Consider the following 114,409-nt stretch of genomic DNA (forward strand, 5'->3'; position numbering starts at 1 on the left):
GTACTGTGAACAAAGCGCGTATCACATGCTGGCAGCTTTCCTGCTGACTGCTTCCAAGTGGTACTTGAGGTCGATTCAGTGCGGCCGCACATATATAAGTGCGCTTTTCGGACACTTTGGAACAGCGGAATCGACCATTTGCGTCGGCTCAATTTCTTCTTTGGTCGGTTTAAGACGCGGGAAATTAGATGCGTACTCTGCTTCCAACCACTTGGTATACGCTCTCCGCATAGCTATAGCGCTTTTGCTAAAATGGACACCGTGGGCGGTGACTTGCGGAGGCCGATATCTGTAGCTCGATTAAGATGATGATGATGATGATCGAACTTTATTGAGAGCAGACGAGTGTTTGGTCGCCTTCCGTGCGCCATACTCGCTGGCCTTTCATCAATGCTGCAAAGTCGCATAGGCCTATACGCTGGAGAGGGCCCGGGAATCGTATACTGCTACTTCGAGCTCAGGAATCTCGGAGCCTATAGCTGGACGATGAGAGCGATGTACAGAGATACCAAGGCGCGTGCGGCAAAAGCAAATATCACTTCACCTCATTTGCAGTCAAGGACAGGGTCATTCATCCCGTCCGCACATCTCCACGGCGTGCGGCGACTTTTATCTCAATAATTGATTTCGCTCCCTTCCGACTATTCGCTCGTGCAAGGAGTTGAAAATCTTATTTCGTCTTTCTTTCTTTCTCTTCTTTCTTTCTTTCTTTCTTCTTTCTTTTTTTCTTCTTTCTTCTTTCTTTCTAGTGTAAGAAGAGGTGTAAGAGAGGTCTTCTTTCTTCTTTATTGCGTCCAACCGCCACTTGACATGAGAAACCACGCGATGTTTGGTTTCACATTGGCACGACGCTGCTTTTATATATCTTATATTTATCTGGCGCTGTTTGTCACAGTCGCGTGGGCGAGACATCACTCGATGTCAACACGTCTCAACATTCTAGGCGATTCCGTTGACAACCAAGCTATGATGCGTGACTGAACCACCTGGAATAAAAAGCAACCGTACAAGGTTATTGGGAGGCCAACATGGGATCACTCGAGATGCCGGCTTCGCCCAAAAGGTCGATTGCATCGGTCATATCGCACTTTCTAAGAATTTATTTAATGCCTAAGCCCTGGGCCACGCGTACATTTATTTTCCCATTGTTTATTTTTTTTAAATTTTTTTAGTTAGTTTTTATTAAAGACGTTTTATCACTCACTCTGTCGTCGTTTACTGCGAAAACAATTCTTGGCAGGGCTTCTCGTCATATCCCGAAGCTAAACAGCTCGGGGAATAGAGACCAAACTAAAGGCGCCGAATGCACTTGACTCTTCTTTTGCCGAAGTGTATAATCTCTCCGACAGTCTATAGACAACTGTGATGTCCGTGCCCTCCCCCTGGCAAGGCATCCCTACCAAAACACCTCGACGCCCTCTCTTCCTCCTCCACACACCATTTTGTCAAAACAAAGTGGCCTGTAGCTCTAGAGTGCCATACGAGTGCCTATAAAGAATAGAGTGCCATACAGACGATCGATTGTTGTTGTTGTGTTCTATCAAGCATGTGGCTCCTACCCACTACGGGAGATTAGCCAAGAAATTGGCGGATTATTCCAATTTATAATGAATAAAAATTCAGAATTTCTACGAACCGTCAATCAGTATTGTTGTTCGCGGTCGTCTTCGTTGTGTTGTTAACTCTGCACAAGTGGCGCACACCCGACGTGGGGATCGGCTAAGAATTGCGCGCAAAATTCATCGAAGAAGTTTAAAAATTAAGAACTGACTGGGGCAGAGAGGTGTTGCTGCAGCGGTGAGGCTATTTTCTGAGATAACATAGTGTCACTATGTAACAATCGACAAATACGAGAAATTAAAATAATAAATAAGTTTTGGTTGTTTGGCTTTTCTAAGCGTCGCTCATACCCACTGCGAGAGATAGGGCAAAAATGGACGTTATTAGAAAGATAGTTAGTGATCACGCGGAGAAAGAAAGAAGAAAGAAAAACTAGTAAGATATTTCCAAGAACAAGAAAAAGTAAAACAACGTGACCTATGAACATATCAAGGAAATTGTTTTGGATTAAATAGAAATTCCTGAACCTCTGGGCAGACATCCTATTATAATGTCCAACGGAGGGGCTCCCAGAGACAGAATATTAGAATGAAAAGGTTCAATCTGACACGACGAAACGGTGTTTCTAAAAGAACTTTCCGTGGCGCCGTGAAACGGGGATAATAGGAAGCAGTGGTCCGCCGTGTTTCATCGTCATCGAGTTGTGGGCGCAGGGAAGAGGGCGCCAGACAGCTCCTTGAAGATAACAGTAACTCGACAAGGCAACTTCGTGAAAATAACTTCAATTATCGGAGTAACAGCAGAATTGCTGCACCAAGGGATCAGGAGGTTTTGGTGCTCAGATAAAGTTATTAAGGACGGCTTCAAAGAGCGTAGCATAGCAGCATGCGGCCTGATCCTTTGGAGCGTTATGCAAGCTTACGCATGAAATCTTGATAAAACAGGACCACAAAATATCACTCTCACCAGGCTATCGGCTATTTCATTCATAGCTAATCACCTATGACCTGGCAACCGGATCAATGAATAATTTAAGCTTAAGTTAGAGGGTGCTAGAGAACTAAATGTACTGGAAGGTGAGAACCACTATTTGCAGTGATAGATGAAGAGCACGATTAAAAAAATTGTTACTATAACAACTGTCGAGATTATGAATTCACTTTTTGTGTTCACTTTCGATTGATGAATTCACTTTCGTAACGACAACCACCGAAATTCACCCATTAATACATAGATATGAGCCTTAGTAAAACTACGAGTCAAGAGCAGGAGACAAAATGCCCATTCCAGACTTTTTTTTCGCATCTTGGAGACATCTGTCGCAATGGCAGCGTTTATCTTTTCTATCTTTAAGTGATCTTGCGATAGACCATTGAATATACTGTAAGAGAGGTGTTTGCTTTGTGGGGAAGGGTATCATGAGAGGTGATCAGGAGGTACTCTCGCTCACTGCATGTAGGCTTTGTCTCACAGATTCGTGCATCCAAGGGACCAACAAGAGCCTGTACGAAGACCACCTGCCGCGCATGAAACCGAGCCCAGAAAACCCAATATCTGACACTGCTGAGAAATAAAAATGGTTCGTGACCTTACCGGGAATTCATATAATGTTTAGACAGTTCTCCCTACGTTCAGTTCTTCCATTTGCTTGTTATTGTTTATTATTATTTTTAATGACGCTGTTTCCGCTTTGAGATGTCAGTGACGCGAGTGTTTCAAGGGCGTCGTATCGGTGGATCGAATTCACGGGACCATGCTGAAAATCGATGGTGCCAAAGAGCAGACTGTCTCAGTGATAAGTTGCGAAGAATATATCGGCTCGCTTGCATGAGCCTCTTCATGTCCTTCGAGAGCCAACGTAATCTCACATTAAATAAAAAAAAGAGAAAAGAAGAAAAAGTGAGATACTTATGTCTGCGGGTGTTAAAGTGACGCACATCCGCCGGGCGCCGCGAGTGAATTTGAGATCTATGTTGTGCCACCGCCAAAAAACGTGCACACAATACCGAATGGTGGCGGGGCATGGGAAAGGGTAGGAAGGGGAGGGGGCGAGGGAGCCTCCCTCGAAGCGACGACAAGAGATAGGCGCTCGTAAATCCGCCCTCTCTGTGACCTTCGCCACTCGCCGGCGAAGCTTCTCCTAGAGCGCCTGCTGCTGGCACATGCGCAGTTGGGATCAATGCGAGCCACGACTGTTGCAAAGCGCTGCCAGTTGAGTCATAAGAAAAAGAAGCAGTGTGACAACGGGGAGGAGAGGGAAGGGTGGGGGGGGGGGGGGGAGGTGAGGAGGGAGCGCTAAGTCCAAAGTTCCAAGCTGTGAGGAATAACACAGACTTCAAGGTTACAGTTTACAGCAACTATTCGCCTCTCTCCTCTCTCGTCTTTCTCTTCGTTCCTGCTTTTACAGGGTAGCCAACCGAATGCTTTTCTGGCAACATCCCTACCTTCCTTTCTTCCTATTCTCTCTCGTACCCGCCGGGGTGGCTCAGTCAGCTAAGGCGTTGCGCTGCTGAGCACGAGGTAGTGGTATCGAATCCCGGCCGTGGCGGCCGCATTTCGATGGAGGCGAAATGCAAAGACCCCGTGCTTGCGTTGTAGTGCACGAAACCAGGTGGACAAAATTAATCCCGAGCCCTCCACTACGGCGTGCCTCATAATCAGAACTGGTTTTGGCACGTAAAACCCAGAAAGAAAGATTCTCTCTCGTTCTTTCTCTAGCCCAACTGTCTTAAAACGTTCCTCTACGCTACTCTCCAGCACCTACGCTCCAGAATATAATTCCAAGATACGCCAGCGCAAAGCTCCACTGTACTCAACTGAAGTGGACACTGCTCCAACGACTCTCCTCAGCGATATCAGAGCTCACCCTGGTAACCAGGCACCGTGTAGCCCCTTAGTGTCTATGGTCCAAGGCACTGACGTGGAACCGCGGAGAAGCGTCACTGAGACGTAGTGTCTGCTTTGGTTGAAAGCGGCTCTTGTCCTACTCTCGGTGGAGGCGAGGAAGAGCTTCAAGGCGAAACCTGTTTTGAACATGCAGCATGTTTAACGCTCAGGAAGCAATTCGAAGCCGTACGCTTGTGCAGAAACCGCATTGAACGATTCTGCGAGGCCAGATCACCACAGTACGTTTTCTAAACGGTACCGCATGTCTTGTTTTGAAGTTAATAAAGAACTCGTTCGCCATGAAATGAGTAGTCAAAAGATGAGAATACATTTATTAAAGACTTGCGGCGAAATTTGATGAGGGAATAATGGACGCTAAATACGAACGCATGACTTAGCGCTCGTATATATTCGCGAACCTACGAGTCCGAGCTTGATTTCCTTTTGCCCTTTGTGGACAGATCTAACATACGTAGTGTGGCCATTTCAGTTGGCAGCGCTTCTTGTCCCCTTGTCTAAACTTTCACCAGTTATCTTATTTTTTAAAATTACTCTTTAATGAGAGTATCGATGACAAACGAACAAAATTACGAATGGACACAAGCCACCGCCGTAACAGTTTTGACAGAAACGCGCTTCCGCTACGCCACGTCCGCGAACAGCGATGATGATGTGTGTCAGTATGCGTGCAAGAGTTTGAATAAGGGTTTGGTTCTGGGCCACAATTGCCTGGCTTGCGCATTGCATACTTCGTGTTTGCTCGTTTCCTTCCAGTGGATAGGGTTTTCATTCCGGCGTAGCTTGAAACAGCGTATACATGAACATGTCCATGGTACACCGTTATCGTACAGAAAAAAAAAATAAGAAAGAAGAAAGAAAGAAGAAAGAAAGAAAGAAAGAAAGAAAGAAAGAAAAGAAAGAAGAAGAAGAAAAGAAAGAAAGAAAGAAAGAAAGAAGAAGACGGCCAGAGAGAAAACGAACACCGCGCTTTTCTCCGTGGTTGTCTTCTACACCGTCTCGAGTTACGTGTCTGCACTCGCTTTCAAAATAACATGGCGCGGGCGTGTGGCATGCTTCGTTGTTTGTGCCAGTGCCACATTATATTGACGCGCGGCATAGTACATTAAGCTTTGCCATTGATGTTTATTTTATTACTTATTTTAAGGCTCTGCTGCCATACGCATGCACTGCATATACAATTGCTATTTTGTTTAACCCTTAGAGCGACCTAACAGTTTCGTCCCGGTGTATTGGCACCACCATGATTAGCCACCACTATGGTGCATACGTGCGAGCTAAATCTTATAATCTCGAAAATGCGCTGTGCTTCACGTCGCGAAATGAATGTAGCGACAGCTCACACGTAACGGAACGCCCGCGCGAGAACTTAAGGGAACTGAAGGGCTCAATTTATAGTCACTAAGGAAAGCACAGTGAAAGCTAAGTGCTTTTTTAAATTGAAGTTAACCGTGTTATTAAATGTTATTGAGGAATATGTTTACAATTACTTTCATAATAATAATAAAGAGAAAGGCAAATGAAATGCGAAGAAAAGGCAACCTTGCCGTCGGAATAGGATTCCGCACGATGCGGAATCCTATTCACCGCCGCACGATGCGGCAAGATGCTCTATTGAGTGAGGGTGGAGGCATTGTGTCCCTCTATTCACTTCGGTATTCACGTAGCACTCATAGCATTAGCCCTGGGAGTTTTAGTCAGCGCCACAAGCGGCCACGGCGACGGATGTGTAACACCTATTGAACCGCGAGTATCACGTAGTACGTGAAGTTATGCAAATAGCGTGCTTGCTTTCAGCCATCACGTCACGCAGGAATGCCTAAATCCCATCAAATGCCAAAATCAAAGGAATAATAATAATAATAATAATAATAATAATAATAATAATAATAATAATAATAATAATAATAATAATAATAATAATAATTTAATCAACGAATCATTTATTTATCGAACCCAGGAAGAACCATGAGGTCTAAGTACTGGTGCACGCATACATCAAGAATAAAAAAACAAAAAAAAAAAAAAAACATTGAATAAAAATTACAATCTTGACGAGTGTACATACACCAAGACGCAAAATGAATACAAAAAAAAGGAGAAGGGCCGGTTAACCATATGTGAAACTATGTCACAACAACGCAAAGCTCGGAAAAGAACAATGACAGCGAGTTATGAAAAAAAAAAAAAACAAATGTCGCAGGTTCTAGAGGCGAAGCATCAATTTCGATAGCAAATTAGTAGACAGCTATATGGAGTAGGGATAGTAGCTTTATCGGCTGGATAAACTTGGACACATTCGCTTACTAACTGAATTAACAATCGTGGTGTCAGCGTGCACACGCAAACATGAATAGCCTCCTGAGTTCCAGCTATGGAGATTTGGGACAACAAATACTCCATCACTATGCCGTCCTCAGCGTATTTTTTCCCCGTAAACACCAGTTGTCCAATATTTTGGACACCTACTAGTGCCATCTATGAAGTTTTGTCGAAGTTGCGCCAGCAGATCCGGAAATAAAGGAGGCGACATGGGGGCGTTCAGCGGAGCGGCCTTCTACTGCGGTGTTGTTCAAAGCATTGTTTGACCGTTTTACCGTGTTATTTATGATTAACTGGAAAGGTAAATAATACAGGAAGTATGCTGAATGGAAATTTTTAGTTGCACGTACGCTTGCTTTTCTCTGCTGTCATTTGATATTGCACGTCCAACAAATTGGACACTGGCACTCAAGACCGTCATTGCGAATGTACGGACGTCACGTGCATTGCATTAAACGCGCGTTCATTTCGGTGTCATGCGAAGTTGCTTTGTGCTTGCTTGTCTTTTAAGTGCAAAGCACGCGAGGAGCCCGGGCTGTCTGCGTGGCATGTCGTGGTCACGCGCAAGAACACAGTCAAAAAAAGTGCAGAATTGATCAAAACTGGTTCAAAATAAACTAACATGATTCAGAATAATCAAGCATTAAGCGCAATAATTAGCAAAAAATCGTGAAATTCATTAAAATCATGTAATTTGATCGCATGTCATCATGGCCACGCGTAGCAAAGGCTTTGGCTCCACGTGCGTGGTGGTTGCGCACCAGTTGTGCCTTAGCACAGGTGTCAAAACGAATGATGGATTGCTAAACACAAGATAAACACAGGATAAAACAAGATAAACACAAGGAAAACACAAGGCAAACACCGGCGAATCACTGCTTCGCACTTCCCCAGCTTTCACGTTGAGTAGAACTGAATTACCGCCGAGTTTACCAAGGCCACTGTACCCAAATTTCTTTTTATGGCGTCCAAGGATTAAGTGCCTCTTTTTTTTGTTCAGGGGACAGGCCTCGTGTGTCGGATGACACGACGGAGCAGACACTCCAGGGCAGCTCGTCAGACCTCGACTTATCGGACAGCGACGATGACACTATCGCTGATCCGAGCTCTTCTGCGCCCATTTAGGGCCAGAAATTAGGGCCCACTTTTCTTCATATTCTATTTGATATTTGTAAAATGTTGATTAATAAATGGTTCTTCCAGCATTGGTAACAATTTTCTTCTGCAAAGTAGCTTTGCGTTGCTGCAAGCCCACTACACAATTTACCTGATAAAGTTCCAGTGTCCAATATATTGGACATCATGCCATACTAAAACGATGGACATTACTGAAATAATAAGAGTCAATTTTCATCGTTGTTGTCTACACATCATATCTTAAAAGTTTCAGAAAAATCTGTGAACCTAAATCCAACCCGGAAGTCAGGAGGATAGATCACACTCGATGACCGCAGACAACCTCTGTCAAAGCGCTAGCGCGAAGGAGCGCGGCCACCGCAGCGAGCGAAGGTTCGTGCGGTCTATCGCTTCAACGGAAACAGGGGCGCTATAACGTAAAATTATTCCAAACTGTTTTGATTCCAATTTCTGCGATCAGCCTCCACGATTGGTCAAAACATTTTCGGGCCACTCCCAACTTCGCCTGTCTGTCACGCGACGTCACGCAAACCGCGATAGCTTCCCATCTTATATAATGTGTACGCACTGATTATGCATAATTAAACCACACAAAAGAAAAATAATCATTCCTGATTCGACGCCTTTTCACCTTTAGCCCTCTGCTATTGGTCCAATGTTTTCTGGCTACGCCCACTTCGCCTGTCTGTCACGCGACCTCACAAAACCGCGAAAACTCACCACGTCAAAGTGACGTGTATACGCGAAAAAGAAATGCGTTAATATGCCGAGCAAAACTGAAAATGTTTCTGAATAGCCACGGACTGCCCCGTTCCGAAAGGAATATAAGATGGCTGTCCACCGATCGCTCAGGCCCTCACTACTCGCACCTGCCGGTGAGCATGTATTTATTTGCGCATGATAAACTGTTTTGCGTGGTAGGACAACTTTATCGAGCCTATTCGGCATGCATACGACATCGCTCTGCCAACTCTTCCTTGCTGAGGATCCGTTTTAGCGACAGTCTTATCCTTCCGTTGCACGTCACCGCGATTTTCGACCAGCCACCGCAAGCTAAGTAAGGCGAAGCGGACCAATCGGAGAAGCCGGCACCACCCTTTACGCGGTTATCTATTTTCACTGTGCTGGCTCGGCCCTATCGAAACCCTCTCCACTAGAGCGTGCTCCTCGCCTTTTGTAAGCCAACTAGATAAGAAAAACCACTGAGTTTAGCCAATGTTATTGGTTTTGAAAGCGAACAAAGGTGACCGCCCGATGCTTGCGTCGGTGGTTACGTAAATTTGACGTCAGGAGTTTGAAATCAAAACAGTTTCGAATCATTTTACGTTATAGCGCCCCAGAGCGGCAAAAGCACAGCGCATACAAAGGTCAGAGCCGTCTGGAGATTGCTTTCAAGATACGGTGCGCGCGACAGCCTGCGCCGCGTTGCAGATGGATTTTAAGATAGCTCCGTGAGCAGCAGCCGCGTAAGCACGATTTTGTCGCCGTTGGACTTTATACGGAACATCACGACGGCGACGACGGCAAAAATGCGCTTGGAGTGTCCATATAATTGCTATCGCAATAAAATAACAAGATCATGAAAGTAAGCGTTATAAAGACTGTTCTGTGGACTGTCCCAGTAGGTGAAGACAGGCGGGAACATGGAAAGGTATATGTTCTCTGGTGATCTTGCGTGGAATACGAAATATGATACAACTGAGGAGTTCGGGGCAGGTGAACATACCGCGAAGGTGTTTGAAAAGAAACAGAAGGTATGCGCGATTACGTCGGCACCGAAGTAACGGTAATGACAATAATCCAACAGTGCTAGAGCAAAATTGCCGCTCGACTGGCCGCTCGAGGCACTTGGCGTGTATACGCGGGCTTCTTTCACGCTCGAAAAAAAAAAAAAAAACTTTTATGTAGCACGTATTGAGCATCAGGAAGCTGTATGGAGAGTTTTTCATGGTGCTCTACAGTTTTCTAATTAACGCTTTTCACCTAATTGTAACATTTGGGAAGTTGTTTATTAATTGAGACTAATTATGCACATAGGCAGAATGCAAAAAAATAATCCGAGCATCTCCAACCGACGGCAAACAACATCACCTTGGTTCTTTCCAGCTACGTGGCATTTGCATATCTTTAAAACTTAGCTAAATTTACGTGGGTCGTGTTATATACTATATGAAGGAAGTAGTTCTTGGGATCCGGTGTTAAAATTTGAAAATGTGCTGGCGCACGTAGCAAAGCAAAGACACACATTTAATTTCGACGTTTTGGCCGGGGTAGGTTTTCATCAAGATTATATATATATATATATATATATATATATATATATATATATAGAGAGAGAGAGAGAGAGAGAGAGAGAGTCCCGCAGTGATGTAATGTCGCTCGCCGTCGGCTGTCAGTTGAAGCTCCCCAGTCACTGCCAACCGTTACTACATTCATTATTGTTATTATTGTTGTAATTATTATTATTAATATTATTGTTGTGATGAATGAAATAAAAATAAAAAGGGGTCTTTTTCGCCGTATGCTGGTGACGGTTACTCTTCTTCACTTAGTCGATAAATATGAGCAAAATACTTAGCGAATGATGCAAACACTGACGTTAGTTGACACTTAAATCGAACAGAAGAAAATTTCGCTACGCAAGTACATTCCACACAGACGCCGCGAACGCACTTGCTGTTGTGCAGTCAATATTCATCAGTTATGCCAGCATTTTCAAATGGGCTCGCTGCTGTGCGATGCACCGAACCTTCTAGCAATGCTGCTGCCAACCTCGGCTCTCGAGTGTTGTTTTCAGGCCTGTATTTGACGGATCTGCATTGCAGGGGGCATCGCCGCTGCCTGCCCCTCCGTCATTCGGCTCGATTGCTATACGACGTGAAGAGGAGGTGGAGAAATGTCTCAGACGCAAATAGAGCGCAGCTTCGGAGAAAAAAAAAAAAAAAAAAAAAAAAAAAAAAAACCGTCCCAAGGTCTTCGTATTCTCGCAGAGGTGAACGGAAAGCGGGCACCCATACCGACGCAATACGGTGGCGTGTTGCTATTTGCCGCAACGGTATATACCGTTTCTGTTCTCGCTTCGGGGGATTGTGCTTATAGCAGTGTCCGCATGCAATGTCTCAGGTGGGGTAAATTGATTTCTATGCTATTGCGGCGCGTCTGCTTCAAGCACGTACTCGCTAATGCATGCGCTCAGAATATTTCGAAATATAGCCTCGGAGGGTGAGTGCTCATCAGAAGCAGTAAGCATTTTGACTAAGCTGCGAAACGTGCGAAGGACGCGCCTCCGGTAGCCTTTTTTTCTTATTTAAGTTCAATAATCTATAGGACCGTAAACCTTAGGACAACAACAGTACAACTTAATGTAGCGTTACTAAAAAGAGCTGCTATAATAAGAGGCATAAGCATAGTGAGGCGGGCGGGCGTCCGCCATTTATTTTATTTTATTGCGATAGCAATTATATGGAAATTCGAGGCGCGTTCGTGCTATGCCGTCCCGGTACCGACGGAGGTACAGACGGCAACGACGATACCGGCACCAACGGTACCGATGGAGGATTGGAAGGTCTCCAGAGACGCAAGAGGATCGCAGTGCGTTCTACCGCAAAAAATTGTCGAATTATCTGGAAACTTACAATTTATTGCCACCAGAGCAACATGGTTTTCGTAAGGGCTTTTTCTGCAATAAGGCAGCATGTTCAGACAGTTAACGATGTTTCACAAACAATAAATAGCCGAGGACAATATTGACCTAATTTCTTTAGACTTTGCCAAAGCGTGCCATAAAGTCTCGCATCCTAAACTCTTGCTAAAAATGAATGCAACCTTTAGAAATCCAAATATTACTAAGTGGTTTACATCCTACCTCCACTCTCGTGACCAGTATGTCGAAAGGAATAAAATTAATTCCAGGTTCAAACCAGTTTTGCCTGGAGTACCTCAAGGCAGTATTTTGGGGCCTCTTTTATTTATTTCTTATCTTTATTAATGATTTGCCTTCTGATATAGCCGTCCCACTAACATTGTTTGCAGACAACTATATATATATATATATATATATATATATATATATATATATATATATATATATATATATATATACGTATATATATATATATATATATATATATATATATATATACGTCATCTATAATAGGATCAAATCTTTAAGTGGCCTCAACAAGAATTTACACAAAATTCTACAATTGTACAAATTCTCCTTATTCATTCGTTTTCAAAGTGAAGAATAGTTAAGCAACATGTGAGCACGAAATTTTCTGTTGGACGTGCACTACAAGAAGAAAGTGACTTTTTTTTTTCGGCTACAAGATTTGATTCTTTGTTAAGCTATTTCTTACTTAAAATCATAAGATATATACGTAATCATAAAATATATATTGAAGCGACGTGTAATGCAGCCAAGAATTGTAACGGGGACTGCGGCCAGCCACTCGCAAGTATTTGTACCGAGAACACACGAGGCTGTAAACGTATGTATATATATACAGGGTGTTTCATACTAGCTGCACCAATTTTAAAAAATTGCCTGTGACAGATAGCACAATTAAAATCTTTGATCTAAGCTACTCGGTGAGGCAGCCATTACTTCTACGAGAAATTAAAACACCTAATTGAATAATTACCATGAATACGCTAATTAACTTTTTAATTATTTATTTTACGGCACATCTTTCAATCTACGAATTCGTTCCAAGTGGATACGCCTTGCCAACTCAGCGGCTATAATTCGTAGATTGAAAGATGTGCCGTGAAATAAATAATTAAAAAGCTAATTAGCGTAAATATGTTAATTATTCAATAAGGCGTTTTGATTTCTCGTGGAAGTAATGGCCGCCTCATTGAGTAGTTTACATCAAGGATTAAAATTGTGCTATCTGCCACAGGCAATTAAAAAAATGGTGCAGCTAAAATGAAGCACCCTGAAACACACAGGGTGTTTCATCGAACACTTTCAAAAATTCTTAGAGGTATCCTGTAGCAGATAGCCCAATTCTAGTTTATAAGCTGGTCTACTCGAAGAGGCGGACATTACTTGCACAAGAAATTGAAATGCACAATCGAATAATTAACAAAAATTCGCTAATTATAAGTTTTTAACTAATTACCTGATGACCCACATTGCAATTTACAAATTGTAGCCGTGGAGTTCGCAAGGCGCATCCACTTGGAACAAATTCTCGCGATGACACCAGTTTCGAGATATTAATTCCCGAACTTTGCGGAGAAATGCATTGGCGTTCCAGTTAGTTTCTTAAGAAAACGTCGCTGTGTGCATTCAAGCACAGAATTAACTGGAACGCCAATGCATTTCTCCGCAAAGTTCGGGAATGAATATCTCGGAACTGCTGTCATCCTGAGAAATAATTCCAAGTGGATCCGCCTTGCGAACTCCACGGCTACAATTTGTAAATTGCAATGTGGGCCATCAGGTAATTAGTAAAAAACTTAATTAGTGAATTTCTGTTAATTATTCGATTATGCATTTCAATTTCTTGCGCAAGTAATGTCCGCCTCTTCGAGTAGACCAGCTAATGAACTAGAATTGTGCTATCTGCCACAGGCAACCTTTAACAATTTTTGAAAGTGTTCGCTGAAACACCCTGTATATATACGTATATATACAGCCTTGAGTGAAAGAAATTAACTATTCGGCACACGGCTTTCGAAGCTCGTCTGATAATATTTTCTCCTTTTTTTAATTTTTCTCTGCTTGTTCCAGAGGCCGGGAGCATTGAAGAGGCTGTTCTTAACAGTGCTTTCGCGAAAGCCGGTAACTGACCAGCGATTCTAATAGCTCATCCTTTGCTGCCCTTGAGGTCGGCTGGTTACAGTTAAACAGCCAGTTACGCGATTATTATTCTTGCAGACTTACTTCTTCGTTAGCATTTTTTGCTAACGACGTGATGACATCCGTCGCTTTACACAGCAGAACACTTGACTAGCACTGCGCGCATACTTTTCAAGTAGTATTGATCCTCATGTCCTCCAGAGCCGTTTCTGCATGCGATACACGTGACGAGGCTCCTGCGACTTTTCTGCGTTCCAGCGCGCTCACTAAGAGGCGTGCAAGGACGAGAATTCTCAGCATCCTCAGTAGTATACAGGAGCGCTGAGGCCCCAGCCGATACGCGGCAAAGAAAAACAAGCCCCGATGAAGAAAACCTCACGGCCATTTAAAAATTTGACAAACACTGTAACTATAACACCGAGGATAAAGCGACGACCGCATAGAACGAATTTTTCAGCGTACTTTCAATGTGGTTTCCCCTGTACATTTCCCAACAATCGTGCTGCCATTCCGGATAAAGGAAATATGCGTTCAATGTGGTTACGATACCTCATATAGTAAGCATTTCAGGCCATAATAACTGACGCGTGCGATGCGAAACAGACGTGTAAATGCGGGCGACATGACGCCGAATATGCGCCGAAAGTGCGCGTCATGTGGTTGACGCCCCTGCAGGGAAGAAACAAGTGAGGCAGGCTTCTCCCGACAAAAACCGTCACTGTGGTAAAGCAAGCTTTGACGAACGGTTTTCTTAGCGAACCGTGCATTGCACGCATGCACACACGCACGCAGATAGATGTCTCACCACCCATTACAGCTTTATATATACCCAGTCAAGTCGGTGGGGCTCTTCAAAATAATCTGTTCGACGTCCCAAACCAACTCACGTGCTGGTGGCCGCGTGTGCGACGGATGGCGGCGCGGCGAACGGCGCTCCCGTGACGTCAGCTAGGGGACTCGCCTTTGTCGTCTGCTACACTCCGGCTATGAGTATTCAGTTGCATATTCATTCGTTTGCCCGCGCTCTAACTGCGTGCTCGGGTAGCGCGGTTCTCTCCAATCACTACCTATATTCTTCTTTGAGTGTACATTTTATAAATGTCAGCATTAGGAGGCCAACAAACGTTATATCTTTAATGTTTCTTCCATATAACCAGAGCCGTCACGGTCACGGACACGATCTCGTGATTCAGTCATATCATCACGCCGAGTGAGTAACTGCTAGAGTCTAGATAGCTCTGGAAACGAAGAGCGATCTCGCGACTTATTCGCAAAGAACTTCGCGTCGACTAAGTGGCAGTGAACTTTAACGCAAATTGTACATTTCGCGCTCCTAACTCTAGTCATTTTCTGTTGCATACATAAAGCTTTTGCAGACAAGAAAATCGTCAAGTATGCTTAAAACTTCTTGCAAATAAATCTCATTACCAAAATTGAACACGAAAATTTTATGTTCATCTTGGTTAGCATAATTAGAGTATTTTTGTTCAACGCACTTTTAGACGACCGGACAACATTAAGGAAAGATCACTCAAGCAGTGCATGTAAGAATAAATATATTTTGGTAAAAGAAAAACATAGAACTACCTGTCTTTAGGAGGCAGCCGTGGTGCGTAGGGCATTTTATTGCACCTGTGCTGCGTCCCGTTCTCTGTCCTCGTCTGTTTAGCGCACCATGCTACTTATTTAGTGAAGTGCCAGCAAACCCAAACTCATTAATTTCCTTATCTTAGTTTCAAATGCGCATGACGCACTCAAGTAACAAAATATATTGCGAAGAATTCACGAATGATCGAAGTAGATTTGGCCAAGGCTGTCGCTTGTTTTTGTTACCCGATAGCGCTAATTCGTATCGCTATACGAATCTCCCCGCGAACTGTGGCCGCTGCCTGGCACAATGCGACGAAAGAGTCGGGTTACGGTGAGCAGACTAATGTGCAGGGGCCGAGCTGAGTCATGGTGACCGTGTCATGGTGAAAGTAAACAAGTTTACTTTATTTCGCAGGTCAGCACTGCAGTACCAGATCGTGCATAACTGTCTGCTTTGCCCACTATAGTTTTGTACGCCCTTCTACCAGACGTTCCATGCATTTTATTACTGCCGAAAACCTGTCGATGGGCGGTCAGCGTTCAAATGCAGGAGACAAAGCTTCGATGCGAGTTTGGTCTTTTTTGTGGTATTGAAACCAACTTTGTCTCCTTTTTTTTTTTTTTTTTTTTTTTTTTTACAACTGCCGGAGAACCTTACTATTGTAAGTGAAAGAGGCCTTCGCTGGAGAAGGGAGAAGAGAAAGAAGGGGGTGACAGAGAGAGAGAGAGAGAGAGAGAGAGAGAGGGGTATAGAGATGTGCATGGACAGTATTACAGAGTCAAAGGCGCTCTTCACAATTGTCAGATGTTCTCAGAAAGCACAAAAGTGCCTTCACTGCCTTCTGAGCCGTTGCTCGGTGGGGACGGTGTTCTAGTATTGTCTGTTCACTCAGAGGACGATGAGTGAGTGAGTGAGTGAGTGAGTGAGTGAGTGAGTGAGTGAGTGAGTGAGTGAGTGAGTGAGTGAGTGAGTGAGTGAGTGAGTGAGTGAGTGAGTGAGTGAGTGAGTGAGTGAGTGAGTGAGTGAGTGAGTGAGTGAGTGAGTGAAATAACTTTTTATTAGAGGTCCGGCGAGGACGCGAACTCGTCACGCACCCGGCTAGTCCCACGTCGGGACCGGCAGGTCTAGCCCACCGGCCCGGTCGCGGGCACGCCGGACAGCCAGGATTTGCTTGTCTAGAGCGGGGCTACGCAGAAGCGGGTCCCACTCATCCTTGCTGAACTTGGGGTATCTCGACCCGCACTCCCAGAGCATGTGTGCTAGAGTGGAGGCCTGCCCGCAGGACGGGCAGGCGTCGTCGCTATATACGTCAGGGCAAACTTCGTGCAGAACGGCCAGACACGGATATGTGCCGGTCTGTAAAAGTCTAAGCGAAACAGCTTGCGCCCTATTCAATTTGGGGTGATGGAGTGGAAAGACCCTTCTAGACATGTAGAATTTTGTAACCTCGTTGTGAGTAGCGGGAGCATCCCTGTGGCCGTAGGGGGGAGGGGTGTCAGCTCTCCTTACAGAGGAATCGCGGTCGGTGAGGTCGCGCGCAGCCTCGTGAGCAGACTCATTGAGGTTTGGAGGAGCACCCTCGACCGACCGTATACGTGAGCGGGAAACCAGTGAATCGAATGATGCGTGAGAGCATTCGGATTGGAGACGCTAAGAAGACGAGCAGCTTACTCGGCGATGCGACCCTTCTGAAAAGCCCTAACTGCCGTTTTGGAATCGCTTTAGATCTCAGACCCACGACCGCCTAGCAGGGCGAGGGCGATGGCGGCTTGCTCAGCGACTTCGGCGTCTGAAGTGCGAATTGAAGCGCTATTGGAAAGCTTGCCGCTGGAGTCGACCACGACGACGGCAAAGGTCTTTCCATCGCTTTACTCCGCGGCGTCAACGAAGCGTGCTCTGGTACCTTGTTGCTTGATCTGTTTGAGAATTGCTACTGCTCTCGCCTTGCGTCTGCCCTCGTTGTGGACGGGATGGACGTTTCGAGGCACGGGGGCCACTTCGAACTTGTCTCGAATGCACCTACGGACCGGGGTACTGACCCTCGAAGATACCACAGGAGGGTAACTCAGCTCTTCGAGGATGCGTTTACCTGCCGCTGTGGTGGTCATGCGAGCGAGTTGCGCGCGTTCTTGGGCTTCGGTAATCTCCTCGGCGGTGTTGTGTACCCACAGCTTGAGGAGATCTTCGATATGGGTCCTAATGGGTAGCCCGAGAACCGTTTTGATTACTTTGCGGATGAGAGCATTGATCTTGTCTCGCTCCGCTCTGAGCCAGTTGCGCATAGAAATCGTGTACGTGAAGTGGCATAATACGAAGGCGTTGATCAGGCTGAAGAGACTGGCTTCCTTCATGCCTCTGTGTCTGTTTGCGATTCTGCGAACGAGGCGGAAAGCGTTGTCCGTCTTTGCGATGACCTTGCGGAGAGCCGTTCCGTTCCCGGCGTTGAATTCGACAAACATGCGCCCAGGACACGAATGACGTCGACCCTGGGTATCATCCCTCCGTCACAAGTGTGAAGACTGATACTGCTTTCGGAGACTGGCTTCCAATCTTTGGGTCTTCCTCCCTTCCCTTTTCTGTAAAGCAGAAGCTCCGACTTGGCGGGGGAGCACCGAAGTCCGGTGGGGCGGAGATACTCCTCGATCACGTCGATCGCCTCCTGCATGGCTTCTTCGACTCTGCCCTCGCATCCCCCGGCGCACCAGATGGTAATGTCGTCGGCGTATACGATGGTGTGCTTGGCATCCTCGACGCTTACCATCCTCTCAGAAAGACCAATCATACAGCTGTTAAATAGTGTGGGGGAGATTACGGCGCCCTGAGGATCGAGTGTCCCGTCCTCCGAGGGGCACATCTTCGGAGCGGAAGTCTCCAATGCGAAGCTTGGCCTCCCTGGCCGTTAGAATAGAGCTGACGTAGCTGTGGAATCCTGAACCGACACCTAGGTCCGAAATGGTCTTGACGATAAAGGCGTGGAGCACGTTGTCGAAAGCCTTCTCGAGGTCCAGACCGAGCAGAGCCTTGACGTCTCTGGAACGGCCGTCCAAGATCTGATGCTTGATTAGTTTCATTGCATCGAGCGTCGAGAGTCCGGCGCGGAAGCCGATCATGTTGTACGTGTAAACGTCGTTGTCTTCGAGTTACCCGTTGAGCCTGTTGAGGACGACGCGCTCCACGACCTTGCCGACGCAGGAGGTTAGAGAAATCGGCCTGAGGTTCTCGATGTTCGGAGCCTTGCCGGGCTTGGGAATGAGCACCGTGCAGGCCGACTTCCTTTCTGCAGGAACCACGTCGCTCTTCCAGGACTCGTTGATCTTGTCGGAGGACGATTATCTAGTTTCCTGAATGCGTTGGACATAGACTGTCTTAGTGCTTCAAATTGAGGACAGTGGCACAATAAGTGGTCAATGTTCTTCTCCCATCCGCAGACATCACATGTAGGACTGTCAGCCATTCCAGTTAGTGCCGAATAAGCCTTCGTGAAAGTCGCACGAAATGTCTGGCAAACGTAGGATCAGCTGCTCAGCCACACATTGTCTGTTTTCACAATTTCTCCGTGTTTTCTAAGCAGGTTTGGCTTAGATCCTTCCGGACCATTTATACCTGCTTATCCACCATTTACCTAATGCCACATTGAAGCAAAATACCGCATATTGCTGCAAAGCCACTACAGCACTGCATTCATTAACGCCACCGCAGCGACCACTTAATTTCTATAGGGCGGCATCAAACGTCTTTCGCGATATGCTGAAAGCGATGGACGGAAACAAAATTGAAATGTTTGTGGTCAACAGAGGGTGCAACCTGCCACGCGGAGCGCGCCTGGTTTACAGGCGCGCTCAAAAAACGGTTTACAAGCCGTTATTAGTGCGCCACGACCACTGAACAGTCTAGACATGCTAGCAGACGACATCAGGAGCATTCCACACTAAGCGTGGTTCCGACGGTGACTTCACTGGATTTCGCTGGGAATTGTGTTCTATAATGTTCCATACATACAGCACTACAAATTTGCAGACTCACACTTCAAAAACTCGACTAGAGCAGGTCCAAGGAGGCTCCCCCCCCAAAAAAAAATTTTTTTCGCAAGGAGAGGTTATGTTTTGAAAATGATGCCAGGCCACCGCCATCTTACTCAGGGTACGAAAATACATCATGAAATAGTAGAGAATAGGAAGCGCTTTTTTTATTTACTTCCTTCGTGTTTAAGATAGTTACTTTTGCCGTACACATCGTACTAAATTTCTCTCTTTGTGTCACTGGTTTTAAGAGGAAACCTGAAAGCCATGACACATTTTGAGGGAGATGGCATCAACACTCAACCAAATATAATATTTTAGCTAACAGCGTGCTTTTATTTTCCAATTACTCTACCATTTACACTAGCAAAACAATATCACTCTGAGTTATGAGCGGACTTTAGCTGTCACGACACTCTTTCAGGGGTGAAGTCAGGGCAAGCGGTAGTTTCACCTCTGCTGGTAAGAAGTAGCGGGAGCTGCCACTCCAGAATTTCTTAGAAAACCTAGTTGGGCAGGTGGCAGGTAGTAGACCGAGCGCGTCAATTAAGCAACGTACCTTCCCGTAACGAGCGCGCGCGGTAGCGCGGAGGACCCCAGCTGACGTCACACGCGGGAGGGCGCCATGCAATCTACCCAGGGCTATAGGGGGAGACAACGCCACATAATGGGGGAGGATCTGAACTAACTTTGACCACATTGATTTTTTTTTTTTTCAGCATGCACCCAAAGCACAATACACGATAGCCTTTGCTATCCGTCCTTGTCGGAATGCGACCGCCATGGTCAGTAATCAAACCCGCGCGACCTCGTGTTATGCTCTAACATTTTGTTATTGCGATGGTAATTTTATGGACACTCCAGGCGCATTTCTGCCGTCGCAGTGATGCTGCGTATGAAGTCCACCGGCGATCGTCGCCGCACGCCGGCATATTGGTACGCGTGCCCGCGTATGCGTATAACATCCGCTTGCAAAACAATTAATAGCTACAAAGTTCGGCATTTGGTAAGGCTATAAATGCCTGCACAACGAACGAGGCAAACCATCGTGAAGTAGCGAAGAGATAAGTCGATCGTACGCGACGTGCACGACAGGCGGGTTTTATTAACGACGAATGGCATTCGGATACAAAGCACGTGCGGCACGAAAAGAGAGAGAGAGAGAGAGAAAAAAAAGGAAACATTGGCTTCAGGCTTCGATCTTACTGCATTTGTCGTGCAGCTGGTCCGACGACGACCTCACAAATTGCCTGCGAGCGCGCGCGTGCGCCCGTGTGCATGTGGGTGCGCGTGTGTGTGCGTTCAAAAGACAGATAGCTTTTTTTATTGCGATAGCAATTATATGGACACTTGAACCGGATTTCTGCCGTCGCCGTCGTCGTCGCCGTCGCCGTGAGGTTCCGTATAGATAAAATCTTCGCCGCGCGCCGTATGCCCCAGCGGAAGCGTGCGGGGACGCGCGCTATCACGGAGAGCGAACGCACTCAATCTCCCACGCGCAAGCAAGGAAGCGGAAAGCCAGCGCCGGAGGGAGCAGGGGGGGGGGGGGCACTTCTCTGCCAACAACCGCGCTCGTCGCTCGTCCGAACAGTCTCTTATCTCTCCCACGCGCAAGCAAGGAAGCGGGAAGCCAGCGCCGGAGGAAGCGGGGGGGGGGGCACTTCTACGCTGCCAACAACCGCGCTCGTCGTTCGTTCGACCGCACCGCCTCTTATCTCCACACGGCTCTGACCTTTATGCGCCGCTCAGTTTCCGTTGAAGCGATAGACCGTACGTACCTGCTGCCAGCGTTTTGACAGTCGTTGGCTGCAGTCATTCAGCGTGATCTATTCATGTTTGTTTGTGCGCGCTCACACCACGCTTGTTCATTCAGTTAGTAATAGTCGGGCCACATTTTCCAACGCACGCTACACATGCAATGCTGCCCAGATCGGCAGTGCAGCACTACAGGTGTGTCCCTTCGCACGCGCTGCCCACGGTAAGCGCTTCTCATCAACACCACCGTTTCACACGCGCCTTCTCGTGGTCATCGAGTCTCTCTTCATGTCGGTCTACTTACGCCGCAGCACACCTGCTTACTTAATCAGCTCATGTTTACTACAATTCATATTGCTACCAAGGCCGCTCACCTTACTTCCTATGACATTGCTGTGTTGCTATCGCATTCATTGCTTCACCCTTAGGGCGAAACTGTGACATTTTTTTCTCTCGCGCCCGCTCGATCTCTAAATTTCGGCATTAAATAGTACGCGCCTTTTCTCTTTCTCGTCTCTCCTTCTTCATCAGATGACAGCTACACAATCCGTATAGCGACGTTTTGCGTGCGGCAAAGCGCGCCATCTTATCGATGGCAGAATGGCAATCTCTCCTGTGTACGGAGGTAGCATATTAAAAGATAAGGTACACTGCTGGAAGTTCACATTCGCGCAATGTTGGTTTGAGGCTGGACGATTGAATGTGTGACTGTGAAGACAGGAGTTGTCACTTTTCGGTGTTTTGTATGCTGTGCCCAATGAAAGACAGGTGACGGTGGTGATAAACAACGTTACTAGATTACTAGAACGAACTGGATGCAAATGAAACTGTTCAGAATCTATTTTGCTTCTTGATGCGATATCATTATAATGGGCGAAACTCAGACACTCTGTAAGTATCTGTCTGACGAAAAATCATATTAGGGTCGATCCCGAAGGCCTAACACAGAAGCGTCTCAAAGCGCTATAGCTGTAACAAGGTACGTGATAACAGCGAGAAACTGACACGTGACGCACGCGCTAAATGTTTCAAAGAATGACTTGGTGACGAGAAAATCATACGTGCGCAGTCGTGTCCAAAAATAGCATTAGACTACCGTGCTATATAGCATTGGGCTACCGTGCTGGAAGACGGCGGTTCGATCCGACCATCGATCACACATTTCTTTGTATCATTATAGACAGACTTATCCGCTTTGGAGGTATCTAACAGAAAAATCACACTGTGTTGAGCATGCGTGATCACGTCACAGTGTGCACGAAATCGCAACAAAGAGATACGTGGTACAGAAAGCATATCACTTTGATGAAGGTCACCCGTGATGCACAAACGCGCGCTCAGCTGTAAAAAAATTCTGGGATTTTACGCACCAAAACCACGATATGAGTATGAGGCACGCAGTAGTGGGGGATCTCTGGGTTAATTTCGACCTCCTGGGGTTCCAACGTGCGCCGAATGCGCGGGACACGGGCGTTTTTGCATTTTGCCCTCGTCGAGATGCGGCCGCCGCGGCCTAACAGAAATCGCAATGTAAGTGTGATCGTAGAGCTAGAAGGTTAGCGGTGCTAAGTTCTGGCCTAGATTTTTTTATGCAAGTGCGCATTTGCGTTTCACGATGACGCAACTGCATCCCATTCGTGGGGTACTAATTGAAGTAGCGTTAAATACTCGAGCCACCTATGTGGAAATTGAGCCTTCCACATGCAATCCTATAACGACAAGCTGAAGTATATGTTATGCACCGCTTAAGCACCCGACTTTCGGCATGGGCCTCATAAGGAGAACTGCCAGGAAGCCTTCATTTCCTCTATACTGAGAATAATAAGTGACGTCAAGCAGTGGACGGCCATTGCGAAAGAGTGCGCTGGAATCGAAACCCCCAGCTTCCGGTGTCGTCAGGGCGCTGACGGCATACGGCGTGCAAAGAGCAATCAGCTCACAGAAACTTGGTTCGTTATTCTATGGAAACTCCCCGACTCCCTTGTGCCTATGCTATATTCCTGGTCAAACATATATAGTATACTTACCTACTAATTTTCCGTAGCATATGTAACGGCAAATATTTTGTACGCTATTTTTATCTATGTGCTCATATTACCTTATTCCGCTTTTATTTATATGCGCCTTCTTGGTACAGAAATCTGGGGTCGAATTCACAAAGCTTTTCGTTCGTAGGAGCTCTTCGCTACTGGCTCGTCGCCTTCGTTAATACTATGCCCAGCATCAAGATTAGATGGAATTCGCTCTTATGAGAAATTCTAGCCTACGGGCTTCAAATGTTCTCATACGTGGTCCTCTTACAGTTCTAACATGCCTCTTGAACCTCTTGCATCTGCATATGTTACGTACATTCAGTATTGAATGATTGAAACATTCTAAAGTTTAAACTTATACAGTTTGTGCGATCTAGCATGACGTAGGACGACGCAAATGCATTTCATCTTGTCCACATTTCTGTACGACAGAGTAATCCAACAATTGCGCCAACGAGCTGCGTGTGTACATGCTTGCGTGAGCGCGTGTAGCTAATACAGAATTCTGCAGTATCTATCCTCCGCAATGGAAAGAGAGAGAAAAACCGAGACTGATTTACAAGAGCACATAGAGGTGTTATCCTGAGCTGGCATGCTACTCCAACTCCAGGTCCCAGTGAGTGCTGTTGCTAATTCAGCAACATACGTGGTCCTGTTACAGTCCTGTTACAGTTCAGCGAAAGCGCGCGAGGGACGCGCGCTTTCGCGGAGTGCGAATGCACAGCGGAGAGCAAACACGATGTCTCCGGTCATGCGAAAGGCCGTGCATGGGGTGATGGGAGGGAGGGAGGGGAGGCGACGTTTAGCTGCAGCACTAAATGCGTATCTTGCGACCGGGCGCAAGGGGAACTGGCGACTCAATCTCCCACGCGAAAGGAGGAAAGCGGGAAGGCAGCGCGGAAGGGAAGGTGTGCGGCTTCTACTCTGCGAGGAACTTGTACTTTGCGCGGCTTAGGGCCGCGCGCACCGTATGTTGAAAGCGATCGCCACACCAAGTTGGTTCTATTAACGTTGCTCCAAACGGCTCTGACGGCTTTCTTGGGAGCATCCCCGTTAGATTCTATGGCAGTCGGGCAAGGTAGCATGGCATCGTGAATCGAAGTGCGCTGGCATTGTGCTATCTCGGAGGCACTGGCCTTGCGCGCATTTGGATATTGTCAAGAGGTCATCATGTTACAGTGGCTAGAATAGTTGCCATGTGCCTGCTCTTGGTGAAATTGAGGTCATTGTATTGCAGAAGTTATCGAACTCTTTCAGAGAAAAAACAACCATAGCCTGCCTGTAGGGTCGATCGCCAAAAAATACAATATTCCGCGAGACATCGTTTGGAACGCTACAGCAGATTCCAAGTACTGCAATCAAAGTATGCAAGTATTAGTAATCACTTACCCGCCTACACGTGATTTCAGGAGGCTACCTTCATTTGTTTTGATAGCGGAGCAAAGGGCGAAGATTTCGCTATTAGCACTCCTTACCTCTGTAGTAAGATAATTGCACTTTGTCGAAAGGTGTCACATGTCTTCTCGTAGTACATGTCTTCATGTAGTGCTAATTGAAGGTCTTTACGATTGGTTGAGCTATTTTAGGAAAAGAATTTGCCAATGTGTAGGATTCAAGAATGCCAAGGCATGAAAATAAGCTCGAGACTGTTTGGAACGCCCATGTGCACATGAAGAATATTGAAGGCCACAGACTTGATTACTTGTTTTTCTTGTGCAAGCTTCCAGAAACTATGCTGCAGGCAATTGTTACCAATTTTTTATAAATATATTTTAGTGTTGTTTTATTAAAGCATTCCATGGCATTTTGTGCTTATGCTGGGGTCATATAACCATTCCACATTTGTTATAATTAAGTCCAAATTATGTTATTTACAAATTTGTCACACTTTCACCACTTCTCCAACGCGTTAGATGACGACAAAGTAGGTCGAGCCTATCTAACCGTCTGCACCGGGACTTTCATACAGCATTACTGGCCAATAATATTCGGTTGGACTAGCATTCAAATTTTTCCATACAAGTGTTTTTACATGCAGGTGCCACCGCACAGTATGCTTGGAATAAAATCCTAGTCTGATAGTTTGAAAAAAAAAAAAAAGAAATAAATTAACTCGTGAGAATGTGGATGCTACAACACAAAAGAATGTCATCACTCTAGGCACAGTTCGCAGATGCTACCTAGTGCTGGCAAAGCCACTCTGTGCCCTACTGACTTGCATTTGCTCTCATCTTTTGGATCTCGCAACATGGCCATTCCTCTGCATGCACCTTCAACTTGTCTCCACATAGAGTTTCCGAATACAACACTACTTTTCATTATAAAGGGCACATGCCACCTTCCAACCTCACAACAGCTATGACGCCGTGATGTCAGATTCGCGGTTGTATCTGCAGTTACAACCACTGAAGCAGCGCTCTGAATTTTGGTAACACTTGGCAGAAGATCAATAGCTTTTGAGCTACTCCAGGTGCCGTGCTTCTCCATGTCATACTTATGACAACTTAATTCTCAATGCTGTATAAATAGTTGACTGCTGGTAATGGCTTCCAAAAAATGCTAAACAAACGAACAGCGAAAGAGCAGGTGATGAGGGATTATGCAGAAACTTTCTAAGCAGGCTAATCAAGCAGTGAGGCACACTGCTGACCCCACCACCATCATAATTAAAGATATCATGTTCCACACAAACATAATGCCAACAAATTTTCTTTATTTACAGAGTGATTCAGAAGTCAAAGAGGAAAGAAAGAGAGCAACAATGTATAGAAAAGGTCAATTGTTTCGTGTAAATTTCTACTCTGTAAACCTCTTTGCCAACAGTGAGCCTAAAGTCAGCTTCATTACACTTGTTTGCACACAAGTTAGATAACTGCTCAGCACACCAGTCAATATCTCATCGATCATATTGTCATAAAAAATACGTCACATTTTCTTAATATAAGGCAATGCATTTCCTTCCCCAGTAAATGAAGCAATCAATTCAATATGTAATGTTTACATTTACTTATATTTTAATATTACTATAAATGACACAACGTCGGTGTATAATACATGCATTTGTATATATACAAGAGTGCATAACAACGTATATACATATAAATCTAAACGTGTATTCAAGCTTCACCATAAAAAGGGCAAAAAATGGTCCCCATATGACAAAAGAGCCGCACTTATTAAAGGGACAGCAAAAGGACTTCTAACAATGCTGCTTGTTATATCAGCGTCTGAGAGAAGAGACTGATCACGTTCAACAATTCATGCCTCATTTGATACAACTACAAATCAGCCAAGCTACACAGGACAGCCAATACTGATTCAGAGTCAAGATTAAAGTTACTGACAAAGCATCTCATGTTCCAAGAAATACTTACTCATGTAAAGGGTGCCTGCTAGTCTTGTACAGTTTTATCAATCCAGAAAGAGACATGTGTTAAGGCATAGAGTTAAGCACTTTAACACCAAACTGCAATTACCATCTCTGATCAGGCACTTTCACCACAACTGCTTTGGGAAATTAATTATTTGGACATGACATGAAATGGAAGACCATGATTTAAAGATTCCAGTTGTCGAAGCTGTTGACGGCGACTGTTTCGTCCCAGGAGTGCAGCCATGAATGTAAGGCACGTGGGTTTCAGTTCTCATTAAAAAAAAAAAAAAGTCTACAAATTATCACAGACTCGCACATTCGCACAGTGCGACAATGCACTGATAAAATATATAAAGGTTCGCTCACTGAAGGCACTTGCAGGTTGTGTTGGAGGCAAACCCTTATTTATACATACATGGTAACACACAAAACGTTCATGGAAGCATATTTTTCTAGAAGCAGCTGAAATTACCAGACTAGAACAACGTAAAGGCCCGGAGGAAGCAAGCACTCTCAACATCATATCTCTGAAAAACAGAGTACACCTTAAAGCGGCGGTATGATACCACACAGCAAGTGGCAGCTTGAGCACAAAGACATGAAGCCGTATGAGAAACAGCAAGAAACCAACCAAGAAGGCACACATACGATGTGAAACAATAGGCTGTACAAGACATGAGAAAAATGCTCGCACAATTCGCTATAATGCCATGTTAAAGATGCATGAAAATCTCTTGAATAATCACGAAGCACACGCCAAAATGTCGATATTAAGCACCTCAATAACAGAGGTGCATTGCTCGATGGCCTTAGTGGCGCGGCACATGAAGTGAGTGACCAGTGCACACAATTAAAAACTGTGAGGTGAAATGCATGCATCTATGCAACCTCTATATTGTTTAGAAAGGCCCACATGATGAAATGGTTGCCAAGCAGCCTAGTTATCGCATTGTAAGATTCAATGGAAGTCACAGGTTGCTAGGCTGAGGGACTTGGCTTGAAACGAATCAAACGAAAAGTACGCAGATTAATGGAATGAGACTGGAAGCCCTATACACACATCAAACTCTTCGGCAGAGGACTTTGGTGATGCAGGATGAGAATCTCAGCATGAATGACAACTGTTGCCAAATGGTAAGCTCGGCTCATATCGGCACTGTAAGCAGGAGCATCATTTGGTTACGATAACTGCTTTAGATAGATAACACATGAACAAGTGCGCAATTACTGCTAATTCTCAGCACTTTCTGCAGCCCCTGAAAAGGCAGGCTCATTATTTGATCAGGTAACTGCTTAAGAAATGAGAATGATGAACATGGCCTAAGGTAGCATGAGTTTTAAAAATCGCAAGCACATCGCAAGTAAGCAAGCTCCTCCCAGGGCTCAATAAATACATCCCACTGCCACCTACAGGTAGTCCCCTCTATCCCCATGTCTAGATCAAATGCCAGTCCTTTGTGAGCACACTCAAAAGAGTGTCCTTTCTGCTAGACGTTGCTAGTTCAGAGAGTGGTTATAGTAAGATGTTGCTATCCAGAAACTTCAATTCTAATGCTGGTAAAAACATGCAGAGTTCTGTTGCATTCATTACATGCTTAGCAGAGAAATTCTAGCAGAATGTTTGCACATAACAACGTAAGCACACTAATTTCATTATGCTCTTAATTCAAGCAGTGCCAAGGCTTAACTCAATGTTAATGGCTCTATCAACACAGGATTGAATCACCAGCATTAGTGTTCACTGATTTTGAGCCCCAAATATCGAAGTCAGCCAGACACCACGACACACATGCAACCTTCCCCAGAGAAATGGATTTGACACCTTTCACATGCGTTAACGGTTCTTGTAACTGTTTAGAAGTACATTGTCAACACCAATCCACTTGCATGTCTAAAGTTCAAAAAAGCTTTTCATGACAAACTTGGTTTAGTTGAAGCCTTACCAATATGCTTTCTCCAACTGCTGTATACGTATCTGCATGTCTGGTTGTGCTGAGTCTTCAGACTAGTGCCTATCCCCATAATTTGCACTTGAAAAATGCCTCTGCAGTACAATAAGGCACACTTATATGAGTACATACACAGCTTAGACAGCCAGCCTGAGCTGGAACAGATTTCTGGTTAAGCATGCAAAGCTTTTTTCGAAATTCCATACAGAAAAAGTAACAGCTGCACCCCATTTCAATACTTCTAGTTGAGCACAAACTTCTACCATGGCCAAATAGGATACCACATAACAAATCCTCCTACATCCCCATGCCATGCACGGGAACAAAGCGTATTCACAGCAAGAGCACTATGTAATCACGCTGGGCTGCTGGGTGGACTTGAAAAGGTGTTAATAATTTCTGTGATTGTAACAAATGTCCCAGTCACAAATCCCAGCACTCCGAGTACACAGATGAAGACGTTCTTGACCCATAGCCAGCTCCACATTAGTTTACCCTGGTCACCCTCCCACATTGTGAAGAGCTCGAATAAGGGAGGCAAGATGAGTGCCAGGCTGCTGCTTGCCAACGCTCCAACCAGTGGGATGAAGAGATCTAGCCTGGGCACTGCAACGGCCAGCACGACTGCGCAGGTAAAAAAGGGCAACACTTTCAGGACACTTCAAGGACAGCAAATAGACCGATTTAATAACGAGTTTCACTAAGACAGTGCTACCACAAAGAATGTTGGTAATTAGTAGAGCAACTATAGTCCTTAGCTGACTGAAGGGCAACTAGGATTTGCAGCACATAAGTTTGATGCTACTGTGACCGTAGTTGAGAGCACGAAACTGGCTTTGTCCTGTCCATTCTTTCCATTATGCTGATGAGGACGTTGTGTCGTCAGGCCTCCTCAGGCCACCTGCTGGTGCATTGCTCACACTGAAGACACTCCAACGGCTAGCGTATTGGCTTATGTAGCACGGCATTTTGAACGATGAAGTAGTTCCAGTAAATGAATATCTGTGTCATGTGGTCAAACAATAAACTGCAACATAACTGTACTAGATACTGATATATATATATATACTTACAAGTATCTCTAAGGCACACAGAACTACTAAAAAGTGTACGTGATATTCAATGGTTTCATCATAGAGATGTAACCTCCAAGTTGCTGAACAACATTAGATGTTACATAAAAACATTGTCAACATGTGCCATGATAGCCCAAGGAGTGCCTACATTTTTAAAGTGAAACTGCCCGCCACTACCATCACCCAGATGAAATTTCATTTCTCGTAATGGGCACTCTAGAGCCAAGAGCACTAAACATTGGGCTACGCTGGCAATCTGCACTTGGGAGCCAAGAGCACTATCCACTAGGCTATTGTGCAACATTTGCACTTGGTAAACTGAGCAACGTTTTTTGCAATACGCAAACTCTGAATGAGGGGTGCTGTACTTGTATCTTGGAAGCCAGGACAGGCAATTTAGTGCAGTGGATGAAGCTGACGTATACACTGTAGAGAAACAATTCTTGAGAATGGTGTCCTCCGCTGCGAGAGCCAGCTGTTGTCGCAGCAACATGTAGTTAAATGACACAGGAATTGCTGAAGACTGTCGTTTCTTTTAATGTTTAATTTCATCCTCCCATTTCTCTCTTACCATGACCGACCAGCTTAACCTTTGATATGAAAGACCAGAAAAGTGATAAAAAATATTCTACACTATGTAGCATGGTTCATGAGACGCATTCTCCAAAAAATATGCTGGCAAAATTGTACACAATGCAGCTGGCTTTGGCATTCTGTTCAAAGTTGCCCTGTACCCAAAGTATAGCAGGAATGCAATGAAGACTACGATGGCACCATGTCAGTGGCAGTGCACTTGCACTCTGAATGTAGTGACATTCAGATATCTATTATACCAGGTGTTTCAGCAAACACTTTCAAAAAATTTTAAAGGTTGCCTGTGGCAGATACAAAGTTCCCAACCTCTGAAGCTAATTTTCTCTTAACTCAGATAGAAAAATTCCCTAATTTCCCTATATTTAGGCAAAATGCGGTTATTTAGTATGTTCTCTGTAAGATAAACTGTGTTTGTGCTATGCAAATAACCTGCAGATTTTAGTTTAAAGACTTATGTATTCGTTGGAAAAGATTTATTGAAGTCACTGTGCTTAAGCTGAATGATGTCACATTGCAAGTTGCAATGCTTGCAACAGCAATTATTTGCACACAGCCTTAACAATGTCAAATGTAGGTGCAAAACTTTAGTCAAATGCACATTCATATGAAGGAGATGGCCGCGCTCCTTCATTGAGCAGTTGAAACACATCCATACATAAAGGGGAAAAAATGCAATGAATGTTAAAATTAATAAAGGCCATATTGCTTGACTGGAGGCATGCATACGACGGCTCCCACTCGTGTCACGTAACAGGCTCCAAAAAAAGTATGAGTGGTCGATAGATCGTTCATCCCAAATGGTACGTCTCACGAAGTCACCTAGTGTCTTCGTGAGCAATTTGTACTTTGTAAGACATTTCTTGACTTCGGTTCTGCTCTCATCATACTGTCAGTTCCTTTGGCCAGCTGCAGATAAATATTTCATTAAAGGTATGCAGAAATTGACAGCATAGCTACCGTAAAATTCCGAGCAAGCGCCCCCACCCGTGCAAGAGCTCCCCCCCCCCCTAACTTCACTGCTAATTTCAAGTTTCCGCGCCGTTCCGGGAAAGCGCCCCCACCCCCTCTCGCTCTGCGCTGGTCTGCCACATCCAGTCCACGAAAATAATGGCAAATTCGGCAAATCGCACCGGTGCGCATCGGGGCGCCCCAATGAGCCATTTCATCGAATCATGGTCGTACCCGGGCGCCCCAGTGGGCACACGAGTGCATCGGGGCGAACTGCGGCTAGCGGTCCGTAGTTCATGGACCGCCGGCCGACGGTGAGATCTGCCTGTCGCACGGCACAGAGGAGTTCCCTGCGGCACAGCGACGTGGCCACTCGGTGACAGAGGAGTGCTCGCGGCTACGCTCTGGCATTGCCGGCAGCTTCACCGCTGCTAATCACTTGCCACCGATGTCGTCGCTAGGCCTCTTTCAGTTCACTTCGAATCTGTAGCAGACGGCGCTTCAGCATGAACCGTCGACGCTCCCAAGCAGCAATGTTTTGTTACCGTCGTTGCCGCTTTACCCTCTCCTCGCAATAATTTCACACGATGAAGAAAACATGCTGATATTTACGGCGCCACCAGCTGCGATGCGAGCATGGCCGAGCCGCGGTTCGCTGTTCGCCGTCGGTAGCCATGCACTGCAGCTGAGCTTCACTTGTATGAACTCTCATTAGTGCCAAATTTCACCGTGGACATGGTTTTTAATAAAGTGAACATTACGCGTCACTTTACTCTCGCGGACATAATTTTGCCTGGAATAGAAGCTGCATAACCAATGTTCGCGTCGCCGGCCGCGGTGACGTGCCGGTGTAGCGTCGTTGCGCTCTTTCTGTAGTTCTTTCGGTGGTTTTGAGTAACCACCACTAACAAATATTTGGCTTAATAAAGTTCATGTTCAATAAAATTTTGATGCTATTCTCACCCTGCGGGAAAATTTTGTCGTGGCCATCTTGAATTTTGGTGCCGCTCGGGGATAGTGCCCCCCCCCCTAACTTTGCCGGTAATTTCGACTTGCTCGAGGGGGGGGCGCTTGCTCGGAATTTTACGGTAGGTACGAATGGCGACAGATCAGTAAGTGTGGTCTGTTAACTGCCGCTGGGCATCCACACCTCGTCGTTTACTTGACAATATGCGGTCACTGAGCTGCTGTACAATTATAGTAAAGTTATACTTAGCATGCCAATGCGAAGGTAATTTGCGGGGACTAAAATCAAAACACGCCATCACCTTTGTAGTTCCATCGCGTCAGTGGTTTCTTTCCTCTATGTGTAAGAGGAAAATTTCCCAAAATTTTGACAAATTTCCCCTTTTCCCTAAAGACAACCTAAATTCCCTAGATCTAGGGACATTTTCCTAGGGTTGGCAGCACTAGGCAGATAGCACAATTCTAGTTCATGAGCTGGTCTACTCGAAGAGGCAGACATTACACATAAAGGTGAAATTCATAATTGACTAATTAACAAAAGTTCACTAATTACGTTTTTAACTAAATACCTTATGGCCCATATTGCAATTTACAAATTCTAGCTGTGGAGTTCAGAAGGCGAATCCACTTGGAACAAATTCTCAGGATGACACCAGTTTGGAGATATTAATTCCCGAACTTAGCGGAAGAATGCATTGGCGTTCCAGTTACTTTCTTAACAAAACGTTGCTTATGCATTGAAGGACAAAAGTAACCTCCACCACTTTGCCACGCACCTTCAAAGGGGGCTGACGACGTTTATTGAGAGCAGCTGGGCTCTGGAGAAAACGGCGGTGAGAGCTAACTATCGAGCAGGGCCGTTAGCATGCGCACTTCTTTCTTCTTGCGCCTCTGTGCTTGCCCTGTTCCCACTACTACAGGTGACAGTATGATACATTTTCCGGTCACTTGACCCCATGTGTAAACAAGGAAAGGCACGAGGCACGTGCGACGAGAATGGTAGCTGCCGACTGCAGCAGCATCTCCGCAATACTCGCCTGCCCGTCTCGCCCCAGAACACTAGCACACGCTCGGTTTCTTAATCCAGTACAGTCGACGACCGATTATTCGGACTTCACGGGGAAAGTAAATAAGTTCGAACTATGGAATGTTCGAAAAAATGAATGTGCCCAAAAATGACATTTTTTTTTTTTTTTACGTTTTAATGCCCCTGTGCAACAAAGAAGTGGCCGATTCGTTGCTGCACACACTTCCGCTTACGTGCAACCAACTACGGCTATATTTCTGCTATATTTCTGCCGGTTTTCTGTTGTCGCTGTACGCTGATGCAAGGACTGCAAATGCTCGAGTCAGATCCACACGGCACATCATCCAAGTTAGAGTCGCTGTTTGACGGTGGGAGAACTTGCTTAATTATTTTGTCATTGTTCAGTTCGGCACACAACACCGCGCTGTCGACGTCTGCAAAGTCTTCAAATGTAACGGCGGCAGGAATCGGCACATCGCAGCCTAGGTCATCAATGATGTCCGCATTTGAGCTCATTGTGGTAGGCGGCAGTTCAGGCTCTTCAGTTGCAGAGTCGGAGTCATTTGGACTGCGGCTCAAGGCTCATTCGGAGTCAGACTGCGAGAGGACCATTGGTGCCATTCGACGCGGCCTGTCGATAACTTCACAAGAAAGACTTCTTGGAGCCAGCAGTGTGCTCTCTGGAACGCCAACTAAACAAACAGAATGGCGAGAGCGGGCCATGCGCTGGGATGCCAGAATAGGATGTGATGATCGCGATGTTGATGCGACCTCACAATTCAGGCAAAGCCTCCAAGATCAGCATTTGTAATTTAATCTGAGGAGTAGTGCTGTGACCGAGACAAGGCCTCAGAGATTACTGTTTTCAATGTCATCTCTGAGGCCATACTTGATGTCTTATATCTCTGAGGCCACACTTCATCTCTCATTGAGGTTGCCAGAGGAGATAATGGCGGCAGAATCCGCGTACGCTACAGTCACGGATGGAGTCCGGATAATCGAATGTACCGTAAAATTCCGAGCAAGCGCCCCCACCCGTGCAAGAGCCCCCCCCCTAACTGCATTGCTAATTTCAAGATTTCGCGCCATTCTGGGAAAGCGCCCCCCCCCCCCCTCTCCCCGCTCCGCACCAACACTGGACTGCCACATCCAGTCCATGAAAATAATGGCAAATTCGGCAAATTGCACCGGTGCGCATCTGGGAGCCCCGATGAGCCATTTCATCAAATCATGGTTGCATCGGCGCAAACTGCGGCTGGCGGTCTGTCGTTCACGGACCGCCAGCCGACAGGCGAGATCTGCCTCTCACACGGCACAGAGGATTTCCTTGTGGCACAGCGATGTGACCACTCGGCGACAGAGGAGTGGTCGCGGCTACGCTCTGGCGTCGCTGGCAGCTTCCCTGCTACTAATCATTCACCACCGATATCGTCGCTAGGCCTTTCCCAGTTCACTTCAAATCTGTAGCAGAAGGCGCTTCAGAACAAACCGCCGACGCTCCCAAGCAGCAATGTTTTGTTACCGTCGTTGCCGCTTTACCCTCTCCTCGCAATAATTTCACACAATGAAGAAAACATGCTGATATTTGCGGTGCCACCAGCTGCGATGCGAGCATGGCCGAGCCGCAGTTCGCTGTCCGCCATCGGTAGCCATGCACTGCAGCTGAGCTTGACTTGCATCGGAACTCTCTTTAGTGCTAAACGTTTCACCGTGGACATGGTTTTTAATAAAGTGAACATTACACATCACTTTACTCTAGCAGACATAATTTTACATGGAATAGAAGCTGCATAACCAATGTTCGTTTCGCCAGTCGCGGCGACGCATCGGTGCAGCGTCGATGCGCGCTTTCGGTAGTTCTTTCGGTGGTTTTGAGCGTGATAAATGCCACTAACAAATCTTTGGCTTAATAAAGTTCATGTTCAATAAAATTTTAATGCCATTCCCACTGCGCTTCTTTTTTTTTTTTTGCGAGAAAATTTTGTCGTTGCCATCTTGAATTTTGGTGTCCTCCCTAACTTTGCCGGTAATTTCGACTGGCTTGAGGGGGGGGCGCTTGCTCGGAATTTTACGGTAGAGCTGGCGGCTGTCCGAAATATCGGTCGTCTTTACACATTTAGTTTACAGGGCCATTGGCGGAGCCGCGAAGCTGTCCAAATTACCGAGCATGTCCGGATTATCGGTGTCAGATTTATCAGTCGGCCACTGTACCAAAAAACCTACTCATGGATCGTTGCACACCGTATTCATCGCTAATGCCACCAACTCTATTGCGATAAGCATCTTCACCTATCTATTTCACAGAGTGTGGGGTGTAGCGCCGTTGGAAGTACTGCATGCTTTTAATAGTCAATAGGACAAACGCGTGGTTTTCTGCTGAACTTGGCGAGAAGTGAGCCTCATGTTTCACTCTGGCAGCATTGCAGGCATCATATTCCAGCTTTGCCAACTCAATTTCATTTCGGTTTGCCTTCGCCGCTGTCTTAAAACACTCCGCAATAGGAAAACGACAATGTGTATCTCGGTTCGCTTGGGTCCCATCAGCTTGACACACGTCGACGTCTCGTGCCACGAGAGGGTAAGTCAAAACTTCCTGCTGAAATGTCCTGCTCGAAGAAGCTTTGGCTTAGGCCAAATTCAAGTAACACAAACGCAAGTTTGCCGAAGCCGCAAAAACGACAACACACCTCTCAGGCCACTCGGGTCCCGCCAGCTCGGTGCGCATCAACAACTCATGCTGCAAAGATTCTTACAACGCTTTTGACTATATTAAATTCAATTCGACCTATTACCTACACACTTTTGGCACTAATATGAAAATTGCCTTCGCGCCAACATATGCCAATATTTGTATGCGACAGTTAGAATCAGCATTATGTAGATGTTTACAGTTGAGTCTGTCAAGTTTTTACAGCGAAGCTGTTATGGGCTAGGTTCCACGAGATCGTGTCCGCGTGTAGAAAAGCCACATGACCTAGCGGGACAGGAGAGGAAAAGAAGAGCTCAACCCTGTGAGAATGCTGTGAGAGGGTGCAGATGAAAAGGAGAATGGGGAGAGGGGTTGATGTAAGTCGCACCGTCCTATACTCGCATTGAAGGGGGAGAGCGTGAAGCATGGCAACCAATGGCGGTGTACGAAAAAAGTAGGTCATTGGAGGAGTGGGGTGTGAGAGGAGTTTGCGTTAGCGTTGGTTGTATATACGCAGTTTTGGTCAAGGACTCGCGTCTGGGAACGTCGTAGAAAAGCACGAGGAACGCGCTAGGAACACCGTCGCCCATGGACGTCGAGCCAGTTCTTTCAGAGCCGGGCATTGTATAGCCATCGTCTAAGTGTTAAAAAATACCCCATTGTGCTACTCGGAGTCGGCACCGAAGCCTCTTTCCCCGAGTACATAGCAAAGGGGTCGGTTTACCATTTTGTAGCCAAATTCAACATAGCAAATCCCCAATATAGCTAAACCCCAACATAGCAAATCCCACCAGAGCGCCAGCTTCGCTGGACTTCCCTCTTCACAGGGTGAAAGGGCTCTGAATTTTTAGTGACTTTGGATCGTACATTTTCCCAGTTAGTACATTTTCTCTCATGCTTCTTCTTAAAATGTGAGAATGAGGTCGAACTGCATATCCTGTAAAATGCTGCACCGCCAACGAAAACTGCCATGGGTCCCTGCCCACCGGTAGATTTAGATCCTTGGGATATCATGGTATGTACCCACCCTGAAGGATTGGCCAAGAATCGGGTAGGTCAAAGTAAAGTACAAAATAAGAGGACAACATTTTATAATAAGTAAGTTTGAATTGAAAGATAGTGATTGAAGGGCCGGCATGATTTATGAAAATGAAACATTATACCGTAACCGTAAAAATAAAACTATTCATATTTAATTTGGGTGAAAGGAAAGGAGGCTTAAAATTTTGTATTCAAAGTTAATCTAATTTAACCTAAAAGAAAATCTTGGATGGCAGTGCTAACCTTCCCATTGCTGTGTCCAAGTGTAGAGGCACCCAAAGATTGTACATTTTGAAGACAAACTAATCCAAGAAGGCAGAGTGGTTTTTCAAGGTTAGGTTTCTTAAGGTAATAAATCGTTGACAAAAATTAAAAAAAAATTTTCTCTACACATATGACAAATTGGTGAGGGTGCCAGACCAGTCCTGTGTAAATAAAAATTTAATGTAAGTACGCGACTGCGAAGCCTACTACTATTAGCAATTTTTTCTCGATTGACAAGATTACTTTTCCAGGGGTACAATAAGTGTTTAAAATCCAAGGAATCACTTATAGATGGTACAGAGAATTCTCGCAGCATCATTTGCCTCCGGAATCTTGCAGCTATGATCAAGGCTGATGTAGGGAGAATTTGAATGGCTGGGCCAACCATCGACACCTTCGCCAATGAATCTGCCGTTTCATTTAGAACTAGACCTGTATGCTCAGGTACCCAGACTAAATGGATATTAAGTGTTGAGGTACTAATGAGTTAAACACTCGCAATACCTGAGATTCATTAGGTGCTGTGAGTGAAGTACACAAGGACACAGAATCAGTTACAATAACTACAAAATCTATTGATGGGCTTAATTTACGAAGGGCCAGTACTACCGCTACAAATTCTGCAAGAAAGATTGGTACAAAGTCTGGAAGCCGAAGGGAAAATTACCAATCAAGAATAGGGCTGAATATACCAATACCACATCTTTTTTTCATTCTGCATGGTATCAGCCACTATGACCACATTTGTTTGTGATTTCAATAAATAATCCTGTAAAGTAGCAACATTCAGTAAGACAGGTGCTTTGCCTTACTTGGAAAAATATTGTCAGATTGTATGTTAATAGGATTTTTCCCCTCGCAAGTGGGCTTTACCTCCCTAATTCTAACGTCTGACAGATCGAGAAGAGTTTGTACAAATCAACTTGAGGCGTATGAAATCGAGGCCAATGTACATAGAAAAACATATTAGGCCGAGAAATGAACACTGTTAGGCAATGCCTTATTGGCGATTCGTACGCCCTTAAAAATGTTTGTATGGCAAGTACACGAAACTAAGTAACAAGAGAAGGAATAGTTGCTTCTGGATACAAAGTAGTACTTGCTGCAAATTTAGATAGCCCTAAACACAGTCCTAATACCTGCTTTTCCAGAAGAGCAAGGGGGCGAAGCTTATAGGCAGGCACCCCAGAGTTTAACACACATCCGAATTCCAGGACAGGGTGTACTACATACATACGGTAGATTGATAACAAGGTGACCCTGTGCATCCATGATCGACTGTTGCTCAGTCTACTTAATAATCCCACTGCTCGAACGCCCTTCGCTGCAATACAATCTATGAGCGTATGCCACGAAAGAGAGCTGTCATATATAGCACCAAGATACATAACAGCATCTAATTGTGGAATGATACAGATCTGCTACGACAGACATATATATGTACTGGGTCCTTCAGAGGTACTAGCAATCAGCACTTGTTCACGTAAAGAGCCTGACGAATGGTATTAAGCCAGTCTTCTATCTAGAACAGATAAATATAATTGCAGGTTTTCATAAAGTGTTTGAATGTGTTTGCCGATAAAAAGAATGCTATGTCATCCACGTACACGTAAGTACATACACACGTTGTTCTCTTGGGATGGGATGGAGCTCAGCAAAATATTTAACAATACTGGGGATAGCACTGCCCCCTGTGGAACTCCTTTTGCCTGCTTGTATGTACACCCGTGAGCAAAAGTATACAGACCACAGGGTCGCCGAAAAAACTTAATTTCTTCGTCATTTAGATGCATAAACTGAAATTGACGAGTGGACTGGAAATTTCGCAATGCCAAGTTTGAACTGCAGTCTTTAATTTCATGTTACATTCACAGGCAGAGAAGAAAATCGGCTTTATCATGCAGTACGTATACTTTTGCTCACTGGTGTACGTGATTAAAAGTCGTTCTGAAAGCAACTAAATTCTCTGCCACTTAAAAATTGCTTAAACCATGCTTGTAAATATTTGGGGAAGTTAAGTTTTCGCAGCTGGCTTACCAATATCTTCTGTTCAACGCTACCGTATGCCTTGGTGATATCAAGCGTAACCATTGCCGCATATTGGCCTTGGTGCTGTGCAAGTTGTATACGACGAGAAAAGGGCTGCTCAAACGTTTTCTTCCTTTTGTCTGGTCCTGTTCTGACTTACCCCTGTACAGTATTCTCAAATGGTCCTTGACTTGAAGCTTTTCCTCCACTCCACCCAGGCACGGTTAAGAAATTAACTCACATTCTGGGGTTCTAAGTGCCGAAAGCACAATATGATTACGAGGCACGCCATAGTGGGGGACTACGGATTAATTTTGACCACTCTGGGGTTCTTTAACGTGCACCCAATGAGGAGTACACGGGTGTTTTTCCATTTTGTCTCCATCAAAATGAGGCCACCGCGGCTGAGATTCAATCCCATGGCCCTGGGCTTAGCAGTGCAACGCCAAAGCCACTACACCACCACGGCAAGTTTTCAGAACAGTTGAGCCCCTCAACCGAATATCCTATGCATCTCAAGAAACGCCGAGCAGTGTCAACAAAGTGCAGTGACCCTTTTTGTCGAAGGGTCATGCTACCATCCACCTTCTCTAGTAGAGGTGGAATGTGGAGCAGAGAAACATTCTAGGATACAGGGATTGCAAAAAAATGCGAGTCCAAATCTCTATTGCCAATCTGATTCAGTCATGACTGATTCTTGTGTAGCAGCAAAGCTACCTTAACATCTCTTTGCCGTCTTACCTCCTTCATTTGATTTTTAACTAAAATATAGGAGGCATACTCCTACATCATAAAATGTAAACCTATATTGTGCTTCTGTCAAAATATCACACAGTACAAGCCACCACGCGGAAAATAACAGTGAAACAGCACCACAATATCAGCCTTGAATACGTACAGGTCATGGTAACCAGAGCAGTGCGCAGCAGGAATTCGAAGACCATCACGGCTCGTGGTGAATGCTTTCCTTGGTCAAGGGAAAAGCGCCTCACTATGGAAGGCCAGATGATCTGGACGGGCACGTACAATTGCAGAGCGTATGAGAGAAAGATGGAGACTGCAAATATGAGCCGGATCACTTCGTTCAACCTGAAAGCACCCAAATAAGGAAGGGAGGATATTAGCATCATCTCTTGTGGCCCATCTGCAAACACAAGAACATCACGACACTGTGAGCTCTTTTTTGTAATCTAACTAATTCTAGCAACATTGCAAAGTGCAATAGAAGGTGCTACAAGGGAGCACATATCTGTAGCTTCAAGGAATCAGTGCATAAAAGTGCAGACGATGTCATAGGCAGTTGTGCTCCTTTCTGCCCAAAACTGCCCATAAATTGTCCAATGTGTTCTGCTCATAAGTCTAAAACAAACATTCATCACTTGCTGTGACTATGTCCAGGAAGAAGAACTACATGAGACAAGATTCCAAAAGCTGACCTGCGGGCTTGTGAAACTGAGTTACATATACAAGCTCATGGATGACGAGTTCTAGAAGCCACTGCTATATTTTCTATAAGCGGTCTCATGTACCGCTTGGCAACCTGCTAAAATTATGGGGGGAAAAATGCGGATACTCGAATATCAGCAAATCGTATAGATCAGTGAACAATCGAATAATTCAATTCACAAATCGAATACCTCCAATTCGAATTCTCGAATATTCGTTGAGACACCTGGAGTGGTCAGCACCTTAATGCACGCAGCCTTCCACAGTGTGTGGTCCCTGTCAGTACAAGGTTTGTCGGTCGGCAGGAGCAATCAAAACTATAATGCGACGTGGACAGAGGGAATGGCGACAAATGCAGTGTGTATTTGAGAAGACGCCAAAGCATGTGCGAAGATTGACTGATCAGCCTTTTTCTTCTTCTTTCTGGGGTTTTACGTGCCAAAACCAGTTCTGATTGTTAGGCACGCCATAGTGGAGGGCTCCGGATTTTGACCACCTGGGGTTCTTTAACATGTACTACAACGCAAGCACATGGGCGTTTTTGCATTTTCGCTTCCATCGAAATGCGGCCACCACGGACGGCATTCAATCCCGCGATCTCGTGCTCAGCGGCGCAACACCTTAGCTGACTCAGCCACCACGGCGGGTGGACTGATTAGCCACCAGAAAGTGCACAGATTATATCGGACACACGTTTTCACATACACATATTCACGCAGATCAGAGCTTTCTGTCCATACGCGAGTTTAAGCACACAGACGAACTTACAGTCTTCAGTCCATTAGCATAAACTACCGCGGAAGCCCCCAGTTTCGCACAAGTGCCCAGTACTGTGTTAACATTTCCAAAACTTCAGAATTCTGAAAATTATGTGAAGCTCCGAACCCCTCCAAAGCGCGCACGCAGTCGCTGTTCCCCACACTTCTCGTGTGATCCGCTAGCCGCATGATGCACTCCTACACCGTCGCCAGGAAGATCGAAGTCGTCGAGTGGCACTGTGCGTGAGGAAAGAATCTGAGCGGTACCTCTCGGCATTTCAAGATAGACAGAAAAGGAATCCGCGAGTATGACTCTAAGTATGATGCCCTAAAGCTCCTCAACTACGGCAAGCAGAAGATGAAGCGCAAACTCAAGGATGGCAGGCCCGTCTTCAATGAAGAGTTGGACGACGCCCTCGTTATTACCCTCAAACAGAATGAGATGCTGGTCGTGCCGACTGTAACCGGCTCCTAACAGAGGAAGTGCTGAGAATTGCTGGAAACCTGAACCCTGGCAACTTCGAAGGCCTCAAGCATGTATATCAACCGATGGAAGAGGGGATTCGGAGTGACAATGCGCGTGTCCACCAACGACAGTCAAGAGGCTCCTTCTGACTGCAAGGAAGCTGTTGATGCCATTAACTCAAGAATCGCAACTTTGAGGACACGCTTCGACCACACGGCCTACAACATCTGCAACATGCACCAGACTATGGTTAGAATGGACAGTCCAGCAACTTCTACTAACGACATCACGGGGAAAGCAGCATATGGATCACCAACAGCGGCTGTGCCCGTTGAGGTTTCATGGTGGCCCTAGTGGCCCAAGCATCCAGGGATTAAATTCCGGCGTTTATCGTCCTCAAGGGGCCTACAGGAAGAATTCCGGCTCGGGCATTCATGAACCTTCGAATACCAGGCAAATAACGCCATTTAACACAATCTTTCGTTTTAATATACTGTTGTATCACAGTGACAACACAAAGGAACACTGGTCAAAAGGGTAAATGAAAGTGGTAGGGCTGACTCTATGATGTAACACCCGTGACCTAAGCGCAATAATTGAAGTGTACTTGGCGAAAAGCTCTTATTGGTCGTTTCTCATTCTTGTGCCCTTTGTCTACGTTTCTAGAAAAAATGTTCAATTAACTTTGTCTAAAAATGGCTGTATGACAACTCAAAGATGTCTGGAGTGGGTTAAGCCGCACTTGGGGTCTCAACATGGACAATGTTCGCCGCTTACTCGTCATCGATCAAGCTCTCATCCACAAAACGTATGCTGTTGTCAACGCAGCAGAAGCCGCCAGTACCGACATAGTGTACATTCCAGGAGAGTGTACAGGAATCCTGTAGCCTGTGGACGTCTACTGGAATAAGTCATTCAAGGACGCCCCCCGCATGTCATGGGCTGAGTTCATGGGGAAGTGAGAGAAGACTCCTAAAGAAAATCTCCGGAAGCCTTCGCGCCAAGACGTGCGGAACTTTGTGTCAACGGCTTGGGCTCGGAGGAGTCGTTCGGAAGAGTAGTTCGCTGGGTTCAGTGACGATGAGAAATTTTAATAAAACAACAAAAGAATCTTCAGCATGTGCAACACGCGACTTAGCACCCGACGCAATAGCCTTTAGGAAGCTGCCTTCTGTTCCATTGTGATGGTCCTTAGCGTCTGCTTTTCACTTGGCTCATTGCGGTCGAGCTGCATGTGGCCCACAACACAGTGCTACGCTGTGTCATTGAGGAGGCAAGCAAACTTCGCCACGCCGGCTTGGCCGTGAACTTCACTGCTCCCTCCGAGATTGCACCGATGCCAATGCGACCTCGGAGGCCCTGCCCAGCTGCTAGACCGCGCAGTGCACCGCACGGAGAGGGAGAAGCAAATGCACAGCCTGGGCGTGACCTCCGAGATTGCGCCGGGGAGGTCTCTGAGGATAGGCCCAGATGCGGCTGCTTGCGCGGCGCCCCATAGAGAAAGAAGTTAATGCACTAATCTTTCGTACCGCAATGCGTAGCTGCACAGCATGGGGCGACTCGTGCAGGCTTATGCATGACCCCCCCCCCCCCCCCCCCGAGATTGCGCCGGGGGATCTCAGAGGCCATGCCCAGGTGTGCTTGCCTGCACAGTGCACTGCGCAAGTGAATACACTAATCTTTTGCACCACTGTGCGTGGCGTGGCTCACGCAGCCCGGCACGTGCAGGAAAGAGAGATCAGTGGACAAGTGCGATAGGTGCGCAGCTACGCGTGGCGGTGTGAAAGACCAGTGTTGCTTGACGACGTATTCAACTCGGGAACGCAGGAGTTTTGAGCTGCTGCTGTGAACGAATGCAGAACCCCGTGAATAGCTATTTACTCGGCACGCAACGGTCAGGTATTTTTTGTTTCGGAGATGAATTTAGTTTGTTATATCCATTGGCAGAACAATTTCACTTCGTTAAAGCAAGGTTTTAAATACATGGATCTCTATGAGGATTTCAAGGGGAATTTCATTTACTTTGTTATATCCATTATTTCGTTATATTCCGTTTCGTTATAACGAGGTTCGAGTGCAATAAGTTATTGGATATAATGAAGTAAATCTAAAGTGGTTTCCTCGCCAATAAATCAACACTTAACGAATATTGAATATCGCGAAAGTGTTTTTCGTGTGGGGTGTGACTTTGTTATAACGAAGCTTGATTGTACAAGTTTTGTAAATGTGAACATGCATCAGCCATAATGCTGACGCACCCTTACAGACGCACTTACGGTGTAGGCGGGAAATTGAGGGTGATGCTTCCTGCAACGTGTTCGCCATACTTTAGGTAACCAAAGAAGCCAATAGCTGTGTACAAGCACACCACGATGACCATGCCTGTGTTCAAAACACCAGACACACCTCCGAAGTCCTGAGGGCTTTTCATTTCGTTTTCCAAAGGCAGCACCTGAAATGAAATGCACGGTGTTGATCAAAACGAACTGCGACTGTGATTGAGTGGTTATGTGCGTAATGCTGCTACCTGCAGTGTTACTATTTCAAATCCCACAGAGCATTACTTTCACTTCCGTCTTTTCTTTCTTTTTCTTAATCTGGCTTCACCGTAAAAAGAAAAAAACATTAAACACTCCGAACATAAGGGACAGTTTAGTATGATGCTATGCTACTCACAATGCCTATGCCCTCAAAGGCATAGATGACGGTGCCAAAGTACAGGGGCAGGCGGCTCACGCCCAGGTGCAAGGGCCGCTCGCTGATGCTCGGCATGTCTTGGAACAGATTGTAGAAGATAAGCACCATCCCTGCAATCTGCAGCAGGTTAGCAATTGTGGATGCCACAGACAGCATTCGCAGGCTTCGAATGAAGTTGTAGAGAATCATGACAGGCAGCAGGATGGCCAGGTAGACATACACGCTCAGCTCAATGCCTTGACCATGAAGCACCTGCGTGAAACAGAAATGATAACAGCCAAGGGATTACTCCAAATGCTTTGTGGCAAGCTTGACCTGCTATGTTTGGGTTTTCCAAGGAGCTAACTTATCTAATGCACAGAAGTTACTGTGACACACAAGTCCACAGCGTGCTGAAACGTCTTCCTCACTTGCCAATTATGAACCTAGTTACCTTGTTATTCTATTAAACTATCATATTTGTTCACCAAGTGCTTTTCCGTTCCAACTCCTCTGTGTGCATCACCATGAAATGGTTCTGAAGTTCTAAAGCTCTATCAATCAATGACGAAACAGCTCTCAGGCCGGCTAGCCATGAACCTGCATATGGACATGCTGGAAAGAGGAGTCAATGCAACTAACCCTACTCAACTGCTACCCCCCCCCCCCCCCCCCCCCGTCCTCCCTGGCTTGAATGAGCATGGATCTGATGTCACCGTAACACCACTGCAGTAACGGACAAGTAGAACAGAATTCTGCAACTCAGTATTAAATCTATTATTAAATAGGCTGAGCTTATCATGGGCAGAGCAACGATAAGCCTTATATTCAGCTATATTGACGCAGCACTTGGTAATGTTATAATGCTTTAACTTCGTCTCATGAACAGCTGGCTTGAATTTTAAGTAGCTTGACATTGGGCTAGTTGGTCAAACACCTTGGAAAATTGTTGCACTGCAATGACCTCTACAAAAACTCGCACAGTAGCAAAATGGCACAAACAAATGCAAACTACCAAGTGGAACACTACACACAAAATGTAGAAACATGCAAGAAATATAAACATAAGCAAGAAGAAGAAAAAGAAAAAGACCAAGAGTAAATTAGCTAAATGACGACAGCAGCATTGACAGCACCAATGCGTCAGGCAGTGCCAAGCCCCCAGTAGCACAACTTTTATGGGCCTAATTAGCTTATTTGACATCTCACCGTAACACCATCGCAGAAATGACCTCACCATAACACCACTGCAGAAACAGACAAGTAGAACAGAATTCTGCCACTCAGTATTAAATGAAAGCATTGGTCATTGCCTCCGTTCCTAATACAGTCCCCTATTAACCTTTCGCACTCAAGTAGATAAACACCAGTCCTCGGTTACACCATACAACCAGCTCACTTTTTTTTATTGAGTCTCCAGCAAACAAGCAAGGCATGTCTAAATGAGATAAAAGAGGAGTACACAAAGACCACATGCATCATATCAAAGCTTGGGAACCTTATTCTATCTACATACTTTAGCTAGTCACAATATTTGTGCTTCTAAAAAGGCTTCAGCTTATTCAACAATGGCTTTACTGAATGCACCAATTGCTCGCCCTAGCATCTCATATAAAAACCATGCAGAGATACCTGTCCTCTAAGCATTTCCAGCATAAGCCTTAATCATCAATTCTAATGCCATTATATAGGTAACACTATTAATTGACTGGTACACTATCACTCACCTCTTTTAGACTAGTAGCAACAAAGACAAAGTAGACACAGCAAAATCCAAACTGGGTCAGCAGGAGAAAACAGTTCACAGTTGCTCTGCAATGTAGCATAATGAAAATATTAATACCTCGATGACTAATAGCATCATCATCACTGTCAATGTGTATGTAAGGGAGGTTGAAACACTCCCACAGTTTTCTCCAAGTGTTATCTATCACACCAGCCACATTCATTTCTCATCTCTTAGAATGTGTTCTAGCCTCTTATACCCAGCCAGCTCTCTACACCAGTGGGCATAAAACCTCTGCTTATACCCATTGCTTTTTATCAGCTGGTTTTTACAACAGCATTCCTAAAGCATCTGCAAAATGGGCTTCTATAATAATAATTTTAATGTAACTCGTGCAACATTTCTACAGTTTGATGTCTATTTTACACACGGAAGATCTTTCACTTATACTTATATATATGAAAAGCACTTGCAATAAAACAGAATTCTTGTTTCTTGCAAATGATTCTGTTGATCATATAAAGCAAAGGATGCCATTAAAAAAAAAAGAAGATGGCTGGCAACCACACACACACACCAAAAAAAGAATAAAGTCCATGTTAGCAATTTCACTCTTCAGCAGGCTTCTTTGCGATATCTGGTGTAGTTTAAAACAAAGCTCAGAGCAACACATGAGCTCAGATCGTCTTGAGGGCTACACAGAAAATAAAACAGCGGTGGACGAGTTGGGCACATGGTTTGCCTTTTCTGGCAAGCTCGTGCTTGACAAGCTCAGCTTTTCTTACATACGGAAAGGGTTAATTTAGGTTCTATATCATACGTGTGGAACTACACGCTCAGGAATCATCCACATAGTGACTCGTAGTTACATCAGTAGTTACATCGGATTGCATGTCGCAATCCGATGTAAACTACACATGACAGGTGTCCTCATGGAGCTCTTTCTTTTTTTTTGTATTTCCATTAATGCCAATGGTACAAATATAGATGACAGAATGGATACCATGGACTGACCTCGCACCATTGGCAAACCGTCGTAGGCAGCGTGGTCCAAACCTTAAGGAGTAGTGGGCCACACCAGCGAAGTCTAATGTTCTACACCCAACCCTGAAAAGGAACAGGAAAGTAATTTAAGTTTGTAACCACTCGCACCTAACGAGTGGCTGCAGGTGTAGAGTTTTGAAATGGCCAGAAACCATAGCAACTGAAACTTACTTTTTGGACAGTATGTGGTTGCATTTCACCAATATGTGCATGCAGTGGATACAAATAATTCCCACTAAAACAATGCCGATAGAGCCGACCTGAAACATGAAAAAAGAAAAAAAAAAAAAAGAACAATGAATGTGTTAAACTAATAGCTTGAACAATTCAGAATAAACCTGCACTTTTCTCACCATGGAATATGATGTTTTACTATATTATTTCACACTATTTTACCACTTGAGCCTTCAAATGAAATGTACATAGAGCTATGGTAGCATCTAGTGCAGAAATCTCGAATGATGACCAGGTTTACAGCAAGTGTAATACCTAATGTCTACCTGCTCAACCTTCACATTTGCTATACTTTGGCCAACCATGCTTTTAAAAGCAAATGGCTTCTGTAAGCAGACTCCTTACAATGCATACATACAGCCTGTAAATGGGCCAAACTTGTAGTCAAAGGCTTTCACAGCAAAAAAGACACTTGAAAGGATATGTAAGAGACAAGCTGACCAGCTTGGACACAAATGTATGTGTTATGGGCACAACTGCGTTCGGAGCAATCAATTAAAAATGAAAGGCTGGGAGTCAGTACCCCATCTCAAGTAGAGTAGGAAAGCTACTCACAAGGATTCCTGCATTCGCCAAGGCACTAGGCATGGCCAGTACACCCGTACCAATGTTCCCCTTGAGCAGGTGCATCATTGTTTGGCAGTTTCTGTGAAGGAAACAACAAAGAGCAGGTGACGCTTCACCACTTACAACCTATGAAATGGTTGAACCTGCCTTTGTTTAAAGGGGCCCTGAAACACTTTTTCAACATAGTAAGAAAACGTTGCCGACCTGTCGTAGAGGCTGCTGTGAACATGTGAACCAAATATTACTGCCCTGCATGCAAGCGGGACTTTGCAATCTCATGTCAAGAACAACAGCAAATCGCTTGCTCTCACTTCAGCAATGCCGTCATGCAGAATCATCAAATGCAGCTGACCCACCAACGCTAGCCGCTGATTTCGTGATCACAAGAGCATTCTCAGTAATACATAATCGCTAATATTGAGTTAAATAAACTAAAAATATATATGTCTGGAATCTCAAAATGACGTAAAAATAATTTCATGTTCGCACTGTGCGTAGCTGGGTCAGCTGCCCGTGGCCTCCGACATGGTGGCTGCATGTTGCGCAGTGCAGTCTACTGAAGCAGCCACGGGGTGCCATGAAGAGCCTTTTAGCTCCCGCAAACCTCAACTTTAGGCCGGTGCTTTGCCCTCTTGGTTTCTCTGCTGTGTGAAAAAGCTTCCAGCGCACAAGCGCAAAACGAAAAGAGAGAGAAAGCCAGGTATCGGTACGGCAACTCCACTTATAGTTGAAAGATTCAAAACATTTTTGCAGCATAAAATTCATGAGACGATATCCTTTATTAGTGAGGTCATTCTAGGATTAGTTAGAAAAGTGTTTCAGGTACCCTTCAAGAGGACCTGAAACAAGAAATTTTGAAAGATCTATTTTTCATTTCCATTATTTTTTATCTACATATTAAGGCACATCTACTGGCAGAAAACTAGCTCGAAACAAAATGCGTTAACGGACAAAATTCATACCTGCCAACCTAGCAACATGAAAATTCGGGAGACTGCCACACGAGGGGGGGGGGGGCAAACAAATGTTGCCGCCGTGCGAAACGGCGCACATGGTACAGAGTCCATACTTTTCACGACTCCGCATAGTGACAAAGCACAGAAACTCAGTCGTGTATGATCTCAGAAATACTTGCAGGTACTTATTCTTGGCTTCTGAAAGTGCCATCAATCATTCCAACTAACCTCGGGGAAACAAAGAGTAGTTTGGCATTCGCACTTCACTCGACAAACCGACAAAGCCAAATGAAGCCTAACGCACTCACGGTCATATAACGACTGAATTGGTAAAAACACGCAACCCAGCCTGAAACGAGCCAATCCGGCAAATCCAATATGGCAGCACCCTTCAGTTGCTCGCATTCGTGGTGGTGCCGGCGGCCGTTACCACGATTCAAGGTGCATGTTGGTGACTAACTGTTCCCGTGCCGCTTAAATTTCTCGCGTGGTTATATCACAGGGCGTTAAAAAAAAAAAATGTGGTGCTGTGGCGGCTACTTTTCGGGAGATTCGAGGCCGCGTCCGTACAATCGGGAGATACGAGAACAATTCGGGAGGCAGGTATGCATATTTATACTTCAAAATGCTCAGTTTCACCCATGAAGGCACTGAAAATGATCCATTTTGTGCCGTTCGCCATTCCAAACCCACTTATCAGAGCCAGGCCATCTTGGTGTCATTTGAAATAGCATCTTTCCAGCTTGCTTTTATGTAAAAAATGATCCTTAAATGCTGCTTCAGAAGAAAGCTACCTGGTTTTGTAGATTGAAGTGTATGTTTTTGCACTCTCATTATTGTATTCCGTATTTCTAAAAAAAATATTTTTGCAAGTCACAAATTTTGGGAGCGGTACTTCTCTCTGTTACTCATTCAATTCTGCTAATATATATATTGCCACGAGACAGTAAAGGGGCTACTACTGTCGGTCGGACGAAGACGACGGCGACGAAGTGGCCAGAGGCGCGCGACAGCCTTGCATCCGTCGCTGCTGCTTGTCCAAACCTTGTATATAGCCATACTCCCTAAATAAACGTTATCCCCGTAACATCTTTGGTGGAGGTGCTGGGTATATATTTTTTGCTTGAATGCTCTTCAAGAATCTTGGAGTGTAGAACCACTATGATATAGGTATTGTTTTACGACATGGTAACATTTTGAAATCTTGTGGGAATCAAATACAAACTCACACCTGCAATGTTGCAACTTAAGAATTTCATCACTTTTTCTAAAATCGAGATACAGACAATAAAATGTCAAGTTGCATTCTTTAGGCATTCAGAAAAATACTCACTTAAGTTTAACTCTCCATCTGTGGTATATTTTTTGCAGCTCTCCAAAGTATGGCATGCATGCAGCTAATCGGGAGGAGTGCTAATAAGTGTGCGGACAATGCTCATGCCAGCAGTGGAAGTCAAAACACTGCCCTCGCTATGGCTGAGCCAAATGAGAGGAGTGCTATGGTGCATCCACTTGGCTTTGTTGCTTTTGCGGCCAAATGCACTGCACTACTCTGCAGACCTTCTGACCCTCGAAGCGTGGGTTACACATGCATGTTCATGCCGTGACAGATTGGCAGCAGTGGTGCTGATGCACCTTGAGCATCCGTATAATTGCTATCGCATTAATAATAATAGTAATAATTTATGGGGTTTAACGTCTAGAGCTATGGTATGGTTTTAGACACTGCAGTGAGAGGCTTTGGATTAGTTTTGATTATCTGTGATACTTAATGTGTACTTAGGATTGCCACCTTTGCCTAGCAAAAAAAAAAAAAAATAAAAATAACTGGCACCGGTGCAGGCCAAGTGAGAGGGGGTCGGGCATTTTTAAAAATTAGTTCTGAATGCAAAAATACAAACTAAATAAAGCCCAGTACAAGCTTTGCTTGCTTTAAATTTATTGAAAGGTTTTATATAGAATTTGCAGCACATTTGACATTATTAAAAGTACCAGCAGTAAAAGACCTGCTGACCATCATTTCTGTAACCCAGGGATGTATGGGGGTAGGAGAACTACTGCATAGACTTGTCTAAGGGTCGCACTCCCAACTTAGCAGCCAAAAATTTGGAGAGAAAAAAAAAAATGTCCAACGGAGAAGCAATCGCGTTCGGTGCCCCAATGCTGCACACGCGCATTGACGAATTTTCGCTCACTGCGTACTTCCATGTGATGCTACTAGCGGCCTTTACATGGGATTCGGTCCCATGTAAAGCCCCTTACATTTTACACCCCTTACACCGCACCAAACCTTTGGTTCGGTCCCGTGTAAGGGGCGTACCATGTCAAAATTGTGAAAAAAAAAAAAAAACATTATGCAGATCTCGCGCACTGTGGGAATCAATGTAAGCGAAGCTTTTTGTACTGTTTGCTTTGACTGACGATAATTAGCGGTGATGTTCACGATGAATGTTTAACTTCTTCAACATTTAGTCCAACATGAGAGTGTTTTGTTGATGTTAAACGTTATCTTGCGCACACCACTGCTGTTTATCTGCGCAGTACACAGAACACTGTGGGATTCGACGCACATCCCGATATCTTCGGAGCGGCCGCGCGGTTATCATGCAATGATCACGTGCTCGCTCGCAGAGGGCAGCGGGGAGAGAGCATGTTTCGCCGCTCCCACTGCTCTTCGTGCCATGGCCATGAGACCGCATCTGAGGCACCCCATTCCCTCCTTTCCCCTTTCTTGGAACCGGGGAGACTCCCTCTTCGTCGCTCGGGGAGAAGCGCTATTCCCCGATGCGTTTCTGTCTTTCGGCTCACGAGCTTGCGACTGGCCGCATTTCAATTCAGTCGCGGAGACCGCCACACGCCGTCCCCCTGCAACACCCGGCCTTTGTGAGCGACTGACCGCCCCAGGGCCCAAGTGCGGATCCACGCTAGGTGAGCTGAACGCTTATCAGCCTCTTGTGCGTTTCCACTAGTGTGCGGTTTAATGCCTCAGCCGTGCGGAATGCTCCGCCACTGTGGTTTTTGTTTTGTCCATTTGTTGTTGTTGCCTCTGTTGGTGTGTGAAACTCAAGGTGAATAAACACCTTAAGTCAAAGACTTGCCCTGTCCCCCTGGCCTGAACCCGCCGTGGTCGCAACTCACTGCGAACCACGGGTTAGGGGTCACAGCTCTGATTGTTAGGTCTGCTGCGAAAGTGCTTGCAAGTGACTGCCGCTCTGCTGGCGCGGTGCAATCCAGAGAAGGGTCAGGTGCGCACGAGCGAACTTGAGTAATACCCCTATAACACACAGGGGGAGGTGTTTGCTTGAAGCGTTGTTGTGCGCCATACTTCATAACCTCTGACAGGGTTGAGCATATTCATTGCCTCATATGGCACAACGCATTGTGGCAGAAGCATTAACCTTTAATTGAATTATGGGGCTGTATGTGCCAAAACCACAATCGGGTTATGAGGCAGGCCGTAGTGGCGGACTCCGGATTAATTTTGACACAGGGGTTTTCGTTAACGTGTCCCTAAATCTAAGTGCACGAGCGTTTTTTATTTTGCCCCCGTCGAAATTCGGCTGCCACAGTTCAGGATGCCGTAGCCGCAAAGCTACCGCAGCGGGCACAGAAGTGTTGATTTGACGTGTGACTACTTCCATAGTGTCGCATAGACCCTAGAGTGCGCTTTATGCGGCCCTGCTTCTGCACGCCCTGCTTAAGTTGTCCGCTTGGCAAATTTTCATGGTGTTTTTTTTTTTTTTTCAGAAAAAGCAGAAACACACTGTACCCTACCCTGAACTTAATTTATGCTGTTTGCCCGCAACCGCTGACGTGTCTCTAGTAGCAGCGTTTCCTTGCCTTCTCATGTCACCTATTCCCTATCTCCCTATCTCTCTTGTATGAGAACTGCGAGAGAAAAGTGGCAAGGCTGGCTGTTCTTCACACGTTTTTTGCGAGTGCGTCGGTACTACCCATTCTCTGCCTCCTCTCCCCCCTCCTCTCTACCATTTTATCTAGCTTCCCTCTGGACTTGCACATTAGCAGAAAGGTAAGCTGCAATTTCTGCAATCTTTTGCGAGGGGGTCACTGATAATTACAGCTGTCAAGAGGCTAATGTGGCGACACCCAGGGAGCTCCAGGAAGCATTGTGTACATTCGACACAGTGCAAAGGTCCAAATGAGTTTTTCTCGAGTCGCCTTTCCTCTCTGCCACGCTCCTATCATGTATACACACACTCTGAACCACCCCCCAACGTGGTGTACCAGACAGCAGCAGCAGCAGCAGTGGGAAAGTCGAAGAGGAAAAGAAAGGTTCGCTTTAAACGTGCGGCCACTACACAAGTCTATACAGTAAACATGTGCGTCCATATCACTCATGTGGCCAAAACTGTTCGTGCCAGCAGACGCAATACGCACCAACGTGTGGGTTCCTCCAAGAAGACATATAGAAGAGTAGCAGAAGTTGCGTTTGAACTCATGTGAGAAAGTTGGGAAGAGAAAATAAAAGTGAAAGGATGGACCACTATGTCTTGTAACTTCGAATAACACTACAGAATGACGACAGTGAACAGTTCTTAAGAAATTAGGAATAAATCCGCTTGCAACAATTCAGTGGTTTGCTATGTGTGAACGCCAAACAGAGCACTTGTGATGCATGCACCGATTTAGGGAGAATCGAAAAACTGGCAATTGGCATGCCGCCGTGGGGTCATGCCAGCAACCGGTACCGTGAAGACAAAAACCCCATGCTGGTGGAAAACCAGCCAGGTGGCAACCCTACATGCAGTGGCAACCCTGCATGCAACCCACATGAGCACTTTTGCAATGGAGCCGCTGTGGCTAACGATAGGACCAGTGCCCTCATGCTCAGCAGCAAAATTCCTCAGTCACTGAGCTCTCAGAATGGGTTGTGCTTAATATACGTCATAGCATATGTAATGGCTGACCAGTCGCATTTGTCTCTATGTTTGTTTCTATGTTTTCTAATCAGTGGAATATCTCTGGCCATATCAACTGTGGAATAAAGCTTTAGTGTCAATCTTCTCTTTATGAATTGAAAGCAAGAAGCTTGTGACATTCTGAAGGGCATGGAGGAAGCAGTGGTGGGAGTGATGAAGGTCGCAACAGAAAATTTTGCATTCTTGGTGGACTGATGACGTATATTTTGCAGCTCACAGAGAAGCAACACGAGCATGCATGCCAATGAACATACTCCTCTTTATACTGGTCAGTTGTGCCACTGCTCACTTGCATACTGCGCTTCCGCACTCATCGTCGTCTTCATCCCTATATGACAACCATATGGCAGCAGAGTTTTGGAAGCATTATCTAAATCTTCTCATTATGATTTACTCTTTCTAAACAGAGTGACTATGGTGAGTAAAGAATCTCATTGCATGGGAATTGTAGCTTTTCAAAGGGCAAGTTATTAACCCCTTCCCCATCTAAAAACCACAACAGACAGCTTTGCCACAAAAACAAAGTCACACTCCTTCTAGTGAGGACTGACGACAGTGACACACACATTGCAGCATGGTTTCGAAAGCGAAAGGCCCATAGACGAATTTACCAGGGGGGGGGGGGGCAAAGTATGCCATTTGCCCTCCCACTTTTGAAAGTGGGACTTTCGGCTGCACACTGGGAGTTCGAGGAAAACTACAGCTGAAGCTAAATTTTCTTTCTTAATAGAGTGGCCGCGTAAGCAGTGCTTTTCTTTACTACGTATCCCCTGCTTGGGCAGCGAGGGGATACGTCCTTTTTGCCTCCTAGGGACGCACTGTAGCGGACGACGCGTGGGATTCGCCATACACGCTCGTGTTTCGGAGACGGCCTGGCACTCGGAAGTTCCCACCCTAACTATCATCAGCTTGCGCTATCATGCCCAGTTTTTTTGGGGCCGCTACATCCGTATTGGAAAACACAAACAACTTGCTATATTTAAGCTGCGGGCAAGGGGGAGGTGTGAATAAAGTATTACAATCAACCACGCCCAACGATTGATGTGCCTCAAGGCAGGAATTTGTTGGATTATGAAATGCTGGAACTATTTAATCTCCATCCAGAGATAGCCTCATTACATTATCACTATTGAAAATCTAATCAAACCTCATACAGGTACTATAACTGTTGAATTTCATTCTGTAATCATGACTTATTGTAATCCACCCTCATTTTTTTCTTTTTAGTTTTTCACGTGCAGTATAATAGGTTTGCCTGGTGTTCTGACTGAACTATAGGAGGCAGCTTCTTTATGTATATCGACTGTAAAGACAAGGTAATTGGTGATGCGTAGGTAAGTTCAATATAGATGGGTAATTGGTGCTTTCGCAATAAATTACATATGCAAGCACTCTAGAGTGTTATGAGCGTGTCTAACGATTAGGGCAGAATTGAGCCCGCTGCCATGAAAAAAACTAGAAAAGCCACCAAACCCAAATTTAGCGAAAATTGGTGGTACGCTATGGTAACTCTGTGCAAAGTTAAATTCGGTTGAATCAAACACAGCCCTTGTAAAAAAAAAAATCTTATTCAAGTGTTAGAGCGTGTGATATGGCCGCTATCAGCTATGCTTCCCAGTACCCGACATAACTGAAGGTTACAACATGTTTATATTTCATGGAAAGGGGAGGGGGTGCATGGTAAGTGCAATGTGCGACAAAATTTTTGTGTTCCTGTCCAGCTAGAAGTGTTGCAAATAATTACTGAACCATTGTTTACATCGCCTATTTTCATGCATCATAAGACGTTCCTACTTGGTTTTAGCAATGTCCTTGGTGAACTAAATAAAATACTTTGTTTATATTTGGCGAAAAGGGTGCGTTAAAGGCAATGTGTAGGTAAACTTCAAAGAGAGGGGACTAATTATGAAATTTGCAGTAAATTACGCATGCAAGCAATCCGGAGCTTTATGTGTCATATGTTTTACTAACAAAGCAGAATTTATCCCACTTACCTGGGAGAACTGTAAACTCAACGATTATCAAATTAGCAAAAATTGAGAGTGTGTGTGGGGATGGGGGGCGTGTGTTAATGAATTAGTTGCATTTTACAAATTCCCCCAAAAGAACCGCTCCAAAACATTACGTGCGGCAGTGGCGCACCGACGGGGGGAGATTCGGGGGTTGGAACCCCCCCTGAGGCCGACTTAACCCCCCCTTTTGTTACACCCCTTTTCTTTCCTTACGCATTTGAGTACTGCAACTAAGATGTGCAGACGCGCATTCGTCTGCACACTCGCAAAAAACGCATTTTGTTGACAATTTCCCGTGAAGAAATCGAAATTAGTGCTGTTTAGATGGTATTGGCAAACTGTCAACCCCCCCCTGGCAGAGATCCTGGGTGCGCTACTGACATGCGGGCAAGGTTCTAAATGGAACAGTCATATACTGTTAACGTTTTAAAGTATGCAATATAATTACAGAAAACTGAAACTTTTATTGGAATTGTTCGTAAGAAACAGCTTCGCTAGAAACTGGGTTGTAATTCTTAAGGTTGCACACATCTGCTGCATTCTTTTCTTGTCAATACAGCAAGTCATTTATGTTGATTGTACTTCGTTTTGTAAAGGGTTTTTCAATAAGGGCGGGTCGATGTTGAAACGGAATAAAGCAAGCTGTGTGTGACGTATTAACGAAATTCTTTTTTTTTTTTTAATTTGAAAGGTCCATGTATGCCATTATGTACGGAATATAACATTGTTCAAATGTCCGCCGTGGCTTCTCACAGTGGCACGGATCCGAGTGGTCCAATTCTCAATGACTCTGCCCCATAGATCCGGCTGAATTTGAGCGATAGCCTGGCTTATGTTGACTTTAAGGGCATTGGTCGATTGCTGCTTATTGACATAGACCTCCGACTTTAGGAAACCCCACACGAAAAAGTCTAGCGGGGTCAAATCGCACTATCTTGGTGGCCAATTCACGTCAGCTCTGAAAGAGATAACCATACCCTCAAATTGTTCATGCAGAATGTCCGTCGTGGCATCCGCTGTGTGGCACGTAGCGCCGTCCTGCTGGAACCACATGTCGTCTATGTCCATATAATTCAATTTGGGCCAAAATAAATCGGTTATCACAGCTCTGTAGCGCTCGCCAGTGACGGTGATGGCCTCAGCAACGTCATATTCAAAAAAGTATGGACGATGATGCCGCCGGCCCAAAATCCACACCAAACAGTAACTTTATGTGGATGCATTGCCCCCTGGTGAACCTCGAGTGGGTTGGCGTTGTCCCATATACAGCAATTGTGCTTGTTAACAAAGCCATTCATTCAAAAATGCGCCTCGTTGCTAAAGATGATTTTTCGGCCAAAATTGGAGTCCTCTTCCAAACACTCCGAAGCCCAGTCAGCAAACAAACGGCGTTGTCTATGGTCATTACCTTTGAGCTCCTGGGTCAGTTGGATCTTGAACGGGTGTAGGCCCAAGTCCCGATGCAAAATTCGCCAAGTTGAAGTCTGCGAAAGGCCGAATTCTTGTTCATAGCGAGGAATTGACTGTTTCAAGTTCTCCTGCACACTTTCACGGACCGCGGCGATGTTCTCGGCCAATTTGGCGTTCCTTTGACGTACGGGTGTTGGCTGATTCTTTACCAAACCGGTTGTCTCGAATTTGGGCACCAAACGTTGGAGAGTCAACTTTGAAGGGCCACCGCGTCTGCCGTAAAATGGGCGCAACGTTTGCACAAACGAAGTCATTTTGATAATAAAGCTTTATCATTTGGACATGCTGCTCAATCATGTAACTTGCTGTGGTGATTTGGCATCAGTGACTGAACAATAAACAACAGATTAGACAGACGCCACCAAAACAACATGGCCGCCACAGGTTGCCAACAACGACCCGCCCAATTTGAAAAACCATTTATAACCTTGACAATACCATTACCTAAACTAGCGATACATTTATGCTGTAGACTTAAACGCCAAGCACAATTTTTGTTTAATAATTAACATGTAGCAAATGTGAATTTTTTTATGTGCGCTATATTGCTGCTACTGGGCGAGATCATGGACCTCTGTCAGGCACTTATTGCCTTTTGTCCCTGCATATTCTTGAGATTTTATATTGTTACAAGAAATAAATACAAATTCAAATAATTTTTCTGGCCCCCATGGTTCACCATGTGTGATTGATAAATAGCTCTGTCTGTTAAATATTTAAAAAAATAACTCACAGACGATTTTCCAGGCTCTTTCGTGTATTGTAATATTAATTCACAATATATACAATATATATATACAGGGTGTTTCACCGAACACTTTCAAAAATTCTTAAAGGTTGCCAGTGGCAGATAGCACAATTCTAGTTTATGAGCTGGTCTACTCGAAGAGGCGGACATAACTTGCACAATTGAAATGCATAATCAAATAATTAACAGAAATCTACTAATTAAGTTTTTAACTAATTCCCTGATGGCCCATATTGCAATTTACAAATTGTAGCAGTGGAGTTCGCAAGGCGGATCCCACTTGGAACGAATTCTCGGGATGACACCAGTTTCGAGATATTAATTCCCGAACTTTGCGAAGAAATGCATTGGCGTTCCAGTTAGGTTCTAAACAAAACGTCGCTTTATGCATTGAAGCACAAAATTAACTGGAACGACAATGCATTTCTCCGCAAAGTTCGGAAATTAATATCTCGAAACTGGTGTCATCCTGAGAATTCGTTCCAAGTGGATCCGCCTTGCGAACTCCATGGCTACAATTTGTAAATTGCAATATGAGCCATCAGGCAATTAGTTTAAAACCTAATTAGTGAATTTTTGTTAACTATTCGATTACGCATTTCAATTTTTTGTGCAAGTAATGTCCGCCTCTTCGAGTAGACCAGCTCATTAAATAGAATTGGGTTATCTGCCACAGGCAACCTTAAGTAAATTTTGAAAGTGTTCGCTGAAACACCCTGTATAAAGAGAGAAAGAGAGGTCAGATTGTTTGCGGTTTGCCCCCCCCCCCCCCCCCCCCACTTGTGAAATAGTTGGTACGCCACTGGAAAGGCCGCTTGTCAATGGTACTTTTTGGCCAGTTACCATTAACAGAGAGAACTTTGCAAGCAGAATGGTGGCACCCTTTCTTTTTTATACGGAAATTCTACAAGCTACAATTTTGGTAAATTTGGTGCACTACTGCTTGTTCGTTTTATGTGGAGAGGGTTAATTGAACATAAAAGTAATTGCGCCGTGCACCTACGTGGTTGGTTCATGCTCTGTGAGCGATGTCGCGGAAGCTCCTTCCACATCACTCTGTCGATCTGGACAGAGTGGACTTGTTTCACTTTCTTTATCCCCATCTGAGCGGCCATGGGGTGTCCCCTGCGAGCATGGTACGTGTAAAACAAATCTCCAGTTAATATCTCCAAAAGCACAACAGCAATAGTTATGCAAAAGCAAGAAAGGTGTACATCCAATCAACTGCTACACATTTGGAAAGTGAAACAACAAAGCTGAACAAAAGCCATATTACAGGGCTTTATATCAACTTGTCTCTGACAATTCAACCACAATGTTTCAAGTTATAAAGCTATCAGCCGTGGTTCAAGGACAGTCTATTCCTGTTAATGGTGAAAGTTCAAGGTGGCATCTATAAGATGGCAATACAAACATTTGTCACCAATAACTACTTCAGTATCAGAGAAACAACAGCTTCCAGCTCCGTAATGAAATGAGCTAAAATAGTTACAATCATTTCATGCAGCTATCAGCAAAGCTTTAGCAACCCATAGTCAAGTGAGCGTCACATGACTATGAAAACCCGAGCTCCTGCCCCAATTACTTATTTTATTTTTATTTATTCATTTCCCCTCAAGGCCAAAGGCATTATACAGGAGAGTGGGTAAAAATACAAATAATAGCAATAATAACACTAATAATAATAACATAATAATAAAAAATTTAAGTCAGCAGTTAATACACAATGCTGGCTAGTGCATTGCAAAAGCATTATCCCCATAGATGCTATGCCAGTGGGAAAGTGGTTCCACTCAATTGTTTTGCACGGTTAAAAAGATCCAGAAAAGGTGTTGTTGTTTGTAAAACTTATGTTTGTTGCTTGCCAGTGATGACAAAACAGTGACGGTAACATTTTGCAAGAGTCACTCAACTTAGTGAATTTTTAATCACCGTAATGACAACTTTGCCATTTTGGAACCTTATCTACTTAAGGAGTGACGTAAATAGCCAGTAAATTGCCATGGTAAAATTACTCAAGGGACTTTAGCAAAAAGTTCAATGCCTCGCACCATCTTTATCCCGAACTGATATATGAACCACCTGCCGTGGTTGCTTATGGCTATGGTGTTGGGCTGCTAAGCATGAGGTCGCGGGATCGAATCCCGGCCATGGCAGCCGCATTCTGATGGGGGTGAAATGCGAAAACACCCGTGTACTTAGATTTTGATGCACGTTTAAGAACCCCAGTTGGCATAAATTATTCCGGAGACCCCCACTACGACGTGCCTCATAATCAAATTGTGATTTTGGCACGTAAAACGGCATAATTCAATTTAATTTTTGATATATGAACGTTCATTTGTGACTACTTCTAGAGACACAGCTAAGAGTTTATTATTGAGCCATCTGGGTGCATCAAAGCTGCTTTCCTAGGCCAAACACAATCTTGAGATCCGGTACCATTTTAGAATATCAGAGGTTGCTCGGCACTTTCACAATCCGGTTGTTGTTGAATAACTAACGGAGGAGTTGAATGAAAGCTACAGATTTAAAAATGATACGGAAGACATCTAGGAACAGTCTGAACCTAAAAAAAGAATATTCCAAGAAAGTTATCATTACCCAGCTTCTTGCTAAAAATGGGGTGTTTTTGAGAGCGACCAGGTGACATTGTTAAAGAAGGAGAAGACTGAGTTAAATTTGTCCATGCAGCACTAAAGAATTTTCTACACACCACTTATTATTATGCCATTGCATGCAGGTGCACAAATCAAATGCACAATCTTCGGTGATAACGCTAACTAAGCAACCCGTGTGCCTCACCAGAGATGTATTCTGCTTCCTAACCTAGTGACACCTATCAACATTAATAAAGTTTACATTTTTTCATTCATTCATTCATTCATTCATTCATTCATTCATTCATTCAGCAGAAGTGAACTGGGCACTAGATGGCATTTGAATTGGAATAAACTTGTTTGTTTTTAAAAAACAGCTTTCACTCAACAACAGGTAAGAGTTTGAATGTCCATGTGCACAAAACTCAGGTTGCAAAGAGATGTGCTTGGCCACGCCTTACACACTAGTATTTCCTGCCTTCAAAAAGCAAAGGTCAATAACAGATATTCAATGTCCTATGTGTGTGTGCCATTTGCCATGCATGCAGGACACAACGTTTTCCAAGAATAGCTTTCAGCGGGAAGAACAAAACACTGAAGACTCCATACAATAGACGCTGTCTATCAGCCACAGATAGCCAAGATTGCTGGTGGCCTGACAGCAGTTGTAGGGTTACAAGAAATAGTCAATTGTCTAGTTCCTGGATAATAATATATGCAAGTGGAACACCTGTTTAAAAAAAAAAAAACATACATAACATTAAATACAGGAATCATGTATACATGTAGAAAGTGTACGAAGATTTCTTTTTCTTTAATACATTCAGACATGTAAACAAAACATTTGTAGCTGAATACTTAATTAAAGGGACGCATAACACTGAATGAAATGTAAGGAATGCGTTAGTAGCATTCATTTTTCTTCTTTTTCCTTTTAAAGTATTCAAATGTGGATGGACTAAACAGTCACGATTTACTGCATTTTACTCAGTACTTTTCATTCCATTAAGTAACACTTTGTTAGCACTATATATAAAGCCAAACATTCTTGCAGCTTTATCAGAATACACTCTTTATTCTACATAAAAAATATATATATCTACTTCCTCGTGGTTCCTTTTTGCTAGTATTCTTGAACTTCCTTTCCACCGTTTTATCATGCACGGATGATTGTGTGAGCCCATCTCGCCTGATAATTATTTTTGTTATTTATCTGAACTTTACCTAAATTGCCAAAAGGCATTGCATGGGGGGTAGCATAGCACAATATTCGCACATGTGACATCATGTACCGTAATTGTTTATGCTTACATTTAAATTATGCATGCACACACATTGCCCTCATGCAAGCAGTATATTAAGCAAAACAAATGAATTGAAAAAATATGGCATAAACAAGTCGTGAAAAATTTAACCTTGTACAGATAAACAAGGTGCTGGAATTCATGTTACTGCAAGTATTACTAATTATCTGACTCGTGACAAATATTATGCAAGCAAACAGATATCAACATAGAAATTCTCAGTCTCTGCTATGCAGGCTATCTTGTTCCAAATTACAGAAATGTATGCTATCCTTGCTGTAAGTTACCCCCCCCCCCCCCCCCCCCAAAGAAGGTTAATTATAAGCTTGACTAAGATAAAGCATAGCCACTGAACGTCCACTTTAAAAACAGATGGTTTGCACACATTATCAGAAAATTGATTAAACTACTGTATCACCAGTCAATGTTCTGTTACATGGAATTGGGTGTTTTTCAACCTATCGCAAATGAGTGTCAATGAAACGTTTGCTAGTAAACTAATTGAGCTAACCGATCTGCTATTTCTGTTCCACAAGGCAAGAGCAAGAGCCTGTTGCATACATATTACAGATATCTTTCAAAATGTACATTTCACTTTCTGTCGATATTACCTTACATGGAACTGAGCTTTTTTCGACACATCGGCGGAAAGGTTTGCTAGTAAACTAATCCAGCTAACCACCTGCTTTTGTCCCGCAAGTCAAGAGTGCCGGCCTATGGTCATTTTACTTTCTGTCAATAGGTTTGAGAATGCTGCGCTCTCAAAATAAATGTTTTTACAACATTGACTGTGAACCTGCTGTGGATATGAACATTTGGTGTTTCCTTTAGAAACCTGCATATTAAAGGAGTACTAATATTGTCCCTGTTTCTTCCCTAAATGAAAGTCTGAGCTCTCTAAACTCTAGAAAAAATAATGGTAAGTGTTATAGCATCCTAAACAATTTACTATTATGCTTGTTTCTATGGATCAATTTCGGTTTCTTAGAGGTGGATGCATCATGGTACAAACACACCTAGAAGAAAAGTGCACAGTACTTGTTTCCTTTTCCTATGAGCAATGTCATTGTAACAGGCCTTAGTGCTACACACTGTTAGCAAATTTTGCTGTGTCGTAACACCATGATAGTGTTGAAGAAATTATGTCCTTTAAGTGTTTTCCAACACTCATGCTTGTTAAGTGTCATAGTTGTGTGAGAAACATTCGTTTAGATTATAGAACTTCGAAAATATGTTTTAGATGAAGATATGTTTTAACAAATGAAGATGAAGGCACCAAACTGAACCAGTGACATATCTCCGCTTAGTCTCCAGCAATCACACACACACACACACACACAAATTCCCTTTTGAATTGAAAATTGCTATGTGCAACTTAAATGACAAGATATGTATTTGCAAATACAACAATTTTATCCTAGGATAACACTGTGCCAACTTTTTGTTTCAAATATGCCTATATTTGACGTGTTGGTTGGTCAAAAACTTTATAGACAACCTTAAGTGGTAGCAAGAGCGACAAAATGTGGCGTCGGCAGAATCGATCTGCACGCGAAATGCTTGAATAATGCAAATAAGTGACAGTGCAGAGTTCGCAAGAATTATCACTTTAAAGAGTAAAATCCTTAACAGAGTCAGAAGCAATATAATGCAAATTCTTAATTGCTGCAGTAGAATCTCAATATGAAACATAGGGATCACCCATGTCTAATTTCGCTTTTCCATTAAAAAAAAAACTGAAAGGATACATCCGGTCAACTGTCATGCCGTTCTGAGCTCTGCCACCTGTACTGAATGGGCTCAATGAAACTGAGAACTCGCCAAACAAGATCACTGCGATAAATTCGTGCAGGTGGATAACAAAACTCACAGACGACTTGCGGCTAACATCACTCAGCTTCAGGAAAACTTCACTGACGGTTAGTTCCTCCCGATCGACGTCTCCGTTCACCTCCATGACAACACGATCAGAAGCACGCGAATGCGGTTCCGAGTCGCGCAACGCCGCCGTCCAGCCGCCCGCTGGGTCGTTATGTAGAAACCACGTCACGTGGTACCGCGGCAATCTCCTCTCTCCTAATCCCCCTCTCCACCGTTAACGGCTGGAACTGGCACGCGCGTCGCCAACGCGGCTTCTTCTTGGTCGTGGCGTGCTTCTCAATAGCGCGCTGGGTTTTATTTTCTTTTTCTTTGTGCGTTACGCGATATGACAGCGTGTACGCGACTCGAGACGCGTGAGTCACAGACATCGGCTTCGGGCACCGTTGCGCCTGCGCCGACAACTGGCAGGCGCGCACAAACAAAAATAAATGATCGCTTTAGCCGCTGGCTAGGCACGTATGTACAGTGATCTAACAGAAACGGAAAGTGAGGAAGCTGTTGCGACAGGCGTTGCAATCGGCACATAAAAGTACTTATGGGGCACTAACTGTTGCCGAAAACGATTAATGTCGGTTGAAATTCGCGAGCTGTCACGTATGACACTTTCACGCCTTCGGTAGATGCATGCTAAAAGTGCTCATCAGCGGCTCTTCTACGAATCAAGCGAACCTTACAGACCTGCAAAACTCACCATTTTGTAGCTCGTACTGCAATGCTAGACAATAAGGTGTGCCCTACAGATCGGTTAGCAATGTCGCTCGCTGGTAAGACGGGGACACGCGTCCCTTCCAGACTGGGTATTTTCCAGCACGATCCAAGCATACAAAAGATAGTAAGTGCACATCGAAACTTTTCCACGGCTTGGGTGCTTGCTTTGCTTTGTCAGCCATAGCGTTGCCACAATCGGAAGCAAAGCGCATAGCTGAACGAATGAGTGGGCCGTTAAGGCGATACGAGTGTTAAGTTTATCCAGTGCCTACACTTTTTGATAAGCGCGCGCACACACCACCTGCCAGGAGCGCATTCGGAACCGCAAACGAGTATGCAACGGGGTAAGGGAGACAGGGTATGCCGAGGCGTATTGGAAAGTGGTCCTATGTTCGTCGCCAGTGCATCTTCCGATACGATAGCAGCCGCCAGCAGATACAGTGCGGAGTCGACATGAGGTCAACATCGTCAGCTGCCGTCGTTGATGTCGCAACATAAAAGTATACAGGTGGATAACTCCAGCTCTGTCCCGCACCAACTGCGCACAGTCGCGCGGCGAAACTTTCATGGCGGGTGCGGCACACGAAATGCTCCTTCAAAGAGGATACTTGAAGGGAACCAACTGTGCTAACAAGCAAGTGCAGGAAGGCACACCTGCCCTTGACGCACGGAAAGCAGAACTGCCGACCTCGTACTCACGTCGTAAATCTCTTCCTCCGAGTCATCTTTAGCGTTCGACAACTCTGAATAAAGCATCTAAACGTGATGTTCAGGCACTTGATCTTGTTATATCAACAGGTTGTTACAAGGGGAACAAATAAATCAACGTTGCCGCGAAAACAAAACAGCTTGCACGCGAAGCACAATAGAAAAAAAAACAAAAAAAAAAAAAAACAAGCCACACCGGATTTCAAGACTGGCGGAAGTTGTTGTTGCCAGCCTTTAAAGTTAACTCTGCTAAAGCAATGAAAACTGCCCGTCTGTCCACTGTACTCAATGCCACATCTCTGTAATATTCGTACTGTGCTAAAGCAAACGTCGCACTGTGATTGTTCCATTTGCGATAACTCTTAACCTTGTTTTCCGATACCTTACATGATCGGAAGGCCTGCAGAAAATCGTTAATAAATGGTGGTGTAACACTGGTGTAAAGGTACGCAATAACTAGCTCTTTGCGAACACCCTGTTAAGTGTGAGCTTTGCAAAATTGTGTTTCTTTGTTCACATCCAGTCCGAGGTCAAAAGCGGCACGCCTAGCTAAACTGTAAAGTACCCGCTGCGGTGGCTCAGTCAGATACGGCGTTGCGCTGCTGAGTAGGAGATCGCGGGATCGAATCCCGGCCGCGGCGGCCGCATTTCGATGGAGGCGAAATTAATGCAAAAACGCCCGTGTGCTTGCGTTGTAGTGCACATTAAAGAACCCCGGGTGGTCAAAATTAATCTGGAGCTCTCCACTACAGCGTGCCTCATAATCAGAACTGGTTTGGCACGTAAAACCCCCAGAAAGAAGAGGAAGCTAAACTGCAGACCGAGAATACACACAATCGATCACCGAAGGTGCGGAAAAGCTTGAGTTCTGGTGATACGTGTTTACACGTACGTTGACACAAATTGCAATCTCAAAACAAGATGCCTGTTGACACAATCTACGCAGCGACGGAAAGAAAACAATAAAACCGCCTGCGGCAAACGATGATAAGTATTGTAAACAAGCCGTGGAAAGATATTGGCCTAAAGGCGATAGTGTTCGATCGGTATTTGTAGGGAGCCTACATGCAACGCCTTTGCATGTAGGCTCCCTAGGTATTTGGTTTTCGGGTATTTTCAAAAGGGTTGTAGCAGGATGTGCCAGCGTTCTCGCATGTCAGTTTTAATAGTGTGTGATACGCACGATATGTTTACGCTGACGGGTCGCGATAAAAGTTTGGTGTGCAGTCGCAACAGTAATAATACTGTTGTATTGTATTAATAATGTTGTATTGTAACGCTATGGACGAAGGCGCGCTTTCTGGTAGAAACCCGGCCTCTCTCGTGGGCGGGCCTTCTTTTATTGTTTGCACCTTTAATGTTTTAGCCTGAGAAGATTTAGCATAAAAGGCATGCGCTGTCAGTGTTTTGTTTCATGACAATTGTTTGTGGGCTGTCACTCACAATTCCGAGGAATAACTTTGTAAATAATGCAAGATAAAGTGTGAGCAACTTTAGTGGTAAAATATATTTGGAGGACCTGCGTGGAGGGGGGCTGATTTTCTCGGCCGCGGGCGGCATTGCCGACGCCGACGCCGTATTTTCTGCGACACGGGGCCCTAAACGCTATCGCGTTAGAATGTACATTTCTAGTAGCACAGCTCCGAAACATGGAATTGCTTCAATACATTGCATTGGTCCAACACGTGCACGTATACACGCTGTACCATTAGATTTCAGCCGCCAGCCCAGGATGCGAAGAAAAAAAAAGTTTTGCGGTATCATTCGTCGCCAAAGACATACACACACACACACACACACACACACACACACACACACACACACACACACACACACACACACACACATACATACATACATACATACATACATACACACACATACACACACACATATACATACACATACATACATACATACATACATACAACATACATACACACACACACATACACACACACACACACACATACATACACACACATACATACACATACATACGTACATACATACATACATACATACATACATACATACATTTACATACATACATACATACATACATACATACATACACGGGACACGGTGGGCGTTACATGTTACGTACGCGTTATTTTGTACGTTCTTTTTGTGAAACCCCGCATCCATAACCATTTGCGGGATTTCACAAAAGAACGTTTAATTTCGGGCCTTCAAACAAGCTCTTACTCTAAACCGGAAATATTGTCATGACCGAACCCTTCATTAATCACACTGGGGCTACTGGTCATGAGCTGTCCTCATTTGCAACTTCCCCGAAATAAATCGCATATTCCATAGATATTGCTGTGGAGCAAAAGTGCACAATGACCATTTTTCCGCTGCGACAAGGACCCAGTCGCAATGACGCTTGTTATTGTCTTGCATGTCTGAAAATTCCGACCCTTATCAGCCCAACGGCTACCGCTTCACTGTCGTACGTGTCACTGAACAACAAACACTGTCTAGGTTTGTTGTCATCACTCGTGCACGCATCTTAACACTGCGCTCGCCATATTGGCATCTTCGGTCGTTTTTCTTTTCTTTTTTTTTTTTTAATGCGAAGCATTCTTTGCTTCATTCTTCGCATTAATTGCAGGAGGTAGGTAGATTCCTGCCTCGTCTCGCTTTAATAAACATAAAATAATGTGCCACCGACGGTGGAATCGAACCGCTGCCCTCCAACACAGAAGCACGGTGCTCAAATCATGAGGCCACGATCACTTCTTCTTTCTCATTTAATCGCACGCGTATACCTCCCTCGTTCCAAAGCTTTGAAGTTCTTTGAAGCGTGCTACTTCCTCGCCTTCGTTCCTTGCGACAGCTCGTGCTCTGCGGCGCCGTGTTAGACCACTATCTCCGGGATCGGCCCTCTTTCCTCAGTACTTTCCTCGTAGCACGGCACGGAGACGTTGTATACCGACTTCACGATCCCCCAAGTTAATCATGCTCTAGTGCCTTTCTTCACAGGCGTACCAAATGCCATCGTCGTTTTAACATGCAGCACATCACGTATACATAGCCCTGCGTCACATAGCAGTATAGACCCGTATAGTCGCTGATGACATCACAATCCGTGTTCCTCTCGTTTACGCCCTCGCCCGCTACCCATGTAGAACCCAACAGTCGTCATGTCGTAAGCGTGCGTCGAACGACCAGCGTAGAAATCCGCCATAAGATATCTTTTTTAAGGGATTCAGTTTCGGTGTCGCCAATATGTCTCGGGAAAACACGAAGATGTCAATGCTCTTTCGCGCACCTATCGTTAATGTCGCCGTCTTGTCGACCACGTTGGACTGCTCCGCCAACAGAACTTCTTATCGGTTCATCGAAAGACACTATACACGATTGAAGGCACACAAGTGCTACAGACTTGCTATCGTCGAATTGTGTACCGCATCACGCAGCAATTTTCGAGGAAGCTCTGGAGTGCCCGAATATTTGCGCAGGCAACCACAACGGGCGTTTTCTAAAGCTGCAACGGCGAACGTGAGATATTGTATCGCTGGCTTATTTTTTAACATTGATTGATTGAATTGTGTTTCACGCCTTAAAGCAGCTCACTGAGCTATAAGAGACGTCGTAGCCGATGGCTCCAGATTAATTTTGACCACTTGACGTTCTTTAATGTGCACCTATAAAAGACGGTACAAAAACGATGCTCATCAAAATGCCGCCTCCGTTGCTGGGAGTCGAACCCGCGACCTCGGGCTCCTCCTCCTCCTCCTCAGCAGCAGCAGCCTGCCATATAGTCACTGAGTTACCGTGGCAGGTTTCTGAGCATCAAAAATGTCGTATCGGCACGCGCAGCGTTTCACAGTCGTGCTAACTCAGAGTTCAATGCGAGCAAGCGCATCCATGGAAAAGGTCGCGTTAGCCTGTGCCAGGTGAAGGCGCCCGCAGACACAAATTGAAACCTGTATAGGGATTTCTTCGCCTTCAACTATGAATGCTCGAGGCACTTTGCGGTGATTGGTGGATTGATCGTCGAGTCCAGCCAATTTATAACTCGGTCCGGATCAGAGCGGCCATGGACGTCGTAATGGGGACACCGGCTATGATACCCTAGGCACTTGGTGGTTGTTGTGCATCATATGTACATTGCCTATAATACAATAATAAGCGTTCGTAATAACGTTATATACTGCCCAACATGGCGATACTGTATGTAGTAACAGCGTCCTTCAATAATTTTAAAAGTATTCAAGGATCCTTTTAGTAGCATAGGAATATGGGTCCTCGATGAAAGAGAAACAGGCAATGTGGCATCACTACGGGAGAAACCAAATGGCACTTGCAACCGCAACAAGGGGTCGAGGGAACGAACGAGGGTCATTCACACACACACACACACACACACACACACACACACACACACACACACACACACACACACACACACACACACACACACACACATATATATATATATATATACATACATATATAATTTAAACGCTCAAAAGTGAATAAGGGTTTAAATTATTTTGCACTGTATACTGGCGAAAGAGTGTGTATACCTCGATCAGGCTCAGCTATAGAAATTCGACTCCCCCCCCCCGCTTGTGTCTTTGCTTAAAACAAAGCTATATATGGAACCCGTCGTTTATACAGCCGTCCTGCTATACGGTCCCAGCTGCCGACGTCTCTTCCCACTTTCGCTGTTGACCATGTCATTTGCAGGGTGATCGTTTGAGAACTGTGCTTCGCTGCTTGTCCGGCAACGGGACGATCGTCGTCGCCTGGACTCTTAAGCCGTGCCATTAGAGAGTTTTAGACTAGGGGGACGCAAGCATTTGGTCCTCCTAGCTCTTTGGGCTGCGGTACTGCGCATGTGCAGAGGGGTCTGCACATGCGCAGTACCGCAGCCTCATGAGCTAGGGGGCCCCAACGCTTGCGTCCCCCTAGTCTAAAACTCTATATTAAGACCGAACTTTCAGATCGCCCAATGGCAACGACTTATAGCCGTAGTAGCTTGTACAGAGAGAGTGGAAAGGCAATGAAAATAATTGAGTAAGTAAGTAAGTAAGTAAGTAAGTAAGTAAGTAAGTAAGTAAGTAAGTAAGTAAGTAAGAAGTAAGTAAGTAAGTAATTAATTAATTAATTAACAAAAACTTGAAACTGCTGAAATTTGATGTGCTACATTATTAACCGGCCGCAACACTCATTCTCGGTTCAGAACTCGGTGTCTGTGAATGAGTCACGCCATGCAGTGCCACATAGGCAGGGGAATGTGGAGAAGAAAGTTGTAGTTGTTTTTTTATTTTTTTTTTTTTTTTTTTTTTTTTTTTACAGCGAAGCTGAATTAGCCTCTGGTTGGTCGGGATTTTTCGTAGGGCTCGTTCTGTGCTGGATGGATGGATGAGGCTGAACCATTTAAATCGGGCGGTGGCATAAGCCACCTAGCCATGACTATTAACATGTTTTGTACTTTGTGGTGGGTGAAATTTCACCCCTGCCTTGATTTTATCCACCAACCAGATAACCTCCGTTTGGTTATTTCTACCCGCTTAAAGTCTATTTTGCCTTCACTGTCCCTAAACCCCAATGCTTTGAAAAAATCAGCCCCGTTGCTTTGCACTGTAGGGTTAAGGCCTTTACAGAAAAGTATGAGGTGTTCAGCCGTTTCCTCGTCTTCTCCACACGCACAGCACAACGTGTCTATATCTTGGTACTTGACTCGGTACATCTTAGTCCGCAATACTCCCGTCCTGGCTTCAAACAACAAAGAGCTTCCCCTAGAATTATCATAGATAATTTCTTTGGCTATTTCTTGCTTGAAAGTTCTGTATGTTCCCAGTGCTGATATTCGCCTGCATCCCTGTTTTCCACAGACCCCTCTCTGTTTCTTTAACCTTTTTCTTAACCGTTGTTTCCTGGTTTGCACCCCTCCTGCAGTCCAAATATTTGATTGACAATTTTCTGGTCCGCTTCCTCCATTTTGTGTCAACATTCCTCATGTACAAATAACTGAAAACTCTCTTTGCCCACCGCTTTTCTGCCATTTCTCTCAATCGCTCCTCAAATTCTATCTTGCTGCTGGCTTCCCTGCCCTCGAATGACGTCCATCCCATGTCACCCTGTACCCCCTGATTTGGTGTATTTCCGTGTGCTCCCAGAGCCAGTCTACCTAACCTTGCTCGAACCTCTGATCTCATGCACAGGACCGCGTTGCCGAAAGTCAAACTAGGGACCATCAGCCTTTTCCAAATCCCTCTCACCACTTCATACCTATTGTAAATCCACAGTGCCCTATTTTTCATCACAGCTGCATTTCTGCTACCTTTAGCCGTTACATATTTTTCATGTTCCGTTAGGTGCTCAGCCCCATTGTTTATCCACACTCCAAGATATTTGTACTTATCCACCACCTCCAGCGTAACCTCCTGCATCCTATGCTCGCTACCCTGATTATCATTAAAAATCATGACTGCCGATTTTTATTTACTAAACTTCAAACCTAAGCCATCTCCCTCTTTACCACAGATGTCCGTTAATCTCTGCAAGTCTTCCTTGCTGTCAGCCATGAACAGTAGCGCCAGCTGGCGGCCGCGGCCACAGAGACAGAGCTCAAACGGCAGCTGGAAAAGGGCTCTGCCTCTGAGTTACGGCTTAACAGAATTATGTTTTCTCGTATATTCGAATTGCAATCCGAAGCTATCTTGTCCACAGCTCGTGTGTAAGTCATACTTTACGAATTTTCTGACGCAATTTACTCTGAGAAACTCAAGTAGTTCAATAACGGGCTTGCGCGCTTGGCGGAGGGCATAGCAGAATGAGGATGTGTGCTGCACTTCCGCACATGTGCGAGCGCGCGTGAAGCACGTGTGCGGAAGTGCAGCGCATGTCCTCATTCTGCACAATGTGTCTGTTCTTGACGCGTGGGTGCTCGATCTGCCCCGTTGCATCTGTGGCACAGCTTGTGCTGCAACCGTAATCGACATAATGGCAAACACTGACCAAAAAACAGTACCGCGGGTACCGCCACCTAGCGGTCACTCAGAGAGACCTCAAACGGCAGCTCGCGAATTATATGACGCAATTTACTTTGAAAAAAAAAAATGTCAGTTTCACCCTAAGGGCGAAGCAATGAATGCGATAGCAACACAGCAATGTCATACGAAGTAAGGTGAGCGGCTTTGTTAGCAATATGAATTGTAGTAAACATGAGCTGATTAAGTAAGCAGGTGTGCTGCGGCGTAAGTAGACCGACATGAAGAGAGACTCGATGACCACGAGAAGGCGCGTGTGAAACGGTGGTGTTGATGAGAAGCGCTTCCCGTGGGCAGCGCGCGTGCGAAGGGACACACCTGTAGCGCTGCACTGCCGATCCGGGCAGCATTGCATGTGTAGCGTGCGTTGGAAAATGTGGCCCGACGATTACTAACTGAATGAACAAGCGTGGTGTGAGCGCTCACAAACAAACACGAATAGATCACACTGAATGACTGCAGACAACGACTGTCAAAACACTGGCAGCAAGCATACGCCGCAGCGGGCGAAGGTACGTGCGGTCTATCGCTTCAACGGAAACTGAGCGGCGAATGCACGGCGCATAAAGGTCAGAGCCGTGTGGAGATAAGAGACGGTGCGGACGAGCGACGAGCGCGGTTGTTGGCAGAGTAGAAGTGCCCCCCCCCCCCCCCCCCCTGCTCCCTCCGGCGCTGGCTTCCTTGCTTGCGCGTGGGAGATTGAGTGCGTTCGCTCTCCGTGATAGCGCGCGTCCCCGCACGCTTCCGCTCGGGCATACGGCGCGCGGCGCAGATTTTATCTATAGGGAACCTGACGGCGACGGCGACGACGACGCCAACGGCAGAAATCCGGTTGAAGTGTCCATATAATTGCTATCGCAATAAAAAAATCTGTTAGCTCCATAAGGCACTTGCGCTTGACGGAGGGCCTAGAAGAATGAAGATGAATGCTGCACCTCCGCACACGTGCGTGCGCGCGTGAAGCAGTACGTCGCTTGTGGTGGTGGTGCTTGTCTAACGTTGGCAACAGCTTCGCTGTACATCACCCTTTCACAGGGTGGAATGGCGGCGGAATTTTTTAGCTGCAGAGCGTATGTTCTCCTTCTTTTTACACTGATTGCTGCTGTTATAACCCAACGTTTGTTATAACAAAACGCGGTGATGTGAAGGTATTGTGTGCCGTCCGTACAGTTTTAGTGACTTTTGTCAGCGCACGTATAGTTTATGCACGTTAGCATATACAGGGTGTCCGAACTATCATGCACCAAACGTTAAAAATATGCAAATGTCACGTAGCTAGACAGAACCAAGGTAACGTTGTTTGCCGTCACTTGGAGATATTCGGCTCATTTTTTGCATTCCGCCTAATGACATAATCAGTCTTAATTAATTAATGAGCTTGTCAAATATTATAATTAGATTAAAAGTGTCAATGAGAAAATTGGAGAGAAACACTAAAAAGGAGGACAGCTTGCACTATAGTAGTGCAAGGCTGAAGAAACAGCGTAGCTGGGGGTCGACCAAGGTTTACGAAGTTTTGCTAAGATTTTGCTATGTTATGCCACGATTTAATTTACCAAATTTTGCTTTTTATTGATATGTAATGCTATGTATAGGCCAAGATTTTTGCAAACCTTCATCTCTCCGGGGTCGTTTTCGGCGGGAAACGTTTCGCGCAACCCTTGCACGGCGACATTGCGCTTCTCAAAGTCTCGAACCGAATTCAGAGTAGACAGGTTGACGTCAAACCACAGCCGATCGCAGACGCGGCAGCCGTGACCAAACTCGACGTTCAAGAACTCTCGCTAAAATCGGCCGTTCGCGCCACACATGGACTTGTAGGTTTGACGCTGGAAGTTACGCATGACACGGTATAGCCAGGATCACTTTCTCGGTGCTTGCGATCACTCAGACAAGAGCGTTCCATGCAAAGGGTGAGGTACTCGGTATCTTCCGCTCTTCGCTGCCGCTTTGATGAAGATTCACCAGCACGGTATTCCGGGTTTGATCGCAGCCGTTGCATTCGTTCACGAGCAGTGGTGCAACGGGCTTCCTGTCAAGCATCTTCCTCGGGGGTTATGTACTTCTTCGGCCGACCCATGTCTTTAGGCGGAGCAAACGATGTGCTTGGCGCAGAGACACGTTAGGCAATGTGCAGCCGTCGCGGAGTCACGGAGCTTTGTACGAAGGCCGCGAAAGAAACGGCGTGCAGAGACGTCATAGCTCTTTTTTTCTCCGTCTACACGGCTGTGGAAGCTTGTCGATGCACGAGATAGGGATCCTACATGCAACGCTTGAATGTAGGCTCCTTAGCACGGGAAGCGGCGGTGCAGCGTGGCGCGGCCGGGCGCAGATATGCCAAGTGGTTGCTAGGCGACGCATAGTGACGTCAGAGCTAGGCGCAGCGCGAGCCAAGCGGAGCTGTGCTAAGTGGTTGCTAGGCAACGCAGTGACGTCATAGCTCGGCGAAGTTTCTGTAAACTATTTGTAGCCGAACCTCGAGCTTAAACAGTTACGCTGTTAAAACTCCCGATACAGCTTTTTCTTGCTCAATAGGTGCTATATAAAAGTATTTTGCGAACGTGAAAGAAGCCCGCGAATAAACGCAATATTGCCGCGCGGCTGGTCGCTCGAGACACTTTGCGTGTATTCGCGGGCTCCTTCGTCTTTTCGTTGGGCTATGAAAGGTTATTGCATATATTTGAAGTTATATCCGCCGAAGCATGGGTTTTATATTGGAATCCTGTAATTATTCAGAACTAAGTTTTCTTACTTTGCGAGCCTTATTGCATATACAGTCGAACCCGGATATATCAAATCTGAAACGCCAAGGCCCTTCAGTGCGCTTGTGCGGAAAGTGATCTCGTCGTAAAGATTTCGAAGCTTGTCTATAAAGATCGGCGGAACTACGAATAGGTGCCGTTACGAGTAGGTGGTCCAGAGGGTCATCGACCAGCATGTCGCGGCGGCCGAACCGGTCATAGAGCACCTTGATGGCGACATCGTAGTTCGCCTCGGCGAGGCGGATACCCTGAATTGCCGTCTTAGCTGACCCGGACAGGTACGTCAGCAGATACTGAAATTTGTCTATCTTGGATAGCGAGTCATTTCCGTGAATTCTTGCCTGTTACTGGTCCCAAAAGCTTTGCCAGTCACGTCGCTCCCCAAAGAAGCTCGCGATGTGCAGCTTTGGCAGGACAACGCGGGAGAAAGACGCAGCGGGCGACTCTCCGGGCGCGGCGGAAGGGGCACCTGGGTACGGTGGCGAGGCAAGTTGCGCTGTGGGAATCGCGGTGGAGTCGACGGAGCCAGGAAGGAGCGGTGGACGCTGCTCGTGCTCGGCGCACGCTTGTCTTGGTGGAGTTAACCTTTTGTTCGTACTCGAACGTTGTGGTCAGGTCTGCCTCCAGGTATGTCCTGGAGTCCGTGAGTAGGTCCTGTATTGCGCGGTCGAACTCGATGAACTCCGCCTGCTTCGCTAAGACGAGCTCGAGGTGCTGGTGCAGCTCCCGCACAGGAGTTGCCTCATCTGACAGCAGAGCGTCGATCGTAGAAATGGCCTTGGTGATGACCCTCCGGACGAAGCCGCGCTTGGTGCGGAGTTGCTCCATGGCCGGAATTAGAGGGCCAGACTACAGGGTGCGTTTCGGCGCCACTTGGAATGTAGCAAAACAACGACGGGGATTAGATCCGGACCCGGACGCCTGACTCGTTCTTAATCTGGTAGCAACTGAGCGAGCCACGCCCGTGGCCGATACTCGTGCTCGGCGCACCTTCTTGTTTATATGCTACAGGGATCATAAAAAAGTTCGATATATAGGTATATATAATTCGATATATAAAATGAAAAAATTATTTCAAAGAAATGTTCGAGGGTATTTTCCTGCTGCTCGTTAGAAACGATAATTTCTTATATGTGGTACGGTATATCCGGGTTCGACTGTAGTAGCTGAAAACGCTCTCCACCACACATATATCTTGTATACTTTCTCTAGAATGGCCTGGCTTTGATGCTGACGGTTCTTCACAGTAACATAGAGCTCTCCCATGGTTATGGAGTATGAGTCTGTGGGCCGAGGCCTCCTATAATATATATTGCACACGACAGATGATCGTCGGTGCTTTTGTCAGGGCTCGGTTTATTGAGATCACGGCGATCGGAGAAGTGTATAGAAGCATAGTTCATATGTATAGAAGCACATGTGAACGCATTCGTGCGCACACCGCGAGACATCACTTTTTGTTTTTATTGTACCTGTTTCATTCCTGCCTTGATTGCTCATCCGGCTAAGGTCAATGGCTACGAAGTCGTATTATCGCTCTGCAATGGAACAAACTTCCTGTCGATTATCGCGTCGAGCTCTACAGTGTACAGCTGACGCCCCATCAAACTGCCGCCGCCTCCGAGCCGAGATCGCACGTGCCTTTAGCTCGAAGCATTTAGGTCGGCGTTTCTCGACGTTGTGCGTAATCTGAGGCTTGGCCAGTGGATGCGCGATTGGGCCGGAAATCAGCGTAGGAGTTGCGTAAGCGCATTGTTCCTGTCGTCAAAGACAAATTATATAGTCACTCAACGAGCGTATAGCCATCAATAATTGGGTCGCTTGGCGAAGTTATCTATATACACGCCGGTTAGCTTGCTGATTTCACTATCTCGCGCCACGCTGTGGCAGAATACCAGGTACTACACTATACGCATGTGCCTCTTGCACGAGCGTGGCTGTCGCTAGGCAACAAGACCATGAACATAGCAAACCCTTCATCTCGTTTCAAACCTGACATCACAGTTTCAGTTCTTTGTTGTTCATGCATGCCTAAGCAGTGCAATAGCCTCAAGCAAAAACAAGAATCACCGCTTCGATAGCTAAGAAAAAAAAAAAAAAAACACGTCTGTACTTTGAAGTTGGAGGTTGGGGTCTGGGACTTTATAGCACACGGGGGAAAGAGCATTTTAAATACTATAATCCATATTGTGCTATGCTAGATCGACTAAAGCATGTCATTTTGGTATCCTGTAAGTTGTAGGTAGGGTTAAATGGGGGTCTAACTGGAGAGGTGGGAAGCAGAAGACTCCGGTTACATCCCTTTCACTCATACAGAAAAAAAGAAGATTGATTTAAAAATGAATAAAATTACAAGAAAAAAAATCCGGCCCTCGCACGTCTCCCATTTTCGTAACGAACCGAGGTTGACCGCCAAATGTATCGCCTGTTTCTATTTTCTCACTGTGTCGCTAAAAAAATTGCACACACGCGCTCTACATTGTGCTTCCGCGTGCAGGGATGGCTTGAAGGCCAGAAAGCTCGAAGGTTGTGTTCGTAACTAGAACTCTGGAAAATGGTTTCTTCATTCCCAAAAATACGAATGGCGGGCCATTTAATATGCTAATCCATAAAGGAAAATGTTCTACATAATTAGCGATGTCTGTGTGATCGACGACTGCAATATAACTTATGGATTGTTTCATACAATGAATTCGATAAATCCAGGAAATTATGGCACAGGCGCTGAAGCATGGGTCCGGTTCCCAGTTATTTATACCGTAATATATGACGCAAGGTGTTCATGCAACAGTGCTAATCAGTGCGGCATTCGATGCCTGAAATTGCAACAAACGCTAAATTCAGCAATAAAGTCGCAATGGAAAACAGCTAATTTAATTTTTTGTAGGGCATAAAAGAAAGAACTACTCGCAAGTGCAGCGCCGATGCGCCAATGACACGCGGAAACATTACTCAATTTTCGCCATCATATTGTCCGCGTTTCATCATTTTGTTTTTCGGTAATTACGAAACAGACGAGCAGACGTTCCATTCACACTGTGCTGAATGGCGGTGGCGTGAAATCAAGAGCTGAAAACTACGGCGCGGAAGCAGATGTAAAAGCTGCAGCGTGAAAGGAGAGATAAATAAAAGCTGCGACTGAAAGCAAAGCTTCATTTACGGCGTTGTTGACGCCGCAATGACGGGATCGTTATTTTTTGTGTGCATCTTTTTCTTCTCGGTTGCATGGTTCTGCGCTGCGCATCGATCTAGCCTGCTACTCTGCACAGGGGGAGGGGGGAACGGGGACATAAAGGCTGGATGAGGGGTGATGATGACATAGAAGAAGGATGTACAACGGTAAAGGCAAGTTCAGCATCCTCATGGCTATCAACAAAGTCCAAAAAGGTCCTTCAAACGTGTCATCTACCTTCCAGAGCATGGACGGAGTCACGAATACAATTGAAAGTTCACAAAAAGTCGCCGCGAAGAAGCTTGTGTATGGGCTTCTCCTGCGTGAGCAGCACAGGTGCCAAGCAAGGTAATTAAATTATGTAAAGAGCAGCGATCAGCTGCTCCAGTACGGCGAGTACATGCACGGCGCTTTTAGCGGCCGGAGTCTGGAGACCACAGAGAATCACGCGCATTGATTCTAGCAGGCGTTTCAGCATTTTTTCAACGCTTTCTTGGTCATTCTTTTCAGCTCCTTGCTTGCCTATAGGGTTATCGGCTTTACTAGCCCTATAATCCACTTCTTGACGTAGAGGAACACTACGGCATGGTATCGTGGGCGTGGATCTACTGGGTAGCGAAGGCCACTCCGTGTCTGTGCCACCCAGGGGCGACGAATGTGCGCCCTGTGCTCTCGGAGATCCTGAATTTGCTGTAGGCGCGGTTACCGTCCTCGATGCCGGCAAAGGCAGAGGTTGTCGAGGCCCCTGCGGCCCACAATCCAGTTCTCCAAGTCATTGGATGGCGCTTCTTATGCGAGCGTTGTCAGTCTCGGCGAACAGATTGAGCAGCCTGTCTATGGGAAGACTTGTTTTTTGCCATTTTCCGGAGAATACGAACTTCCTGCTGCATCTTCGGGCAATCCTTCGACGTTGCTTCGTGAGAGCCAGGACAGTTGGGACATTTCAATGAAGGTGCATCACAGTCGGCGGTATTATGTTGCCCCCCGCAACGCTGGCAAGTCACTTGATTTCTTCACACAGCGCTTACGTGACCAATCTTGAGACATTTCCAACACTGCAGAGGCCTCGGGACGAATGGTCGGACGTGGTGTATTACGTACCCCACTTTGACAGTCATTGGCAAAGTTGACGAAGCAAATACTAGTTTGATGCACCGGGAGTTCCCCAAGCGGTGAATCTCAAGAATCTGCACCGATGAACTCAGTAATTTCCTGAGGTCAACATTCTTGATGTCAAGGTCTATATCAGAAATTACACCAGTCGTTGACTCCTTCCCGTAAGTAAAAAAGGAACGGACGGGAATTCCGCTTAATGTTGGAATAGTCTTTAACTTCTCTATTATAGTTGAACTCTTGGCATCTACCGTCAGGATGTTTTTTCGAGAGTTGATCCGGATTTCGTTGACTTGACCAGGGGCCACACTTTCAAAATATTCATATAAAAACTGCCTACTTAAGGAGTTCAGGTTGTGTGACGCCGTAAGCGGCACGTAAGAGACCATGAAAGACTGCTGCTCCCACTCGTTAGATGAAGTCTGCTCACTTGACATCTGGCGCATCCTCTTCTTCATACGACGGCCCATGACCACGGCGTATTCGTTGTCGGAGTCCATGGCTTCGGGCGTTGAGCTCTCCCGGGAATGGAGCTGGTCCGAGCTGCCAAAGTCACGTTGCCTAAACATGAGCGATGAAGTAGACGGCTGACCTTGTTCAGGTGGTCGTGCGAGCGTCTTCCTGCTCATTCTTGATGAGAAAAGAGACAAAAACGCGGCTGCCTGGTTCCCCTGCCAGTGTGTGATTACGGCGGTTTGTGTATTGGTTGTGAATTATAGCATGAGATGCATTGCCCGTATCATATGCAATACGTGCGTGGAGGCTCAACAGGCCACCGTACCGAAGAGCGAGCGAGTGGACAAAGAGAGCCCCGTTCTCAGCCGGTGTCTCCGACAGGTCCGCAACTTGACGCCGCCATGTTAAGCTGAATCGTCCCATTGTCTTTGGCGGAGTACACCTGACCGGCGCCTGCCAGAGAAGCGAAAGTTGATGCACGGCGCCGGTATAGAGAAATACTTGCCCTGTGCACGTTATTTGTTGCATTTCTGACTTTAGTAAATGAGTGTTGTGCCGCCACCTTACATCTCCTGCAGTATAAACCTTGAGCATCGCAGAGAAAGCTCGAAAGTTTGAACCCCTATACGAGCAAGCATCCTTCATTCAATGTTCCTGCGTGCACATCTACGCCACACAAAGAAGTCTCGGCCGGGTAATTGTTTCCGGTTATAAGGAATATTCATTATATTTTGCTATAAGTAGTGCTTAAAGTCAGGAGGGGAGGGGCGCCGTCTCCCCCCCCCCCTTTTTTTTTTTTTTGTAAGGAGGGGCTCCGTCCCTCCTCGGCAAGTCAACTGTCGCAGTGTGGCACCGATTCGACAAGTTGGAAGTTATTTATTACCAGTAGTGCCTCGGGGGGAGGGGGGCGGGGCAATTCTAACTCTCCAAGATATATATATATATATATATATATCATAAGAAGCCAAGAAAGGCACCAAGGGCGACATAGGGGAAATTACTGGTACTGTGGAAAATTACTTCATTACTTGTGGAAAATGAAAATGGATGGCAAAACAACTGGCCGCAGGTGGGGAACGATCGTGGGATCGTTCCCCACCTGCGGCCAGTTGTTTTTCATCCATTTTCATTTTCCACAAGTAATTCAGTAATTTTCCACAGTACAAGTAATTTCCCCCCGATTATTCTGCCCGATCGTGGGATCGTTCCCCACCTGCGGCCAGTTGTCTTTTTATCCATTTTTATTTTCCACAAGTAATTAAGTAATTTTCCACAGTACAAGTAATTTCCCCTATGTTGTCCTTGGTGTCTTTGTTGGCTTCTTATGATATGATTATGCAAAATCTGGCCCTTAGGTTCCCTTTCGTCTCGTTCTATATATATATATATATATATATATATATATATATATATATATATAAAATATGGTGCTTTTTATAGATTCACCAAATTTTAAAAATTTGTCTAAGGCAGATAGCACAATTCGAACCCTTGAACTAAATTACCCGGAAAGGTGGCCATTACATTTACGAGAAATCGAAATACTTAATAGAATAATTAACTTAATTACGCTAATTACCTTCTCCATCAATTACTTTACGGCACATAGTATTATTAAAGCGATTTAAAACTGTTGACAGTGTTCAGGACTGCCTTCACTTCCAGAAAGACATTTTTTCAAGTGGCGCAGAAACAATAAGCTATACTCTTAAATGCTTCCAGAACTATGGTATGAAGTTGTACCCGGAAAACACGCCATGTGCAATTTCCATACTCCTTTCGGGATGCTCCACTGCTCCAAGGTCGATGAAATGAAAGATCTTGTTGTGTACTTCGACAAAACGCTAAGCTTCTTTTCACACGATAAATATGCGAAACAACGTCCCCTTCGCGCTCTTGGTATTGTTTGTCGTATATCGCGTGACTTCGACTCCCCTGTTGCCTGTCTGAAGTCGTATTCTATACTGTGTGCCTTCCACTGCTAGAGTATGCATCTATAGTTTGGGGTGGAACATGCAAATCCTATTTTGACCTCATTGAACGCGTCCAAACTAAATTGATATGTATATTCAAGCACCCCTTTTGCCGTTTTGGCGACCATACTCCAGCCTTCTCAAATATACCTCAACACACCTCTAAAATCAAGACGTATTAATTCAGACATTTTGTACCTCTATAAGGCGGTCCATTGCATTGTACATTGCCCAAAGCTTCTCAATCATGTGCAATTTTTCGTGCTGCAGAAGTATACCAGGCAACATTCCACATTTTCTGCCTGGCCTTGTGGCATTAAAGACTTCCTACTGCTCGACTAAAAAAAAAAAATGTAATAAGTATTCTGCCTGTATTGACATATTTCAGAGTTCATTTCCAGTGTTTTGGATAAATGTAGATAATCATGTTGTATGACTGACTCCCTTTTACGCCCGCCTCCTCGTTTTCCGTTTACCGATTTGTTTATCCATCTCGCATTGCGCAGCTGTTCCTGGGCGCCAGAATTAACATTTGATTAATTAATTGATTGATTGATTGCTTGATTGCCCTTATCCCGTTTCAGGAGATGTGCAAAATATGACGTCTACAGGCAAGGTTAAGGCGATTGGATAGGCGAGTGCAGCCTCTAGTTCCTAGCCAATCACGAGCGCACGTTCCTTTCTACACGTAGCCCGCGACTCGAGCACGACTCTAACGCAACGCAGCCCGAATCGAAGCAGTAATCAGTGATGATGGTGCCGCCTGATGATGATCAACAGTGATGAAGAGGACTCTGCAGGTCATAAGCGGGTCCAGTTAAGTCGAAATGGTTGAACGTATTGACAAAATTAATGAAACAAGTAACGAGGAGAAGTGCAAATAAACATGCTTGTAGGCACCCTGCAGTCAGCTCCATTCGTGCTGAGGACTCCGTTAAAGTATCTTTTAACAGCGGAGCTGTTGTAGGTCGAGGCTGCGCCGTCCGTCCGACCGTCCACCGGTGCCACGCAGGTCCCGTGACCAGGAGAGGATGAGAGCCGCGCCGGGGGAGGGCAGGTCACGTGACCAGCAGAGGAGGAGAGGCGCTAAGGGAGGAGGCGATCAATGAGAGTGCGCGCTGGGGGAGGAGGTCACCAATGAGAGGCCGCGCTGGGCGCGAGGAGGAGAGGCGATGAGTATAAGCGAAGGTGTTTCAGTGCGGCGCGCCCTTTCGGATAACGCGCATAGCTGCTGCCGACGCCGTCCTCATTTCCCCGCGTTCGCGCCGAACGCGCGCGGTGTCCGTGACTGCAGCCGATGCCTCTGGCGGCGGCTCAGCAGGTTTCGACCAGAGAACTGGACACTCGTCATTGCGTCGGAAGTCGCTGCCTCTTCTCGCCTCGCAACGTTTCAATATAATTTCGTGTTGTATATCTGTGTTTACTTGTGTTTATGCAATTGCATCACGTGCAACAAATGCACATGTAACACTCGAAACACTCGGTGTAACTCAGCTTCGCTATTCGACCATCTTCACGGAGTGGAAGGGAGGTATATTTTAGGTGCGAAGCACCTTATGCGCTTGGGCTGTCGGCGTCTCCTGTCGTCGTCGTCGTCACGGTAAGCAAGCGGCTCGCGCTCGGCACGCGCTTGTGCCACTGCTCCCGCGTTCGTCGTCGTCTTCCACAGCTGGCTGCGTTGCCGCTCATCATTCCAGCGTAGAATTTCACTTCTCTTCTGTTGTCGTAATGGGGAGGCCGCGTTACGGGGTTATGAGCCATTGCTTAAGGCAGTATGAGCCCATTAGCGGTGCATCACTGCATGTTTCGCACCTCCCCAGGTTTCACGTCAGTGGAGCTGCATTTCGCTCAATGGGTCATTTGACACTTACTCATAAAATTTAATTCACCGCTCAAACCGAGCTTACAACTGAACTCGTGTTAACTGTGATAACTAATAAAAACTAAAACAATAAGAAAGGCGTCCATAATGCCCACATTTTTTTCTTTTCTTTTTCTTCTTTACGACATTGAGCTCGGAAAGCTGATATGTATCACCAGAACTATGCAGAGCACAGGTGCGGCGATGCGAGCGCTACAACGATCGCAAATTATAAGCTGTCAAGCTTAGCCAATACTGCGCACTTTGCAGGGGAAGCCCGAAAATATCAGTAATTTCTGCCTGGAGAAAAAGATTGTTTGGTTGGCGGTCGGTGGGGTTTAACGACCCGAAGTAATACACATGTTAGGAAAAACACCATAATGGAGGGCTCCGGGTTAATTTCGGCCACCTGGGGCTGTATAACGGGCACCCAATTAAGGCACAGTACAACAGTGTTTTCGCATTCTGTCCCATCGGAATACGACTGAAAGCGACTGTGCGTTGTAATCTGCATTGGTTGGAAGTAGTTGGTTCTAAGTAGTTAAAGCTGGCGTAGTTCTGGCAGTAGTCTATCCAATGTGTTCAGAATACAGAAGCGCGCACCTGCAACGTTTTACACCCGAAATAGCGATAGCTTGCACTATCTGTGCCTAATGAACAATTTCGAAGCACATCTCGCTCACATGCTGTTTCTCCTGGCTTGACCGACTGAGCCATTCCGAAAGTGCATGATGCAATTAAAAAAAAAACTATAAAGTAGCAAACCGTAGGATTGATTTGGTTATCGCCGCCAGTGTAACTCATGACTGGTGTTTTACGCGTGACGTGAAAAATGGTGTCGCTTATAGGCAAACATTCACGGAATGCTGTGTTCGCGAGTGCTGTGCTTAAAATGTGGCATAAGAGATAGCTCATTTGCATCTACCGAAAGAAAGTTTATATATTGTGAACGTGCCTATTGGGGGAAATACGTATTTTGCGAACATTTATACTGTGTGAGCACTTATGTTTTGCGCGCGCGAACTTTAGAAATTTGCTCACCGTTCTCTCTTTCCATTCGTAGCATCTGTTATGACCATCGTTTTGAGCGCAACTATATATCATGTTTGAATAGAGCAGTGGCAGGTGCCACATAGACATGAACCTCTCCTTAAATACAGTCAATAATAATAATAATAATAATAATAATAATAATAATAATAATAATAATAATAATAATAATAATAATAATAATAATAATAATAATAATAATAATAATAAAGTGGATGAATTACTCAAACGGAATGTTCGTTCTTCGAACCACATGGGCCGATATATGCGACACTGAGAAAATAAAGGGAAAAAAAGAAGCAGAGGAAATATGCCAACAACGATATCCTGTTCGCGACGCTGAGGCCATTTACATTACACGCTACGACGCTACGTGACGCCATAAAGCTTACTAAAAAAGGATGAAAAACCTGGTTTCTGAAGCGTTTGCTTGCAATGTGCATGCTCATTTCGAAGATAAAATAACGAAAAGTGAGCAGTGGAAAGGTTTAACGACCGGGGGAGATAAAAAGAAAGATTTTTACATTATTCATGTGTCACTCTTCGCGTTTCCACGAAGCATCGAGAAAGCACGGCTCCGTTTCGTCGCCCTGTATTGAAATGTGAGTCGAAGAGCGGAGAGAGTTTCTGAGAGAGTAAAAAAGGGAGACGCGAAGTAATACAACTTTGTAGCAGCGAGAAAGGAACGCCATTGTAACTTTAATATTGGTGTGCGAATATTTGAAAGCTTTGAATAACGAATCGAATATTAGCCGATATACGACTCGATATTCAAATCGAAAAGTCACTCCTCGTAAATACGAACACTTTCCGCTTTACGTCGCTCATATAGAAGCCAGCGCTGCGTGCGCACGCGTTTGCTATCTGTGAGCTATGACACAACACATGCAACTGATCAACAGCTACTCAACAAGAACTGTCCCAGCGTGGAGCCAGTGCTTTGATTAGTAACACTGGATAACACCGCCAAGAGAAGTTCGTTGATTATAAGCCTCGATGACAACATCTTCAATGATAAGTTGCTTAGGTAAGGCATACTTCGTCAGAGCAACATACGGTTGCCATGACGATGATAAGCTACTTTGTCAGGGCACCATCGTCAGGTTAAGTTCCTTGATGAGAAGCATCGACGGCAACATCGTCGATGATAAGTTGCTTAATCAAGGCATGCTTCGTCAAGGTAACACGTTGTTATCCTGGCGATGAGTTTATTTGTAAAGGCACCACCGTCAGGGTAAGTTCACTGATGATAAGCATCGATGGCTCTGTTGCACACGTCGGCGATGCCATTTAAAACGGGGCGTGTTCTTTATCACATTTTTTTTCTCGTGAATGCAACATTTTCCTTGAGCTTGCCCACAGTATTCTGTTGATATAGGGACATGATTCTTCTGAACAGTTGGTGATAGTGGCTCGCTTCACCGACAAAGGACACTTAAGTCAATAAATTTTCCGCAGAGACTGTGTGCCATATGTGCTGGCTTTCATCAAGGTTTTAATCTCCAGTATATAACGCAGCTATAGGAATCCCCCCCCCCCCCCCCCCCCGTCCCCGTCCCTATCCCCGACACTACAGGCCGACTATAAACTTACGTCAAAAGTGAATTTGCATATTACGGAGCTCTTCTCACGTAACAAGGACGTAAAGTGAGAGAGGCATACAGGAGAGATGCCTCAACCTGCACCGCTAGTGTACCGCATGGTAACGTAACAAGGACAATAAACGCTCTCGTTTTACGTATATATAATGCTACAGTTCCTTTCTCTCTCTCTCTCTCTCTCTTATGCCAGCTGTTTTTTTTTTTTTTTTTGCAGCCGTGTGCTTCCACGAGCGCTGCTGCATCCGCAGTGACCTTCACCTAGTCGTTGCTAGGATAACGGCACTTCATTTTTCAGGTAAAGGTAGAAGGAAAAATTGGTTCAGCATGTTGCAGTATAAGACAAACAAGAAGGAGAAATGCAAATATGAGGCAACAACTGCGCAGATGCAAGTTGTTAACAAGAAGAGTAAACATAAAAATAAATGAAGGACAGGAAGCACGTGTGCATGAAGTGGAAAGACTGAAGGTTAAACACCAAACACGTTGTGCGACGCGTGCGAAAGTTGCGCCATGCGCACCTTCTATATACCTTTATTGACGCCTAGCGTTTACTTTTCTCAGGCGTCTTAAACAGCATGCCTTATCTAATGGACACGTGCAGTGCCTAACACTTAGCCATTAATCAGTGGTGTCATCCTGCAGGGCCAGCGGGACCCGGGGCGGTTTCCCACCGTAACCATGGGGCACGTAGAATGCGGCGGTTGATCTTTTATTTTGACGCGCTTCAACTGCTTCAACTGCGTAAATCTGAATGTGGTCACTGTGGGTATAGTGGATAAGACATGGTGCTAATTATTTCACAGCAACTTCTGGTAGGTCACATTTACGAGAAATGCCCGGCCCTTAATTTGGTTGAAACCCCTGGAATAGATATCAGCCGTGGAGGATACTCATGCAGCTTCTACTGGACAAAACTTGTTCCCTGGGACAATGTCTCTGCAAGGCTGTATTGCCCCGTGTACATGTGCGCCATTTATATATGATTTATCGCCTGATCAAGGGAATGGTCTGTACGCCGCATTGTCAGGCGACCTCAATGGCGACACGTCTCCACAAATATCAGTGTCCGAAAGGAAGATTGGCGTCCCTCTGCAATTACTAAAGCACCTAACGTTACATGTTGTACTCCAAGATATAAATGCAGACTTCTGGCCAGGAAGCGGTCAAGAGCGTCCTCCGAGGAGCAGGATAGACTGTGAAGGGCAGGGGCAGAATGCGCTATTCTTTGTTATGATCGCACAGTGCATGCATTCACATCTGGCAGCCGTGTGCTTCCATGGGCACTGTGTCCGTAGTAACCTTCGCCTGTTCGTTGCTAGAATAACAGCACTTTGTTTTTCAGAGAAAGGTAAAAAAAAAACGCATAATCACTGAAATTGGCTTCGCGTACTGTAATATAACACAAACAGGAAGACGAAATGCAAACACGTGGTCTCCACTGCGCAGAGAAAGTTGCGCAAAAAAAGAAATAAAAAATAAAAAATAAAGGAAGTGAAACACGTGTACGTGGCTTATAAAGACCGAAGGTTAAAAAAGAAGGAATCGATGTCATTTGAGTGTATAATAAAAAAACAATGACGAAAACAGCTGAAGGTCGTGCATGCGTTGAAAGTCGTGCATCCTCCTTTCAAATAAAAACTCGCTCGCTCGCTCGCTCACACACTCGCTCACTCACTCACTCACTCACTCACTCACTCACTCACTCACTCACTCACTCACTCACTCACTCACTCACTCACTCACTCACTCACTCACTCACTCACTCACTCACTCACTCACTCACTCACTCACTCACTCACTCACTCACTCACTCACTCACTCACACCAGGCAATGTGCGGAATCGCAGCTCCCTCAAGAGACACGGTTACCAAACACGTTGTGCGACTCGGTGCGATACTTATTCTTATGTGGGCGGACCTCCTACCTTTATCGACGCCTAGCGGTTACACTTTTAAAGTGTCTTACACATCATGCGTTAACTAAAGGACATGTGTAGCGCACAACACTTAGCCATTCACCCTAATGACTATGTAGTGATTAAATATTAACGAATTATAACGCTTGCGTAAATGTACACTACTGTCCAAGCGTCGTGGTTCTCAAGCAAACGCTACGCCGGCAAAGTCGGTGCGAACCAGTGAGGTTACAGATTACAACTTGCTTGGCGCGAATTCTGCATAATTTAAAAAAAAAGTCGCAGTTTCGCCCGAAAGGCGAAGCGTCGATTGCGATAGAAAATTAGTCGAAAGCTATACGACGCAAGGATAGTAGTTTATTGGGCCGTATAAAGTAGGAAACATTCGCTTACTAACTAAATATACAAGCACCGTCTCACGCGCGCACAGGTAAATATGAAAACATCTCGCTCGATGACCGCCTAAACTCGCCGTGAAAACGCCAGAGTGAGAAAGCGTGCCAGCAGCAGCGGCCAAATTGACCTTCGCGCTGTCTCTCGTCTCGCTTCAACGCGAACTAAACGTCGAAAGCACAGCGCATACGAAGCTACCGGCACTCGGCGCATGTACTTTGTCCCCATCGCAGGTCGCTTTGAAGATGAGGCACGCGCGGGTGGGCACTTCGCCCACGTCGCAGATAGCTTTCAAGATACGGCGCCCGCGCGGCCGCGCTGAGAGCAGCAGCCGACGGCGCATAATGCACCCCCCCCCCTCCCTCTCTATCGACTCGCCTCTGTGCCTCGCGCGTGAAAGAAGACCGCGCGCTTCCGGCCTGCCTTCCTCCCTCGCGTGCGCTGCATTGAGCCGCGATTGCCGGCTCACCCTCGTACGCTTTCACAAGCGCACACAGCGTACGGCGCGCGGCAACGATTTTATTGCCGTTGGACTTCATACGGAACCTCAAGGCGACATCGACGACGACGCTTGGAGTGTCCAAATAATTGATATCGCAATGAAAAATGTGTGCAGTGTGGGACGACATTTGATGACTCTGGATATATCCAAGCCAGTTCGAGGTACAAGCGTATTATTTCACATAAACATATTTCACATAAACGACCCACTAGAAAGACTGCGACATCGAGGAGCTGTTTTCTGGAACGATATAATTTGCGACCACCAATCGGACATGTGGGCATATAAATATAAATTGATCATTCGCAATTCGTTCATAACTGTAAAGCACTGTATTCCTTATAGTCGCACCGAGGCTGCGCTGAAGTTCTGAGCCTATTTGAGCAGTAACGAGCTCGTTCACTGATAAATTGAACAATTTTAAGCAGCGCTTAGAGCTTTGCATGCTCACGGCTCAGCTCACGCTCACGGCTCAGCTACACGTCGTACGTGGTATGATTCACGGGAATAAGGTTCTGCCCTCGCCATTCAAATGCCTCGATAATGCACTATGGAACAAAGATTGCTCGTACATATTGTTAGCCTGATGGCGGCGCATGCTCAGTGGGAATTTGTTATTCTGCGAAGCGTTTTGCAGGCAGGCTGGTCCAGCATCGTTCGGGGCTCTCCAAAGAGTTACCATACGGGTGAACGTGTTCGTGCAAAGTAAGCAATTGGGTGTGTTACGCGAGCCTCCGTGTGTCGACAGAAGATGTATTACATGTCATGGCATGACATGTCGTATCATTCATGCATGTAATTTCACTCATATCATATCAATCATGCCTTTGATGCCATATCATCACATAGGAATGGCATGGATGACATGACATCACAAGAATTACATGCAGATTACATGACATGAATTAGTTGGCATGACATGAATGGCACGCATGCCTGACATGTCCTTCATGTCATGTATTTCGCGTATGCATGTCATGCATATCTTGATATATATCCAATTAAATAAACGATCACGACGTCATCACGACGGCTAAGAGGCTAGATTATGACAAGCATATTCTGATACATATTCGGGGAAAGAAATGACCCCGACGGGCATCACGATGGCGTAACACGCCAGAGAGACAGAGAGACCCCTCATGTAATGTCCCTAACGGGACCCTTGAGGTATAATAAAATAAAAATAAAAATAAAAAATACAGATAGATAAAATAAAGGTGCCTAAAATAAGCAAAGAATGTTATTCATTAATAAAGCCGGTTGTGTAATCATCCGCCTGTGCGTATCTAAAGGCTCAACACACTATATGGTCCCGACATTTGAGCATGAAAGAATTTTATGCTGCCTTCACTTTCTTGCTCTTTTTAGTACGTGACTTACTTTGCTTCGGAAGATCCCTTGTTCCCCGTGCTCCGCACCAGCCCCCTCAACCCCTCCCCTCCCCTCCCCCCCCCCCCCTACCCGCCCGTATTTTTTTCCTAGCCACAGTTTTTTTCCTCTCGACCCACCAAAATTTTCCATAGTATCGACACGGTCCTTTAGCATGTACTCGTACTCATGTAGCCAACAGTCATTACTAAGTATTAACTTAATTATTTTCCTACTCAAAAGAGAAACACAGACGGCGTCGGGTGCTTCAAAAATCCAGCAGCAAACGATCCGATGCTCCTGCTTTCATTCCTTTAAAATGAATATTCCTACTGTACAATATTTAACTGGCTCTTCGTTACACGTGGAACACATTGCGTAATAAGCAGCCGCATTCTGACAAGTGCGTGTACGTAGCTCCCGTGCAGACATGTCCCTGTATACACGCGTGTGGCGTTTGAGTCCTTGTGGTCACGTGCGTCTGCTCACAAATGCTCTCTAGAAACTGAAGGCTATTCTACGATGCCTGCGAGGGCGCTTATTGACGCGATAAATCTATCTATCTATCTATCTATCTATCTATCTATCTATCTATCTATCTATCTATCTATCTATCTATCTATCTATCTATCTATCTATCTATCTATCTATCTATCTATCTATCTATCTATCTATCTATCTATCTATCTATCTATCTATCTATCTATCTATCTATCTATCTATCTATCTATCTATCTATCTATCTATCTATCTATCTATCTATCTATCTATGTGTACAACCGTGACGTTGCTATGCGAAGCATAGCGGGGTGTGTTTAGGAGTAGTGGAGAGAGGCTGCGAGGGTATGAGGGATGTGCGGTGTCAGAGCGTTTAGTGATTTGCGTGAGGACTAAGAAAACGAGGTTACGAGCACACGGGAAGTACTCCCAAGAGTCTATAGTGTAGGCTATAGAAAACACTCCAAATTATAAGCCTTCGCTATACATAGGCTACTGTTTATGAGGCGGTCGTTGAGCCTCTGCGAAATAAATAAAATTCTCACAGTATCGAGGATAAAAAAAAAGCCTCCTTGTTGTAAAAGTTCAGGCTGATAGAGCGACGGGCCGGTGATCGCGAGTTTGATTTTAGCACAACTTTTAATCAGTTAGTAATCTTGCTCTTCAAAAATGCAAAGAAGATTTTCATTGCAATGTTCTGTCGTGTGCTGACCCCGTACCGATATTTCTTCATCTCACCTAATTTTCTACCGTCCTCGACCGCGCTTCCTTTTCCTTGGCACCCATTCTGCAACTCTAATAGTCCACCAGTTATCTACCCTACGCATTGCATGTCCTGCTCTGCACCATTCTTTTCTTTTAATGTCAACTAGAATATCAGCTATCCATGTTTGCTCTCCGATCCATACCGCTCTCTTCCTGCCCCCTTAATGTTACGCATAACATTTCTCATTCCTACAAGCTGATTATAGTTTCTAGAAGCTGACTTGCGTTCATGAATTCTTGTTCTTTTGCCAGGCTACTGAACGTTACTTTTGTCTTCTGCATGCTAATCTTCAACCCTACTCTTGCACTTTCTGTGTTAAGAAACAGGACAATGTCATCTGCAAACCGAGGGTTGTTGAGATATTCGCCATTGAACCTCACTCCTAAGCCTACCCAGTCTTATAGTTTAAATACTTCTTCTTAGCATGCAGTGAATAGAATTGGAGAGATTGTGCCTCCTTGTCTAACCACTTTCTTGATAGCTAATTTTCTACTTTTCTTGTGGAAAACCAAGTTCTCCACAAGTTCTCCTAAGCAGCTGTGGAATATTTGCAGATATTCCCAAGACATTCAGGTATTCCTCCCTCCTGGGCTTCCACGCCGGGAACGCGTGGCACTCCGCCGTCTACGCACCGGCACGGCAGTCACGCCTGCGTTCAAAGCCCAATACATTGACAAGTCGCTTGACCCCACCTGCGGAACTTGACCACGGGTGCGCCAGCCACAGCACACCACTTGCTATGGACATGTCCTGGCCTGTCATCACTGCGAAAAATCTGCCTTGCTGGGCTGCAGAGCTCAGTCGCCACACTCAATGACTGGATCCTTCCTAGAGGGACCCCTCAACACCGCAAAGCTATACATGACAGCTTGCTCACCTACCTTATAAGAAGCGAAACCATTAACTTAATCTAGGCACCTCACCGGAAAAACCACTGGGGTTGCCTTTTCATACATGTACAATTTTCTTTTTTAATGATTTAATAAACGTATTTCTCTCTCTCAGGTATGCCTCTAGTACTCCTTGATTACGCGATGCCTCCATGACTGCTGGTATCTCTACTGAATCAAATGCCTTTTCATACTTTATGAAAGCCATATATAGAGGTTGACTTGCACTCCGCAGATAGCGCAATTACCTGATTGATGACATGGATGTGATTCATCGTAGAATATCAGCTTCCTAAGCCAGCCTGTTCGCTTGGAAATTATCTTGGTGAATACTTTATACACTACTGAAAGCAAGCTAATGGGTCTATAATTTTTCAATTCTTTAACGTCTCCCTTCTTATGAATTAGTATAATGTTGGCGTTCTTCCATCTCTCTGGTACACTTGAAGTCGTGAGGAATTGAGTATAAAGGGCCGCAAGCTTTTGAAGCATAAGACCGCCTCCATATTTCATTATATCGGCTGTTATTCCATCTTCTCCTGCCACTTGTCTCCGGGACATGTCTTGCAAGGCCCTTCTAACTTCATCGCTAGTTACAGAAGGAGCCTATGTATCCTGTTCATCACTCCTTCTAATGAAGGTTGCGTGGCTGCTCTGGGTACTGTGCAGGTCAATACAGGAAATATTCTGAGTTCTTGCTATATCATCGAAATTATCGATGACATTACCCTGCTTATATTTCACTGCACACATCTTGCCCTGTCCTATTCTATGTTTCCTTTTCCTATGCCACGTTTTCTTCTCACTGATATTATGCAGCGGCCATTTTTACTGCTTCCTCAACCTTTCCGACGTTATAATTCTAATATCGCTTACTTCAGCGAAAGTTGAGTGAATTATATCTGATCTCTTGAGTTACACACTTTCATGCTTTGTAGTAGGCAGGATATCGCATGTATTATGCGCCGAGGCATAGCCACGGGGGCCACATAGACACCCCTAACTGTACGCGACTCCGGGCGGCTTGTTGGGTCCACTGCTGCATACTGATCGTGCCTGCCGTGAGGCCCAGATACCAGAGAGCTTCTGTAGCTTTGCTCTTTATGATTTATCGTAGCCTGAGCTCAGCAGCGATCCTGTGCACGTTACGCGAAGAGGAAAATGCCGCTTCGAGGGTCACAGAAGTCGTTAAAGACAGGCTGTCGCCTGTCCCTGCATCGCGGTTATCGTAAGGAATGCCTCACAGGTTTCTCTCTCTCCCTCTCTCTTTGGCAACACGAGAGGCTTATCTCTGATACCCGGCTTTTTAGCTCCTTCCGGTTGTGTATCGAAAACGATGTGCAGAAGAACTGTGGGCTGCAGGCCGGCGGTATTGTGTAGACCGAGTTTTCCAGGACAGGACAGTTCTGCCCAAAGGTACATAAGGAATGTTCCATGCAGTTATCTGAGTGCTTCAAAGAGTAGAAACAACTCATTCAAAAAAGTCATGAGAACGTTCACTGGTTCGCTGACTTGAGAGAGAGAGAGAGAGAGAAGATAGGAAATGCAGAGAGGTTAACCAAACACACGTCCGGGTTGCTACCCTGCACTTGGGAAAGAGGGGATATATAGGGATGAAAAGAGAGGAGAGAGCACTGTTTCGCGCACATCGTGGCTAGCAATTAAGGCCATGCGCCATGCATCACCCGAGCCGTGCTCCGGTTCTTGCGCGCTCGCTACAGACACCCGCATCGGAGATCAGCAGATCACCTGATTCCTGACACGAGGTCGCAGGTTCAATTCCCGGCCATAGCGGCTGCACGGAGCGTGGGGTGTACAGCGCCCGCGTTGTGATTCCAGTTTTTGAGGATATCCCAGGACACGTACGGCGAATACTCAAAATCCAGAGTTTCCGGTGTTTATCTCTGGATTTTCCTATTTGCACAGTAGAAGCTCGTTCGAATCACAATGTTACAGGGTGTCTCACATGCCTGCTGTTTGGCTTTGGAACGCAAAACACCGCCGATGGATCAATGTAGACCTCTACGCCGTCTCAAGCCAGCGCACCCGCCGCCAACGGGCTTCAGTATCGTTGTGTGCGGATGGGTGGATCCAGTAGTAAAGCTTCGGTTCATGGCGATGTGGTCACGGAAAAACCATTACAGTCTGAGGCCTTCCGTTGTTCGCGGTTGAAGCGTCCGCATTTCGGTGGAGGCGAAATGCCTAAGAACCTCCGTTCAGATGGATAACATGGTTATGCTGAATGAACTTTTAAGCAGTCCTTTGTATAATTCGGCGTATATATCGTAATTTATTAGCAGTGGACTACTTTGGCCAACAACGCCCCCTCTAAATAAATTGTAATGGTTCATGTCTGTACCTCCTTGTCAGCGATGCACCACTATAGACGTGCCCTTGTCAATTTCTGAAACAACTGATCTGTACTTCATGTTCATTATATCACGCCTATACTAAGGGCAAGCGAAAGAAACAGAAGAAAAAAAACTTACATAAATTGCGTATGAGCAGCGTTGATCAACCATTTACCGCCCATTCTGCATGCTTACACGCGTCTTTCTCCGAGGCTTCTAAAGACACGATGTTTCCAAACATCCTTCGAAGTCGAAAACTCATGTATACGCGGCCAAACACGTGCACGGAATATACTCACATATCTGTACTCCACGATGCGACCCGGAGTTCGCTTGAAGACGTACACGGCCATTACCACTCCTGGGCGAAGTCCAGTCGAGTACAAGCCTGGTGCGCACGTCGCCGGATCGCGCCCCCACGAGTGGCTCACAATTCGTCTCTGTTGCCGCTTCGCACGTGAGGACCGCGCACACTGTACACTTCGTTCTGCGCGCTGCTTTACGTGGTGTACGTCACTTGCCGCTTTATGGCGGAGCGCTTATCGCAAGCGCGGAGCCGCGAAACTATGCGCAGCTGTTATATGGCTCTCGCGCAGTTGTGCGGAGGGCTTTTTAAGTCTCGTGGCAGCAAGAATGCGCCGACGCGCTCACGGCTCTGTAAATCCTTCGAGCGACGTCAATGCGCCGGTCCCCGTGAAGGGCAAGTCGGGTTGAGGCTGAGCGCACGCAAAACGCGAAAGGGCACATAGCACGGACAAGTCAACGAGACGGACGTCTACGTAGACTTTGCTGCTTGTTCAAACACTGAACGCCGTTCGGAACATGCGTTCTTGCGCTGCACTGGTTCGCAGTTGCGAAAGGGACCGTACACCGAAGATCGCTCGATCAGGGATTCTGACTCGAAAGGCGCAGTGTGATGTAAACGTATATCGTGTGGTTTTCCATCGAGGCCGAAAAAGAAATATGACGAAGTATGCACATTCATCGTGTAAACCGCCTTCTGTGTGGTAGTTCTACAGCGGCTTTCTGCAGTCATATATATATATATATATATATATATATATATATATATATATATATATATATATATATGTTCGCATGTATACTTCGCACGCCCTACGTGACGCGCTTCGCGCACATTTGGCCGTCTTCGTGCCACTGTGTGCCTCGACTGTGAAAAAATAATAAATGTAGTCACTGCATATAGCTTGAGTTCGCTATGCATCGATAAGCGCGGACCATAGAGATGGCAGTGACCATAGAAATGACAAGTATATCTCAAGTGTCCCGAAAGACGTATATATTAATCAAAATGTTATTACGCACGCCGTCACATAGTTGTACAAGTGCGCCATCGGATGGCCCTGAGCGACATCTCATCGTTCAACAGCTATATCCGTATTTGAAGTTCGGTTCAATACTCCACTTGTGTCCTTTTCTTCGAATGGTAACCTATATTGTTGTGTCCCAGGATACACGTAATATATATCTCCCGCCTAACCTGTCAGAAGTTTGATGTAGGAGCGCAAATATGGTCGCGAGTCTGTGTATATAGAATTAATAGATTCTTCCTGGAAACAAGGCACAACAGCTGCGCGCATCGAGTGTCATAGCGACTCCGGAAGCGCACGCCACGCGGCGTTACTCATCGACGATCCGCCAGCACACGGACTCCACGCTGGCTCGCCCTGTTAGTCACGGTGTCGGCAGCTCTCGGTGTGAGTGAGACCCACGATGAAGTGGTGGGGAGGGAACCCGTACACGGCCGAGTTCAGCTAGATGTCATCATTTAGCGCAGCCACAAATGAAGTAGAAGGATGGCCGAAGAATACGAACTCAAGCACCGAAACATACACAAACAGGCAACTTTTACTAGCACCCGCTTCAGTACATACAATGGTGGCTACGGCGCCATGCTGAACACGAGGTCGCGGGCTCAGTCCCCGTCTGCAGCAGCCGCTCTCTTATTTGGGCGCGATGCGAACACGCCTCTTGCCTAAACAAAAGTAGCCGAAGTGTTAACGGAAGCTTTCCACTGTGCGGTGAACTTCGTTGGGGCTAGCTTTGAAACGTAATAAGCGTCAGTCGGCTCTTCATTAACTTCGGAGTTTCCGCTACTGCGCACTCGCATACCTTTGAGTAAGGTTTGTAACAGTGTGCCATAAAATTAACCGTGTGCAACGGAGACGAGTCCAAGGGTCCCCCGAGAGTATCCGAGATAGTCCGAGTCGACCACAGTGCGTATTATAAAAACGTGCTATTGCGAGTACCAAGAGCCTCAAAATCCCCAGGAAAACAGGTGGGCCACGCGAAAGAGTCATCGTGGAAGCATATCAACGCTAAAAAATAAAAATAAAATGAAATTAAAAAAAAAAACAGTGCTACCGAAATATGCGGCAGTGCACTTTCTACTTTCTTGAGTTTCTAGGCAGGCATGGTTCTGGCGTGGAATATTTTTATTTGTTATTGTCAGTCTAATTGTTTTAGCTTGACAACACTTACGCGAATGTGCGCCTGTGGATACCTTTTCAAAGAGGTATCCACAGAAAGAGAGAGAGAAACAGAAGAGAGGAAAGGTAGGGAGGTTAACCAGACGCACGTCCGGTTTGCTACCCTGCACTGGGGAAGGGGTATAGGGATGAAAAGAGAGAGAGGAGATAGAGAGAACACAGTGTCGCGCACATTTGTAGATTTGCACCGAGTCTACACACGGTCTCTAAGACCTGTCGACTTGAGGTACTGCAACAACGCTTTCGTGGCTTTCTGTGCCATCGGCGCGTACGGCCATGGTCCAAGGATCTTCATTTCCGAAAAAGGTCTAGAGTCCAGCCGTTTCAATGCTGTCTGGAGAGCTTCACGCTCGACGTCGAACTAGGGACAGAGACATAAGACGTGTTCAATCGTTTTTAGAGTTCCACAAGAGTCGCACATGGGCGTATCCCCCATTCCAATGCGGAACGAGTAGGCCTTCGTAAATGCCACCCCGAGCCAGAGGCGGCACAATACTGTCGCCTCAGAGCGGGAAATGTTTGATGGCACTTGTAGCTTCTAGGATGGGTCAATTTTGTGGAGATGAAACTTCGGGAGGTTAATAGAAGACTAATATTTCTGTGTCGCTGCTTTAGCCACGATATGAAGCTTTCCTGCGGCGTCGGTCCTGGATAAGGGGATTGGGACTGGTCGTCCTCCCAGATGAGCAGACCAGGCGGCTTCGTCGGCGAGGTCATTACCATCAATGCTGGTATGTCCAGATAGCCACTGAAATTTAATTTTATGCCCTTTAGCGATAGCTTGATGGTGGTCTGCCTTAGAATCGCAAAAGATTACCCATTTCTGAGGTGTCTCTTGCAGGAGGTATTTAACAGCAGCACGCAGGGCAGCAAGCTCTGCCACCGTTGATGTTGTCATGTGTGACAGTTTCAATTTTATAGCAGTTTTCGTAGCCGAAAAAAAAAAAAACAGCCCCTGAAGAGCTGGCATATGAGACTAAACCATCAGTATAGATGCGTATTCGATCACCGTATGTCTCATTCAATAATAGCATCGTCATATGTTTCAGAGCTATTTTTAGGTGATTGACCTTCTTTACACCCGCAATACTTAGGCGCACCTGACGCTGTTGGAGACGCCACAAGGCGAATGAAGGCCTTGCTGCTGGTGTGTATCCTGATGGAAGACAATCTGGATTGGTGATGATAACTTAAGAAAACATGGCACGAGGTCTCTGCGAGGGCAAGAACGCCAAGTTATGATCGTGGACGCGGGAAAGATGACGGATAAGCACCCTGAGACAAGCCACAGCAACGCATGTTTGGATGGGGTGATCTTTGGCGAGGACGATTGTTGCAGATGTTGACGCGCAGCGAGGAAGTCCTAAACACGTGAACAATGCTTGGCCCTGTAAGCTCTCCAACAGAGGTATTTCAAAGGTTGTATGGACCCAGCGGTGTCAGGAGTATACATCTTCTTTTCGCGTTGCGTTGTTGCGTGGTCCTACTACTGTTGCATCACGTCAAGTTTCGACCCTCATAGTCAATAGACAGTAAACGTTTTTGCACTGGCTTGGTCCCATGGCAAACACCCTTACTTGTAAGGGGTAAGATCGAATCGCTGATGGGGACAAAATGAGGATTCATTTTCTTGGGGACCTTTTGTTGCATGGTACAAAAGACGACACGAAAGTTGCATGAAATAAACTTTGCTAGCTATCGCTGTCAAACTCTCATGTCAGATATTTCGGTGTGCACCAGCTGGTAAGAATTTATAGACAGTTTTCAGGTACTGCTTCTCTCATCGCAGGTGTAGTATGAGCCCATTGTCGTATTTCCTTACATGGTTAAATCATGGTAATGGTGTTCGCCACAGGACGAACCAGCACCTATATGAGTGCAAAATTTTTGCTGTGTACGTATCTTTCCCCGGGTACCACTCGATCTTGCGTTCTAGGGGAGGCTAAATAACATTTGCCAAAGACAATCAAGCAGTCACGGAAAAGGGAGCTTATTACTGGCCATGCGGTCAACGTGCTTCAGACGCCTCTAATTTATCGAAAGAAATAGCGAAATGTTTGATAAGGGATGGAGAGTGGCTGTCTTTAATGAGAAACCAGAGGTTCGCCTGCCTGACGGCCATGGCATACTATATCTCTACGAGTAGATGCCGGGCGAAATATGAGAAGGCGTCACGCCGTGAACTTAAAAACACACGACTGGCGCAAACGTTTCAGGCGAGACACACGCGACAAACTATCTGGCTGAAGCGGCCCGCATTCTTCACTTCGACGCAGATAAAACTGAAAGCAAGAAAAAGGACGACTACGTTGAGACGTTTCCATACCGTCAGTTCTCGGACGGATCGTATACGTCGTGCGAGTGGACGCATGGAGCATCTGGAAAACGTAACGTCTCACTTTCAAAAAAAAAATGTATTTAGTTTCTATAAGTTCCTAGCATGAACTCTGCATTTCTGCGCGTAGCCTTTCTTAAAGAGAAAAAGAAGCCCTCAAGGGTTCCTTGAATAACCAGTGAACAACTAAAGGAGTCTATAAAGGTCAAAGGTTTGAGAAACGCTGACTTAGACGACACAAGACAATTTAGTCAGTGCAGATAAGCTCGTACAGCAACAGCATCTTTCAGATAAGGAAACTTATCTTGAAACGCAACAAAATCCGGATGAGGGAAACGAGAACCAAAATGACGCAGTCTGTTTCATCGTCTCTCTGTCGTCATTCGCACAGCTTCCTAGCTGTTCGCCCTTCACGCGGTGCTATTAAGTCAACGGACTTTCACTTCTATCAGTCAGAAATTCATGTCGGCGCTGAATTTATTGCAAACCGAGGAAGCGCTCATGTCCCTTGTATTTACAAGCGCGTGCCACTCACCCCCATGAGTGATTCGAACAGGCGTCACATTTTCAGAGGTCCAAACAGGGGTTGCCATATATATAATTTCGTCCGACATTCAATGCAACATTGCTTCTACAAATATTACGCGACAGAAAAGCCTAAAATGAAGGCGTCCTGCACGCGGCATTGAAAAACTTGCCCTATACGGCAGTCAGGGCTGCGACATAACGAAAAATATAATTAAAAAAAATCATCCTCCAGATGTGTGCCAAGTCAAGCAACAAAAACACACTGATATCCGGCAGCTGCAAACTGCTGCCAAACGAAACAGGCACCAACGAACAACTATTTGTGGTCAGGTGTGCGTTCTTGGACATGCCGGCATCCCGGTCAAGGAAGTGCTCCAATTTGCTCGGGGAGCCTTACATCAGAGCACAGGGGCCACGATGCGAGAACTGCGGGAAGAATATGACGTACAAAAAAAGCGTCTTCAATACATAACAACATAAACTAGAGCGAAAACGAATTCTCAAAATGTCACCAGTGTGCATTCCCCAACTGTTCATCTGCTCATCGCGCAATGCATCGCGGTCTCGTGTGCCTGTTTGTGACTGCACGCGTTATGTGCACAAACTCAGTGTGGTGCGACTTGCCTTCGTCTTTTATATCTATATGTTCGTGTTCGTTTGCCGAGGATTGTGCGCTGTGTATTTTTGGCCCTTAAACATTGTGTGTGTGTTGATTTTTTTTTTTTGCTACATATATACATATTTCTTATAATGCTGTTTTTGCTATGCAAAAAGGAGTAACCATCTCCATTATTGGGTGACTACATCTCTTTCTTTTATTTTAATTTCAATAAAAAATAATAGGAAGGAACCGTTAGGAAGGCGACGAACGTACACTTTGAGCACATCAGCCCTTGTTCATTGGTGCGCTACAAAACATCACACACGCTACTTCCAAAGTGGCACAGTCCTTACACCATCTTTCAAGGCCTTCTTCTTTGGTGATTTAAAAGATTCTTAACGCTAGCAATGCAGAACACTACAGGCTGCATAACACACGTATATGGTGGAAATGCGACAGTTTTGAGCAGCGGCGGAGGGTGCTGGCTACAAAAGCGGCGGAGATTTATCATCATATTTACTGGCGTTCGGTAGAACTCCCTCAAAAAAACCAATGATGACTTGACTGCCCCTCCTTATTTGAATCCATTATTTGGGATCGCTGATTCTTCTAATATTTCTAGGGTGTCGGTGCTCTCTCTCTCTGTCTACTTTCTTATCATCTCTCCCGCGTTCCCCAGTGTAGGGTAGCAAACCGAATTTCTTGTTCTGGTTATAAGCTACTTGCATTATGCATATATATATATATATATATATATATATATATATATATATATATATATATATATATATATATTACATCTGTCTCGCGCAGACACAGAAGCCGTTTCACCATCAGGGTAACAGCAGTTAGCATTTCTCCTGCATCACTTTCATCTATTTACCTTATACCCACCTATATAGCTCACTGCTTCTTGTCCAGAGTTAGAGTATCCGTTAAGAAAACACAATAAATATGTTTTTCAAACAAACAAAAACGCTCACCCCGTGAGCCCGAAAGTTGTAGAATACTTCCACACTTTTAGTTTGTGCTCTCTAGTTTGTTCAGAATATCGTTTCTTTCAAAAGAGTGAATGAAAGGTCGCACCAAGCTGCATCCTTGTGTTGACGGACCACTGGAGTTTTTGTGAGCGTATTCTACAAGTATACGGGATTCTTTCGAGACGCAGACATAGATGTCCAAGCAAATGCGATCTCCACATCTCGAACCAAGCAGCGATACAAACTATTGGAGCCAAACGTTCCCGGGATGCAGAACCCACTGAAAGGTCTGTAGTTCGTTGGTAGGTTTGTCATAAGTGAGCGCTATATACGCAACTTTGGTACGTCTCGTTCATAACTGTATATACACAAATGTGTTATTCGGCGTATACAGCCTTGTGCGCCTTGTTTTTCTTTTTTTTTAATTCGGTTATCCTTCTGCGTATTTTTCCTGTCATCGCGTTGTCCAGAAATAAGATAAACCAGAAAAACGTATCATAAAGCGAGATAAGTAATGGAATTGTGCTACATAAATGACTTCTTCATTGGGCACGTACCAGCTGTACTAATTCCGCTAAGCGGAAAGCAGCATCTATGTCGAGCTCACAATGTCAATCTGCCCGATTGTCAGTCACTCGGTCACATCGCTATCAAAGGACTTGGGAGTACTGACAATGCTTGTAGGTCGGGATACCATTGTGAAACAGAAAATATGCAGGTCCCTGTGATATCGCATTCCCGGTTTCCGCGTCGTGGCTGTCGCCTACATTTTCATATAACATACCTGCCAGTTATTGAACTCGATAGCATTTGTTTGGCTATATCTTGCGACCCTTCAATAAAAAGGTGGTGTTCTCTTTAATTTTGCATTCCCGACACTATTATCTATACGCACAACCGACACATTCTGAAGCTATTTGCGAGTAGCTCTTATCAATAAAGATTATAGATCCACCTGCAACTTACGCAAACCGCTTTGCATCATGTACAGGGTCGTCCAGTGTAAGAGGGAACGGCTCATTAGTATTCAGGCTGGTATAATTTCAACATGGCTTCTACTTCACGGGGGAAATGCGCCGAATACGACGCCTAATGATGATACCGATAAAGGAAATAATCGTTGTCTTTATTTTGTGCTGAACATCAACTGCTACAGGTGCTTGAATACTAATGAGGTGTTCACCCCAAAAAATGTGTGACACTCTTCAATAAACGCCTTTGACGCCAACTCTACGCCGCTCTATACAATGACAAAAAGATCCTTTGAATTTATCCGATGCTGGGCGGAATCGAACCCACGTCCCAATTTAAGGGTTCCACAAGGACAGCAACCCGACGCTTTACAGGCTGCTCCACAAAAGCCGCTATATTGATAAGTCGCTATATTCATTCAATGCTAACGCATTACCATTGTCAATCGTCATTAGATGGGTTTTATTTTGTTGGATTTTATTGCGGACGAAGGACCTGGGGCAGCCTTCCAAAATTCAGCGGTTTTTGTCCTTAAAATATCCTCACTCGTTTTCTCTGCGTATAGAGCAGTTCCCATATCTAATTGGCTCATGTTTGCACATACGTGGCCTCGACCGTTCTCCGCGCGTACCCTATTTTCGGAGGTGTCATCCGAAATGTTCTTCGTATCTTTCCGTCTTTCTAAACGTCAAATGTTTCGCGTCCAGTTCAGCCTGTATATACCTCCTCACCCGTCTCCTTCGCATCCTTATCGTGCGAGTAGGAACAATGAGCGATAGAATGATGGCCGTGCATTACGCGGCGACGACCCGCCGCATGTGAAAGAGCGAGCCCCCGTAGAGTGTCCTTCCAAAGCGCGGTGTCTTCTGCTCCACATATCGGCGACCTTGCGCAGGCTCAACCCTGACACGAGAGATCTGCGCGCTCTGATTTCGCGGTGGCCGATAATCGCCGCTGCGGACATCGTGCTGCACGTGGACAAAGATCGTGTCGTTGAGGCCTCGTCCCTTTTCATATATATATATATATATATATATATATATATATATATATATATATATATATATATATATATAATTTTTTGTGTTCTGTTAAACGTACGCCTTTCCCTCGATGCATGTTTATACACGCCGTTATTTCGGAACGACAATTGTCCCGTCAGTTTTTCGAGTTTCGCGAGCGGAAGGTTAATGAACGTCTACAGCATTCCACTCGTCTGTGTCGTCGCGCTAAAAGGAAAAAAAAAAGAAAAAAAGAAAGAACACGTAAGTGCAATGGCAGCGTGGCAGATGCAGGGGTAGACAGACACTGTCGCGAGCAGCGAACGAGGGCATGGTTTAGTCGCGTTTTATTTTTGCGCTCGCCAATACGCCGTTTTTTTGTGTTGTATAGCTAGGATCGTTTACTCTGACAGAGGAAACTTTCCATTCATGCGTTCATAGCAGCTCGAATTTGGAACGAGTGCCTGCGGAATAATCTTTCACTATTTGACGTCTGCGTTAGGCCTGTGCTATATAGGCTTGTAATTGTAATACGCACAAGCGTAGGTGTTTGTATTCAAGTATTTGTGTTTGTATGTATATGTGTTCGTGCGTTCAAACCTTCCAGAAAACAAAAATACGCTTCATGTGTTCTGATGTTTTCGGGTTCACATATCATCTCATCTAAGATTTTGGAGTATTAATAATAACGCAAACTTTAACTCCGAATTTCGAAAATTTTGGGATTTACGAGAAATAAACTCCGATAAACTCCAAATTTCCGCCAGAAAATAAACTCCGAAAAACAAAGGCAAAGGCAAAGAATGCTAATAACATTAAAACAAAGACTGTAATCCGCGTCACTCACTACACATTCTACAGTGGGCAAAGACAGTCGATATCTACCGCGGGAAGTGGTTTGTGCAGCACCAGACCCTGCCGGATTAAACGATTATGGAGCGCCGGGTTTTATCAGTCATCACATCCGAAAGTAACGCAAGTATTGTCACATTTCGTCTGATCAAGTAAACTGTACAGACGCCTGCAACACAGCGCATTTTCTGTACAAAAAAAAAATCACAGCATATCCACGGGGTGAATGATGATGAGTGGGCGAAGCTCCGGAGGGAATCATCGGATCTCCCGCTTAAGGGGACGCTAGCACAAACGCGTTAGAAACGTGCAGTACTCTCTAGTAAGGGGGAGCGGCCACAGCGTCTTACGCAGCCATTTACACATGCCGGAACGTGAACCGCGTTTGCCGACGCCATCACATGACTGCCGAGAGAGTATACCCCCCGTTTTCATAAGCGCTGCTCGACTTGAACTTGACTTGCCACCGCTTTGGGCAGTGCGTTCGAAACACGTTGAAGGTAAGGCGGAGAGGCCACAGCGTCTTACACCAGCTTCTTACACGGGCCGTAACGCGCTAGCACAAACGCGTTAGAAACGCGCTAGAAACGCGGCCTTTCGTTAATGTTGGGTATTTATTGCCATCGTGGTGCGTATGTCCATGTCCGCTTCGTGGCGTAGTGGGCTAACGCCGCGCGCTCGGAAGCGAGGGTTCCCTGGTTCGATTCCGCGCTACGGACACAACTTCGGAATTTTTTTTTCTTGATTTTTCTCAGACTGGTTACACACTACTACTACGACGACGACGACGGGGACGAACGGGTGCCGCTATAAGGAGCTTCGCCGTGGCCGTAGTCGAAGAAGAAGGATCGATTTTGTCTGGCTGCCTTCCTCAGGCTGCTGTTCCAAGATCGCTGGACGCCAGCGTTCTTCAGCTCCGCGCCAGTTCAAGGACGCTGCCAGTTCGAAGGACGCTGCCTTGGTGTGCCCTGATCCGGTCCTCATCCGGGTTTGCTGACAAGTAGCCGGCGGTTACTTTTCTTACCTTTTTTTGTTTTGTTCTAATCCCCTTGAGAGACAGTGGTGGTTATTGATAAGGTGATGTCTGTCTCATCTCCAGGCCAGAGGGCTACCCTCTGGTCTGCTTCTATTCCCCCTCAGGATCTACCGGTGGAATGGTTTCTTCGCAGTGGAGCCAGTAGCGTTCCTGTGGCTTTGGTACCTAACAATGCAGGAATTATTCGTATGAAGAACCCCAAGGTTATTCAATCAGAACTTCGAGCTATCTCATCCCACTTTCAGCAGATCACCGAGGTCAGACAATTTGGACGTGGGGGAATCCTTTGCTGTTCACCAGACCAGACCTGTGTACAGGATCTACTCAAGTGCACTAACTTTGCCACGCAGCCGGTGAGATCTTTCATCCCTCCTCATCTAGCTTGCTGCAAAGGCCTAGTCCGCGGTGTGGACATAAGCTTAACTCCACAAGAAATCCTAGAGATATTTTCTGCAGCAGGTGTAGTTTCCGTGTACCGCTGTACCAGACTTGTAGATAATAAGAGGGTCCCTACAGAAACAATCATAGCGACATTTGCAGGGACGGCTCGCCCATCAGAGATAAAGGCATGGCCGTTAATCTACAGGGTTGAACCCTTAGCTCCACGACCACTACAATGTCTCAAGTGCTGGCGGTACGGACACAGCGCCAATGCCTGTCGTTCAATTGCTCGATGCCGATTATGCGGAGAAGAACATGATGCCAACGATTGCACGTCTCAGGAGCAGTCATGCTGTTTATGCAATGCGAATCACGCTGCAAACTACTCCAACTGCCCTGCCAGATCCAAAGAAATCCAGGTGATTGAAATAATTGAGAGGAGACGGTGCTCTCGTCGAGAAGCTCTTGAAGAAATTCAGAGCAGGACCCAGGGTTATGCCGGTGTAACAGCCCGTCAGTCATTCGGCATGGATCAGTCACTGCCCCAGGCAATTACAGCAGCAATAGAAAAAGCGATGGAAAAGGCATTAGAAAAAATTCTACTAAATCTTTCTGAATCTTTGGCTTCAGTAATATCAACGCAATTTGCTGGTATATCTCAGACACTAACAAACAGTGCACAAAATACGGCCGCCCTACTTGCAACATCACCTAAATATCAGACACCTCTTCCTTCTAACAGTCACGATTCAGTACGCCCTTCGACTTCCGCTCAGGTTGATCATGAATGCCATTCCGATTCAGACTCTCTAGGCAATCGAGATGTAGATATGGACACTCGAGTTCTTAAACGCACAAGATCGCCTAACAACAAAATGCCTCGTTCTCCCAACTCCAAAACAAAAAAGTGTGTGAAAGAATCACTTACGAGGACTGACTTTCTAAAAGACAGTATCCTGGACCAAGCAGTTGCGGCTGCTTGTATACCGTCAACATAGGGTGCCTAAGGATACTGCAGTGGAACTGCCGATCTATACTTTCTGCAACTACAGATTTATTATATTTAATCTCCCAACAATCACCAGACGTTATACTATTACAAGAAACTTGTTTGTCCGCTGACCAAGACTTTCATTTAAACAATTACAAGTGTTTTCGATTGGATAGGCCTTCACGAGGTGGCGGATTAGCTTTTTTCATTTCGTCTAAATTCTGTCATAAAGCAAAAATTTCGCATCATACCCTATCTTCCGAATGTGAAATCTTAATATTAGAAATAACTATTCCGGGTTGCGCCCCGCTCTCTATAATTAACTCCTACTTTCCCGCTGGAGTGCAAAACGTACGCCCACTTGATGTCGCAGTAACATACTGCAAAAAGAACATATTGCTTGCGGGTGACTTCAACTCGCATCATGTGTCATGGGGCTTCCGCATAGACTCATCTGAAAAACGTTTATGGGATTGGGCTAATGTTAAAAATTTCACATGTTTAAATGCTAAAGTTGCCACTTTCGAGCGTTCGCAGTCGCGATCTGTCCTAGATTTGACATTTTCTAGCTCAGGCATTTCCATTTCTTCTTGGACTGTGGTGGATGCCGCCACTAGTAGTGACCACCGCCCGATTGTCATTGAAATTAACAACCCCCTCATTTCTTTAAATACACATACGCATACTTTCGTGGACTATTCAAAATTTAAAAACAATTTACAGTCAACCTTGGCTTCTAGAACAGATATGGAAACAGATATTAAAGCAATGAGTCTTAGTGCAATTTTGAAGGGTACTATTAAAAAATCAGAATTTGTAGTATCATCAACAAAAGAGCGCATTGATTGTCCATGGTGGAATAGTGATTGCGCACGAGATTATCGACGCAGAAAAGCTGCATGGAAGAAACTTATTTCCAATCAGTGCCCTACTAATTGGAGTAATTATAAATATGCTGCTGCTACGTTTAAAAGAACAGTTTCCTTAGCGAAAGATAAGTATGATGAGAAACGGTACAACTTTTTATCGAAAAGTGATAATAAAAAAGCATTATTTAGGTTTCTTCGCTCTTGTAAGGCCTTTCCAGTGCCCATAAATATTGATTCAGTGGTTTTGCCACCAGAAGAATTATTAGAATCCATAAATAAGATCGCAAAAGCCGTAGAAGAGCGTTTTACAACTCAGCTGCAAGTAAACTTCGTAGGGGTTCTATCAGGGGATGACTTTATAGAGGTATCAATGGAAGAACTTCAGCACGTTATTCGGCTGCTCCCTGGCACAGCTCCAGGTCCAGATCACATTACATCAGGCATGTTAAAAATATTGTTTGACCTCTCCCCACGAGACCTCTCCAATATCGTTAACTACTCCCTCATGAACGCATGGATTCCTCCTGACTGGAAACTCGCAAAAATAATCCCCCTGCTCAAAAACCAAGGAGCAGGATTGGACCCAGATAATATCAGACCAATCGCATTAACCTCAAATGTCGTGATATTAATAGAAAGGGTATTACACATTCGTATTATGAAATTTTTAACGGATAATACATTATTGAGCCCATGTCAGATTGGATTTAGACCCGGATGTTCGATATGGTGCGCCCATGTCGATTTAGAGGAACGCATTAAGCTTGCACGGCACAGGCGGCAGTATGCAGCTTTAGTGACCCTTGATTTAGCTAAAGCCTACGATAGTGTAGAACATGTCATACTCCTAAACGTTTTAAATAGCATGGATTTCCCTCGATATATTATCAATTGGATACATGAATTTTTAAAGGATAGAAAATTTTATTGTTCTCAGCGTGGCTTGGTGACACAAAAATGTAGTCAAACAAGAGGAGTTCCCCAGGGATCTGTCCTTTCTCCTATTTTGTTTAACATTTTACTAAGCTCAATCCCATTGTGCGGTGGTGTACAAGTATATGTCTATGCAGATGACATAGCATTCTTTGCGTCTGCGAGTGATATTCACTCATTACAGAGTACACTACAGTCATACTTGGGAACACTTTAAGCCTGGTTTGCGAATATTCGAATGTAGCTCAATGTTAACAAAAGCGCTTTGATTGCGTTTCCATCGAATGTACCAATTAATATCTCTCTCCAATATCATCAGGAAATTATTACGCAAGTTGACTTTATCAAATATCTCGGTGTAATATACGACACAAACCTGAGCTGGCGAAATCACATCGATCATGTTAAATCTAGGGCGACACGCGCGGTTGGCATGATAAGCAAACTTGGCCGACATCGCTCTGGGCTACGCAGAGACACTTTAATGATGATTTATCTTATGTATGTTCGTCCGATATTGGAATTTGGATGCGTGCTATTCTCTGGTGGGCCAGCGTACAAAATCAACCCCCTGGTTCTTCTAGAGCGGGAGGCAATTCGGAATTGTCTCGGTTTGCCAAAATTTGTAGCCAACAATGTTTTATATCAAGAAGCACGACTGCCTACACTTCCCTGCAGATTCCGCATTCTAACGGTAAAAACATATTTAAACATTTATGCATCTTCTTTGAGAAGATCACAATTTGTATTTATTAGGGAAATGAGGGCATTTTTCGAAGAGCATTGGTCCCGCCTACTTCGACCTCAAGTTTTGTTTGTACAAGCTGAGCTCGATCCATTAAATGTTAATATACGTGAGATCGCTTGCACAGACAAACCCTTACCTAATATAATGATTGAATTTGACGATATATTTCCATCGAATGCCAAACTCCTGCCCACTACATACTTAAACGGCATGTTACAAGATCATTTAACGCAACTAGGAATAGATCACGTGATCGCGACTGACGCGTCAATGAATGAAGAGAAAGCGGGTGTGGGTATTTTCTCCGAATCACTATCCTGGTCTTATGCAGTACGCCTTCCGGATTTCACACCCATATTTTTGGCTGAACTAGCAGCGATTATCTTAGCTCTGCGGAAACTTCCTTCAAATTACTCAACAGTGGTTATAGTGACTGATTCACTGTCCGTATGTACATCGCTCACTTCATCTGCAGACACTACTGTAACCAATACATTTAAATTGTTAACCCCTCCTAACTTAAGTCTGGTACGATTGGTATGGGTTCCAGGCCATCGTGGTATATTCTTAAATGAAATGGCTGACACACTTGCGCGGATATCTCTTGATGAACCAGTTATGTCTGTCATGCCTAGTTCGGCTTATGTCACTGCGGCTAGGTTTAGAAAATTTTCCCTATTACAAGATTCTACAAAACTGAAAATCCAAATGTCGGAATTTAATCATTTGTCCTTTTCGTGGGACAATAAATGGTGCCCCACACGTAAATTAGAGATCTCCGTAACAAAATTACGCTGCCGAATCCCACCATTAAAATTTTACCTACACAGGTCCGGTCTAGCACCGTCCCCTCTGTGTCCTACCTGCCAGGAACCCGAAAACATTGACCACTTTCTATTATTTTGTCATCGCTTTAGGAATGAGAGGAAGAAATTCGAATTTTCATTCCGTCAATTGGGTATTTCACTAACTACTGAAAATATCCTCTCCTTCGGGGCTTCTTCATTGGGCTTTAGCCACAGGAACATCTGCGTGGCCCTCTGTGACTATATCTGTGACACAAATAGACTACCCAGTTAATTCTCGAAATAAATAATTGGATAACTCATTAAATCGCTAATTGGTGTTTCGAAATTATTCTAATACCACCAAAATTTTTGTGCTGTTTTTATACAATTACAATGATTTTAATTCTGTCTCTGCCCTGTAAATCTCTTTCCAAATTATCATAAACACTATACTTCACCCTGATTTAGTTTTCCGTCTAGTTTTTTTTTTTTCTCCATCTCCCCCTTCCGTTTAACCTTTAACCGCCGGCTTCTTGGCCAATCCCCCGTAGTGGGTAAGCGCCACGGATGAGGATCAAGCAAGCAAGCAAGCAAGGAGCTTCGCCCCTAAAAAATCACAGCATATCCGCGGAGTGAATGATGATGAGTGGGCGAAGCTCCGGAGGGAATCATCGGATTTCCCGCTTAAGGGGACGCTAGCACAAACGCGTTAGAAACGTGCAGTACTCTCTAGTAAGGGGGAGCGGCCACAGCGTCTTACGCAGCCATTTACACATGCCGGAACGTGTACCGCGTTTGCCGACGCCATCACATGACTACCGAGAGAGTATACCCCCCGTATTCATAAACGCTCCTCGACTTGAACGTGACTTGCCACCGCTTTGGGCAGCGCGTTCGAAACGCGTTGAAGGTAAGGCGGAGAGGCCACAGCGTCTTACACCAGCTTCTTACACGGGCCGTAACGCGCTAGCACAAACGCGTTAGAAACGCGCTAGAAACGCGCTAGAAACGCGGCCTTTCGTTAATGTTGGGTATTTATTGCCATCGTGGTGCGTGTGTCCATGTCCGCTTCGTGGCGTAGTGGGCCGCGCGCTCGGAAGCGAGGGGTTCCTGGTTCGATTCCGCGCTACGGACACAACTTCGGAATTTTTTTTTCTCATTTTTCTCAGACTGGTTACACACTACTACTACGACGACGGGGACGAACGGGTGCCGCTATAAGGAGCTTCGCCCCTAAAAAATTTGCAGCTTAAAAAATATTGATTGTACATACATGAGTCAGTCTGGCGGAATTGAATATCCCAGTTAAAAGACGCAGGTGGGACCTCTTGCAATATAAGAAAGCGAAACATAATTGATTGCTTAAAAACAGGAAATATGTTGCTAAAAAAGACATAAGGGCGTGCGATTCGCGACAGAGGCAGGGAGAAGTAAATGACATGTGCGGTGCAGGAAGCGATGCGAAAATTATGTGATTTCTGAAAACAGTTATAGTATTTCCATCAAAACATAACCCAGTGTTTTATATTTCAATCCAAAGCTTGCAAAAGTCGGTAACGCTATACACAGCTGATAGCTTTTACGTTTTCATCCTAAAATTCCCGGATTTTAGAGCTTGCTTACGACTGTCGTATAGGCGCTAGCGGGCCCCGGTATAGCGTTAAGGGCCCCGTGGCGCAAAAAATGTGGCGCAGGCGCCGGCACCAGATTTTCCACTCCAGATGACTAACATTCGTATAACAAGGAATGTCGCTGAAGCCAATTAACGACAAGAGAGCATGTCTTCGTTAGGGGTGCCCTGACGTACGTAGACAAATCCCCTTGTCGGAACGTTGGTTTCAGCGACGTTCCTTATTTTTCGACCACTGTTAATCACTTCGAGCTTCCATCTTCCTGTGAACTTCTCTCTTGTTTTGCAATACACTCCAGTATTACGTGTAAAGCAGTTAAATCGAGTGATTCAGGGATATTCTAATACGCAGGGCTTTACGAATTAAAATATATTCTAGGCACACGACGAGACCGTCATCGCAATCAAATTAATTTGGAAGCTGAAGTGACGCCAGTTAAGTCATGAGTGGGCGTTACCTGCAACTACCAGCAAAAATATGCGATAGTGAAATGCAGTGCCTTCTCAGTTGGCTCTGAGGGACAAAGTAATCACAGCTTGTTCTCTCTCTCTTTTTTTTAATGCTATGAAATGCGAAAGCGTGAAACAATTTTTACAAGCGTTCGCTGCTTTATAAGAAAACCTGTTGGTAATACACCCCTGCCCGACAGAGGCTAGGTCTGTTGAATGTTGGGAGAGCCCAATGATGAAACCAGCGTTAGGTTGGCAGGACGAATGTGTCAGGCAGCACAACAGCTAATCATCAGTGCACGTTAAACTTGCAAGGGATTCGAAGTTTCGTCATGAGATAATTTTGGGACCCTGCCTACAAGAGCGGATGTGTTAGCCGTATCTGAGAATTAGGGAGACCTCGGTGGGTGCTGATGTGGGAGTTTCGCACGCCGTGTGGCATTGACAGGCGCGATCAAGCATGTCTGCACCGCACTCAGCTAAATATTGCAAATGCTAATTACTCCCTATTTAAAACCAAACGAATAACGTCGCCCCTTTGCCCATTGTGCACTTTACCGGAAGATACGGTCTACTTAATCTGTGCTTGCGGACCATTTACATTAGAAAAAGCAGCCTCAGTGTACGCACTGGACATTCATCAATGACTTGTCATCTCTTGAGCTACGACACGTACGTACCTATAGCCCATGGAGTAACGTTGCCCGTGCATCTCGCGCGCGACGGAGGCACCTTTATATGTCCTCAGAGACACTGGGCTCAATGAGATCCTTCAGTTTGTTGAGTTTTGTGTAGGTAGTGTATCTGTGCCGTGCACTGTGCATATCGTTTCGTTTATCCGAATACCCACCTGAATGAAGTAGCATGCTAGGCGCGCCGCCAGGCAAACACCTTCAGGATTCACTATATATACATATACATATATATATATATATATATATATATATATATATATATATATATATATATATATATATATATATATATATATATGTGTGTGTGTGTGTGTGTGTGTGTGTGCTGTATATATACAGCTCTTACACACTGCTCAACTGATATATATATATATATATATATATATATATATATATATATAATCAGCCTATATTTATGTCCACTGCAGGACGAAGGCCTCTCCCTGCGATTTCCACTTACCTCTGTCTTGCGCTAGCTGTTTCCAACTTGCTACTGCAAATTTCCTAACTTCATCACCCCACCTAGTTTTCTGCCGTCCTCGACTGCGCTTCACGATATGCCCAAGAAAGACAAGAACTTGCTAACACGCTAGAAAAACTGGACAATCGGCACGCTTTCCGTGCAGGTACTGCTGGAACACCGCCCCCATCGCTCGTCGGCCCATAAAGCGGTGAAGGCACTTTTGTGCTTCTTGAGGACGACGGGCTTGTGTCAACGTCTGTGACTATTAGTGCACTAACACACGCGTCAGCGAACTAACCGCTCATTTCCCTTCTTTCCTTCCCTCTTCTCTCTCCCTGTCATCTTTGTGTTCCCCTTTCCCATTCCCCCGGTGTAGGGTAGCCAACCGGACGTTATTCTGGTTAACCTCCCTGCCTTCTGCCTTTCTCTTGCTTCCTTGCTTCCTTCCAAAACTTTCGATACGGTTGATCACACAATAATGCAACAGAAATTGGAATCTTACGGTCTGAGGGAAAAAAATTATGATCCAATTAAAAGTCACTTTTTAAATAGGAAACAATATGTCGTTGTTAGTAATCTAACTTCACTACCGAAAAGCATTATTCTGAGTGTTCCGCAAGGTTCCGTGCTAG

The 114,409-nt window shown here is 45.3% G+C and overlaps 1 protein-coding gene across 4 annotated transcripts; it reads right to left on the bottom strand.

Annotated features, from left to right (window-relative positions):
• Nucleotides 1-25,823: 25,823 nt before the first annotated feature.
• On the bottom strand, nucleotides 25,824-95,587 carry LOC119450255 (proton-coupled amino acid transporter 1). 4 transcript variants are annotated; one of them, XM_037713646.2, is made up of 10 exons: nucleotides 95,314-95,587; nucleotides 59,132-59,253; nucleotides 47,991-48,081; nucleotides 47,373-47,461; nucleotides 47,172-47,264; nucleotides 46,159-46,243; nucleotides 44,432-44,704; nucleotides 44,032-44,207; nucleotides 39,984-40,174; nucleotides 25,824-29,076 (listed from the first exon to the last, which is right to left on the bottom strand). In XM_037713646.2, exons 1-10 carry the CDS (start codon nucleotides 95,365-95,367, stop codon nucleotides 28,808-28,810), a joined length of 1,443 nt encoding a protein of 480 aa, XP_037569574.1. In that variant the 5' UTR covers nucleotides 95,368-95,587; the 3' UTR covers nucleotides 25,824-28,807. The 4 variants fall into 4 exon arrangements, with proteins under 4 accessions (XP_037569574.1, XP_037569573.1, XP_037569572.1 ...); XM_037713645.2 differs by lacking the exon at nucleotides 95,314-95,587 and adding an exon at nucleotides 65,321-65,504; XM_037713644.2 differs by lacking the exon at nucleotides 95,314-95,587 and adding an exon at nucleotides 63,903-65,251.
• Between the last annotated feature and the right edge of the window lie 18,822 nt (nucleotides 95,588-114,409).

The sequence above is a fragment of the Dermacentor silvarum genome, chromosome 4 (genome assembly GCF_013339745.2).
Source record: "Dermacentor silvarum isolate Dsil-2018 chromosome 4, BIME_Dsil_1.4, whole genome shotgun sequence".
In the NCBI taxonomy this organism is placed as follows: Eukaryota; Metazoa; Arthropoda; class Arachnida; order Ixodida; family Ixodidae; genus Dermacentor; species Dermacentor silvarum.

Coding starts and splice junctions, on each gene's coding strand:
- LOC119450255 (XM_037713644.2), bottom strand. CDS start 63,989: ATGGAGGTGAACGGAGACGTCGATCGGGAGGAACTAACCGTCAGTGAA. Junction 48,082..59,131: donor ACAGAGCATGAACCAACCAC/GTAGGTGCACGG, acceptor TTTCCTTCACAG/AAACTGCCAAACAATGATGC. Junction 47,265..47,372: donor AACCACATACTGTCCAAAAA/GTAAGTTTCAGT, acceptor GTTCCTTTTCAG/GGTTGGGTGTAGAACATTAG.